The sequence below is a fragment of the Callionymus lyra genome, chromosome 10, assembly GCF_982586985.1.
Source record: "Callionymus lyra chromosome 10, fCalLyr1.hap1.1, whole genome shotgun sequence".
NCBI lineage: Eukaryota > Metazoa > Chordata > Actinopteri > Syngnathiformes > Callionymidae > Callionymus > Callionymus lyra.
Window position 1 is genome coordinate 23,908,570 of NC_141827.1, and position 144,179 is coordinate 24,052,748.

Sequence of the window (144,179 nt, forward strand, 5' to 3'; positions counted from 1 at the left end):
GACAACATTTTAGAACTAGTTTAACAAAAACTAAAAAAGTTTGTGTTTGTTCTCCTTCACCAAATAACTTACTTTTGACTTATAATTATTATTTACATCTATAATCTATGTCCTAAATTTTATCTCAAACACTAGTGGTGTGTATTAGCAAGAATCTGGCGATACGATATGCATCATGATACAGGGGCAACGATACAATATATTGTGATACTGTAGTAAATATTTGTAGTATTGTCGAGTACTTGACTCTGGTGTTGCAGAATTTACAGACCACATGACTCTTGAGGAAGTCGTAACTGCTTTCATTTGTTTTGAAGCCAAAATATGTCCAGACAACTGCTTTAAATGTTGCTGGAGTCGGTGGTATCCCCTCGTCCTCAGCCATCGCCGGGATCTTGCAGGATTTCATTATTCCTTTAGCTAGAGAGGACATATTAAGTAAAGGGAAAAATACAATGAAAAACATCCAAATTTAAACTATTGCCAAATATTAAAATCCCCAAATAGCAATATGTAAAAATGTTTTTGGAAAATTTAAGATTTGTGGTCCTCCATCTCTGGAGTCAGGAAAACTGTATGCATTTTGATAAATATAGTTAAGCAAAACAATGATCTTCATAACAATCTAAATAAGGCAGAAAAACACCTATATAAAAATGGTAAAAAAAAAGAAGCTTGACTCTTAGTTTATCATGAACACTTTGTTAGTGATTCTGAAAAAATAAAGCCTTTTCAACACATTCAAAAGTGTTGTTTTATTTGTCTATTCTTATTTTTGCTAAGAGCGTTCACACCTTGTATCTGGGCTTTGTTACTCAGCATAATGTTTTCTTTTTTTGACAGCTCAGTGAGGAACAACATGTGTATGCAAACATCCGTTGGAGCTCATTACATTGCAACTGTTAGCCACAGTGCAATGTTTTCACTTGTATTAACAAGTGTTGGTCCTAGATTATGTTATCAGACTTTGCTTTATAACCTTTGGTTCTGGTCAAAACATGCATCCAATTAAGCAAAATGTTCTATCTAGGAGTGCCATCTAGTGGCCTTTCAAGATGAAGACACTGTATCATGACAGTGTTTCGTGAGCCATTTCAACTTTCTGCATCTACACTAGTTACCATGGCAACTCGCGTCGACAACAATGGCCCTTTTAGAAAACCCTCAAGTGAAGTTTACCAAAAAATGATCGGGGTGAGTTATGCTTTTGGAAATGGACTGACAAGCAGACCCTGGATTGCTCGGCCATGACACAATGACCTGACCAGTCAAGAAATAGTAAAAAAAACAGTTAATGTTGGACATTTCTCTGCCTTGTTTTAGATTCTAAAATGACATTAAATTACTCCCTATGAGAAATGGTTTCGATTTCTACATTAAACTCAAATCTGGCCTGTAATTAGAATCTGCATGATTAAATGAAATATTATTTGTTTTTCTCATGCTTATATTGACCTATTAAATACTCAATATTTATCTTTACAGCATAATAAACATTGTTCTGGTTTGCGTAAATTGCCAATCAAGGAAGGGACCATGAAATATTAACCAATCAGAAGCAACAAAAGGCGGGTCCATCTGTCATAACAGCAAAACTAGTCTAGGGATTCTTCACTCTTGAAGAAATCTGGAGAGTTCTTGTTAAACTTCACGGCTAAATCCCCAGATGCCATTTAATAGGAGGAAATAAACACGTGGCTTTCAAATTAAAAGCATTGAATCAGTTGCGTCTTCCTTGTAATCCTTTACTATCACGGTCATATAACATACTGTTTTGTTGCTAATCCTTTTTTAATTATTTATTAGTCCATTATTTTTTTCTATATCTATTGATTGTTTAAAAACGAATTTAGATTTTCAGCAAATCATCATTGGATATGGCAGGTAAAAGAATATATTTGAATATCTAACTTTAAATAAATTGATGATTAAAACAGCAGTCAAAGATGACAAGTTTATGAAGCTATAAATCAATATTCATCCACAATCAATGACTGCCATAGATCTAGAGGATGTAGACAAACCTCCCAAAACATATCACAACATTCAATATAGACTTGTTGAGAAATGATTAATTAAATCATATATATTTTTAAACTTCATATATGTGTCAAGATGCTGATGAGATATGAAATAACCAGTTGCCAATTGAAAAAGTTTCTCCATTGGGTTTATATACTTGTAAAACTCATTACAAACTATACTTGTTAAAAACCTCACCAACCATGAACCTCACGGCACGTCACTGATGTACTGTATCGTTGGTTTTGTATCGTAATACCTATCGGATCGCCAGATTGTTGCCAATACACAGTGTTTAAGATAAGCAACAGAGATTATGGACGTCAATGACAAAAGTAAATATATCATTGGTTTGTTTTTTTAGTAAACTTGGCTGAAACAAGCATCTTGAAATGTCAAGAGTCACCTTTGTCACTCTAATAATTAATAAAATAAGAATTATATAAAATAATTTCTGCAGCCCGGTAACAAACAACTTGCATACCACTGATATCATTTATATTTAAAAGAAAACCACAACAAATTTAAATTCCTGATTCAAAAAAAGGTCAGTTTAATGAATGGTATTCCTCTTTAAACCTCAGTTGAGATTTTTTTTTTTTAAGTTTGACAAACAGATGGTGCCAGTTTCCTAACAGGCTGTTGTGCTATCACCGGAGGGAGGAACAATTCTGGGCGGAAAAAAAGGTTTAATTCTGAATAAACCACCAAAAGGTTAGATATTTAGGAGGGAACCAAGAAGAGGAAAAGTATGAGTGTATCAACTTTGAGCTACAGAATTTTAAAAACATTTTTTGTTACCCTCAGCAAGAATGTGGGGATGGTGTGAGCTTTCTGAGGAAAATGTTTTTTGGCAAACATGTCAGCGCTCTTTTTAAATATGCATCAAAGAAATAGGAGAACATTGGGACTAAGGGAAGGCGGAGTCACACAGGCCTATGAGGAGAAGGGTTCATAGCAGTGGACACTTGAGCGACCTCAGCTTATATAACTCGAGATCACAAACATATAACTCCCTCTCAATATGTCGAATTTCAATCAAACCGCTTTGGCAGCAACAAGACTAAAACATCTCCGTGTTGTGAGTGTCGCTGTCCTCGATCGAACCGCCACTTTCATCGCTTGATGATGGATTACTCCCCACAGATGTTGTCTCTTTCACTCGTCTACTGCTTTGTAATTCTTGGACAAGACTTCTGAAAAATCTCCCCCCTAGTTAAAGACAGAACATTTATGGGTTTCTATATTTGAACACTCGCAGGGATAACTAACCAAAGACGGCTAAAGAAAAATCCTCTCCTGCTGCACAACCGTGAATTCATTCCAGAACTTTCAAAAGTGTTTACTCACTTTCAATAATTTCGATACATTCAAATCAAATAGGTTGTTGAAGAAATTTGTTACAACTTTGGTAAGAATGAACCAGTTTCACCCGAGTGCCTGTTGTTTTAACATTGCAGCCAATCAGGTGTTTTCTAATAGTAAAAATAAAATCTAAAGAAAACATGTTTGTGTTGAAATTGCTAAGAAAATGAATGTTATTAAAAATCCAATTTTAACTGTTGGTTTCCTTACTTGATGTGGCACCTTTCTGTAGAAATTGATTAAAATCTTGTGAGATTATTTATACTAGCAATGGGTTGATGATACCTCATGACATGATAATCTATATAATCTTTAGCTCTGATCTACTAATTCAATGAAAAAAGGGAACCAAACCGAGAGTGACATCTAGTGGCCTTTCAAACTGTGTCATGATACAGCACCAGCTGCTTCATGAGGCCTCATCAACCCATCACTATCACGATACAATAGGGTACATTTTGAAATTTCGCTAGATGGTGCTCTCAGTTTATTTAAAGCATGGAAATGATAATCTATGGATGTCAAACCTTGTGAGTATCGTGTTCATTATTTAAAGAAAGGTAATAAATAATAAAATAATACTTATCTCAGTACAAACGCACTCATTAATGGGATTTAAGAGCAAACATTATGAATACATTTAATGTATTAGCATTTATTCATTTGAAAATTTGAGTTTTTTTAAAAAACCTTAGTGAAGGTGCAGACAAGGAGCCAAAAGTTTACACAGTCCCAGTTGTGGGTTGAACAAATGTATTTATTTATTTATTAACAGTGTATAACATTCCTCAAAAAGACAAACAAGAGTCTACGAAGAGTGTGTTATTTGTTTGGCTTTTGTTTCAGGGCCTGTAGTATTTCTCACAAAAAATATTTGCTTCTCCATATTCTATCTCTTCTTGAATCAGTTTTTATGGAGATTCCATTACAGTTGTTGTTAGCTCGCCTGATCTTCACGGGTCCAGGTAGGTTATGTAGTGAATGTATTTAGTACATCACAAATCCATTCCAACCATTCACACTTCAAGCTTTTGTGGGTCACATTGAACTGACCTTGACCTTCCCCTCAGGCTCTTTCTTTAACATCAGTGTCTTGACCTTCAGGACTCATTCATCTAGAAAGACGTGGCTATATATAAGAGAAGTATAGCGTTTGCCCTCTTTTGTTGAAGACCTCGTGCACTGATCTTTCTTTCAAACACTGGACTGTTATTGATGGGCTTTCATTCACACTTGCTATCAAGAGATCCAGATGGCTTCATCCTTCAAGTCCTGCCGGCTCAAGTGGTGAGATGTCTTTGTGACTGTTGTTGGTACAATATGAAAGAGGAACATATTAGGGAGAAAATCCTGTCATCGGACGTGCCAGCACTTCCCTCCACCATCTTTCATCATCAAACCAGATAACATCAAGGTAAGACAGCAATAAAGAAGAACATTGAAGACACAAAAAAATCTGCTTCAGAATATCACAATGACAATATGGTATCGAAATCCAGCGTTAGTAAAACAGGACGGCAGCATCTATCTTGACATCACATGATGGGGTCACACTGTATCTTGAAAGGATACGTTTCCTGGAAGTGTGTGTGTGTGTAACCTGTACGACACAACTGGCTTTAGGAACCAAAGGAACTTCTTGAAAATTAATGGGGGTTCAGAGTCAGTGTGTTTGGTCTTGGACATCTGGGACAGAGAAGGTTTGTATGACCTCCCGTAGATGAAAGGTGGAGTTTGTCTAAGACAGAAGGACGTATGGGTTCCTCTGGACGTGTGAAAGATCAAGAAGAGAACACGGAGCAAATATTTACTGATCATTAGGATTTCTGTAGAAACAAAGAGGGGGAGGTTGGAAGAGACGAGGCTATTATATATTATATATTTTTAAGATATACAGTATATATATATGAGAGAGAGAGAGAGAGAGAGAGAGAAATAAATAAATAAATAAATATATATATATATATACATATATATATATATGTATATATATATCAAAACTCATAAAAAAATGTTAAGGAAGTTTGGAGGTTGTGAAAACGATTCAAATAGTATAGTCGTACAGAGAGACAGAGGGCAGTGAAGAAGAGAGTGCAGGCAGAGTGGATCAGGAGACTGTCAAGGACGACCTTTTACAAAAAGAGTGAAAAGAAATCTCTTTTTACTATAAAATGATAATAATTAAAATAATAAACCATGGAAAATAAGAATATATAAACATAAATATAGTCAACAAGTATTATTATAATTTATATTATTTTATCTTGTTTACAAACATAGTACAAATATATACAGTATACAGTAAAATTAATTAATTTAGTTAATTGTATATGATACAAATACGTTTAAATGTATTATAACTGTCAGTTAATGTTTTTTTTATAAATAATGGCAAAAAACAAACCTTATAAATTATATCATTTGCATTGTTTAATTTTCTCAACAAAAAAGAAAAAAAGAAACACAAATCTAAGGGACATTTTGACATACCTAGTTTGACACATGAGGATATGACTGGCAGGGGCCACGTCTGGTGTAGAGACTCAGGGAGATACTAAAGTTGTCATAGAAGATGATAGCAGTGGTGACTAATGGATGACGGTTCATGTGTTCCAACTAACTTGTGTAGAAACAGTGGACATGAGGGATGAAGAATGGATGGAAGAAGAGAATGGGCTGAGGAAGGATGATGAAAAAGAGTTTAGGTGGAGGAGGATTTAGTCCTGAGGCAACCTTGAAGGGAAATGCAAAAGCATTTCTTATTGGTTCAGGGCAACGTCTTAGTAAAAATGGTGACCTGGGTTCATGTAAGGCCAGTGAGAAACACACTTGGCCTCTGGAATCAAACTCACCAAACTCCTTCCTTGGCAGAAACTTACTGATGAAATTACAGAAAAAAGGCTGTAATCCAGCTACAGCTACCAAAAATAAACAAATGAATACAAAATGTTACCATTTTGACTAAAACCATGAAGGAAATATATTTTATTTTCCAGCTACTCGACCACTTGACAAGAAATAATGAGGTGTATATTTGGGACGTACTGTGAAATATTATGTCGGTTTATATCTTTTCAAAACAGGGTATTCATTTAAAACGACCAGAGTTTTGGACAAAAAAACTGTCCTCAAGTCTGGGATTCTGCATCGCTCGTCTCATTATGAAGAAAATGGTGCCGAGAGGGGAAAAAAAAATGATGAACAATAAGAGCTTTGGAAAGCAGTCTGAGTCGGCGTCACCCAGACATCCGACATGTCCATCATCCTGAATCCATTCTCACCGACGAAAATGTTATTAAAGCCCTTCTTCCTCTTTGGTTAAAATACCCAAACAGAGATGGATATTAGGCTCTCGGCAGACAAACAGTTTGGAGAACAATCGACGAGGCTGATATTGAGAGAGGAAGGATGGCCATCACGTATTGACTTTCATCTTAATGCATCTCACCCCCGTATCCCTCCTTCTCTACTTTTGTTGAACACCTTTGCTTCCATTCCCATCAACCTTCATCAATGTCTATTCTAGCAGGGGGAAAAATTGCATCCATTACCTTTTGTCGCGTCGTGAACAGGAATAGCATTCATTCTGCCCACAAACGTCAGGTAAACCACTGAAAAAGAAAAAAAAGAAAAAAGGGATGGCAGCATCAATCACTGAACATTTGACAACTCTGGTTTTTTCGCAGACACTTAAAAGCTGTGGAAGTGGATGCACATCCCTCAATAAAACAGCCGCGCTGAGCAAACCTCTTAACTGAGATGATGGATTTATTATCCATCTGGTTTTAGGATAACATCGAGCTGCCTGTGGAGATAAGCGTGTCTGAAACCACGATCTAAGCTAATGTTTCCTCCAGTCAGACTGCCGCGCGGTGAACTCACTCGATCATTACATTTGTTACAATTAAAATATGACACTTTTCTTCTCTCAACCACTTCAGTTCATCCCTGTTCACAAGCTCTCAAAAATAATAATAATAATAACAATTCAGTGTTAAGACATTTTTACCGAAGTCATTCAAATTTTGTAACCAAAGTTGAATTAGCTTCAATGTAAAAACGATGCTGTACTATTTTAAGAAAGGTATAAATATCATGATACAGCTCAACATGACAACTTTACTTTACATACCTACATATTCTAGTTACTACAGTATATAGACGCAGTGTCTTTAAGTGACATCACAGACAGCGGATAACTCAAATCTTTGCAGGAGCCAAGGCCTCAATAAGTCTAGTTTACACAAAAGGCAAAATATAATTTATTTGTCATTTTGTGTAATTTGTTAGGGTCTTTTAAGATTTAGCTTACTATCCTAAAACATACAATAAACACAGAAACTGATCAATTTATTACATTTTTAAATTTTCTAGATTACCTTCTTTCCCCCAAATTCCTACTTTGTACCTTTGTAAAATATTGCAAGAATAATAAAAAAATCACTTTTCCTTTAATATGAGGCATGATATTAGTAACAGAAATAATAGAAAGGGTGTGAAATACACACTAAAAAAAGTTGTTCCGGTGTGTAAAAGTAGCAACACCTGGGTCACTAATGGAAAATATAAGTATAATACGATCAGATTGATTAGTTAAGAAAGTTTTCTTCATCGTTTAATCCCTTAAGGGGGTCACGGGGGGGCTGGAGCCTATCCCAGTTTCTTCGTTCATGAGGCGGGGGACACCCTGGACAGGATGCCAGTCTGTCCCAGAGCACACAAAGACACACAATCATTCACACACTCACATCTAAGGACAATTTCCCCAAGTTCTCAATCAACCTCTAATTGTTTTTGGACAGTGGGAGGAAACCGGAGTGCCCAGAGTAAACCCGTAAACAAGTTGGCTTTCTCCAGTCCTGGAGGCGAACCTAGTTAGATAAATCTTCGCAAAATATTTACTGATATTGTTTCCCTTGAAACCAAGTTCAACTTGTTTCACCTTCTGAAAGTAGCAACATGGCGGAACAGCTAAAATGCTAAGCGTTGATTCTGTAAGTGTGACGAATGGTGAGGTCACTCGCAAAGTCTTAAGTAATGAATAGTAATGATCGTGTATTTCCCCTGAAGAGCGTTTTCTTGTTAATTACATTAGGACACAAATGTGCTGTGAAGAAACCTCAGCGGTCTGCGAGTGTCGCATCGTCCACCAATCAATGGCCATTATCGCGCCCCGGTCCGAGGGTCTCCACCCTGTGGGGGATCGACAAAAGGCGACATCGCTGAATAACGACAACCCCGGGGAAACTTCCAAAGTTCAAAAAGTGATGGTTTTCCATAACGACAATGCCGTGTCATTTCATAAACGACACTTTAAAGGAACACAATCGAGCACAATGGCTGCATTGTGGGTGTGAGCTTGACACATGGAGCTATTATAGGAACAAGCGGCACTTCTGCTGCACTCCAAGTTACCTCCGGGACGAATTGTGTCGGTAAAAATGTGGCCCTTTTTTTCCCGTTGTGTAACAAAAACACTTTAGGACACTTGATCCTCAATAGGCCTCTGCGGATGCATCGACTGTCCTCAACAGATGTGAAGGGAAGGACCATAAACTTCTCCCCCTTTTGTCCCCCAGACAGTGAAGGGAGGGCCGGAGCTCACTGTACAAATCACTGTAGCGGAGAAAACAAACTCTGGTGATCTCTGGGATCAGGTTAGATGATCAGGAATGTTTCAAGATGTGTCAGGTATGAAATTACATCAGTGCTGAATTTAAAACTTAATTTTTACGCATCGATTTTTGAAAAATCTTTTAGAATAATTCAAATCCATGTCGTTTTTTAAATCATTTAATTTAAAATCTTTAAATATTTTTATAATTTGGTATTTAGTTTTAACAAAGAGTTTGATATTTCAAAAATAATAAATACATACTAATAAATAATTTCAATAGCACAACATTTTAATTTTTTTTAAATTGATTTTAAAAGATATTGGTTTAATAGTGCAAATAAAATGCATTAATTAGGAAAAGATTTACATTTTTTAATTAATTATTCAAAACAAATTCACTAATGAATTCAATAAAAATAAATCCAACATTTCCCTTTAGAAATAATCAAATTCAATTATTCTAAATTATTCACATCAGGTTTTACCATTTGAAATGTTAAATTAAACCATTAAATAATCTGATGACACTGATATACTTCCATGCCCGGGTCATAATAATCCTGCTATTGGATATGGGAGTAAAAAGACAACTTAATACTCAGATTTCGTCAAAGGAATTAAGGTGAATTAAACAATGTTTTTTTTGTGAATTGTGTGTTGTTTTGAACCTTCGAGGTACTCCAGGAAATACTAACAGGTGACGAAAGTAAACCTATTTAAGATAGCTGTTTCAAGCATTTATTCTCATCATGAAATACAGAAAAAGAAAAGATGGAAGTTTGTTCTTTTCTCTCGTCCGCGAGCTCTGCTGAGGGTGACCTGAATTTGGCGAGTGACGGGGACGCTTTGGCGGCGCACCAGAAAAGTAATAAGGGCAGCAACAGTATTAAACTCGGGCGTGAATAAAACGCTTCCCATATCGGTCAGCTGTAATAAGAAAAGGTAGCAGCCACACTAGCGAGGAACAAAATAAAGATATCAGCACTTGGCAGAGTCGGGTGCACACAGGCCTATTTTTGTAACTTATTTGGTGTGTCTGTGCGTTTGTGTGTCTGTGTGTGTGATCAAAGCTGACCTGTTTCCATGTGTCGCTCTCTATGACTGTGTTTACTCGAGTCTTAGCGGCGGAACATCCTCGATTCCGTTTTCAATGTGTGCGTCATTTTGTTTGTTTCTTTGTCTGTTTTCATGTGTATTTGTGGGTCTTCAGCTCCCGAAACTTCATTTTCAATTGATTCTTTGACTTCTTCTGACACAAGGAATACATTTCATGAGCCATATTTGTTTATGTTTAGTGGATAGCGACATTGTAAGTAAGTAAGTAAGTAAGTAATATTTATTTATATAGCGCTTTTCGAGACCAGGGTCACAAAGCGCTTAAACAATCAAAACAATACTCAAAAAAGTACATACTTTAAAGATCAAGATAATACTGAGAACAACACAGGAGTTCGAGAAATTCAAGGAAAAGCCTGAACAAATAGAAACGTCTTAAGATGTTTCTTAAAGGAGTCAGTAGACTCCATCAAGCGCAAAGAGAGAGGAAGATCGTTCCAAAGCTTAGGAGCAACAGCCTGAAAAGATTTCTCTCCTCTGGTCCTGAGCCGTGTGCGTGGAACCATAAGTAGATTTTGATCCACAGACCTCAGAGCCCGAGCTGGGGTGTAATGCTGGATCAGATCAGTGATGTAAGGAGGAGCCTGACCATGAATAGCTCTGAAAGTAAGAACAAGAATTTTAAAGTTGATCCTGAAAGAAACTGGAAGCCAGTGAAGAGTTTTAAGGACTGGAGAGATGTGAGTTCTTCTACTTGAGCGGGTCAGAATTCTCGCTGCAGAGTTCTGAATCAACTGCAGACGAGACAGTTCCTTCTTGTTAAGACATGAAAACAAACTGTTGCAATAGTCCAGACGAGAAGAAACAGATCATGTTCCGACAACATTTTCCTAAGTTTAGAGATTTTTCTCAGTTGAAGGAAACAGTTTCTGGTCAGTTTTCTGCAATGTCGAACAAGAGACATGTCTTTATCAAATACAACACCCAGGTTTCTCAGGCTCAGTTTGACAGACTGACCTAAGTCACCCAAGTACCGACTCAACCCTGGAATCTTATCATCAGGAGCAATCACCAGTGTTTCAGTGTTGTCCACATTTAGCTGTAGAGTGTTTTCACTCAGCCATTGTTTGATTTCTAGCAAACAATTGACTAAGCTGTTCAGCCTCTGGGGCTCAGTTGGATCAAAAGAGCAGTAGAGCTGGATGTCATCAGCAAAAATGTGATAAGAAACATCTGGAAATCTCTGAATGATTTTACCGAGGGGAATCAAGTACAGCAAAAACAATAAAGGACCCAGAACAGAACCTTGAGGGAATCCACACAACAGATCTGCCGATTCAGACCTCATTTGATTGGCAGATACACTAAAACTGCGCCCAGAAAGGTAAGATGAGAACCATTCTAACACAGACCCAGACAGTCCGACTTCATCCCTCAGTCTTCTCAGCAGGATCTGGTGATCAACTGTGTCAAAGGCTGAGGACAGATCCAAGAGAACCAGAACAGTGAATTTACCAGAGTCAGCCGACATCATGATGTCACTGGACACTTTCAATAAAGCTGTCTCCGTAGAGTAATGTTTACGGAAGCCAGACTGAAACTTCTCATGGATGTCGCTCTGATCCAGGAACAAAGACAGCTGCTCAGACACCACCTTCTCCAAGATCTTGGACAAGAAAGGGAGCTTAGAAATAGGCCTGAAATTACTGAGGTCAGTTGGGTCTAAGCCTGGTTTTTTGAGCATAGGCTCCACAATGGCATGTTTGTGGAATGATGAAGCCAAGGAGAGGCTGAGAGACTGCTTTGAGTCTACGGACTGGAGCGTGTTCTCTCATGGTGATGACATCGACACCTTCAATGACCATTCCACAGATTACATAAAGTTCTGTGAGGGCAACGTCACACCGACCCGCAAGGTGCGGTGCTTTGCCAACACCAAGCCATGGGTGACCCCTCAACTTCAAGTTCTGCTGAACAAGAAGAAGAGGGTGTTTGCTTCAGGGAGCAGAGAGGAGCTTAAGGAGGTCCAGCGTGAACTCAAGAAGGCGATCAGGATGGTCAAGGACGAATACAAGGGGAAACTGGAGGAGCAACTGGCGCAGGGCAACACAAGGGATGTGTGGAAAGGCCTGAAGAACATCTCAGGTCATGGCCAGAGTGGAGCCAGAGCCACAGCAGGGGGAGACCAAAGATGGGCCACTGAACTGAACCAGTATTTCAACCGGTTTGATCAGGGCCCCCCTCCCCCCTCCACCTCTGCCCCTCACTCTTCACAAAGCTGTTTTTCCCCTGCTTCAGCCCCCTCCCCCCAACTGTTCTCACCTCCAAGCCACCTTTCTCCACCCCAACAAGCCCTACTGCCTCAGCTGCCCAACCCCCCACAGCCACCTCTCTTTGTTACATCGGAACAGGTGAGGAGAGAATTAAGGCGACTGAAGATCAGGAAAGCTGCTGGACCAGATGGACTCAGCCCCAGACTGCTCAGGGACTGTGCTGATCAACTTTGTGAGTTGGTCACACACATCTTCAACCTGAGCCTCAAACTGGAGAAGGTCCCGGTCCAGTGGAAGACCTCCTGTGTGGTTCCGGTTCCCAAGGCGGTACACGCGAAGGAGCCGAGCCACTTCAGACCAGTCGCCCTGACCTCCCATCTGATGAAGACCTTGGAGAGGCTGGTACTCCGCGAGCTACGCACGACGGTGAGCTCTGCGTTGGATCCGCTGCAGTTCGCCTACAGGCCAAAGATGGGGGTGGATGACGCCGTCATCTACCTGCAGCACCGGGCACTGTCTCATCTGGAAGCCGCCGGTAGCACTGTGAGAGTCATGTTTTTTGACTTCTCAAGTGCTTTCAACACCATCCAGCCGGCGCTGCTAAGGAAGAAGATGGAGGACGCAGGAGTTGGGACACAGCTGGCAGCATGGACGATGGACTACCTCACCAACAGGCTGCAGTATGTGAGGCTGCAGGACTGCAGGTCTGAGGTGACCATCTGCAGCACCGGGGTGCCTCAAGGGACAGTGCTGTCACCTTTCCTTTTTTCCCTCTACACGGCGGACTTTATCTATGACTCCAGCAGCTGTCACCTCCAGAAGTTTTCTGACGACTCGGCCATTGTGGGCTGCGTGTCTGGGGGGGGCGAGCTGGAGTATAGGTCAGTCATCAAGGACTTTGTTGACTGGTGTGAGAGCAACTACCTTTGCTTAAACACCGGTAAGACAAGGGAGATGGTGATTGACTTCAGGAAAAAGTCCCCACCATATCAACCGGTGAGCATCCAGGGTTCGGACATTGAGCTGGTGGACAGCTTCAAATACCTGGGTGTTCACCTCAACAATAAACTGAACTGGTCCACACACATCAACGCCGTGTACAAGAAGGGCCGAAGTCGCCTCCACCTCCTGGGGAGACTGAGGTCCTTCGGAGTGTGCAGACCACTTTTAAGGACCTTTTATGACTCCGTGGTAGCCTCTGCTATCCACTACGCTGTGGTCTGCTGGGGAGCAGGCAGCACGGACCGGGACAGGAAGAGACTGAACAGGCTGGTCACGAGGGCCGGCTCTGTCCTGGGCCGCTCGCTGGACTCGGTGGAGGAGGTGGGAGAGAGGAGGACACTCTCCAGACTCTCCTCCATCAGGGACAACGCTCTCCACCCACTGCACCTGACCGTGGAGGAGCTGGCCAGCTCCTTCAGTGGCAGGCTCAGGCACCCCCACTGTAGGACGGAGCGTTATAGAAGGTCCTTCATCCCAACTAGTGTCAGGATATTTAACTCTCTACTTTAAATATCCTGATGCTAATCCGTAGCGTGTTTTTCTTCTTGTGTGCTTTTTATTTTATTTTTTTTCCGTTTTTTATTTCTATTTTATTTTATTTTTTATTCTATTTTATTTTGTTAATAGTGTCAATTTCTAATTTTGTAAATAATTTGTATATTTTTAAGATCGTTTTTATTTTATTTTGTATTATCTCTTGTACTATTTCTTTCTCCTTGCACTTTATTTTCTTCCAACTGCGCTGTTGTGAAAGTGTGTTTCCCCTCTGGGGATGAATAAAGCCTTTCTATTCTATTCTATTCTATTCTAAATGTATTGGGAAAAACCCCTGTGGAAAGGGAGAGGTTCACCATATTGGTAACCCAGGGGCCAATTACATCAAATACTTTGATAAAAAGCCTACACGGAAGGACGTCATCTGAGCAAGAGGAGGGTTTCATCTTGTTCACTAGTGCCGAAATATCACCCAAAGATACAGAAGTGAAGAAGGACCAAGAGGGGGAGAGGGGCTCAGAGACAGTAGGGGTTCCAAACAAAGGGGGAGAGATTTTCTCTTTGATCAATTTAATTTTGTCAATGAAAAATCTCAACAATGCATTGCTGTCAGCTTCACAGAAGACAGGCGTGATTTGAGGAGCAGGAGACACGAGAGAATTAATTGTGTCAAACAAAACTTTGGGGTTTTTCCTATTTGCTGCTACCAGTTTTCTGATGTAATCAGATCTAGCAGTTTCTACCATCTCATTGTAAGAAGTCATCAGATCCCTGCGGTGAAGTCTATGCACCTCAAGTTTAGTGGACTTCCAGAGACGCTCAGTCTTTCGACAAAGTCTCTTCAGACTCAGGAGATCTTCATTTGTCCAAGGGCACCGTTTTTTCTGAATTTTCAAGTTCGATTTAACAGGTGCCACTTGATCCAGTATTTCAACACAATGATCAGTGAAACAGTGAATCAAACTGTCCACGTCTGGGCAGTCATCAAAGGAAAGACGGTCAAACATAGCAGAAAAACTGTCTGCAGTATGGGCTGAGATAACACGCATCTGAGACCTAACTTTCAAAGGCTTAGGTTCAGGGATGAAGTCCAGGTTAAACAAGACAAGAGAATGATCACTCAGATGGACATCATGTACAGATACATTAGAAATGTACAGGCCAAGAGTAAAAACTAAGTCTAAAATGTGGCCTTTTTGATGAGTGGGTTCAGAAACATGTTGCTCAAAATTAAAGGCTTCTGTTAAAGTTAAAAGTTCTTTAGCAGAACAAGATGTGACGTCATCAACATGAAGATTAAAGTCTCCAAGAATAAGGACAGATTCCATTTGAATAATGGAAGATAAGAAGTCACTAAAGTCTTTCAAGAACATCGCCGCAGGACCAGGCGGACGGTAGATTGACACACAATAGAAAGCTCTTGTAGAACCAACCAAGATCATCTGAGATTCAAAAGAAGTGAATTCCTGTGTCTGAATCACTTTGCAAGAACAACTCTCCCTAAAAACAGTAGCAAGACCTCCTCCACGACCAGAGAGGCGAGGCTTCCCCAGGACAGCGCTCCCTACTGGACAGAGTTTGTTCAGATGAATAAACTCTTTCTCTCTCTGCCAAGTCTCAGAAGTAAGTAAAATGCTGACACATGCTGAAAGTCAGAATCAATTTATTTTATTTCATGTGAGTGAGTCAGGAGAGTTTTTTTTGTTGTTTTTCTACATTAATTGACCTTTAAGGGCCAAGGGTCAAATCAAAGTTGCTGTTTTTTTGTGGCCTCTCTTTAAAAACCAAACACCTGTATGACGACAACAGACGTATTATTCAACAAGATATTTAACCCAGATATGTTAGTGGTACCACAATAACCATAATTACCACTTCTTTTTTTTCGGGTCATTGGGACACCTTGACCATGAAATAACGCATGGGATAATTGTACTTGTCTGTTGTCGGTGATGAAGGAGTATAATTGATGTATATAGACATCAGAGTTGCTTTTTGTTTTTGTGCGAGCAAGGTACTTACAATCTGAATTGTAACTTTGTACGTGTCAGATGCTGTACCTATAAAAATCATCATATCAATTATAATTATTTATTTAACTTATAATATATGCGATAAGATATATTTATATAGAAAAGGCAAAATAAGTTCAAGACCAAGTTCAAACCACACAAAATTCTACAAGAGAATAAACAACACAATTGTTTTTTGGATTAAAAACATGCTGGAAAAAAATCCAGCCCAGTTTAAACAAATATGTACCTCTTGACAAGTACTGCATATTTATTTTTAAACTTCTCTTGGATACGGATTCAGTTTTTGGCACTCTTGTTTTAAGACATTAACTCGGATCCTTTAGTAGAACAAAAGGCCCAAGAGAGTAGATGTTTCTGCCCGACTGATCCTGCAATAAAGTTTGTTAGAAAGAGTCAAAACATAACATGACTAGCACACACTGAAATTATAAATGGTAAAATAACAAATTCAGGTCCAATTGTATTAAAAAATAAGTCCATCTTTCATACTTCCACATTCACTCAGGCAGCTGTGGTCACATGACTCGAATCAGTGTCCATCAAGCCTGACAACGCGTGGCTTTGTCACGTTTGTTTGTGTAGCAGATCTACTATTAGGAGGACGATCAGAAGTTCTGTCCCACAGAGCCAATTAAAAACTTGACAACGATTCTTCTGCTCATCATCAAAAGTGTGGAGCAGCTTCACACCGAGTGGTTTGATTGTGTTAAAAGACAGATGCCTGTTCTCTTCTGGCAGGAAAACAAGCGCTTTAAGTGTTGCCATGAGACGTTGCGATCTACAACACGAAGACCAGAGACAGCAGACAGATGTCCAGACACGGCTGAGTAGTGACATCCTTCAGTCCAGCCTGATCCGACTGTCTCTCAGCTGCTTGACTAGATGTGTGAGAAACAGGAACAGCTGTTTGCCACTAGTGGGACTCGCTGTATCACACAATAGACGGGAAGTGTGCGAGTGATGCTGACTAATTAAGGACCAGATTCAAGCGTTACAAGCTGCTCTGTGACTGGTCTGCAGACCACATGAACGGAAGGGAATCAAACAATTCAGTCAGTGACAAATGAAACAAAGTCATCAAATTTTACCAAGACAAGTCACTGACAAATTTAATATAAATATGATGCAATGTCCCGGGCCATCTTGTGTTATACTACGGTACAGATTTTGCGTTTGATTTGTTGCATTATTGGCTTTAAACATATAACTAATTGTATTCATACTTTACGGACCAAATTTCTTTTAATCTAAGTTAAGTAAGGGTTGAGATCGGATTTTCATGATTTTCCTTTATAAATCATTGGTTGTTTAGATAAAAAAAATCCAGTTAAATATATCTTATAGGAGACAAACACAGTGATATTTGAGAACTGAAATAAAGTTTATACGATTTACAGAAAGTGTGCAAGAATTATTTAAACAAAATTAGGCACGTGCATAAATTTAGGCACCATTATATCTTATTGATTTTAATAGCTTTAGCACTAATTATTGGAACTCAAAATTGGTTTGTTAACCTCAGTGACCCTTGACCTCCATACACAGGTGAGTCCAATCATGAGAAAGGGTATTTAAGGAGGCCAATTGTAAGTGTTTCTCCTCTTTGCATCTTCTCTGAAGAGTAGCAACACGGGATCCTCAAAACAACTCTCAAATGATCTGAAGACAATGATTGTTCAACATCATGGGTAGGGGAAGGATATAGAAAGCTATCTCAGAGATTTAAGCTCTCAGTTTCAACTGTGAGGAACATTGTGAGGAAATGGAAGACCACAGGCACAGTTCTAGTTAAGGCCTGGAGTGGCAGACCAAGGAAAATCTCGGATAAATAGAGGCGCAGTATGGTGAGAACAGTCACAGTCAACCCATAGACCAGCTCCAAAGACCTGCAACATCAACTTGCTGCAGATGGTGTCACTGTGCATCTTTCAAATATTCAGCGAACTTTACACAAGGAGATGCTTTATGGAACAGTAATGAGGAAAAAGCCTTTTCTCTGCACACGCCACAAACGGGGTCGCTTGAGGGAAATTTATCTTTTGTGATGCCTAAATTTATGCACATGCCTAATTTTGTTTAAATAATTCTTGCACACTTTCTGTAAATCATATAAACTTTATTTTACTTCTCAAATATCACTGTGTTTGCCTCCTATAAGATATATTTAACTGGATTTTTTTTTATCCAAACAAACAATTTTTATAAAGGAAAATCATGAAAATGTACAGGGGTGCCCAAACTTTTTCATACCACTGTATATGCACATATATCAGTGAAGGTCTCAATTAGTGGATGAAACATTTGTAACATCTCAACCTCCTGATGCATGGATGTTTTTTTTAAGCTACAGAATTTCACCTGAAAGCTTGTCAAGCAGAAAATGGATAGAAAAGATGTAATGAAGTCTTACAATGATGTGACTACTTAACATAAATAAAAGTGTATATCTATGCCTCAATAACTTTGTTGTTGAGAATCTTACATTTAAATAGTTGTACATAAAGGCAAGTATGAAATAAAGTTATATATACAGTACTGTGAAAAAGTTTTAGGCAGGTGTGAAAAAATGCTGTAAACTAAGAATGCTTTCAAAAATGAAGTGTTAATAGTTTATTTTCATTAATCAACAAAATGCAGTGAATGAACAGAAGAGAAATGTCAATCAAATCAATATTTAGTGTGACCACCCTTTGCCTTCAAAACAGCATCGATTCTTCTAGGTTCACTTGCACAAAGTTTTTGGGAGGTTGTTCCAAACATCTTGGAGAACTAACCACAGATCCTTGTAGCTGTTTCTCAAATCCTTCCGTCTCTTCATGTAATCCCACACAGACTTTATGATGTCGAGATCAGGGCTCTGTGGGTCCATACCATCACTTCCAGGACTTCTTCTTCTTTAAGCTGAAGATTTTTCTATATGACATTGGCTGTATGTGCTTGGAGTCGTTGCCCTGATGGTACTGCATGATGGATAAGTATCTGCCTGTATTTCTCAGCATTGAAACCATTAATCCTGAACAAATCTTCAACTCCATTTGCAGAAATTTAGCCCCAAACTTGCAAGAACCTCCACCATGTTTCACTGTTGCATGTAGACACTCATTATTGTACTGCTCTCCTGCCCTTCGGCGAACAAACTGCCTTCTGCTTCAGCCAAATAATTCAAATGTTGATTCATCAGTCCAGAGCACCTGCTGCCATTTTTCTGCACCAGTTCCTATGCTTTCATAGTTGAGTCGCTTGGCCTTGTTTCCATGTCGGAGGAATGGCTTTTTGGCTGCAACTCTTCCATGAAAACCACTTCCAGCCAGACTTGGTCCTACCTGGTCCCACTGGTTTCTGCCAGTTCTGAGGTGATCGACGGCTCGAAATCTTCTCATTTCGAAGGGAAATAAGCTCGATGTGTCTTTCATCTGTTGCACTAGTTTCCTTGGCCGACCACTGCGTCGACGATCCTCAACGTTGTTTCTTTGTGCTTCTTCAAAAGAGCTTGAACATCTTGAAACCCCAGTCTGCTTTGAAATCTTCATCTGGGAGAAACCTTGCTGATGCAGTAGAACTACCTTGTGTCTTGTTGCTGTGCTCAGTCATGGTGTGTGACCTGTGACATGAAACTGTCTTCCACAACCTCAGCTTATAGCAGAGTTTGTTCCTCACCCAGTTTTAAGCTCCTACACAGTTGTATCTGTTTCACCTAATGACTGTGTTTCAACCTACTTGTGAAATTGATGATCATTAGCCTCTGTTTGGTATCAATGGTTGATCATACATTTCACTAGAATCCTACAAAACACCTGACTTTGTGTAAATGTACCTTCAAGAATTGATGCTGGTTTGAAGGCAAAGGGTAGTAACAACAAATATTGATTTGATTTAGATTTATCTTTTGTTCGCTCACTTTGCATTTTGTTAATTGATTGAAATACATGTTATTATAATGCTAATTTATAATGTATTTTAAAAAAAACGACACTTTTTTGTTTTGGAACCCTCACAGGAGCACAATAGCACATATAATACAATAGAAAGATCTTTGCCTTTAAATTTTCTGGTTATAAACCTATAGTCAAAGGAATCTCTATACATATTAACAAATGTGTTGTCATATCTTTAAAATGTATATGTACAAGAGTGCGTGCACGTCACTCAGTCTGACGGAGGCAGAGGAAGCTGGCAAGCTTTGAGGTGTTGCTCTTCCTGTGAGATCGTCCTTGCCCGCTTGACAGCCTCGCACATGGCCTGGGCCTCATGCATATGTAGGAGGGGCAGGGAGAAGGAAAAAACAGGAATAACAATGTGTGTGTTTTTTTTTTCACAGTCAACTGCCGTGATTGAAGAGGTTTGTTTACCTTTATGTGTCTCAGCGGTTCAGAGTTTAATGCATTCGTCTCTCCCTCCTCAGTTAATCCCTCACTTTTCCTGCATGACTCCGGGTGTCACCGGGTCAACTCTCTTACCTGATCCGTCCGGCGCCTCGTCCTCATGTCACGCAAGTCTGTCAGTTTGTCGATCTGATGCACAACCGGGACGTCATCCATTCTAATTCCTTGAATCTGCTGCCGCATAAACTCACTTGAAAAACACTGAGAATAAACACACCTCTGCCAAGGAGCGAATTTCTCGTGAAAAAAAACCACACAATATAAATTAAACAAAATCCCTGATTTAAAATCTGTGCAAAAAGTTACCCTGGAAGAACTCAGACTCACACCCTGTGCATGAAAATAAAGTTCAGTTACCACTACACCACTGACCAAATTTGTTGACTCAGTGAATCCATTGAAAGTTGATTTTTACAAAGTTTTTACAATTTTTGCAAGTTCGCATCAGAGTTATGTGCATGATCAGCGGTGCACAGCGGCCATTCAAGTAACAGATCAAACATTAAAGACGTCCAGAGCCCCTGAAAAGATATTTTTTATTAAAACGAAAGAGTGTATTTCCACTGGCCTCGTCACAGCTCTGTCGCTCTCAGAAGCTCTTTTTGTGCAGATATTCTATTTTTGATGGACGACGAACAAGCAACACAGGTTTAAAAATAAATAGAACCAATGATTATTTAAACCCATTAGTAGATGGAAACGATATCTAATTTAGTTTGAATTGATTATTTTCTTTTTTTAATTTAAACAAGAGCAACCAATTTATAGCTACTACTTCTAAGCTAGAATCACAGCGAGTTACACAACCCATCTTTGTGAGTCATCAGGTTCGAACAAACAGAGCTGACCCCCCACTGTTGGGGACTGTGCACATTTTGTGAGTTTGCACTGTTTGTTTTCCATTTGTGCCCAAACTGAACAACTTGTTCTGCGGGTCGGACACCGAGCCTGACCTCATCAGCAGCTGGTGATGAGTGCTGTGTCCACCAGCTCCTTCTCTCAGATAATATTGCTGGTAATGGAGAGGGATAGTGGGGGAAATGGGAAGGGTCAGAGGGCGCTCTTTGTTTCAGCTTCAGTGTCATGAGTAGAGGAAGCGAGATACAGAAGGAGTGTACTATCCTGAGTTTTAGTAACATAATATTGTTCGTTTTATAACTTTATTCTTCTTGGCATATTCTTTCTGTTGGTGCCAATTACAGAAAACAATATGGACTCCAGCTACCAGTACAAGGTGAATATTGATCCATTTTCCACCAACCGCTCCCAACATTGTCGAAAAAAACCCCACAAAATAATAAATGTTTTTGTTTTACCTATGAGCTAAAAAGACTTGTGCTGTGTCTCAAATCGCATACTTCTCTTAGTATACTAGAAGTTAGTATGCATCAGGATAGTGTACATACTAACTAGTATGCAAATTCTCCACGGATAGTATGTCTCAAATCAAACACTGCTGCTACACACTAACTGGAATTGAGGTGACAGCTTCTTCTTCTACTTCTATTTAACGATGTATCAACCAGCTGTTATATAGCTATATAGATAGCTGAACACTATCGCCGACACCTGCTGGCAGCACGTTTTGCAAGTTCGGAAAAAGAAATAAAGAAAAAATATGAGAATCGAAATATTCGCGAGATATTTAAGCTAGTATCAGCAGCAAAGACGTGTCATCCTCCAAATGCTGCTGAAAATTCACCTGTAAGTATATGAATATATATGCATTTATATATGGCGTAACTTCCGTTTAAAACGTCATTGAGATGGCAGCCGTTTATGGGGGTTTTATCCATGCTCAGTTTTGTGGGCGTTTTGGTACGACAATTTAGTGTACATGGCGCACTAAATTTCGCATACTAAGAACTGAGACGCACTTACGCACTAAAAATACTAACTTTGAGTACGCTAGTATGCGATTTGAGACACAGCAATGGAGTGGTATCTGTGAGAAGAAACAAAATCAGACACAGAAAGGCATTAAGACACAAACATGGTTGGTGTTAAAATACAAGAAGAAGAAAGGTTTTCTATTATACATTTGCGGTTGTAGATAGTTGTTGTTGACCGTTTTACAGATCACAAAAATTAAAGTGTTGTTTTTTCGGACCAAAGCATTTAGTTGTTAACTTAAGAAAGCCGAACTTATTTTATGTCATTGATATTAGACATATATCACAGTAGAGACTGGAATTCAGTAGAGTCCGGAACTCTACTAGTAGAGATTGGAATTCTTCCAGTGAAGCGGGATCGGAATATTGGGATTCCAATCTCAACTCTGAGAATTTCAGATTCTACTAGTAGAGATTGGAATTCTACCAGGACAATCTACAATTCTAATAGGAGAAATTAGGATTTTATCAAAATGTTATATATATATATATACTGTATATACTTTTTTAAGCAGTAGCATTGGGGAACGCTCTCACACAACCCACTAAAAATCTAGAAAGGAAGTCGGCACTACCGTGAGAGTGGCCTTGCAATCTCTGATGAGTCAAAATTGTTGTCCGGAACCCGAGAAAAAGACAATGAAGTTTCCTAAAGATGTTAATGAAATAATAATAATCACTTACTAACAGACAGAAGAAAACAAAGAGTGGTAGAGTTGGTATACACTATAAGACGAAGATACCAGAAGGTACGTAGAAGTCCAAGTGCTTGACTGATAGACACGACTGATGCTCTACAGAACATCACGTTGTCTCTCGATCTCAAGGCCCGATAGTGGAATGAGAGTCGCTGCAGACAAAAGGTCAGATCGGAAAATGTTTAATTCTCAATAGAAAGGCAAAGGTCTCGCATCAAGATTCCACTGAAGTCCAAACAATGATCGTAATGAGGCGCGAAGGCATGCTGGAGGGGGAGCGTTGGTTTCAATGCAAGACAAACCAAGAAGATCCGACTCCGAGTGGATAAGAAAACGTGGAAAAAAAAACAACAACCCATGCATATGCAACAGAAAAATGTATTTTATTAACATCTATTTATTCAACCATTGTAGTGCGTGTGATATATTTGGCGAGTGTGTGCATGTGGCGCTGTTACACTGACTCCTCGGTGATGAAGTTAATTAAAGCTAAACAGATTTAAATGTATTCATCCTGTCCTGGACAGTTTGTGGCCATCAACACACAGACTACAGGAGTCTGAAGAAGGACTTTTAAAAGACCTTCACAAAGTTCCCTGGCAAACCTCACGCTGAATCCCTCTATGGAGCCATGTGAACTTTTTTAATCAACTTTATCAGTTTGTAATCCATATGATGAGTGTTTGTCTTCTTATGGAATTCAATTATTTATTTTTCACTCGTTCTTTATTGGTCTGTGTACACTGTGATCATGTGACCATGAGAAATTAACTAGTATTTGGTTCTTTTGTTTTTGTGTGTTATTGCGGTTAAGCGATATTGTTATCTCGGAAAGGTTTATCAAAGACAGTCACTTTTGTTCATTTGGAAGTTTTTTTTAAGGCACAATGTCACAATCATTTGTCCAGAGCCACTTTTGTAGGCAGGTTTAAACAACCTTTTTTTTTCTTTTTTTTTATGTAGTGTCAACCTTTTAAAACTTCTGGTGTACACATTATTGATTTCCGTATACAAATTTTAACCCAAAAATAAAATAAAACTAACACAAAACACCTTTCAATATCAGTTTTCGTTGTATTGTATTTGTTAACCACATCAGCTTTTAAAAAACAAACAAAATGAGTTTAGGTTAGGTTAGGTAGAACTTTATTGATTGAAATTGTTTGGTTTCCTTAGTATTCCTTAGTTTTGTTGAGTGTCCTTTTTTGGTAATGGTGAAATTGCAAATGATTTTCCCTGGAAAATCTATATATTTTCGTTAAACAGCTCAAACATTTTAATTGATTTTCGGTCATCGTTGTACAAAGAAGTAATTTTTTTTTTTTACTTTAAAAAACAGTACAGAGTATTTACATTGCACAGGGAGAAATCAGTATCATCCTCTTAGAGGCAGAAAATAACGACTACTAAACCTCAAAACTTTCTCTTTAAAATTAATTTTATTTTGACAACATTTATTTGTTAATTTTTTGTTCATAGTTTAAAAGAAATATAGCAGATTGTCACTTCTTCATTTTCAGTTCAATAAAGAGCTGAATAAATTCAATGTAAATTGACAATAATTAGAATTAAATAAGCATTTTATTTTATATGTTACTTGGAAAATGTGAATACATCTCTACATGTACATAATTCTCCATCATTACATAGAGATAACCATGTTGAAGAAAAATGCTGCAGAGCTTTGCCGTTAAACTTTGTTGTGCTGTTGTTCTCTAAGAGCTACTATAACAAGTGTCATCGTAAGATACTAACATTTGCTCACAAAGACATGTCAAGAAGGAAGGCTTTGAAATAACTTTCAATATCATGCGCGGGGCATCTCGAAATCTAAATACGGAGTAAAAAAAGCTGAAAAAAAACGAGGCAATGAAGAGCCTCAGTAAGTGCAAAGTAAAGACACTTCATCCACATCCTGAAGGTTAAAGAGCGTCTGCGCCGCCTGCTGCTCAGCTAAGCATCTGTGTTACGACCATCATATATAAGTGGGACAACACGTGAGGTCGAGAAGACGAACTCCACCGACAAAAAAACAAAAATCTCCACGAGCTGTAACATCTGAGGAGAACCGTCTTACTGAACTTGTTACTGCTCAAATACAGCGACGCTGTCACCAGTAATTAACACGCAGTCAGACATAAAGCGAGGGATGGAAATAGATATCAAACACGCCGGATGAACAGCACCGTGGGTCACATCGCTTTTAAACGCCTCCTCAATGAAAGATCCCGTCTTGAAATGTGAAGGGAAAAACAATATTTCAGTTAGCGAAGCGGGATAACGGCGGACCAGTAATGTCCCCAAATATGTGTCTTGCTGGCGTAATTCTCCAGAGTTGAGTGATGAATGTGTGCATCTGGTTGAGTTTGTGTGAGGGATCGCTACTTCACTTCGGTATCACTTGACAACAGACCACATAAAACCGTGCATAAGAGACATTCGCACTGTCTCGATGTTGTACCCCTGGGTTCCTGCTCTAATAGACAATCTTCCTCCAGCCCCAGTGTGCGACCATTTAGCCGTGTGTGTGTGTGTGTCTGTGTGTGTGCAATTTTGAGTGTCTGCTTCTTCCTCATTTAACAGTAATATGCTCCCAGCGATTGCAGACAACCAGCCCAAAGGGTATTGTCTATTACCGGAGTGTGTGTGTCTGTGTGCGTTGCTTCTGTCGACAGGTGATATGGCAGGAACTGTGTTCCATTCATTGAAGCTACAAAGTTATGCGGTTGTTAAGAAGTCCTGCTGCCCCTAATATCACGTTCCTTTCAAACTAACGCTATTATGTCGCCAGTTATTTTTGAACTCTAAAAGACGGAAAAATAGCCAAATGATATGTTTGAATGAATCCATCTTTCATTCTATTTGGCACCAATGTATTTGAGGTCAGATAATGTTCATATTCCCAATGAATAGACCGGAAAACGTACTTTTCCAAGAGTAGAATTTCAAGATATTCACAAGACAAATTAGAGAGACGGTCCCTTCAATGTGTGAATCCAAAACACTAGTGATGGTCTGATGAAGCTTCATGAAGCACTGTCATTAGATGGCGGTCTCTGCACTGTTTTCCTATGTCACCTTCTCATTCAACTATTCTAATGAAACAGCACATCATTTATAAATCGATGGCGCCACCTACTGACCTCTAAACAACATGACACTGCTTCATGAAGCTCAGACCATCACTGCCAAAAAAATATATTTTTCAAAATTTTATTTGAAACGTTAAAACTTTTATCAATTCAGCTCGTTTCTGAAATGCGGGCTATGTTCAATCTTTCTTTTATCACTTCAACTCTTTCTTTTATTCCTCTTTTCTACCCTATTCATTTCAATGGGAAAATCTTCCACTCATGTTTCAACTCCTTCCACTTTGACCTACTACTTATAATTGTACTGCTAATTCCGCTACTACTTCTACTACTACTACTACTTCTACTTTTATTACTAATTCTACTACTACTTTGATTTTTTCTACTATTTCTAATTTTACTACTAATTCCAATTCTTATAATTGAACTACTAATTCCATTACTACTTCCACTACTACTTCTACTACTAATACTACTACTACTTCTACTTGTACTACTTCTCCTTGTACTACTAATTCTTCTACTACTCTGATTTTTCTACTACTTCTAATTTTTACTACTGATTCCAATTCTTCTACTTTTACATTTCTACTACTTTTATTTTTACTACTTATTCCACTTGTTCTACTTTCATTATTAATTCCACTACTACTTCCACAGCACAGCAGGGTCAGTATTTTTTTCTGGAAATGCACTCTTTCTAGTTGGTTCTAAATGTTCTCAGCTTTAAGAACCGACCATAGGCATAGAACAACTGTCAATATTTATTTAACGACGTTATTAAACTGTAAACCTCCAAATTCAAGAACCAGAGCAAGCAGGAAATACTATGACTCTTGCAGCAAAGAAGAGGCAACGAGTGTCAATACACAGACAAAACACAACCTGTTCTACCAGGAGTTGGTAGAACAGGTTGTGTTTGTCTGATAAGTTGAAGCTTCAGCCCGTGACGACGACATCAACTCGTCCACCTCTCTAATGATCAAGTGTTGGTATTTTTAGTCATGAACTCATTTTAATGGGTGAGATAAGTTGAGAGCGGGGGGGTGGAGGGGGAGGATAAATAAATAAATAGGACATGTGCAAAACAGGAGGCGACAGTAGTGATGTGGTAGTTATTGGGAGGCCTCTGGGCGCTCCCACAGATCCAGGCGAGATAGTGACACTTTCATCTCTCACAGCTTGGAAACTAATAGCATATAATCATCTCTTCAGTATTAATTGGCTTCTTCATCTAGATTATTATCCCTCACCAGATCTCTAGGTTTTCTAGATACATAAACCAAGTCAACTATACAGGAGCCATCTATCTATAATCCACATTCATGTTGTAACATCAAGTGTTTGCATAGGAATATGTAGAAATGTACCTGTAACCCAGCAGTAAAACGTCAGGATAACGGGATTGGACATCCAGCTTTAGGTGTATTTTGCCACAATCATCTTCCCTGCTCTTCCAATGCAGCGCCTCCTGGAGGCCAAGAGTCAGTAAAGATGTAGAGATAAGACACTTTGTAAAAGCCAGAGGGTTGTTGAAGAATGTGGAACAAACTTCTTGACTTCATCTGATAGTTTTACAGATCCTCACTAGAGGTGTGTATTTTTTTTTAAGAATCTGGACCTTCAATAAGAGTCACGATACAGGGACAACAATACTATATATTTTGTGTGCTACGGTAGTAACAAGGATATATGTTTATTATTGACCGAGTACTTGACTCTTGTGTTGCTGAATTTACAGACCACATGACACTGCTTTTATTTATTTCTTAAACCAAAATATGTCCAAACATCAGCTTTAAAAACTGCTGGAATCAACTGTATCCTCATTCATCACACAGATCACAGTGGATTTCGTTGTTCTTTTAGCTGCCAAGGACGTTATGACTGCTGCCATCTGGTGGGCAGAATGTTAGTTGCAACAAGAGAATGAACGAACGCTGTGAATATTTGCATGTTAAATGTAAATTTAAAAAATGAATCAAACTATTCTATTTACGCACAATTCGTTGAAAATGTATGTGTATTGAGACTTTGTTGAGGAAAATTACATTCGGAAAATAGTGAATCAAAAATAATTTATATAAAACAGTTATGACAGCAAAATACATTGACCTTTGTAATCCTGAAATATCAAATGAAAAACTAAGTATGATCTATGCAACCATGGCTCTGTGATTCTAGTAAAAATGCAGCAGTTTTATATGAAAAAAACTGCATAAGCATATGACGCATTTTATGTAACTAAATATAAAGGAAAATGTTATAACAACAGCTGCTGAAAAACACACATACTTTCCTGGGGTCTCCAGAGTGTTTTCATGACAGAAAATTCTCAAGATGGTGCAGGTGTTAATGCCACTTATCCATCCATCTTGATATTCTTCATCAAAGAGCAGCCGTTCTAGGAAAGTTCTGTATCCTCAAAAACCTTCACCAGAAATGCTTCCATGTAAAGCATCAGTTGGACCTGAACAGAACACCTCACTGTCCGGAATATTCACTCCTGTTCTCTATCATTTGTCAATAATTTCATCAACTGTGACAAAATGCAAAACTTATGCAAAAACAAAAATCACTCTTTTTGTTATGATTCATTTCTTTCCTGGCGACAAATATATCATTCATCTAAATACTCCCATCAATAAGCAATCTAAAGCGTGGGCCCTTCTTGCACTCACACTTGTTATCTGTCGGCTGAAGCCTGACAAACGTCCGGGGCCACAGCCGGGAGTCAGAGTGAAACATTACATTTTGAGTTGGCAGCAGATTCGTATCGAGCCGTGATTTAACATCCTGGATTTACATTTTTGGGAGCATTTTCTTCCGAGTCGAAATTAACGCTAACAATAGTCAAGAGACTACTTTGTTTTGTTTTGTTGCTCTAACGCAGGGGTAGGCAGTCGTGTTTGCTCAGGGGCCACATTATGTACTGTGAGGGACGTGAGGGCCGACAAGCCAATAGGGAGGAGTGACCAAAGCAAAATAGGATGGAAAAAAGGAAAAGAAAAAATTAAATACACATAAATATGCCAATTAAATATTCATAAACTATGAATAAAAAATAAATAAATATAAAAACCTTTTTTTAAATACTAATATGATTTCAATATTTACTCACAGTATACAGTACAGTAGTGATGCGCTGATGAAGCTTCGTGAAACAGTATCATGTTGTTTAGAGGTCAGTAGGTGGCGCCATTAGTTTAAAAATTATGTGATGTTTCATTAGAACAGTTGTTCGAAACAAAGGAAAATAGTGCAGAGACTGCCATCTAGTGGACTCTGAAAATATTGACACTGCTTCATGAAGCTTCATCAGATCATCACAAGCATACTGTACAAAGGGAAACGTTTGGTTACACTTTCTCATTCAATGTTTTTTTTTGTTTTCATGATTCTTTACATAATAGATTCTCACTAAATACATCCAAACTATGCATTTACACATTATGTGGAATTATGTAGTTCACAAAAAAAGTGTGAAATAACTGAAAAACTGTCTTATATTCTAATTTCTTCAAAGTAGCCATGTTTTTCTCTGATGATGGTTGTGAAACCTTTTACATTCTTTTGATGACCTTCAAAATATAGTCACATGAATTTTTTTTTTTTTCACAGATGTGTCTTTTAAGGTTACTAAGTAGGAGATTTGCTTCATTAACGGGGTTGAGAACATTATTTGTGTTGAGCAGAAAGATATTGTACAACCTTATTATTCATTTCATGGAGAGAAGCAATTAGGTAAGTAAAGAGTAATGAGTGACTATCATTTTTTCAAGAAATGAACATCAGTCAATCCAGAAAATTGAAGAGAACAGGAGGTGTGTCCAAATGTGTGGCCTTTTAATGTATTTATTCCTGAAAAGGATGAATATAAATAAGCAAAAGATCCCAAACAAAGAACTTAAGTAAGTGAATTAAAATGATAAATCCAAATTTTTTTTTATCAGAGTTCCACATAAATATAAAGTCAAAGTTCTGCATGTGGGCTCTGAGCTAATATCTACTCATAATTGTTATGTAGTTTTATGAACACAATTGTGTAACTATTGCAAAGATTTGAAATAAATAGATAAAGTGTAAACAGTCATACCAGCATCCACCGCTAGGGCACATTTTCTCAAACAAAAATACAAATACTAACTACATCAAAATTCAAACCGTGCATGAAAAAGTTTAAGCTCACAAACAAACTGAAACATAATGAAGACCTAATGGCTAAATTTTTTTTTTTAATTACTGGCTCCCCCTATTGTCAGAAGATTGTAATGTTGTTATGTCTTTTTGTTTGAACAAAATGACACAAAAGACTATTGTAGGCTCAGCCACTTGTTTTATCTTCCTAGTTACTTCAAAAAGTCTCTCAGTACTTCATATAATAAGCATTGTTAATGGACGACGTTTTCATCCATTTTGTTATCTCAGGGTCAAGGTGACCCAGAGGCCCCGAAAACCAAAGTGTTTGAGGTATCCCTCGTGTTGCCTCAGGGTCAAGGTCATGGCATATGTATTTATAGAAGCCAGGGAGGTCGTTGACTTCGACCCAGAGACAACATAGGGGATACCATGAACACATTTGTCACCTTGACCTTGAGATTAAACAAGGGTTAAAGTAGTCGTGTAGATACTCACAGACTCAGCCGGACACAATTACATGGTGAAGAGCATCATTAAAATAACAGCAAGAAAGATGTACTAAATGGATTAAAAAAAGAAACCATTACAGAAAATGTTATAGTTTAAAAAAGGATAATGTCAAGATTAATGTAATGTAATAAATGCATTTTCAACAATAGACAAATGTGAAAAGATTAAAAACCATAACTAGACGCCAGTATTTAAATGATGCACTCATTTTTTTTACTATGATCTCCGGACTCTTCGCACATCACATGTAAAAAGTAGTATTAGTGGATCCCTGGAATAAGATTTTTGCACTGATACAAATCCTACCATAACTTCAAGTTCAGGAAAGCCACTTTAGTTTGTAAAAAAAAAACCAAAAACCAACAGATTGATAATGGGATAATTGGTGCACATTAGAGTGGCACGGATCTGACTGGGACCAACATGACCACCAGGACCGACAGCTCATCCTGTCTACACTTGTATGGAGTCACCGTCACATTGGCTCCTGCCAGGTTCAATTATCAAACGTATTGTCAGTGTGCGCACACACAACTGCACAAACATCACAACAGCTACAGTAACACTTCAAATTAATTGCTGACTCTGTCATGTACCCCCCCACCCTCATCATCCCCCCTCATTAAACAGACATGATTTATTGCCAACTCAGCGGCGGAGGGAGTGGAATCTGATCATCTCTTCATTTAAAGACACTGTTTGTTCATGTGTGTGTTTCTCCCTGAGACTGGAGCTGCTTACAAAGAGGTTCTTGGGATGTGATGTATGACCCGTGAGATGAGAAAGAGTGTCAGACATGTGAAACTGAGCAATTATGTCAATTACACAGCCAGATAATTCCTCACTTTATCTCGCAGGGATGCGTTTATTTTACTGATCAGTGTCGCTGTCATCTGCGCGACCTCGGACCGTTCATCACGTCTTTCTCCGGAATGATAAAAAAGTCAGATATATGGGGGCAGATCCACTAATGTCTGTGTACTCGCCCCGAATTATCTTTCATCTATTTCATTTTCTAATGATATTTAAAGACATAAAACCTTCAAAATAAAATTTATTTTGAAAATAAAGTATCACCAACATAACTTTAATCAGCCCTTTCTGTATTACTACATTTAAAACAATAATAAAAACATTAGCATTAGCTTTTTCTTTTTAACTTAAACACTAACCTTTTACCGAGTTAGCATCAGGTGTTTCTGTTGACGTTCTTCGTGCTAGCACAAGGCAATAAATATTGATTTTAAATGCCATTTTAGACCGCAAAATACACCATGATGTCTCAAAATAAACTAAATTCGTGGCACATCATTTTACAGGTTGACTATTTTAACTCACCAGCAGTGGGATGCTACACATAGTGCAGGCTAGGCTGCTACAACATGGCCGCCGAACAACATGTGTGTTTGTTTCAGCCGCTTAATATGTTGCCACGTCATCCCTGTTCAGGTCTAATTGTGTTTAATTGTTTAGTAATTTAATCGAAATTTACCATTTTATTTAAGACTGAAAAACACTTATTTGTGATCGCATGGTCCCCCCGATATTTAACTTTGGTTTTGAGGCATTATTTCCATTTTTAGAGCTTTTCCGTCATTTTTTCCAACTTATCGTAATGAAAATTGGTCAAAGTTTTAGTGTTTTGCAACTAAAACAATCTGGGCAACATTTATTTGTGTTCGCCTGATATTAAACTATGGTTTTAAAATATTATTTCCCGTTGCATATTGGCTTCTTTTTCAACTTTTTGTAATAAAAATACGTCAAAATATCCTATTTTTTATTACTTTAGAATCACATTTTCAACATTTCTTTGTGTCCACATGATCCGCCAAATATTAAATTTCCCATTTTCAGAGACTGGTTCAAAATGAAATAATGTCACAAAACCAAAGTTTAATATCCAGCAGACCATATTAAGGGAAATAAATGTTTAAAATCTTGTTTTCTGAAGTAAAAAAAAAAGGAGAAATTCGGCTCATTTTCCTCTCCGAAAGTTGTAATAATGGCCAATAATCAACGTCTCTGAAAATGAGAAATATTTTCGCAAGGGTTGGTTTTGAGGCATTTTTTCTCATTTTCAATAATGAATGTCAATAATTGGCCATTCTTTCAAGTTTAAACACTGGCATTTCATGGATCACTGAGACCAGTAGAAAAATGTCTATTATTTCAGGGCAATTCATCAACATTAAAACCTGATTTCTCACTAATTCTTAAATAATATAATTATATTGAGCGGAGAAACATTTTAGTAAAATTCAAGAAAGTCACACTCATTCAGGTCTGAAAAGTATTTTATTGCAACACTGTTAAATCTAATTGATAAAAAATATTCCATTGAAACTGTGACATTGAGCCAATGATCATGTACTGAGCTCTTCAAATATGAAACTGATGAAAATAAAACAGATGATTTTTCATTTCATCTGCCGTCGAGATGAATGTCCTTGCTTTGAAAACATCAGCTCAAACAGAACTTGTGCTTCTTCACTGATGCAGTGATCATGATTCAAGCCTTTTCATGCACTCGACCGTCGGAAGAATTACATCAGCATGAACGACAGTGAAATATAGATCCCAAAAAAATTATCAACACAGAATCAATAATGTTAATGTACCATTAGTCCTTATCAAATAATTAAAACTATGTTCTCTTCACAAATACAAAAGAAGGAAAGGAAGTGTGGCACGAGTTTCTGTCTTAGTATTTTGTCATATTTATGTCTGATCAATGTGTAGCTATTATATCTTTTAACAAAGATCCTCCCCAAAAAAAAGATCCAGAAAGTCCAGACCACATGAGGTGAAACCTCCATTATATGTGGCATCATCAAGGAACACCAAGAGGGACAGCAGACACACAGACGCTCAATAAAGATAGAATTCCATGTTAAACATTAGTCCTTTGTTAAGGTGCTCTACAACTATACCCGTGTTTTCCACGTGTCCTCACCTCATCCTGGTACAAATGCACATAAAGAGAAAGTAAAAAAAAAAAAGAAGTTTGCTCTCATAAAAATTTGACACATGTTTTTCTTTGTGGTCATGGCGGCCATGTTGCGGATGTCGTCGTACTAGTGGTCGTTGAAGCCGGGCATGGGGAAAGGTCTGGCGAAGGCTTCCACACGGTGGCGCAGGTCAGCGATACGAGCCACGGTTTCAGGATCTTGGAGCAGGAAGTCCTTGAACTCTTGGAGCTTTCCTGTTGTGAATTGTAAAAGAGGAGGTGAGAGATATATATAGACTTTTTCCTTCTTCACCGTTTTGGTATATTCAATAAAGTGAGTGTGAAATAAATTATTTATTTTTTATTCATGCAAATATTCACATTTGCAGCCACTAGATGGCAGCAGCCATTGCATCCATGGCAGTTAAAGAACGTAAGAAATGATGCGAGATCCCTGCGATGACTGAGGACGAGAGGATACAGCTAGCTCCAGCTGCTTTTAAAGCTGATGTCTGGGGATATTTTAGCTTTCAGTTCTGGTAATTCAACCCTAAAATCGTTACTAAAAAGTATCAAAATGGTACAGAATCGTATCGTGAGACTAGTATAACGCTAATACTTCATACGAACAACACTGAAGAGAATAATAATTCACTCCAGACTCACCAGTTTTCTTCTTCACGTCAAGAGCGATCTTGAAGCCCTCGTCCATGAACTCAACGACCTGGATGAAATCAGCTTCTTTGAACTGCCGGGAGGTCAGTGCAGGAGCACCTTAGACACAGAGACACAGTATTTCAACAGTGAAACTAAACAAATGTATTCTTTAAATGTAAAAAACAACAACCTCAAATTCCCTCCACAAAAGAAAAATACATTTTCTTAAAAATTTGTATCTGTTATTAACCCAAAAAACATCTCTTAATAAATTCCTTAATCCATAACTATTAAATTAAGTTAAATGACGACCACTAGACACTTGAAGTTGCAATACGTCACTTATTTTTTTATTTCTGTAATAATTATTAGTTATTATTATTAGGCTTAGTTTCATTTTGAACAATCATGACTCATGTAGTAGAACTCTATTATTTTGACAATGTCTGCAATACTGCCTGGAAAGTGTGAGCGTCATGTGACACTAAGCAACTTAACAGCAGTGGGTCAGAGACAGATTTACTGAAATACGCATTCAAGATATCAGAGGAAAAAAATATATAGAAAAACGTAAGATAATCTTGTTTTCCGAATTTAAAAAAAAATCAAACATTGCATCCATGCCATTGAAGTTAGACTAGGGGGCGCCAGAAACAATATTTACAATCTTTCTCCTGCTTTAATTAGATGAAGAATTTTAGATGTGGACCAGGAAAAGGAGAAGAGGATGATGAGTATGACTTATACCTCCCCTGAAAAATACACTTGAATATTCAATATCAAAGCAGAATAATATACGTCAACATCAGGCAGGTGGACGTTCAGTGAAGCGTCTCTACTCTGCACCGGGAATTTCTTGAACCCTCAATTGAGAGATCTTACATTTAGGAAAATACCCTCCCAAAAAAATTATCTTGATCTCTTCTTTGACGCTCTCATAACCTTTCTCTGACTCCAGGAAATTTGCCTCACAGGATCTTTATTAATTATTCCAGCAGATATCATCTGCAGCAGCGATAGGAGCCTCTGCTGCACCTCCTTGTGAAAGTGATAATTAAATGAGAAGGTAAGCAGTGTTTTACTCTAAGCGAACTATCAGTAGCTCCCGAGCATCCTGGAAGATAATTAGAAAGCCAAACACGTTTAATTAATCACGATCTACCCGGCACTGGCGGCAGAATCGGTGGTCGACTCATTTGAATGTAAGAGATGAAGCTTCTTTTTAGAATTCCTTTTTTGAATCTCCACCATGTGAGTGTAGTTTACTGTGTTAATGGCAGCTTTAAGAAAATCTAAAACTGACTCTTTTTTTTTACTATCCATTCTCAACACTTGGGTTCAGTTTCGAACAACATGGTTCATGACTTCCATGTAGTCTTCACACCTACAGACTGAATCCTTTTGATCCTGCTATGGATTGTGTCACAAATTCAACGACCAAGTGGCACCAAAACCCCCCCCCACATAGGTGATGGCATCTCTTACCTAGCCGGAGGCCACCTGGAGTGAGGGCGCTCTTGTCCCCGGGGCATGTGTTCTTATTGGCAGTGATTGACACCAGCTCCAGCACCCTCTCGGCCCGAGCGCCATCGATGCCCTTAGGCCGCAGATCCACCAGGCACAAGTGGTTGTCCGTCCCACCTGAAATATTCAGCAGTCTTAAAACTTCTGACCGGCGACAAAAGACTTCAGCAATCATAACATGTTCTTTGCCCCTTATTTGTAATCATAATCTAAACTCAAACTTACCCACAAACAATATAAAGTAAAGCTGGAGGACGTTAGATCATTATTTCTCTTGCATGAAACCAAACGCTGTGGTGAGACTCACTATCACAACAGTTCTTCAATTAGAGCAAAAAAAAAAAAGAGTCTCATGTGCAGTCGGGCACTGACAGGAAAAGCAAACACAGGGGAAGACAAAGCAAGGGCACGGCGTGCCAGTGGTCACGACTGCTGCCACCGCACACACCGTCTGCAATCTTCCGGCAGTCTCTGGAGAGACTCGGTGCTGCTTTTCTGAGCTATGAGGTTCTCAGACGCCGACCAAAGGTTGCTGCTGATAAACATTCGCAGAGCTTGAAAAAAAATAAGATCATGCGGGCAGAGAGCAAGATTGAGACATCTCTTTGGAGAGGTTTTGGGAAAGAAAAAAACAGAAACATTCTTAAACAGGAAGAAACCGTCATTAGTTTTAATAAATTCACATTTTCTGAGAATCATTCAGCCAAACGTTGAAAACCCTCCACTAGACCATACACCTGCTTATACCTATATTATCAGTGTTGGTTGAATAACTTCACTACTGCATTATCTATCACTTATTACCCTCATTTCAAAATAAATACCTTTAAATATAACATAATAATTATGGCTCTTATTGTGACACAGATCATTAATTTTATGAAATATAAAACATGACATCAATGGAGTTACAGCCTATTTGTGTTTCGATTGTTACCTTAATTCTGATTTGAAGAAGAGAAGAGGTGTGAATGTAAATAGGGAGGAGGACAAAGCTAAAAAAAAAAATAATAAAATGATCTTTTTCTCTTCAGAGAAATCCAAACAACATGAAAGTTAGTGCTTCATCAATAATCAAAGATTATTTTTTTTTGCTTCAGAAGAAAATAGAAGAAGTATAGACTAAACAAAGATTAGCTATATGTTGAGTTCTATTGATTCAAAAATGGACATAAAGTGGTTTTACATTTAAATCAGAGTGATTTGGTCTACAGGTAGACTTCAAACCAATATATCAACAGATGTAGCTAAGAAAGTTACTAAAACATATTCACTTCTTCCTCCTCTTCCTGATGCACTTAAAGTGATAGTTCAAACTCATTTTCTAATCGACTAAGAGTTGAAATTATTCAGTTCTTTTTTAGAATTATAGACAAAAACGTATGTTCATTTTAATGAAACAAGTAATGTTCAGTGGTCTTCGTCTTCATCTTCATCCAAAAAAGGCAATGAAAACATCCAAATACTTCCATATTGTTTGTCTTGTATTGGTGTTACATTAAGGAATGACTTGACTGTAGGTTACTTGCCCAACACGGTTTATTATTATATTTTTAAACTACAAAGATGTCCCGACATGAACAGTGAACATTAGGGAACAATTTTACAAGATGTTCGGAGTAGAAAGTCGGACAAACTTTTACACGGAGGACAACAAAAAAGTAATTTAAAGAAAAACGACTAGACTGGCACAACTTCCATGCCGTCTTCTTGGCATCTTGATGGAGCAAACGTACGTGGGGGAATTTTAAAAGTATCATATTGAAACTCACCTGACACAAGCGTGTAGCCTTTGCCGAGCAATGCTGTGGACATGGCCTTGGCATTTTTCAGCACCTGGTCGATGTACTCTTTGAACATGGGGGTGTTTGCCTGTGCACAAAATAGTTTATTAGAACCTGCACTACAATTAAAGATACTATATTTGCTTCATTTAATAGATGTTCCATGCTTTCTAATGATTTAACATCTAGACAATGTGGTCTGAAAATACAAAGGTCAATGTAGGTCGAGTTTATTCTTTTTTCCTTTGACTGATAACATGACTTGAAGTTTACTGCAGTATATTAAGATCCTTTTCTTCTTTGGAACAAGAGAAAAACAAATAAAAGAACATCAATCCCCTTTATCTGATTTAATTTTCTACAAGAGTCCAGGCGAGCATAAAATCCAGACTCTTCACACTTCAGAAGGAGCAGACGCTGTCACTTTGGGCGTCTTATTGAGAAAAAGATCGGAACGATGCAGCTTGAAGTCAGCAGAAAATTGTGCGACATATTACTGCGACTAAAGAAGTTTCGCTGACCTGTCTGAGGGCCACGGCCACACCAGCGATGCCGTGGTTATGAGGTCCACCCTGAAGCGACGGGAAGACGGAGAAGTTGACCTTGTCCTCAAGGTCATACACGATCTCTTTCCCCTTCTTGTCCACGGATCGGACTCCCTTGCGGTAGAAGATGAGACCGGCCCTGAACAAAAGAGTTTCAGAATCTTGGTCACTGCATCAGTGGCAGGTGACAGTGAAACACAAAATGTTTTGATTATGTTTTATTTCCACTTCCGTACATGGTTCCCATCTTTCTCTTCCAAAAATTAATAATATATCTATATAGAAATATAGATATATATTAACAAAAACACATGTACGTATTTGCTTATATGAAATGTGATGTCAATTTTACCAGTTTTTATCCGACAGTCATCTTTGTTTTTTTTTGTTTTTTCCTAGCGTTCAATTATAACAACTACTTTCATTATTTTAATTAACACATGTCAAACTTCTGAGGGTTAAATCATTTGATCAACCCCTGATTAGGCTGAAAACACTAATAAGAGCAAACAAAAAAAGATTGTATTTTGTCTTCATATTTTAGTATGGAACAGTTAATACAGTCCAAAAAGAAATTCTAAAAATCAAAAAATGAAATCAATACAATTGTATGGAGAAAGAGGAAAAACTGTTATCAAGATTTAACTAAGGTCTTCCTCACCTGGCGCCACGGAGGGACTTGTGTGTAGTCGTGGAGACCAAGTCTGCATACTCAAATGGGGAAGGAATGGCTCCGGCTGCCACGAGGCCGCTGATGTGAGCCATGTCTGCCAGCATGTAAGCCTTGATGTCAGTACACAACTGCAGAGAAAAAAAAATTACACATCTAATAAATAACAACTTTTAATTTTTAATCTAATTATAACATTAGTTGGTTAAACTAAAAGTCTGTTTGATTAAAGAGGATTTCTTGTTTGGTGTCATTACCTGGAATACCTTTGAAGAAGTTAAGAGGGACATTTGGTAAAAAAGCAGAGATTAAGATTTTGGTTCTTGATAATGGAGCAAAACACTGAGCAAGTGAGAAATTAAATAATTTAGAAATGAAATTATGTGTTAAGCAATTAATTATTCCTGTAAGATATTGGCGACTGTAATTTCCACTATTTTATATAAACCATCTGCACAAAAGAGTTGAAGTTATAACCAAAAAAAGGTTTACCGCAAAATTAAGCATGAACAAATGCCATTAATACAGTTGTCCTTTGAGGTGCTGTAGATGCACCTCAACGGGTTCTTCTGGGTTTCACAAGAAGAAGAAGAGTGTTTGCATCATCAGTGGTTTGCGTCATGGAAGATCAGGAGGATTTGATTCATCTTGAAACTTAAAAAATCTCAACAAAAGTCTTTAAATAAAACATTATTTTTAAAGGCTGCACACGACTTGTTGATGTAAAGTTCTGCTGGATAAAACCGAGATCACAGTTGACCTTGTTCATCAACAGAAAAGTTGCTCATGCTACTCATTCAGTCAGAACCCACTCTGTTTTTGAATGGTGGTGCATTGTTTGTTATGTTCAATAGTTAAGCAAAATGGTGAACATAATGTGGTGTATTCAAAGATATTTCATAGAGTCGTATTAAAAACCGTGGCTCCGAAAACGACACTTCAAAGTCAACAGCAAAGCAGTTTTGGTACTTGATGACGGAAAATAAAGAAATGTAAAATACAACTCAATGAGGACACTTCATTCGATGTTGCACAGATCCTCTTTGGCTACTATCAAATGGAGAGGATGAAGCAGTGGGGGTTCAACAACATGGATAAAAGGGCCTCATGTGGACTTTGTAAGAGTGCAGTGGAGTGTGTGGTGAAAAGTGGAGTGGAGAATGGAGTGAAATGAAAAGCCAAAAATTCAACTGTGTGCCAACATAAAAAATAAAAATCCATAGAAGATTGAAAGGATTAAAGAGAGGATAATTGTAAACAACTTGGAACAAGTTTAAGACACAAGCTTCCATTTGCCCACTGTAGTAAATAATTCACCGTGGAAAGAGAAAATGTCATGGCCGTTACTTTTCTTATCTTCGCCTGTGAGACACAAGGTGTGTAATATTGATTTTAAAGAAGTAACAAAGCTGATATGAATGGTCGAGTCGGACTGATTAGTAACAGATTATACGGGACATGGATCAAAACACAAAAGTGTAAGGTTTCTGTGGAAGGAGGGTTCTTTACGCACCTTTCTGATGCGGGCGTAGTCAATGAGACGGGCATAGGCGCTCGTGCCAGCGATGATGAGTTTGGGTTTGAACAGCTTGGCTGTCATTTCCATCTGGTCGTAGTCGATCAGACCTGTGGCAGGCTAGGAGAGAGGGAGAGGGAGAGAGAAGGAGAATGAAAGTAAATAAAAAGGAACAGAAGGAGGACTTCTAGCACAATGGTCAAATGAGGAAGACAGTGAAAACCCTTTCCAAAGCAAACCCTAACCATTCTTAAACAGTTTGCATATCACTTCATCTCCCAAAAACTAAATCCCAAAAACCCTATTTCAAGACTTTCATTATATACTATACAGATGATACAAGAAAATCATCTTAGAGACAAGGTAACCAGCTCTAACCCCTTTCGGTTTATTATCAGTTTATTGAACCGTCACTTCTGAAAAACTCAATACGTATCAACACTTCCTCAACAAAGTTCTGAAGCGCAGACGAGCAAATCAGAACCAATCCGGGGGTTTCTTTGTTCCTTCAACTTTGTAATCATCTCGGCCATCGTCGCGAAAAACAAAGTCAGCGATGGGAGGACCTCAGAGGGAAAGTTGTATTTATACAACCTGATAATGTCCCATCTCCAGAGCGCATCTATGGATGCTCCCTCACTCTATCAAGCCGCTCATTGTGAAGACAGAGCCGGTGGTGCTGGCCAGCCTGTCGATTTCCCATTATCTCTCTCGCAGAGGGGTTCTGCAGGCCCATATATCAGCGGGCCGGGACACGCCGACACTCACAGCCATCCATCCATCAGTGCTGGCAACACTGCCACATGACTCCGACCACAGAACTAATATTTGATGCATGCACTGTTATCAGACGTATGGAGCGATGTATACATGCAATTCTGCATGTAATTTAGGTCGATACATTGGAAGATGTGATCCATGACTTTCTCTTTTCAGATTTTACAAACCAGCATTTTTCATATTTTGGATGCAATATAAGATATGACATCAACTTAACTAAAATGATCAAATCTGTTCTAAAACGATTATGTGAATAATTAACAACACCCTTTTCTTTTTGGAACTAAACAGCGCGTACTTCCTCCAAGGAGCTCATTTCATATGACTTAATTAAAACCTTGCAATATCAAATTAATAAAACAACCCCTGTGATTCATTACGCAAACTAATTAGAAGACAGGAAATCAAAAGTGCCACCAGGTAGTTATTCCAATGGTCTTCCAACCATTTATGACTTGTTCCAACTGTAGAAAAAAAGAAGGTTTTGCTAGCATTAAGTAAGATGGACATGTGAGCAGCAGCTGTTATAAGGCACACAAGTAAATAACGAAACTCTTGAAAATGTAATCATCAACATCTCCATTGAAGTAGTCAATTTTCCAGTCATTTGTCAACCGACATTTGTATAAACGTAATGACGACATAACATTCTTCCAAGAAGTAATTGCATTAAATATTTACGATCAAACAGCAAACAACACTACAAACTAGTTCCTCCTGATGGAAAATTCAATTCCCAGCCATATCTCCCTTCAATTTGAATTTATTATTATTTATTATTATTATTATTCCTTGACTCTCATAAACATGCGGTAATGCATTTCGTATTCAGATGGTTGTGATTGTTTATCAGATGCACTGCAACACATTAACAAGTGCTCAGTTAATATCAGCTGCGGGGCTCCACTTACATTCAGCTTGTAGGGCATCGACTCGAAATAGATGGAGGTGGCCGAGATCCTCTTCACGTCGGACATGTAGCCGTGAGTCAAGCTGGGGATACAAACAGATCTCAATTAGCATTAATCTGATTGATGAAGTGTTTTGATTTATGCAACAGAGGCTTTAACGTCCTTGAAATGAGTGAATAATGTGTTTCCCAAAACTTCATAACCAACAATTGCAACAAGCATCAATCAGGCACAGAAGTGGACTCGACTTACTGTCCTCCATCAGGGAGATCCAGGCCCATGATGCGGTCATGTGGGTTGAGCACCGCGGTGTAGACGGCGAAGTTTGCGGGGGAGCCAGAATACGGCTGCACGTTGACGCCCCACTTAGCTGGGTCCAGGTCGAAGGCCTCTAGCGCCCGCTTCTGGCACAGTAGCTCAATTTGGTCGACCACCTCTGCTCCACCATAGTACCTGTGGGTCAGAGCGACAGTGTGGGGGGAGAAAAACATTGAAATTACAAGAATCACAGGCACACTTATTCATGATCATTTTATCCAGTAACTATTACAGGAGGTGATAGATTCCCTATGGCTTTAGCTCTTAATATTTGGCACTCACTTGTTAAACTGTAACAAAAAAAAACATCAGATTTTCTTTTTCCCCAAACGAAAACCTTTGCTGTGCATTTATTGGGTTTTGTTTTGGCAGGAATCTGTTGATACAATACAAGGGTAACAATACGATATATTGCCAAATATTGCGATACCATGGGAAAAACAATATATTGTTCTGACTTTTACAAGAAATGAGCAAATACTTTCTCTAATCAAAAGTGAAAGTGCTTCTCAAAATATTAACAACAGATTTTAATTACAAAAATGCACAATGAAGTGCATTAAAAGTCTCAAACAACCTGGAGCAACATGCAATATCCAGCATCTGTCGGCGTTTAATTTTTTTACTTTAAACTTGGTTTTAAAGCCAAAATGAGTCCAAACATCAGCTTCAAAAGCTGCTGAAGCCTGGTGCATCCTTTCTTTTCCACTCATTGCTGCCATTTCCCGGTTTTGTTGTTAATTTTGCTCAAAGAAAATTATTTTATTTATTTATTAATATTGATACATTATCTAAGTATTTATGTCTATACAACCCAGCAAAAGGGCATTTTGTTTTGTTTTTTACGTACAATATATAGCAGATGACTACTGTTGCAATCGAATGATAAATTGGATTGCTGTTGAACCTAAAATTGTTAATTTTTAAATATTATATCAATGATTTTTCAAAGCATTAGGAAAATGTCTAAATCAAATGTATGTTGTCTTCAGCACAAGCCATTTATCGTGTACATGCTTGCAAAGGTAACCAAAGTGTATCTGACATAATGACACCAGATGATATAAAGAGAGGAAGAAAAGTCATAGTAGGGGATGCGAGTCCAAATATAACACCAATCATTTTCATCATCTCATCTTAGGTAGAATTGTTATCTTTGGACTGCGGGTCATCATGCATGTTTCGGCATGTTACATATATAAAAAAGAGAAAAATGAGAAGGAGTTTGTGAACCAAGTATACTGTACATAGTCAGAAAAATCAAATTAGAAGAAGCTCTAAAAAACAACATTATTTTTAAATTAAATGAATTAAAGTCTTTCCTGCTTTCATCCAACTCATTATGTCTTATCTTGAGAAGGATGAATCTGAGAAAGCATGCTAGGGAGTGTGATTAATTGACATGGTTACTCATTAAACACAACATACAGTACAGAGGCATTCTAGCGACCAGCTCTACCCACCCATGGAGAAACAGTAGTCATCTCCTAATATTGTCACTCAACACAGTTAGTCTGACTTGACATAAGAAAGGGATAATAATAAGCCAATTCTGCGAGAAGAATATGATGGTTAGGTATGCTTTTCACTTTTAGAATTGAAAATTATATTTTATATAACAACAGACCCACGGTGATCAAATGTTTTGCAACATGTTTCTCAAGAAGTATGATGAAAATCTGAAGTCAGCAGTTCTGAAAATGAGGGTTGAGCGAATAAAAAAAAAACTGACCGTCTTCCTGGGTATCCTTCGGAGTATTTGTTGTTCAGACAGGAGCCCAGAGCCTCCAAAGCTGCTCGACTGCAGAAATTCTGTTAAGAGAATAAAACGAACACACACTCGGATCAATGGCATCGGTGGACAGAAGGGACAAGGACGGCAAATTAAAGTCTGTTAAGTGATAGTGAGAAATCCCCCTCAAGCTACAGGCAATCACTACAGTATCGAACGTCTGGACTTCTATGGACTAACATGCTACACTCCACAATGCGCATCATTGGCCTGCTCCAGGATATCAGAAAAAAAGCAATAACCTTTTCTGCACATGGGCCGAAAAACCAGTGAGGCCCTTCTTTAAACCAATTTGTAATGTATTCCACAGAAAAAAATGTATTTGAAGGCAGCATGACGTGAAGCTTTAGAAAAATATATAAATAAATAAGATTGAAAAAAAAAAAAAAATCACATCTGTGTTCTTGTAGCTTCCAGTTTAATGAACCAAAGTCTGTTGTTGGTGTGGCTGACAGAAGGGTTTTAATAAGACACATTTTAAAACACTTGGTACATTCTCCCGGGGCTGTAGTGGGACAACATTAAGTAGATCTTGAAAGCTAAATGTCCACTGTAAGAAAAACTTCTCCACTACCTCATTATTATTTCATTCACAGCTCTATGGATTTTTTTCCTTTTATTTACTGTATTTTAATCGTGGTTTGAGTGCCTTATCAATTGATTCTTTTTTGAATGGCGGAGTTTTTAAGCGAAAATCTCGGTCAAACTTCTGCGAAAACATTCAACAATAATAAATCTTTATTTTTTTTAATTAAATAAAAACACTTAAATTTGATTAATTCAACTCATCATTTTGCCTATTGGACAAAGTTAAGTTATAGGAGGAAAAGAAAATGCACTTTAAGCATTCGTTCATTAGAGAGGTTCAACATTTGTCATTATGAAACAATTATTACAGAATGAACTACATTATTTTAATTGTGTGTACAAATATTTACATATTTAAATTTAAGTTGGAAGCCGTTATGTTAATAAGATTGTTTAAGATTACATTTAAATAACAATAATGGGTTGACAAACTACATTGTATTCGGGGTCAATACTAAATAATAAAGGTTATGAGTTATAATCAAAACCTTTGTCTAATTCTCCAATTATTTAAGTGTAGCTTTTTGCTACGTCTGACTGTCAAATGTTGGGTTTCAGACTGTCAAAGCAAACGCTCTTCTTAGTTTCCACACCAGAGTGTTTCAAGTGTGTGTGTAAAGGAACCGTTCTTGTGTGTCACAGAGTAAGTTTGGGTGGAAGCAGATGAAGATATCAGTCTTATCTCACAGCAGAATGCCCAACCGCTATTGCGAGGGAGCAGATATAGTCCACTGAACAACCACTGCTGAGGAAGCTTGGGGAAAAAAAATACTCTTCCCTCAATTCTGAAGTTTTTTAATTTCACACTGTCCGACCTGCGATAGAAGACACATTAATACGTTTATGTGACATCTGTGGGATTCTGCCTTCCTGCAGCTACAAGTACAGAGCAGCTGATATATCTATCTATCTATCTATATATATATGTATAGATATATAAATAAAATCTGCCACAACAGCCTCTGTAATGCTGAGTTGTAATTTGGTGCCAAAGAGCAGCCCTTGTTGGCTGTTACTAGTCTGAATGTGTCAGAAGTGGCCCAAGTATGGAAAATTGACGGTGGTGGGGGTCACAGTTGAACAAGATTCACTGATGAATTTCGAAAATGGAAGACCAGCCAGAGTGGCCCGAATTATGTTTTTATAGAAGCTGAAAAATAGTGTCTAAAATATCAGTTTCTAAACATAAACATCACCAGAGGTTCTAAAATAACTGGTCATACTCTTCTTATTGGTCCTATTTTCTCAAGATCTCATAATAATCCTTTATTTTATCGCAAATCAAAACCATTTTCTTGTGCATTATTAAAATGTGACGGGCCTTCTTACCTCTGATGCGATGAGCTCCAAGCCACGACACTGCCTGTCCTTCTCCTTCTGCACCAGATCCCACATCTCAGGGTCGTCCTGTGCCAGGCTGTCCTGACCCGTCCATGGTTCTTCCTCACACGTGGAGCTGGCGGCGTGCGACTGCTGCCCTCGGACGCACAGGCGGACCGGCGCCTGCTGGCGCAGTGACTGCCGGGAAAAGGGTCAAAAAGCATGAGGTTAAACTGTTGATAAAACAAATAACCGGATATCAGACGACAACATAATTCTACTACAAATCCGATTCCTTAAAGAAACAAGATATTTGAAGCCATCCGAGTTCCTCCGTCTCGCCCCAGTTTGGCATAATTAGTTGGCTTGTTTGCATGATATCAATAATCAGCCTGGTTGTTCAATTATGCTTGCATCAGCACTTTGACAAACGGAGGCTCCGAGTTGAACAGCCGCTGTGAGCAGAAGCAGGCGAAGAGACACATTCAGCACTTCCTTCTTATCTAATCTGCGCCGGGGTTGGAGAGTTACTTACTCTGCTCCAACGGACCCTGCGATTGAGCAGAGTCCGTACTGATGTTTCTTTTGCCAAAATCTACTTGAGAAAACTGCAGCTGGGTAATTTAGGGTCTTAGAGTTTTTAAGTTAAAACAGGTGGGATAATAAGGCATATGTTTGTTTTAATGGTTTTTGCATTGTCTTTTTTTTTTAATAGAGGACAATAACCCAGAATATCACACACATATGTGAACGGTGAAGAGCATTAACAAATCCTCATCAAAGAAAAAAAGAGAGTTAAACACCAGGTTCCAAAAGATGTTGTTGGGTTGGTTTCATTGAGAGACAAGTTTCTTCCTCTGATCACTCACTGAACAATTTAATAGTGAGTACAAGTTGAGATCAATCCCACCAGAGTGGGCTGGTAGTTATCATCTGCACAGGTGTGCTGGGGTGTGAGGGACAGCCTCCGTTTAATAGCATCATTAAAAAGCAATTTTCATTAATGTTTAGAATGGCTGCGGATGCCAATGTGACTGAAAGGGATATTAGGCATAACCAAACATACTGTTCATATTTGATTGCTTGTCTCTGGTAGATAAGAAGTTAGAAGAATGAAAATAAAAGAGAAATAGACAGTCTTCAAACGTCTATCAATTCAATACATTTCTCTCTGTTTACAAATAAAATGCACCTGGTATTACAGACCGAAGACCTTTCAGTTTTCACAAAAGTTTCCCGTTTTCCCAATAACACCGTCCACCAGTTAAGTCATAAAGAACAATGTTTAATTGTTTGCAGTGCTTCTAATACACAGATACTATGTTTGTATAATGTACGCTGTATATGGATATGAATGACAAATTCTTCCTTTACGTTTGGCATTTTTCAATTCGATTTTTCTTCATCCCCAGGATAAGCTGGAAATTCTGTGTCACAATTTTGAATGAAGAGGGAGGAACCATCCAAAAATGTAGATTTAAATCATGTCTTTGTAAATTACCTACAGCTGCATGTGATTAAACATGTCAGTTGTCCACGTCACCATTGGAAATATGGGTGGTAACTAATGTCAACCTTCAGTAGAGCATGGCATTGGTATGATGAAATTAGTGTTGGTGGAGCTGAGCGATAAATAAGACGTTGGAACACGTGAAGAGTTTATATCTCCACCATGGATTCTCATTCCTTCTTCTTTCTCTGAGTCTATACTGGTATAGTTGCGAAAATAATATTCTAAAGTTTATGTGCATCATCCTTCTTGCATTCACCTTCATTCCTGCACTCTTTTTCCCACCCTCCGTCTGTTCCCGTTATTCCTCCCTCTGCTGCTGAGCCTTCCTGCCTCATTTCCCTGCTCTCATCATTACTGGAGATTAATTAATAAACACAAGGTAAACTGCTCCAAAAAAAGTGAGTGCAAAGAAAGAAGCGCCAAATATGTCACTCTTGGACTATTTTTAGACGACCAATTAGAGTTCTGTTTGAAGGTGAACTATGTGACAGCAGCTCCCTGGGAGTCGGTGGATCGGCCACTTCTGCCCGGGCGTTGATTTCACGGGTACTGACAGCATCGCATCTGAATGCATGCCTACGCTACGGTACACGCTTCACTTCCTGTGCGTAAGAGACAACGGTCAATAGGTCGATGAGAAAAAAAAAATGCAACTCTATTATTTCAATCCATTTCCTGTGTCAGCTATCAAGAGAAGTCCATTTTCCAGATGACTGCTGTCCATCAGCGGGGAAGAAAACAACAATCAGCCTGATAAAGCCAGGAAAATTGCAGACAAAAAAATTACATGGGAAAGAACAGAACCGGTGTCAACAGATCAGCATCTGCCCGTCTCTCACAGAAGAACAGACTGTGTTTCAGCAGGGATGCTGCTAGATGATGAATTCTTGAAGGAGTGAAGTAAAGGGACACTCAAGAGTGAGTGGAACTTATCTGGGTCAGGGGGTTACCATCGCAAAAGTTAAAAAAAAAACATATTTACTGTCAGTGAAGTACAAACACGCTCAGTGAGAGTACTTGTATACAGCTTCTAGCCTGATTGTTTTGTATTCATGAAATATGCATTATTACAGAGGATTGGACATTTTTTAGTTCTTATTTTTGTTCTTAATATTATATTATTCTCTTGAAAGAAATTAATGAATAAAATAGAAGTGAAAGTAAATAAAATTTCTCATTGAAAAATCGACAGGAAATAAAACAGAAATGCAAACATAAAAATTTAATTTTTACTGAAATGCTTTGAAAAAGAAGAAAGTGTGAGAGCAATAGTTGTGTAATGATTGTATCAAAGTGCAACATTACTTGAATCGAGAAAGAGTAATAGTCAAAGTATGAAGGAGTTGTGACTTCTTTCAACCGAACAGCCAAGATTGTTTTGGCTTAAATTAAACTACAATTTAGGTAAATTTAAAGAACAAAAATGGGAAACAATGATGGACTTATTAAGATGCCGTTTTGTTTGTTTTTTAAGTGCTAATGCATCATGGTTAATTTATATGGTTGCAAAAGTGGCAGTTTCATTGCTGGCTCCTGAAGTCAGATGTAAGAGAAGAGCAAATACATCCTGGTTATTTCCAAAGTACTGAACAAACAATTATTAGATTAGATATTATTAGATTAATCCCTCTGGACTTCTCTTTCAGGAAATTAGGTGCGGGTGGAAAAGCTCAAGTGATTTGAATTGAGACCAAAATTACCTTAAACAAAATCTTGTGATCTCCTTAGTGACCTACTCAATATATTTGGTTCGGTAGTATAACTAGTAAACACGTCATTGATTAACAGATTTAAAGTGACACACTTTTAGAAACACATTTCAGTTTTAAGTTTTTATTGACACAAGCTTAAAAAGTTAATAATATTTTTTTAAATAATAATAAAATGAAACTTCCTTGAACCAGATCTGAGAAAGATCTACACTTGTTATGCAATCGTTATACACATTTGTTAATGTTTTCTTTGGGGTCTTTCCAGTACATCTTTGTGAACTTTGAACCCTATTATTGTCACAAACGGCAAATTGCGAGATTACATATCTTTGCCATTTTACTCCAGACTTGATCTTTGCTCCAGGCCTAATTTTGCATGCTGATAATAACAGTTAATATTTATCCATCTACAGTATGTAATAATTCATCCAACTCAAATAAAAATAATACTTTGATGAAGTGACTACATGTGTTAAAATAAAAAAACACAGACATGTTTGATGCTCATCACCCCTTGAACTTTTCCACATTTTGTCACATTACATGCCCCAAAAATAAATATATCTTATTAGAATTTAATGTGAAAGACCAACACAAAGTGTCACAGAATTGTGAAGTACAAAGAAAATACACAATTTGGGTATGTCTCTACAAGCTTTGCACATCTAGAGACTGAGATTTTTTCCCATTCTTCTTGCAAAACAGCTCAAGCTCAGTCAGATTAGATGGAGAGCGTTTGTAAACGGCGGTTTTCAGCTCTTGCCACAGATTCGCGCTGGGATTTAGGTCCTGACTTTGACTGGGCCGTTCTAACACATGAATATGTTTTGTTTAAAACCCATTCCATTGTAGCCCTGGCTTTTTGTTTAGGATCGTTGTCCCGCTAGAAGGTGAACCTCCGCCCCAGCCTCAAGTCTTTTGCAGACTTCAACCCTCAAGTCTTTTGCAGACTTCAACAGGTTTTCTTTTAAGATTTCCCTGTAAGTGAGATTATATAGTGGAAAAGTTCAAGGGGTATGATTACTTTTTCCAGCCACTGTAAGCGAGAGCTTCTTCAATAAAAAAAAGTTTAGCACAATATCATAAAAATGTAACAGCCATTTCCTTTAAATGTAATTTTTTAACAGTTAACTTTTTTTTTTTTAACGTTGCAGAATATACACTTACTTTGTTTGTGACTTATTATCAATGTTATTTCAACTTTTATTTGAAATATTTATAAAGGAATGAACATTACAAAAACATGTTACATACTAACCAAACTTTGTAGTACTTTTGTAATTTCAGAGCAAAGTTCAAAGTTAATGTGTATTACCTAATATGACATTTATTTAACCGTTTCATGCGAAAAGTTTGTGGTTATGACATGTGTTGCTGTGATATTCTTAACCGGTTATAACTTTTTCAGAACTCGTGTCTTTTACATCTAGCCTTGAAACGAAAAACGTTCGTTATTTTGATTTATTTAAAAAATAATCTGTTAAACGTTTAGTAAATGAGTTGAAATCTTTATTTGAAATCATTAAACCAGACAGAATGGTGACTATGAGTGAAGGACAGTCAACGTGGTGCTGCTGTTTAAAGCACATGATGAAACTGAGCGGTCGCTGTTGCATCATCGCTGCAGCACAGAGCAGATCAAGTCTCGAACCAAAGACCTCAATGTGATAAACAAAAACCCCAAACCGTGTTTTAAACTGCGATTTATCAAAAAATACATCGTTTAATTGATCCAAAAAAGACCAGTTGTGAAATTGTTGTGCAATAATAATAAAACACCACTAAGTAGCATTAAGCTAGCAAGCAGTTTATTCACGATAACTCAGAATCACGTCAACCTACATTAATAAAACAAACGTCGTAGAGATTATTTTGTGTATGACTTACCCTGGTCACTTGTCGAAAGGCGAAGGTTAACATGTTTTCCAGTCTTCAGGGGAAGAGGAAGCAGCTTCAAGCTCTGCTCGCACACTCAGAAAGAGCGACTGTAGTTGCTGGCAACGGCTGGTGACGCGCCCCCTGCCGCGCTGCTTCATGGGTAATGTATTTCTTTCAAGACTCAATAGTACACAATTTTGTTTCGTTGCTACTTTTTTCTACAATATTTCAATACATTCATTTTAATACATTTAATTTCAGTATTTTCAACCCATAAAGTTAGCTATATGTTAACTTTTAGACCCCAGCTGGAATTACTTTTTTTTTAAACTTTTTAAAACAAGTTTTTATCATTTAGCTATACATTACATATAAAGGTTTTAAGTTATGTTGTACTATTGAAGCTACTGTAATTAGAGTTGTTGTTTACTTTAAGAAACATCTTAAGACGTTTTTATTTGTGCAGGCTTTTCCTTGATTTTCTGGAACTCCTGTTGTGTTATCAGTTTTATCTTTCCCTTTAAAGTATATACTTTATTGAGTATTGTTTTGATTGTTTAACCGCTTTGTGACCCTGGTCTGGAAAAGCGCTATACAAATAAAAATTACTTACTTACTTACTTATACTTCAGCTTTTACAGGTCCTGCTTTTTACAGATGAGGAGGATGTGACATGATTGTAGGTCACTGGAGAATCAATATTTGAAGGAATTGTTTAAAAAACAAAAACAAGCTCAAGATGCCCATAGAATTTCCAAGATCCCAATTGAATTGAAAGTGTGTGAGATAAGAAACCCGGTGCCAGTAGTTGGATTTTTGTCTTCTGGACGTTTTAGTTGTAGATATACAGGGTTTAATATAAGTGTCCACTATCTTCCCGTTCTAGAATGAAATGATGTGGAATTAATTATTTACGTTTTACATTTTAAAGATTAAAGTATATTATTTTATTGTCCTGCTGAGCTCAAAGATTTAAATGTAGTATTATTTATATACATTTATTTTTATTTATTTAATTTTTCATTTTATGTCAAATACAAGTTGGGAAAAATGTCATTGTTTAAATAGTGTAAAAAATGTTTTTATTTTATTTTAGGCAATTGTTTGTTCTCTAAATTGTTTCTGTAAAGACTGAGTTTTTCTTTGTCGATTACAAGGATACAATGTTATGCAGAAGTGTAACAATTTCATAGACCAAACAATACAATTTAAAAAGAAAGGAGGAATTAAGAAGCACTAACCACCAGGTATGACGTGTGTAAAAGTCTGTCACCTGCTGTATGATACTTTGAAGGGCTTTTGAATTGATAGTAGCTTCCTCTAGAGCACTAAATAATATTAATTATAATATTCTCCTATATTTTTATTTTTTTCAAATCGTTGGTTTGAGGCTTTATTTCTAAAGAGATGTCTTCTTCCATTTCCCAAGGAATATCAAAAGAGTACTCCATAAACACTGAGTTGATTTAGGACAATTCAACACAAAATCTATGGAAATGGGTGACAACTTAATACTACACAAAAGAGTAATGGTGTGTTATCTTGAATCCTGTTGAAGAAGAAGGCCTTACTCTGTAAACCACTGACATACGACAAGTGCCACTTTTGGAGTGAAGGCCTGAGGTTACAGAGGCAGGGCTAGGACATCTTCATTTTGAAAAAGTTGCAGTTTGGTCGTACAGATTACAGACTTGATCCATCACATCTCTTCTCCCTGTGACTGGCTTTCAAAGAAGCCTATTTTACAAAAGAAAAGGTGTGATGGTTGTATAATATGCACCTTTTAAGCTAAAAACGTGTTTAAAATTCTACTTGTTTCAACCAGTTGTGCTGGTCATATCTTAGCATCTGTAGAGTTCTAAAAATGCTAGTCACTATTTAAGGTTAATTTGAGCCTCTGAACTGATAAGCATTCCTTAACATGACAAACAAAACAAATTCCTTTTACATTTTTGACCAGAAGATAATTTCAGCCTTAAAATCGAAAAAGTAGTGACATGTTTCAAAAGTAAATATTGATTAGTTTCTTTGTTGAGTCCATTCATTTAAGGTTCAGGATTTGATTTGATTTTGAAAATATTTATACCGTAATGAATCATACCACGAACGTTCCCCTTTTTTTAAACTGTAAAGCTAAATGTACGATTCACACTTTTCCAATTATCTTGTGGTGCAACAGATAATCCCTTCTTTTTTGTGTAATTGCCAATGTCTTTAAAAAAAAGAGGGAGAAGAACTTCAGGGTTCAACTTAACATATTTTAGAAAATTGAAATGACATATCTTCACACGGAGGTTTCGGCACGACTTTCTAATCAGAATGAAAAAGCAAAAATGTTGGTTTCATATAATAGTTTCCTCCTCAGAGAAAGATAACATGAACGTAATAACGTGAAGCTTGTCGTCTGTAATTGTGCTTCCGGCTCGGCGCGAGCACATCCATCAAGAAGAAGACACACCATTTAAAAGATTTTAATGTGCTTTTTTTTTCATACAATATATTGTATCCAGCATAGCATTTCTCATACATATAACTCTCTTTATATTCAGGGATTGAAATGGAGAGCCGAGAGGATGATTAACAGTCAGTCTACCAGAACATTACAGCTGCCACACAGTCATGGCAGCGCACAACCACTCGCTGGAAACTTGGAGGGCAAAACTGATTTTGGCTGTTTTCAACTGAGGGCTCCAACTGCAAAAAAGTAATAACACTGGAAAACAAATATCCCAAAACAATATGTGTGTCTAGGAAATTACTACATTATTTACAGAAAATGTCAAATAAAGCAGGAAGTTGAGGAGGGGGGGGGGAGAAAACCAGAGTGTTTATTTAAATCTGCAACATCCCAAGGATCGGAAAAAACTGATTATACTTGATTTAAATCCACATGTCACAGCAGTTTTGAGGCGAAAGCTGTCCACTGCCTTTTTTTTTCTTCTTCTTATCATTGTCTCATCGCATTCACTCATCCCAAGTACGGGTGCTCACTCTGGAAGTTGTAGTCCGGGCACACTTTCTGCACCAGCTTATAGTCGATGCTGAAGAAGGAGATGAAGATGCAGATGACCTTGAAGGGTTTGGCGCAGAGCCAGGCGGCGTGGGACTGGGTGTGCTCCGTGAAGCAGGTCTGAGACGGGTCGTACAGGCAGGGCTTGGGCTTCTTGGATCTGTTGGTTTTCTCGTACTCCACTCGGCAGTTAAAGGTCTTGACTTCTTTGGGGTCGAAGGTGGATTGCTGCGTCTCCTGGATCTGGACCTCCTGCTGGGTGTGGGGGGGGAACTGCTGCTGCTGGAGGACCTCGAACTCCACCACCTTGGTCGGCGGCACGATGCTCACAGACACGTTGCCCAGGCTGGACGAGTTGTGGCGGAAGTACACCGTGAACGTCCCGTTGATGTGATCCACGATCTTCCCCGTCACCAGTAAGCTGAACTTCATGGTCTTGACGTTGAAGTAGAAATCTCCCCAGCCGAAGATCTTCTTGGTCTTCATGGCCGTCTTTAGTGAGGGTTTGCGTTTGGAGCGATAGCCTGTTTGGTCCAGGAGCAAAGACTGGTTGCGGGCCGTGTCGTAGGGGTTATAGAAACTGTACGTGGGCGGTTTTGATTTTAATGGAGTCTGGTCGATGGAAGATGGGAACATTCGGGTTTGGTATGGAGGCTTGCCCACCCCTGTCGTTCCTCCGACGCCATAGGGAATAGTCTTTGACATTGACCCTGCCTTGCCCGGGTCAGAGAAATCCACTCGCTTCTCTAAACCTTGGACCTGAAAGAAAGAAGAAAATGATATAAATACAGAGATATTTGATTAACACATTGTTATGTTCCAAAGTCTTGAATGATCCTGATTATAGTTTTTTTTGGTCAAAAAGTCAGAAAACAGTTACGTGCTAACTACTCTGTTATTATAGTACAATAGGGTTTTCTTCGTCTCATTCTCAGGAAGGCTTGAGCTATATTAGAGCATTCTTTACCTAAAATATTAAGCAAGTGACAGACTTTTTTTTAAAGGCACAAGTCGTCCAAGGTTTTCGCTCTTCTTTTGGCCTTAGCTGCTTCTGCGTCATTTTTCCACATCAAAAAAGGTCAAGATCAAGAACATTTTTTATTTAAAGTGCAACTAATGTATAGAATTAGGTGTGTCTTAAATGAAATCTTGTTTACCATAACCACACCCACTCTGCTGTGATTGGTCAACCATGGATGTTTGTCATTGTGTGTCATTATTCTCAGAAGTCTCCATTACAAAGGGACTCGTTGTACAAACAAAGCGGGGCGTGATTACAGCTGGCTGGAGGAGGAGTGAAGCCATTATTATGCCATAATGGACTCCACTCTTGAAACCTCTTGTTCGCTGAGATTTCAGACCAGGTTGTAGTAGGTTCAAAACATGGTAATGTTGAGAGACTTACTGCATCTTGGAGAGAAATACTTCAACATTTGAAACATGTGAATGAGTCAGAAAGTTGGAGTTTGACATTAGTTGCCTTTTAAAATATTTTACGAAGTTTTGTATTATTATAAAATCCCTCAGCAATGCCTGGTACTTTAGCTAGTAGTATTATAAATGTATTTATTTCTTAAGTTTTACTAACTTTTAGTTGACAAATATGGCAGGATTAAAGCGGCTATAAGGTTTTACAAAAGCGACTGACTCTGGGCCTTTCTAACAATCCCGCAATCCTTTGAAAAATGTGTAGCGAATCCAGTCCCATTACAACAACTCTGAATAAGAATTGGTGATGTTAACTTCAGGAGTGATTAGAGTAGCTTTGAACGGAACTTTTAATAGGAAACTGAAGAATTTATCTACGCTTCACCCTTGAAATAATGCTTGAATTAAAAATCTACTTAAACACAGTTGAACCTCCAACAAGCTGTAAAGCAAAAAATCAAAAATAAGGATGTCCTTATATATCTTACAACGAAGCTTCACATCAAATGTACTCAAGTTGTAATCCAGGGCGAGTCAAAACAGTTTTAGGTTCAGCTGAGTGTCCTTACTAAATCTGCATGATGACTAAACAACTTGCTATTCAACCATCCATTTATTCAACATGATTCTTGCTTTTCAAATAGCTTTCAGATACCTCCAAGGACACTCTGGAATATCACAGTTTTATGCATTTAGAAGAAAAAAAGCCTCATACTATTTCCTCTTTTATAGGTATTTCAGCTGATATCACCTCAGAGATCCCTCTATAACCAGCCTTAAGAGACATCCCCATATTCTCTTCTAAATCTGACGATGAAAAGTGCGACCAGAGGCCACATGCAGCCTTTGGCTTCATTAGAAGTTCTTTAATAGTAATATTGTGTAATTACTGTAAACAGGAAAACTAAAGAAAATCCCTTTAAACTGAATTTAAATAAAACAACCTTCTTCACATCATCTCTGTAAAATATTAAAGTTGACTTAATAAAATGCATATATGATTAAATAATGAATAACAATTTGACTTTTGATTTTTCAACTTTTGCGGCATAATTACTTTTTTTTTTAATTGACTTACAACATTCCAACAAAATATATATTTTTAATTTTTGCTAAGCATATTTTGTCTTTTTTTAATTTTAAATTCACTTCCTTCCTTTGGATTGATGATCCCTCACAAGAGCCTAAGTATATCAGGAGATCATATTTTATTTGCAAAATTATCAAATGTTTTTAAATTTACTTTTTTAGATTGTTGCTTTATATTGATGCTTAAAATAGTGATGCATGAAAGAAAGGAGGTTTAAATGATTCCAAACTGTGTCTTCTACACTGAATATCTGGCTCCAGCACTGAGATCTTTTCACCATTTCACTTTCACAAGCCAAGTTGTCAGATGTGGTTCCGCTTCATCTCCTGAATAATAATAATTGAGAAAAAAACGAACCCTAAACCATCTATTTTTGTGAACACTCATAATTTTGTTGTCAAAGTAACTCCTGAGAGCAAAACCAAGCACACACGTGGATGCCTTTGGTTTTTTTTTTTATTTCCGACAGTTCTTCTTTCATCCACAGCCTCTTTGCTCATTCACCTGCTTTATCAACAAGACATCTTTCATCACTTCCTATCAGGTCTCATCAATCACATCGCTGTCATGATCTCATTTGAACACATGTATGTAAAGACACACACAGAAGAACACACCAGGCTTGAATCCGGGAGCTGTCATGAAGTGACAATGAGAAGTATTACAACTATTTGCAGGGTTAGAAGATCGGTCCCCTGAGGGTGTGTTTGGACGAAAATATTCTGCAGGTAGATAAACAAACAAAAAAACGCAGGTTTGAAAACAAGATCTGATCTTTGAGTTTGTTCATGCGAGGACGATTTCTCTCCTCTTCACTCGGCAGCGCGGGGGAAGTGACAGGATTGTGTCAGGACCCTCTGCATCCGTCATCAATTACCAGACCGAATCACAAGTCTATTTTACAAGGCGTAGCAGTGAAGTGCCACTAATGTCTTTTCTCGTTCAATGATTGAATCTGTTGGAGCTGGCGTTTCATTAAAAACACCCGCCGATGTCAATCCTGGGCATCGACTCGAAGCGCAATAAATGAAAACGTATCGATCACTGATCAATATAACTTCTAAATAATCATGTTTTAAATATCCAGTGGCAGTAACTGGAGTAGATCGGGCTCTGTGTTTGTTCTGATGACATTTAGGAATTTATAGAGCTTTTATAAAAGTGTCTCTCATCATAATGAGTACTGTTGGTTGTTAAGTGACAGTTTTGATAAACAAATGTAATAATCATTTACCGTAATGATGTTTAATTTTGATGAACTCATCTAGTTGATGTCAACTGTAATTGGACAGAAAGTGTGTTTCTTACCAAGAAGATACAACCAGAAACATAAACACCAAGAACCTATAGCTGGTTTCGTAAACAAATGTACACGCTGTATCTGGGAATTCCGAGACTTTCTTTTTTTTTTAGCAGTTACAGTTTTCTGACACTGGTGGGTGTCAGAAACAATCTTTTCAAACATACGTATTGTTGATTTAAAATGTTTTCCATGTGAGTAAAAGGTGCGTAAAAGATTTCAGTATCACTATTAATTAAAAAATTGTTGAAGTGTGAAGTTTATGTATTACATTAAGTCCAAAAAGTGAATAAGCTATTAGCATGTAGCCTAAACCGAAAGACTAATGTGTCAAAAGGTTTATTAAATTAAGCAATATATTTTTATATTACAAACTGTAATCTTAGAAATAACAAAATCAGTTTGATATATTTTTTAAAAGACTTGTGACTTTTTATGGTAAAATAACTGAACTTGATCTTATTCAGTATAATCTATACAATGCTAACTCTGGCATAAATCCATCTTCCGAGAAGCTACTGAGTAAAACTCAACATTCTCCTTGGTCATGCTTCTCTCTAAAAAGCATGCAAAAATGATGAAACAAATAATTTCAAAAATCTTTATAAGTTGTAGTTGTCAGGTAGTTTATATTTGGAGATAGATCACCCATTTAGCTTAATTCATTATTTCATTTTCTTTACCGCCTAATGCCTAATGGGAGTTGTCGAGGGCCTATACCAGTTTCATCGGGCATGAGGCGGGGGACACCCTGGACAGGACACCAGTCTGTCACAGGGCGCACAACGACAGACAATCATTCACACACATACTCATACTGACGGACAATTTCCCCAAGTTCCTAATCAATATCTGTAAGCGATATGTATGTAATATATATGATGGCGCTAACCACTGCCCCAGCGTGCACCCATCAACTTCTTCTGTATATTTTAGAGGAGATTTTCTTCTGAAGATTTATTTTCTGTATTGGAAATTGAAAATACTAAAGCATCTAAATGTTTATTACATTCAGTTACATCTACAACCATTTTAAATTAAACCATTACAAACAGTAATCTTGGAAATACCTATATATTCTTTACGAAAAGACGTCTACCTATGACATTCTATCACATAAAACCCAAAATAGTGATCCTACTCATTGTAATCTCTCAACGCTAACTATAGCTAAAATGCTTTTTTTCAGATTTTTGTCCATTTGCTCAAAGCAACATAGCAAAAATGTTTCTCTTGGTCATACTTCTTCCAAAAAAGCATGCAAAAATGACCAAATAAATCATTCTAAATAGCTTTATAAATTGAGGTGGTGAGTAGAATGAAGGTAGTTTGTAGGTTAACATGGTCTAAATATGAGAAAAATCATCATGCTAACTTCCTCTGTATATTTTATGGGAGCTTTCCTCTGTGGATTTGCGGTAATCCCTCAATTATGGGGACACTTCCCAGAGGGAAATCCATCAGTTAAAAGCAGTGGTTTACTTTTTAATATATCTAAGGCCATTTAAAAACCCTCCCCATGCTTTGAAATAAAAAGGTGGTAGGAAAGAAAACATACCCATCCATTTGAAAAAATTACATTTTGTTTTTTGTTTAAATAATATATAGGAGTTTATTTAGTGTTGAGATAATATTCTCTTTGTCTCTCACTGCCTGTCAACCATCTCTGATAGGTGGGACGACCACCATCCAAATATTTTCTAGCTTAAACAAGTACATTGCACAATAGGGACTTCCTGTGAATGTGCAGTCAGCAGTGCTCTCCGCCAGCTCCATGTGTTGCCATCTGTCAGATAGACACTGTGCCGATGCCGTCCTCATCATTTCTCTGTCTCAGAGCTGGAACCAGCACCATCATCATAATAGGGAACGTCTTTAACGGCAACATCACACTGCCAACCACGACCCGACGCGCGAGCTCGACTTTCGTCTGGTGTTCGAGGTCACCATCTGTCTTTCAGAAAAGAGAAACTAAGCAACAAATACACTCACCAAACATTGATCAAGAAGCTTCTACTCCTTCGTTTGTCTTTTTCTCCCGCGTTACTCTAACTAAATGCCAGAGAAACCGATAAATGGATGGACTTTCTATTAGCATGAATATGAAATATCTCGGACAAGACAGCTAATCCATTGAAAGAGTAAAGATTTCCTGGAAGAAAAATCTTTTTTCTTAGTTTGACACTTAATCTATACATTATCAGACTTTTTGAAAAACAGAAGCCTCTCCCTATAAGGTCATGTCAGGTTATTTCAACCACAGCAAGAGGCTTTTTCATACACTAATGTAAATTGAAAGTGTGATGTCCATGGAAAAGAGGTACTTTACGTATTATTTTCTTTTTGACTGGCAATAATTCTCAACTGTTAATACAAGTGAGGATGGAGAAATGTTTGAGCTAACAAACAGTAATTTAAGCAAATTAATGATTGTGTTATCTAAGGGTCAAGGTGACCCGAATTACTTTGCCAATGAGATAAAGCACTTTAGGACTTACATTTTTTCTTCCCCATATTGTCTCCTTGCCAATATAAGAGCCTGTATTGTGTGTAGATAAATTAAGTAATGTATTTTTTAATGAAAAGCTTTTATCCTAATATTTATCATTTATAAAAACTAATCATTTTGTCATAAAGTGTATTTCGTCAAAGACATAGTTTTTCAGATTTTTCTCAGTAGATTTTGTATCTGGAAAAATGAATACAAAATACAGTAAATAATATGCATAATCAAATAACATCTTGTATTTATGAGAAAGTAAACTTGTTGCTTTCTTGATTTCAATCTGGTTTCTTATCACTTTTCAAGTCATATTTTGACATTGTGATGTATGTTTAATCATATAAATCTTTAAATTGTCATATTGTGATATCTGAGGTGCAAACTGAATTTCATATTACTTATATATTGAAGTAAATAAAAGACATATATTCATGGCGAATAACAAGGGGAGTATTTTGTATTAGTCAGACAGGCAGTACTTAATGGGAAACCTCTATTATACTCATAAAGAAATTCACAGTCCGTCTTGTTTTTCAGACGCTGTAATACCTATAGGACATGAGAGCTGTATACAGGCCCATCTGAAGTGGACTATAAGTACCCGGTGCTCTACACATGTTACAGCATTAGTGCTTCCTCCATTAAGGAATGGTTTGACGCTGTGGAAAATTGCAGCGGAAGATGGACTACATACTCAGTTGGACTTATACATATGTATGATTCTGGCAACTCAATAACAGAACAATCATAGAAAGAACAATCAAATTACAGCGCTTGCAAGATAGAGGTAGATAGTGAGGAAAATGCTATTAGTGGAGAAGTGAGATGAGGAAAGGAGGGAGTAAGAAGATCCTGTACATTTTCTTGGAATGGGGAGCATTAATCTTCTCTAACTTCATTTGGAGTTAAAAAAAGAAAAAACATCTTTGCAAGAGGAGCGTGTGAAGTACATCCAAGAATGAAAAGCGAGGGTCGCTTTCATGACGAAATCATACACGGAGAGATGAAGTGACAGAAGATGCAGAAGTAGACGAGACAAAAGGAGAGTTTACGAAAAAGTCAGATGAGCTGTAAAATCGACTGGTGGAAGCTGATACTTCACTCGGCATCACAATTAAGATTTCTTTTCATCGTTAAAGACGCCGCCGATCAATGGCAGCACATTTCTCGGACGTTTATCTGATCCTCTGCAGCCCAGTATCCAGAAGAACCCCCGTCTTCACCCACCACCCCACCGTTCCCGCCCCCCACTGCCTTCCCCAAGGACTGATGGGAAGACGAGAGACGCTCTCCCCCTGGCCCGTTCCTGTGTTTAATTGGAGTTTTATTGGTGACAATCAATTCATTTCTATCTGCGCTACAGGCTGCATTGATCTGCTGTCGCTGAGTGGAGTTGAATGTTCACTTCCACTCCCACCGCGGCACCAACCTCACACTCCCCAGTCAGATCTCCATTTCTACTCATATTTATGAAAGCCAGAGAAGTTAATTTGGGAAGTTTACACTTCTGTGGAAAGACAAATGACTGCGTGTACAAATATAATTAGTTAAGTAAATGACTGATGATAATGACGCTCATTTGTCATGTTTTCACTTATTGTATTTTTTAAGTTGTTGCTTGGATTAAACTGTTTTCAAAATATTTTCTTGATTCATGGCACAGTTGGTTACGCCCTATTTATGAGGATCTACATTTATCCCTTTTTTTCTTTCAAAAGTATTATGCTTAACCCTCGTGTTATCTCAGGGTCAAGTTGACCTGAAGGCCCGGAGGCAATACAAAGGATACCACAAACACATTTGTTTTTGTTCGTTTTCTCAGCACATTAAGGGAAAATGCATTTGTTTACTCTTACATTTACAGAAAAAGTTTGTTGTTTTAGAGTTTGTTTGCAAACTCATTTTGTTTTTGTCTTGCAGCCCATATTTTTTTTCCCGGTTCTTAGTACAATTGTTGATGACATAGTTATGGAAAGGCTGCTTGAAGCTTGAAGCTTGAAGCTTTACCATTAGGTACCATTTCGGTCCACCCTACTATTTCGTTTGTGGCCCTTCTTGATGTCATCACAGGCTGCAAATGGAATTATGCAAATGCAAAGCTTTTTAAAAGCTTTTTTGCGATAAAACTTTCACTAAAACATAAAAACACTAAAACGATTTATATTAACAAAAAGACCATCTTTGTCAATGAGATCATTTTCCAAGCATCCGTCCGTTCAGTCACTTCCTGGTCTGACTACGCATGTCACTTTCACTCCAATGGACTGTGTCCAGGCTAACGGCTAATGTAACGACACAGCTGATTGGCTGAAACAATATTTCACATTGTGACTGTACAATACAATATATTACCAAATAAATAGATGAAAAAATATACAAAGGCAACATTTCAAAAAATGTGACTTGCTTAATTATATATCTAACAGAGTATGTTTGAGTAAATGTGTCCAATCTTAAATTGAAGTTTCATTGACACATAAAAGAGCTTTTAAAAAGTAGTTCCCATTTACTCCCAGAGCGAAATGGTAGTTACTACGGACTGGTTTCAGGTTAATAGATTATTAAAAAATATACTCAGCAGTCCTGTGGTTTATGACTTTAGATTAAGATAAAGAGACTTTGTCAATGCAAAGGTCACGATAAAATTGAAATTGGGAAAGATCTCCTTGCAGCAGCTTAAATATCCTGCTCGTAATTATAATACCATTATAATAAAACATAAATTAATATAAATAGTGAAAACACTCATAAAAACTAGGTGCTGTTAAAATACAAGCTGTATATCTTTATTTGAGGTTCTAATGTAGCGCTTGAATGTTTCAAGCTAACAGCTAAGGTCAAATCCAAAGTAGCTAATAAGAGGTCTAGTTAAAAAGATATGAAATACATATTTATTAATCTTAATCCCTTATGGGCGTTGCTGGGGGCCGGAGCCTATCCCAGTTTTTAATAGGGTGAGATTCAGAGGACACCCTGGACAGGACACTAGTCTGTCGCACGGCAAATATTGATCTTGAATGTATTAAAAAATATAAAAATATAAAAAAACTATGGTATAACAGTGATTTATATTCAGTAACTAAAAGATCCAACACAAAAAACAGAAGCTGAGTTCACAGTCGGACAGCAAGATGATGGAGTTCTATTGGATTTTAGGAGCAAAAGTGAAAACTAAAATGATTAACAGTTTGTTTGAATCAGCAAAAGTCTGAAGTGAGGCTCCAGATGTCAGTCTTGGCAACACTCGACACACAAAGTTACTTGTGCTACGACAAGAAAAGAGATTAACTTTGGATCACATCCCAAACGGCTTACACAAGTAGGAGCAGAATAAACGACATAATCCGGGGAAAACTAACGAGACGTTTTTAATTCAATTGGCAAAGATTAGAAAAGGCTGTAGCTTTACCATGAAACTGTTTCTGTGACACTATTTACTGCTTCCCTTTTTCTGTGGAGATGAGCTAATAAAAAAATCGGAACAGTTAAAGAAAAGTCCTGACTCGTCATTTTCGAAATCTGTCATGAGCATGTGGTCTGAGGTTGTTCAAATAAGGTTGATTGACATGGCAGAAGTGCAGTCGATGTGTTCGCTGATATGTGTGACTTCAGCTTCAGCTTATCTATTCCTCACTGGTCTGATTGTTTGTGTCCACCTCTTCACCTTCATCTGCTGTGTTCAGTCTGTGAATCTCAGCCCAGAGCCGTGAAGATCACATCACTCTGGCTTCACTTTGTCTTTCAAGATGGTAACTTTGTTAATAGATTCTATCTGCTGTTGTGTACGAAGATCCAATTTGTGTTTGGGTTATCTTGGTTCTTATAAAGGCTGGGTTTCCCCGATAGCTTAAGAAACTCTTAAAGATGTTTGGCATTAGCACATTTTTCCTTCCTTCATTTTATGTGCCTGTATTTCTTCATCTACAATTTGATTTAAACTGAAAATAAAAAGTTGATTTAAGTGTGTTTTAAATAGATCTTGGGCCTCTATTGTATCATCAGTATGTGTCTGTTTGTACAAAACTCTCTTTTCATTGAAATATTTACATTTGAAAATGTACTTAAGCCCCGCCCACTGAAAACACTTTGTTTTTCTGGGGATAAAATCTTGTTTACCATAACTACGCCCATTCTACTATGATTGGTCAAGCATCAAGGTTTACCACATATCGTCATCAATCCGGGAAGTCTCCACCTCAATGGGACTCCTTGTATAAACTGAGTGGAAATTACAGCTGGCTGGAGGAGTGAAGCCAATATTACATTGTAATTTTCTCCGCTCTCGTAACCTCTCGTTTGCTAAGATTTCAAATGGGGAAAAACTGCACTATTTTCCTTTATTTTGAACAACTGTTCTTATGAAACAGCACATCATTTTTAAAGAGATAGCGCCACCTACTGGCCCCTAAACAACATGCCACAGCTTCATGAATCTTCATCTGGCCTTAACTTGAAAATGTTTTTAAAAAACATACATCTCTCATTGTACCAGTCTTTACTTAATATTTAATTACTTTTACTGAGTTTACTGCCTTTAAAATAAAATATTTATATTTCAAAATCAGAAAAAATGACGTTTAATGACATAAATCAAAAAATAAAGCCAGAAGCAAAGAAGATAAAGCTGAGAGAGAGAGTATCGGCAGCAGAGGCGATTTCGCAGTCCACTGGTGTCTCTGAATTATCATGAAAATGAAAGCTACTGACTCAGGGAGTATCAGGGAGCAAGGAAATGGAGCTGAAGCAGATAACACAGTAAGGGGGAAGAAAACGAATAAGAGAACGGCTCCAGAGAAAGCAGTGAGGTCTGTAAGACAATATGAAGGGAGAGAGTGCGCAGACAGAAAGAAAAAGGTAAAAAGACAATATATATACAACACACAGCCAGATTATGAGCGCAATAAGAGAAAAATGAGAATCACTTCACCCTGTAGAGGGTAATCAGGGCTTTCTTTGAGAAGTAATATCTGTAATATTGTTTCTACATGACTAGCTCAGCTCTGAAATCATTTTGATTTTAAGAAGGATGGACTTGCTTTTCTCCGTGTTGGAAGTAAAAAGAAGAAGTTTGAGTCGCTGATAAGTTTTCAGATCCACGGAAGGAGCGAGGCAGCGCTCTGAGAAGAGGATTTATGAGCATTCACCGCACGGACTTAAGTGATGATATTGCTCAATATCGGAGAAGTCACAAGACGGAACGGAAAGAGCCGATGTAGAAATGAAACTTCTTTTTCGGTAGATTCACTATATGACATGAGAAAAAAAATGATGCATTAAAACATAACAATCAACATACATCCATCAACACCCATCTTCACATTCCTGCTTTTTATCCACCCCTCCTTCTTCTAACCTGGATAATGATTGTTGTGGTTGAATCTTTTTTTGGCCTATTCTAGTCCTGTGTCTGACCTCAGCCAAGATATTCTGGTCTAGTTCTGGTTCTAGTGGATCTTTTTAACCCTTGTATAGCCTGCATATTTTTTTTCTGGAAGCGACAGGTTTTTTACTTTAGTAAATGTTTTAGATCATTCATCTCTGCATCTACTGATTGATCTGTGAAATATATTTTAAGAATTCACATTTATCCAATGTATGTGTGTCCTATTGGCAATGATACCATCAGAAATATGTTGTTTTTGCAGATAATAAGACGCATTTTATTCTAAGAGTCTTGTGGTGCGGCATGGTAGCCAACCCAAAGTCATACTAAAACATACAGATTTGTGATTTGAAATAAATTAGCACTGTTAATCTCTGAGAAGTGTGCCTTCTAAGTAAAAAATAAAGTCATTTAAATGCTAAAAATGTATAAAATATATCGATAAAGTAAATGTAATGCAAATTCATAGTACAAAAATGTATGCTTAGTGGACATCTGTGCTCCCGGAGTGGTTTTCTCATTTTTTATTTAACCGTTATTAACTCTATTAAATCTATTCAAATACCGGCCTTTTCGTCATTGGTTGGTCATTGGTAGTGACGTGTTGATGTGGCTTCAAGAAGCAGTGTCATGATGTTTAGAGGTCAGTAGGTGGTGCCATAAGTTTAAAAAATGATTTGATTTCTCATTAGAACAGTTGTTCAAAACAAAGGAAAATAGTGCAGAGACCGCCATCTAGTGGAGTCTGAAGATAATGACACTGCTTCATGAAGCTTCTTCAGACCATCACTAGTTATTGGGGTGCTCGGGTCCTTTCCCAGCTCGCCCTAAGCAAGAGGCAGAGTACAACCTGAGCTGGTCGTCAGTGCACTTAGCGAAAAACAACCATTAACAACAATGTTTGTACTCAATAAACCTCGTACGTTTTTGTACTGTGAAAGTTTTTGGACTCGAAAAAAACTAACCAGGAACCTCCTTGCAGCTCGATCGTGTGTAGAAGTTGGTAAGGTTGTTGTCGACCGAATGTTTGTGTCATGAAGAGAGTGTAAACAATTCAAACCCGTACAATACTATATACAGTACATAACTCTAAGCCAAATTGAAGTGTAAAAATAAAGAATCAGATGTAGATTACTGAGCTTTGTGAGTTTAACAAGACTATATCTGATTACACAAGAACACGCTGCTGTGAACGTATTTGTTCTGTATTTCAATAATCAAAACATATCCGTCTGCTGTGAACTCCCTCAGCACTCCTGACAGTCCAGGGAATCATAGACCAGCGTTAAATGGAACAAAGGGAGAATCACAGGCAGCGATGAAGTGTATTGTTGTAACAAGATTCTCGGGGAACACTGGGACGAGAATAAAGCAGCGGGGAATTATGGATGTTTATGTTAACTGGCGGCTCAGCAGCTTGTCAGATACAATTATGCAGGTTTATCAGCCATGATATCTGTGCGTTATCTGTCAAGTCTGTACTCATCCAAAGGGTTTGAATCTGCTTCAAGAAATATCTACTAAATAGGAAAATTTGAAGTGATTACATTCAACTTTTTTTTCCTGCCATGGTGATTTAATCCATGTCTAAATCAACACAGATCTTGGGGTTTATAATGCTAACATATTTTTTATTAAGAAAACATTGTTTGATTATGAATGTTTGAAACAGTTTTAGAGCCAGTTAAGTGAGCCATTTTGTTTCTGTTTTATTCATTGTACTTTGAATTTATTATTAGTACAAATAGGCGTTAATAAATATGTAAATTATATATTTTGCTTAAAGCTAGTTAGTTAGAAATTTAAAAAATCACACATTTTTTCTGCTCTATAGAAAATATCCGAATTAAAAAAAAATATGAATAAAATACAATGGGTCTCATAAATGTAATTATTGTACTTTTTCAACGTCAATACAATAAATGGATATGTTTGTAAAAAATAAGATGAAAACTGTGAATACAAAAGAAAAGACGAGACAAGAACAAAAACCCCACAAACAACGTAATCAATTATAAAATAAGGTCAGCCAAATAAAAAGGAAATATATAGGAACAATAATATGAAGGACATAAATATTATCTAAGTACAATTTTAATTATTTTAATAAATATGCTTCATTGAAACAGACGAGATTTAGGTCTTTATATAGAGCTACGGTAGTTGAAATGGATTCAAAATGACTTCTGTAGTGATTACACACAAGAAAAAATATTTTCGAACAATAAATGAAAAACAATTAAATGAGAAAACTCTTTACAGCATAACTATTATAACAAAACTATGGACTATTTCCCGAGGATTAGTTTGACTAGTTTGCTCTCTTCATGGTGCTTTAAGGTATTCATCATTTAACAGGAACATTTATGAATTTCACACATCACAGGAAACACTGCTAAAAAAAGAGATGTCAGTTATAAAGACCATTCAGTTTTAGCTCCCATTTAAACTGGGCTACAGGTGGATTTGGGAGAAAGACAATAAAAACTTTTCTATTTAATCTTCAGCTCTTCCTCTCAAGCGCCGACTCGGTGGTCATCGATCAATGTTGTCCCGCCCTCGGTCTTCCTTATCCCACTGATTACATCAGATCAGCATGCTGGAGTGTCCCCGCCTCGTTGGGCGGGCGGACATGACGCTGACACCCCCCCCAAACCCCCCCGAGACCAGATCCATCACAAGAGAAATGCTTCTGGGACGCACAGTCGTGGAAAAGTTTTGTGTTGTCCGTGTGCGCTCCTGGTTTTGCATGCAGGGATGGCGAGCGATACATCAAACGATGACACTTCTCCCATTCTTCCTTAACTAAGAGCAGCGAGAGACACTTTCTGGCTGGCGCTTAACTTGAATCATTTATCTAAATAAGTCACAGAAGTCGGCGGGCTCCGGGGGGCCGCGGCGTCCACGAGGCGTTTGGTAAATATGGGAGCTGACACCGAGCGCTTCTATCTCTCATTTGTAAAACCTGTAAACAAACATTTGAGTGAGATTGCAAAAAAGCTCGACGGTGCTTGCACTCGGTCGTAGATTTATGTATCAAAAGAGTTTTTGGAATTCATGGAGGTTTGACTGATGAGGAAGGTTGGAGGTTTTTCTGGCAGCCTGAATGACGTGTCGAGCGGCTAAGTGACAGTGATTGATGCTCTTTGTTTCTGCAAACAGTGGAGTAGAAAGAAAAAAAAAGAAGAAGAAGAAAACACATTCCAAAACTAACACTGGGGGATCTGGTGCGAGGAATAAAAGAGCGAGTGATTTTCATAATGAAAAGACAAGATGAAGAAAGAGGGAGGCGAGAGATACCCAGCGGGTGAAAGCGAGCCTGCGAGACGTTGTTTGGGAAGGAATACAGGGACACATGGGCCTGTGACGACTGCGACGAGTCATCCAGGCGGCAAAACACAGCCAAGCTTTCTCAGATTTGTTTCCAGCGCTTATCAGCGGGAGAGCTGGATGACGGATGGACTGGCACTGAGCGTAACACGGCCATGTTAATGTTAGTCATTGTAATGAAGACCTCTGTGCTCTCTCCAGCAACCCCATGTCCAACTGGGCTTCAGTCAAATCTGAAATTAAATGTTAAGATTTAAAAGAAAAAATGTAAAACCTCAAGTGACAAATTAAGTGATTAAATCCATTTTTTTAAGTGTTTATAAATAAAATACCTTAAAAAAGCAATGTTTGGATTGTCAGACATTTTCACTATTGTGAAATGTGCTCCTTGGCAGAGGCCTGCAACATTTCACTGCTTTTCTCTTAAAGGGCAACTTATGTGTTGATTTAAGAGACTCTTAAATATATATTGGACCTCTATTGTAGTATTAGTATTAGTGTGAATATAGACAGGTTAGGGTTGAGAATACCAATAGGATAGACCCATAAAGTAATTGAAAAAAAAGTTGCAGTTGCAAATTGCTTGAATCTACTGTATAGAAATTACTCTTAACAACAGTTAAGGACATTACAAATGTAGAATACATTTTTAAAAAAAATTGAAAAACTATAGCAAATATGTCTTAAGTAATCAAAAATACTGTAATTGAAATAACATTGAAAGCTCGCCTGCTATCACAAGAAATAAAACAGGTATTAATACATTTATTCTCCCTCTTCCATTTCTTTTCTTTTTAGTTTTCCACTATTTTACTTCCTAATAATAATTGATATTGATTTTCCAGCTACGTACAAACATAATTTAGTATTATATTAGATATTGCAGTATAGCAACGGAGTTCTCACACTATTCCTAGTGGAAGCGTAAACATGGATAAAGATGAAAAGTATTGTAATGTCCGCACCCCCTGCTGTGTTGGGGTCTCTCTGAGCTGGTTAGTGAAAGTGCGACTGTGGGTTAAGAAAGCTGGAGGTGAGCCGGCAGCTTTAATACCGGCCAGGGGCGAAGCTGATTCTATACCCGAGTGATTGTTGAGTTAATTGGGGAGAAAACAGTGGGAGGTGGCAATAAATTAAACGGCGGCGAGAGGTTGGCAGCACACACACATCTCAAGGTTACACACCTGCGTGCGAGAGTGAAGAAGCGTCACCTATATCTGGTATATAATGATGCTCACAGCTACATGTGATAACGTGGAAGTTTTTCCTCCTCGTTGCCTTTCCGGTGCCTTTGCGGGCGTATAAATCACCTGACTTCAAGGGCACCGCGACGGGACCCCTGACTGGGATCTCTCACATCCACCATCTGGAGCCGGAGAAGCAGAGTGCTGACCAGCCGCCCTGCTCTCATTCTGTTCTCCGAGACGAGCTGCCAGATGAGTTCGGTCGGAGACGTGGCTTAATGACTCTCTCTGTGCTGATGAAGACGACCGGATGTGGAGGAGAGACGAGCGCCCCGACTTTACCTCTCACGCTTACACCAGTCAAACCTCTGTTTTATTAGATTTCTTGTTGTGTGAGATCATTTACAAACACACAACTGAGTTCCATTTATGATACAACCATACATGTATTTTCCACTGAAATACACCTGTGAAACATATCAAATATTATCGTATCTTAAAGAACAAGCAAGTATGATCACTGTTACTTTGAAATATTCTTAAATAAAATATTGCAAAACACAGAAAAAATACATTTAATTCCAATCAGTAAGTAAGAAAGTAAGTAATAGTTATTTGTAAAGCGCGTTTCTAGACCGGGGTCACAAAGATCTTGAACAAACAAAAAGCAATACACAGTTCAAAATACAGATACAGATTTCAAAAAGTCTAAAAGGTCAAGATAAAATAGAAATAAACACAGGAGTCCCAGAAGGTTAGGAAAAAGCCAGATAAATAAAAATGTCTTAAGATGTTTCTTGAAGGAGCCAGTAGATCCATCAAACACAGAGAGAGAGGAAGATCGTTCCAAAGATTTCTCTCCTCTAGTCCTGAACCGTGTGCGAGAAACCATCAGTAGATTCTGATCCACAGACCTCAGAGCCCGAGCTGGGGTGTAAGGCTGGATCAGATCACTGATGGAAGGTCTGACCATGAATAGTTCTGAAAGTAAGAACCAGAATTTTAAAATTGATCCTTAAAGAAACTGGCAGCCAGTGAAGGGATTTAAGGATCGAAGAAATGTGAGTTCTTCTACTAGAGCAGGTCAGAAGAGTTTTGTATTAACTACAGGCAAGACCGATCCTTCTTGTTTAAACATGAAAACGAACGCAGTCCAAATCAGGGGTTACTAAAGCAATTTGATCAACCTTCCTAGTCACATCTTCCCTTTTTCTGTCTTCCTTCCATCTTGTCTTCAAATATGAATCGTCTCTTCAACACTCGTGTCTCGAAATGATACATTCCTTTCTCAATGATCAATGATCTTCTCCAGCTTCTCTACCCCTGCTGCACTCACTTCTTCACCTTCCTTGATCTCTGTCCTGACACCTGATACTCTTTTTTTTAGTGCCTACTCCCTTCATCTTTTGCTCGTCCATACTTTCCTCCCTCTTCTCCGGCGCAAACCTCTCTGGGTACAGATCACTATATCATTCACAAACATCATGGACCATGGAGATATTCTTTAGTTTGTGTTTTTTTTACGTTTGTTATTCATTCTTATTTCTATTTATTCTTAACGTTTTTAAGAGTCTTGATAAAGATTCAAGTAAAAGATACTTGACATGAATAAATGAATAAATTCTCGATCAAAATAAAGTCACATTTAATTTGTGTTATGTGCGTAAACCTTGTAATTTGTGGATTTAAATTAAACCATTAATTAATCCAACTGAGATTAAAAAATAAAAGATGATTCAGGCAAATCATTATCTAAAAAACGAACTTGCAGCTCTGGAGGAAAAGCAGGATCTTCCTCCGTTGATGCTGCAGGTGTCGATTTCACAAGAACAGAGCGACTGACTAATAGTGCAGCAGAGCTCAGTTGAATTACCGTTAAGAGGCAGCGCTCCTCTGTCCCTCGGCTGGTTGCTTAACCACAACACTTCTAGACAACTAACACACACCAGAACGAACACACACGGACTAAATGTGATGTCACAAAATGGCAGATATATTTCTCTCTGTTGTTCATGTCCAGCAGAAGCTCAGTTGAAGATTGGATATTGGAAGGATGAAAGTTTTAAAGTCCTCCGGGACACAGAATCTCGCTGAAGCGTCCAGGTCTTTTAAAATCAGGCGACAGTTGATGAACTCCTTCAACACTTAGTCCACAATAAGAAGGAAAAAAAGGTTTTCTTAATTTGTTTTGCTGCTTCTAAACTTTCTAACCGTTGGATGGAAATCAAACTTTCCGAAGAATCTACTGCGACAGATGTGAAAGAGAGAGCTTGAGAAAGGCTGAGTTAAGGAGGCGCTAAGAGCTTTCCTGTGCTTAGCAACTAAAGTTTGTTTTTAAATGGGGATGTTTTTTACCATATATATAATTGTTGGACTAATAAAGAAACTTATAAATGACAATGTGCAAATACAAACAATACAGACAATGACAGGGAAAAGCAAAATAAACAATAAAAAAAGTACAATCAAGTTTGTACCTTTTTAAGATGAATTACATTTTCAATATCTGCAAGTTCATCAACATTTATGTTTTTTCTGTTTATTGACATTAATGTTTTTACAAAACAAAACTTTTATTATAACACGTTTTGACCACGACCACGACCAAGACCAAGACCAAGACCAAGACCAAGACCAAGACCAAGACCAAGACCAAGACCAAGACCACGACCATGACCACGACCATGGCAATGACCACAACTATTACCACGACCAAGACCAAGACCAAGACCATGACTTCAAACATGACCACGACCATGACTACGACCGTGACCACGGCCACGACTACGACCAGGACCAGGACCAGGACCAGGACCAGGACCAGGACCAGGACCATGACCAGGACCAGGACCAGGACCAGGACCAGGACCAGGACCAGGACCAGGACCAGGACCAGGACCAGGACCAGGACCAGGACCAGGACCAGGACCAGGACCAGGGCCATGACTACTACTAATAATAATCAAACTTTCTGGAAACAATCTTCATTTTGATCAAGCCTCCAAACTCTGTAGTTTCAGCCAAATCATGACAAATGGAAATTCCTTGACTCCCCGTGTGCGCTGACAAAACACACACAGACGCCCGCGTTGCTAACTCAAACACAAGACAAGTCTAAAGATCTGGCGTGCTTCCAGAGCAGATGGGAGGGTTGCGTCTGGGAACGGGGGTGAGCCTGGTGGGTGGGGGGGTACAGGAGAGCGTCAATCTGTCATTCCTAACAAGCCAGGAGACTCGGGAGTCAGGGCAGGTCACAGACATAAGACACAAACACACACACACACACACATGAGTTTGACCACATGCATCACATTCCAAATGTGTCATTCCCTCTAATTAGAACACAAATTAATGATCCAAGGAGGAGAGACAGACTGCCTCTCCCTCCCACCAGTCAACATTTAGACTTCCACTGAGATGCGGCTTCCTGCGCTCAGGCATCTCCTCTCATCCGCTTTCAGCGTTTATTCCCATCATCCTCTCATGACGATATTCCAACTCAATATTGTTTTGGTTAAATCAAAACTTGGCGGAGCAACGTTCTGACTGCAATGTTCCGTCCAGACCATTTTTATTTACAGACAACAGAGGAGGAATTCTGGGGCAAAGTGAGGGAAAACAACAAGCAACAATCTGGCATGTGTTCGAGGGCACCTTGCCCACAATGCATCGCTGACCTTGAGCGAGAAGCGTTAAGGTCAGGAAGCCTCATTAGTTTTCCTTCTCCACTGCACAGCCGGGAATAGGAAAGTGAGAACTTGTCATCTTACTATGACTCTTTTAACTTTAATCTCATAAAGATATAATAATAATAATCAAAATGAATCTAGGTCTAAAACAAGACTCCAGGTAACATCCTGTCAAGCAACAAGTGGAATAACATTTATACGGATCCACAAACCATCTTCTTGTCATTGTTTACAGACATCAAGTTTCTGTTTAAGTTTTTATAAATGAATGAAATTTAATCCTGAGAGTAGATTTTACTAGTGGGGTTAAAAATGTAACATTAAGAAGATTAAAATGTCTATTATTGTCTTTTAATGTTTAATATGTTTATTTGTATCACAATTTCAATGATCCATGTGAAGAATAATAGAAAAAACTTTATTTAAATGCATATAATATTGGATCTTTAAACAGACCAGTATGAATGAATCGTTTATTTCGGGCATGACAGTCGTGATTTCATCATAGTTCACATATTACATACATGTCCCGGAAGGGAAAACAGCGGGAGAAGCTTGAAGCTTATCTATTCCCGCCCCCATTAAAAGTGTAATGATTGATTTGATCGACTTGGTTAAAAATATTTAACGTATATTGAAGCAAAAAATAAGCATTAATAAGTGTGTACTAAATGTCTTAGAAACCCTTTCTGCAGACCAGTATATATTTAGGCCAGATCCTGGGTTTATTATGTGGTCTGAACTTAAATATGCTATATTGAGAGACTCTGGTGACACCCAGATCAATTCAGAGGACTGCATTCATTCCCCATCAAATAAAAAGATTGAATAAAAATGTAATAGTAAATTATAGTGAAATTGAGACGTGATGTTTATTTGAGAAACATTTCAACAAGTTAGCACTACAGCTAATGATTTTTATAAAAGGAAACAATTGCTTTAAATGTATGCTTAAGGATTTATACTAGGTTTTGAGGAAGATTTTTTATCAAGTTAATACTAAAGCTAATGTGATTTTTTTGGGAAAAGGATCTATTTCTGCTGAAGTTTGTATGGCTTTGTTTTTACCAACTTTGGTAAAAGCGTTTTTTTTTTTCTGCTCAAGTTTGAATGGCTTTTTCTTTTTTTTAACAACTTTGGTAAAAGTATTTCTTTTAACATATGCTAAAGGATTTATACTTAGATCCTGAAGAACCATTTCAACAAGTTAGCGCTGAAGCGAATGTGACCTTTTTAAGAACTAAAGGAAACTGCAAGTTTTCTATCTCTGCTGTAGTTTTTTATGGCTTTTTTTTAACCAACTAAAAGTATTAAAGTATTTAAATATATGCTAAAGGAGTCATGCTAATGTTATCGTAAAACTTTATCTTCGTAAAGAAGTGCTATGATTAGTGATTAGCTTGAATTATCTTAACTTTTATGCTACATTTTTGAATAACCATTTGTTAAAAGCTGCAAAACATTACTTGGCAAATAAATATCCAAAGGTTTGGATAAATCTTTTTTAATGTGTATTCAAGCTCAGTCACTGCTATTAGTTTGTACAGGTGATGGCAACTTGTTGTTCTGTCAATTTAAAAACAAATCATTTTAAATTTTCTTTTATACATTTGGCTGCATGGAGATGTGTTTCCAAATAATTGTTATACAAGAATTTTCCAAGTTAAAATGAGCGTGATTTTAAAATAAAACTTTTTTTTTACTGAAACTAAATCATACTATATGACAATACAAATACTAAACCACATTAAGAATATATTTAAAAAATACAAAATAAAATGGTCTTTCCTCAATTTCTCAAACTGATTAGTTTAGTTTAGTTTATCTATTTAAAAGGACAATGTGCAGTTACATTAAAAAAGATGGCTGCACCAGATTTACTACAAAAACACAGTATAAGTGCATTCTGTTCGTTCACAGCAAAATTTGAGGTGCAGAAGTAGATAAAGTGATGAATGATTTATACCCAGGCTGTTGCCCTGCACAACACTACAACAATTCACACAAAAACCTGTACAGCAGAGTTCCTGTACGAACACAAACACACATATAAAACATTTTTAAATGATGTGCCTGCAACAAGCCTCCATCTCTATCTCCTCAGTCGGGTCTCGGGCTCACAATCAATACCTATTACAGCTAAGCCAATCTGCAATAACAAAGGCATTACAGACAGGGAAAAATAACACCAAATCTTATTAAATATGGGAGCTGGTCTCTTTCCTCTTTGGCTGAAACTTGTGTTGATGCCGGGGTGAGCAGGAAATGGCTCTGGTGAACAGTCCTCATGTGAAGTGATCAACAGGATCAGGTGTGCTCCTCGCTTCAGAAATATCCTTTTATACACAGCTTTTTTATTCACTCTGGGAACTGGAAAATGCTCATTTATTTCCCAATATTTTTCTCCCTGCTCACCACTGACGTTATTGTTCTTTACTCGGCAGATGGAATCCATAACAACGTTGCTCACTGAAGCTCGCGGTAAAACTGTTATTGAAAGGATTGAGGGATTTAAATTCAACAGGGTTTGATGTTCTATATTACATTAAATACAGATAAAAAAGCACGACTCTTAGATAGATTTAAAAAGAAACAATCATCATAATCGAGGATTTATTCTGCACATTTTTTTCTATCTATTAAGAGTTCTATGTGATGGTCATTAGAGTCAACTTTAATTTGTATTATAAGGAAAAGTGCATGGAAAAGAGCTTTTTTATGTTTGTTTAAGGAAATGCAATGAAGATTACCAGCAGGTTAAAGGTCAACTACTATGTTGATTTAAGTGTGTCTTAAAAATATCTTGGATTCCTATTGTACTCATCAGTATGTCTGTTTATACAAAACTCTCTTTTTATTGGAATATTAGAAAATGTGACAGAAGTTTTTCTGGCGATGAAATCTTGTTTATCATAACCACAACCACTCTGCTGTGATTGGTTTAAGCATCAAGGTTTTCTCACCGTGCATCATCAATCCCGAAAGGTCCAAGGGGCCCGTTGTATAAACAAAGCAGGGCGCGATCAGCGGTTCAGACGAGGAGAACTTTATAAAGTAATAAGTAATAATTCAAAACGTGGTGATGATGAGGAACTAACTGAATCTTGGAGTGGAAGACTTAGACACTTGAGTCAGGAGAGTTTTAATTATTTTATTACATTAGTCATTAGGGTTGGTATTATTATTATTATTATTATTTATTTTGGAATATTCTGTTCATTTTAACATTTATAGACTAAAATGTATGTTAAGTTTAATGTATGGCTGGATTCAGTCTTAGTCATTTTTGCCTATAACTCCAAAAATGGAACATATTACTTTTGGCTAAACTATCACTTTAACATAATACAACTTTTTTAATGTGAAAAAAACCCCATTATTAAAGTTTTTTTTGTTATTCTTTTCTTTTCTTTCATGACAAATCAGAATTACTAAATTAACAGATACATAGATAGACATGAATAAGAAAAGTGGTTGAATCCCTTTCATAATTTTATATTCGTTATATCAGTTGTTGTTTTTTCAAATAGGTTCATTAGTTGGTTGAAGTTCAAAGTGGTGCTGAAGGAAGAGTGTGTTGAGCTCCTTCGTTGCTTGAAGGATGATACAAAAAGAAAAATAGTGATTTTCAACTTGGATCAACTATTTCAGCACCACTGCTCTATTTCTCTGATTAATCTGCCATCAGCCTAAAGATGGTTAAAAAATATCAACACCATTCTGCAAGTGAAAGAAGCCAGTGTGCCCTAGAAAGAAGATAAATCTTCGCTGGTGTTGGTCTCCAGGGTTCGATTGACCCACTAGTGCAACAATGTAAACAGCCTTACGAGCCAAATGTCAATACAGCCAGCAGCCCTGCTATTATTTCCATTTCTTTCTCATTCCAAAATGGCTTTTTACTTTCCTACATTGAGGCGGAGATTGAAAAGCAGCTGGTGAGATCTAAAATTAATATCCTACGTGTTTTTTTCATTTCATAAGAAACATGTAAATTGTCCTAAAATGAGCCCAACATCAGAATGTTGAGGTTATCTCAAGCTTCCTTTGTCGCTTCAATCCTGTAAAACATGCTGGTAAATCAACATAAAGGATTAACGTAATCTAAGAAAAAATGAAGAGCAAAGGTGGTTGATGTCTCACTTAAGAGGAGGAATGAAACCAGAGGGTAATCTTTGCTACATCAGATGTCGGAAATGAAACATGGGCTGGTGGAACATTTAACATCAGTGTTGAAAATCCATCTTAATGGAAAGAAAATAACAAGTGAAATATTCAATGTGAGTGGATTCACTTGTAGGATTACATTGAATGACATTTTAGAACAACATGAAGATGCGACTAAAAAGCTGCTGGAGTTGTTAGATCTATTTGTGTCAAGAATCAACTAGATGCTAGACAAATATATATATATATATATATGTACTCTATATATAAATATATATTTTGAATGTCTTTAATTCAATATAAAAAATACATGTTTGTTTATTCACTTTCATAGACAGAAATTAAATTTAGATTCAGAAAGAAACTAAAAAAAATTAGTATTAAAATTGCATTACTTTTCATTCCCGTTGTTTATTGTTCATGTCCAACAGCCTGATCACCGGGTGAGCCCAGGGTTCCAAGATCTGGCATAAAGTTTCTGGATATTGATCAAATATGTTCTATACCAGTACTGATACTTAAACTTTGATACTAGTCACTAAATGATACTTTTGCGATAGCAATTTTATGATATCAATTCTAACAAAAAGAAAATTACACATAGTACAAATTTGGAGCATTTTTTAAGTTAGGTTAAATTCCACTACAATCTTTTTCTTAAAGAAAGAAATACATAAAAAAAATGTTTTTCCTAACAAATGATAAACAAAGTGATGTTCACGGCCTTTGTCACTTCAATGAATCAGATTGTCTTCAAAAAAATCCACATATTAGCAAGTTTTGTATCCAAACTTGGCCCCCAAAGACGAAGCATGTTTCACACTCAATCGCATTTTGGATGATGCCAAAAAAAAACTGAAGTTCGATATAAATTGAAAGTTTCCTCAATATTCAAACTTCATTCCTTTTCTACTCACTCCGGGTACATATCGCGAGTGCTTTCAGTGTAGACAGTAGACTGTGTGCGCTCTACAAGCACTCGCGATATTTACCCAGAGTACTTCCTGATTACTTCCTGGGTTTTTAACGCTTGTTATTCTTTATACGTCCGCCACAAACAAGCATATACTACAGACTTGTTTGTTTTTTTCTCAAACGATTCTTCTTGTCGAGGCTTCAATACAAGATGGAAATTACAGACGAGCAGTTTGGAGGTATTTGGATGTTTTTAAGCGTCTTTGTTTTGAGGAAGTTCGTCCACTTGGCCTCAGTCTCTTCATTAAAATGAACATTTTTGCCTTTAACTCTAAAAAGGAACGGATTACTCTCAAAATAATCCCAACCCTTAGTGGACATGAGGGTGAGAAGAAAACTTTGTGAGCGTATTCCAAATATTTACTTTTCTTCTGGCTCCATATGGCTTCCATCTCTGGAGTATAATAGAGAAACACTATATTTCATGAAAAAAAAATGGAACCACTACACACTTGCTGCTCACCTATGAAAGACACTGACTAGTCTTGCAAGATGGTCAGAGCAGGTGTCACAGCATGACATCATTATCCATCTGATCCAACATCCCAAGTAGTACTCTGATAAGATTGGCAACGGACTCTGGCTCATGTTGTATTCATTCTCCAGCGGTTTTAACAGCGGCCAGCGTGCACGGGCCAAAGGTTAAAGTTGGTGGAGGGCCAGCTCAGAGGGCACTCTGGTTTCCTCTCACAGTCCAAAAACACAGAGAGGTAAATTGGAGAATAGATATAGCATCTGTACAAGCACTGCCATGTACCTCAACAAGCACGAAGGATCTCATTCAAACGTATATGAATTAAATTCACACCTTTAAACGCGACAAACCAAGCTTTAAAAAAAAAAAGGAAACTGGATTTAATAATTCAGAGGACACGATCATAATATTAATGCTTAAGAAAAAACCCATCATCAAAACAAGGTTTGTCCAAATACATGTCGACGTCCAGACAGGGCGAGGTAGGAAAACACGGGAATATGAATTAGTAAATGGATATAAGAGCTCGAGGGGCTCGAGGGCCGCTGACCTCGTGGATTAAATATTGGAAGGAAATTACAAAATACATTTATCAGCCACATTCATTTGTAAATCTCATTTTAATCCTCCGTTGATGTTGCAATCTCCGAATATTACACGTTTGCCAGGCCTGATGAGATTGTGGTGAGATGTGATCAACCTTGAGTCGCCGCGTAATAAAAAGCCCCGGATATCCTGGACGTGATTTTTCACATGACGCTAAGGTTAAGTTTTGAAGTTAATCAAAAGAAGATGATGCCATAAATTTGACCCGCGTGTCACTCAAGAACGCTGAGTGCTGATTCAAGGTCTACCCGGGAGTTGACGCCGTGGCTCAGGCACTCGTTTTTTTTTTTTTCTCCACCGCCGGATCCTTTCGGCAGGTTTATTTTACAAGGCAACACGGTCGTCAATCTTTCTTTAAAATCTTTTTAATCTTTCTCTTTCTGTCCTTGTGTGTGCTTGTGTTTGATTTATGGGGCTCGGCAGGTCATCCGAACACAACTCCTCTCCACTCTGACGCAGGAGCCTAACAACCGTCATTTCCTCAGAGAAACATCGGGACGTAAGAAAGAAATTCAAATACGAAATAAAATAAAACATTTTGTATATTTATTTTTCTTAAACTGCTTTCATTTGACAAAGAAATGTTACACAGAACTCACACATTTATTACTCGATATAATGTTGCAATTTTATGGATTGTAAGTTCATTGTTCACCAATTCCTTTTTAATCTCTTATTCAAATTTCGGCTTTTCACGATGTACTGTCTATTCTGAGATTGTTGAGAAGCCTGTCAAAACATCACTGAAGAAATAAAGCAGAAATGTTTCGTGACTAAAGATTATAAAAATATCTATCTATCTTGATTACAAAAATACATATAATTATTTGATTATATACAGTACAAGCTGAAATACCCAGTGTTGTCCATGTATAATTATGAAAATAATCTTTATTTAATATGTATTACATTTGGTATTCATCACACAGAAATTGAACCTATTTGAATTTTCAAGAGGGTCGCTGTGCTCTCCTAAAATGAACAAACGGAGCTTTAATTCTGGATTCCTGCCTCACTCAGGTTTATGGTTTTAATTTCATCATAATTGGGTGTATTAGAATTTTAATGGCGATCTTCTAAACCATCATAATAGTTTCTGCAGTTTAACCAAGAGCTCTTTTGTGATTTTCTAGCCCGTTCACATTTTTTTTTCAACAGTTTCTTTTTGTATTAATTCATCACAGGTCTGGACATGGTCAGCAGACTTCAATTTCAATGAATGGAAAAACTAAAGTTGAAGGTTATGGTTTTAGCTTCTCTCTGAAAGTCAAGAAGGAAGAGTCCGATCAGCACTCTCTGGTCCTGGAGGGGATTCATCTCCCCAACATGTTTACTCTGCATCAAAAGGACAATCTCTGCAGAATCCGGTCCAGAATCTCACTGGTGCAACATATGTGTCGGCGCCTCCATCTGTCTCTCTGTTTGCGACTCCCTACAACTCAATCTCCCTCTCGCCGCTCATGTCACCGGCACCGGTGGCCGAGGTGTGGTCGGAGAGTTTGTCGAGAGGAGGGTGACATCTGCTGAGCAAACTGGAAGGAAGGCTCGGGGAAGTGACTTCAGGTGATGACAGATTTCCGAGTGAATTAGAGCTAGACAAAGCAATTTTGGGTGTTGGTGTGAGATCATGACTCAGCGAACTCTGAGAGGAGACAGATTGTGAGAGTCGGAGAAAGGAAGTGTTTGTTAAGAGCTGGAAGACTTTGCAACTTTTTTTTTTAAACTGCACCAGACAAAGTATAACGATTTAAATGAAGCCAAAGTCTTCTAACTTTTATCCATTCATTCACGCAGACACATATTCATCCATCCACACACACATCCATCATTCACCTACATATTCATCTATTAATCCATCTATCCACAAACACATCCATCCATCTATTCATACATACACCCACACATCTATCCATTCACCCAAACTAAATATTCTTCAATAGAAAAATTAATCCATCCATCCAAACAAATATCCATCCATGGAAACATTCATTCATCCATCCAAGCAAATATTCTTCCATGGAAAAAATAATCTATCCATCCAAACAAATATTCTTCCATGGAAAAAATTATCTATCCATCCAAACAAATATTCTTCCATGGAAACATTCATCCATCCATCCAAACAAATATCCATCCATGGAAACATTCATTCATCCATCCAAGCAAATATTCTTCCATGGAAAAAATAATCTATCCATCCAAACAAATATTCTTCCATGGAAACATTCATCCATCCATCCATGCAAATATTCATCCATGGAAACATTCATCCATCCATCCAAGAAAATATCCATCCATGGAAACATTCATCCATCCATCCAAGCAAATATTCTTCCATGGAAACATTCATCCATCCATCCATGCAAATATCCATCCATGGAAACATTCATCCATCCATCCAAGCAAATATCGATCCATGGAAACATTCATCCATCCATCCAAGCAAATATCCATCCATGGAAAAATTCATCCATCCATCCATGCAAATATTCATCCATGCAAATATCCATCCATGGAAACATTCATCCATCCATCCATGCAAATATCGATCCATGGAAACATTCATCCATCCATCCAAGCAAATATCCATACATGGAAAAATTCATCCATCCATCCATGCAAATATTCATCCATGCAAATATCCATCCATGGAAACATTCATCCATCCATCCATGCAAATATCGATCCATGGAAACATTCATCCATCCATCCAAGCAAATATCCATCCATGGAAAAATTCATCCATCCATCCATGCAAATATTCATCCATGCAAATATCCATCCATGGAAATATTCATCCATCCATCCAAGTAAATATTCTTCCATGGAAAAATTCATCCATCCACACATACACCCAAATTACAATTATCCACACAACCATCCACCTACACATCCATCCAACCACTCACTGACGCATTCATTCATTAATCCATCTATGCACCCATCCACTTACATATCTATAGCAGAAATAAGAAAATATATGTGATACTTGGTCTGTCTACCATGTGTAGTTATTTTCTTTTCCAAAGCAAGTCAAAATGTATGAAAAGTTAAAATGCACATCCAGCCCCCTCTGACAAGTCTGGACAGTTTCTCTCTGCATGGAATTATTGCACTTGTGGATGTAGGAGGTCTCGGAATGGAAATTATTTCCTGATGCTGCTCACTGCCCACACAGTCCAGTTTTTTCTGCACTGGTTTCTCATCGCTGACCCAGACTGGCTACCCAGAAACATACTTGGAGCAACTTAAAGAAGAGAGCTCTGACCTCTTGCCAGCACTCATGTCAACTCCATCCCCTTCCATTAATCTAAGATAAAGCAAAGACTGGCGAGTTTTCCAACATTAGTGTTGGTAAAGTGGGTAGCGATGTTAGTCCGTGTAAGAAAGTGTCACAGTCAAGTTGAATAATTGATATAAAAACTTGATTTATATTGGTAAATAGAGTCAAATTGGTCACTCATACGCTGAAACGCCTCTACACAACTTCATTAAGCCTCAACGCAATTGCAAAAGTCAAAACGGGAACTAACTGGTTACCAGGTCAGGGTACTCGTATAACTCTGACTGAAACCAAAGGCAGTGGTACTGTACACACAAATATTTCCACATGGAATCAAAACAAACAAGGACAAGGACATCAATATAACTGTTTTCACCGAAGGGTTATCCTCTGTTTGCTTTTGGACTGCAGGAGGAAACTAGAATTTCCAGAGGAAGCTTGAGCAAGAAAACTTTTTTTCTTTCACAGCTGGACTCATTTTCAAGCTGACGTTCCACACACCATGTACTGATCGAAAACTAGTGTACAAAATGGCTTTTGTGTTTCATGATGTTTCTGAAACATTATGTTTAAATGTTGTAAAAATAGATAGTATATGGTGGAGTTTAGCTGACTGTAATGACTTCACACAAAGGGTTCTGATATCTGTTTAATTTAATCACAATTATAACATTTTCACAGATACAAATGATGTGAAGAGATTGTGTGATTTGTTAATATAGCTTAAACCCTCTTAAAAGAGGAAGCGAAATCAGGAGGCGGACTGTAGTGAACATAAAGTTCTGTCCAGGACCGTGGAGACCTTTAATCTCTAGCAGAAACAGAGGAACTTGTTATTTATTCTTTCCCTGGATAACATGAGGATATGAACATTGGATGATACCTCGAAGATGCTTGTGACGCTTGAAAGATTTTGAGGATCTCTCTCCCTTCAGGGATATACTGAATGTCTGCTGTATAATGGTCACGATATTAGAAGTGCAAGACGATATAAATCCAAAGTTTAATTTAATTTATGTTCATATCTCTTATATCATATCCTTGTTGGTGCCACGGGTCTGTTACTTCTGCTATGATCTAAACAATAATATTTGATGGTTATTTAAGTGGAGTTGTTTATTTTTGTTTAGTTGCTGTTAAATTCTTGATGTGCTAATTACACGACAAATGGCAGCTGTATGTCAATTAACTCTGATGAGATGAATATCTGACTCCGAGTTTTTGTGACTTCATTTTTGTTATTAGCATACATTTAAATAATAGTCCTGTACCTGTTAATAAGATAACTGGAGTATGTGTGAGCCGTAGAAATCACAAATGTGTCGCCATCACCTGTGATGTGTGTATTAAGTATTGCATAACAATCATTTATGATGATTAGACAACTAGTTTTGAAGATCGTACAAATGCTGCTTCAGAGTCAGTCAGATTCTCAACTATATAGTTATATAGAGAGAGAGTTAATTTCAGTTCAGTTGTAAATCTCTCGATTATCAACACGTTTGTTTCATCATCCTTAACTCATACAAAGTAAGAAATCCTCTGATTCTTGCTTATTTTTATTAATTTGAACTTATTTTTTACTATGGATGACAATGAGATGGTGCTGTCAACTATACCTGCCCATTTTACTGTCAGACCATAGGGGTGGGGGCGCTGAAAAATACATCTTTTAAAATTGTATGAAGTTTGACTATTACCATGCCCCACTGAAAACCACCCAAAATGATATTAATTTTTTTTTTGGAACCCATTAATAATTAAATAAAAAAACACTGCCCCTTAGGAGTGCATACCAGTGCTGTGCCTAATAAAGGTGTCAGACACTTCAATCCTCAGGTGTTATTTTGGAAGAACATTCTCAAAACAAGTTCTTGACCACGATTGTTGTAAAATAAAACACCATCGAAATGAGATTCCTTTCTATTTGCTTCAACAGCTGTTGTTCTGACTATAATCTCTGAGGTCGGCCAGTTTTCCTCAAGTCTTCTAAATTCAAGGCGTGTCTGAATTAATGCCGTACAAGTGATGCTTAAGATATTAAAAAAAATGATTAAAAAACACACCACCCATCTGCAGCGGGGTCTAACAGCGAGCTGACCCTGGGCATTTGCTGCTCGATGAGTTATGATATTTGGTGTCTCGGAGTCTACCCTTTAATATTTCATTACATGCACAAAATCCTCTTTTATATTTATCTTCTCCAGTGTTCTTTTATTAATCATCTGGTCTGCCCATGAGCCAATACAAATACTGTGTGTACCGGTAATACAAACGAGCATTGAGACAAGTAGAGCGTTGTGAAGGGAATTTACTGCAAGTTTATTGAAAGTTAAAAATACAGAATGATTCGCATCAATCCAATGATTTTTTTTTTAAATTTGATCTGTAGGTTTAATATTGGATTGAAGTCGAAACAATGTGACACAGAATGAAAAACATTTGAAAGGAATCAAGGTTGTAGAGTCAAGATGTAATTTTTCCAACCTTAATAAAAAATAATCTTCAGGTGATTTTGCTGGTTAAATCTTTGTAGTCTTTTTTAAATGGTTAAACGGTTAAATTGATAATTTACCTTTGTACTTTATGCAAAAAAACAAGTGTCAAACGCCATCACAGATCAAACAAAAACTACAGTTCTGGTCGATAAGAAAACCTTCAAATTAAAAATGTTACAATTTAATAATGAAATAATGAAATTGAACTTTAAATGAGCAGGAAAAAATTGTACATAGTCATAGCTATGTTTATCTGGTAAGAGACTATAATTTAGGAAATGTTTATTTTAAGAAATTAATAAATAAAATAAAAGTTCGAGACAACATAATAAAGAACTATTTTTTTTTTTTACAAAATGAATGTGTACTAAAACATTTTCAAGGAATATAATGATTAATAGAATGAATAATAAAACAATAGATCCTTAAAAGAAAACAGGTTTGAACAGTTGAACAACACAAGTAAACTTGACACTGAACATCACAGTGGTTGGAAAAAAGCATCAAAGTCTAATTTTCAAAAACATTTTTTACAATAAATATCAAACGGATTGAAAACCTATAGCAGATGAAAAGAGAAATAGAGTCCGACTCCTCAGAGCTAATATCTAGAAGAACCTATATGTGTTTCTTACCTGCATGTCGGGTGTGAGTTGACACTTGTAGAGAACTCGTCATCATCACTGAGAACATGTTTGTCCCTCACGCTGCAAGAATACACGCTGCTGAATCAAATAGCAAAAGTACGAGGCGCAGCATGGGATTTCTCTCGGGGGGGCGCGACTCGGCAGCATGTTGACCACGGGCAGCGGCGTCATGCCATATCTGCCGGCCCCCGCCGGGACCCCAGTCGCTCATCATGCATGTATGAAACAAACACGGTGGCCCCTCATCAGGAGCCAAGCATCCCCTCTGATGTGATCCATTTCCAAAATAGAACTCTTTCTCACAGCCAGAAAAAGAGAGAGGGGAGAAATAAACACGGCTCGCGACGATGATCGGGGACGTCGTAAAAGTGGAACAGCGGCGGTAACAAACTAAAGTAGGGCTGACCACTTCACGCCCGTCAAGTGCAGCGTCGTTCATTAAGTCACGTATGAGAGAGTTCAACAACAAAACACTTCAAGAGACTCGGAATAATTGTCCAATTTATAAGACCAACAGTTACTCTCCACAAACAAACCCGAAGAGATTATTTTTTGGACTAGACAAAGTCCTTCTGGTTGAGAAATGACTTCAGTTCTTTCAAGCTTACAGCTATGATAATTAGGCCTTCATCGTTTTTCTTGCTGCCACAGGAAGTTGTTCAAAGACGCTCAGCCAGAACAATGACAGCCGTACAACGACGTAACACCTCGTCCAAACTTGAAGGGCGGTCTTACATGCACCAGGAAGTAACACATCTTCTTGTTTTATGGCGGTTAACAAACAACATACAAATGCGTTACTCCCGAATATATTGCAGTACTAAATTGTAACATTTCCTACTGGAGATTTTAATCGATATAGCTTTTAAGTCCATTTTATCTTCAACCTAGTTAAAATAATACATGTTTTTGTCTTTTTTCCGTATATTGAGCCGTCATTTATTACGTGTTCTATTGGTGATTCTCAATTTTCACAAGAAGAACAAAGAGGGGAAGTAAACACAGACAACACTAACTAACAAGTCTTTCAAAATAAAAAATGGGACAACAAAAAACTTTTTTTTAAAGGCGACAAAATTGAGTGGAAAATTAAGTTGAAAATGTTCTTGTCTTTGTTCATGTTCTTGCCACAGTAAAAAAGATTATAGTGAGGATGGATTATTGGATGAAATCTATTTGATATTGTCATGTGATCGGCACAAAAAAATAAAAGAAAGTGTTGTGTGATGCGTTGGGCTCGACAGTTCATGAAATTACCGTCTACAAACAGTTTGTGGTTCCATGAAATCTGCGCTACTGATAAGGTGAAAAATAGTTATTTAGAATTTGAGGTTTTTATAAGGTTTTTTCAAATTTGAAACTAAAGTGTAAAAATACATTCTAGCTACAAATTGCCTTTGGGAAGCCAGCCATCTCAGCGAATGAGAGGTTACGAGAGCAGAGTCCATTATGTCCATTATGTGATAATGGTCTTCACTCCTCCTCCAGTCAGCTATATTCACGCCCCCTTTGTTTACACAATACATACAACAAGTCCCTTGGAGGTGGAGACTTTCTGGATTGTTGGCGCGCGGTGACAAAACTTAAATGACCAATCACAGCAAAGTGGGTGTGGTTACGGTAAACAAGAGTACAATAAAGGTCCAACATCTATTTAAGACACACTTACCAAACATTAGTTGCCCTTTAACAGAAAAAAGTAATATACATTATTTTCTAGTCAAAGATTATTATGAATCTGAGAATACACATATTAAAGACGACAAGAAAGTTGGGTAAAGCAGTGGGTTTTTACAATTAAGCAAAAAAATATATCTATATATAATATGTTGCATATTTTAGGATTGAATATTTTCTTTGTAAATCAAACTAGCCTAATGGAAATGAAACCACATCTCTGTTCTCCTCGCGACTTTAAACTGGCTGATATCATTCTCTATTAAATTTTAACCTCCGGCCATTATCACCTTCTCGAGGCGTTCATCTCCTGGAAACTGTGAAGAAAAAAGTTAAATTACATGTATAAAACGGGTCCGTGGTAAGCCATTTCATTAATTCAATAATTGGCTGCCGGCGGTGTGGATAACAAACCCCTGCTATAAAAGAATTGAAACTGCTACAATTATTGTTAAAATGAAATCTGGAAGCTTTAATTCAGCAGCAGAAAATAAAACCACCGAAGGTTAATGAAGGCTGTCAATCGCCACCATCGTGATGAAGCTCAGATGTGTCGGCTGACGGGGAATCGTACCGAGTGCCGTCACACGCCCGAGTGTAATGTCCCTCAATCGGCCTGTTCAGAGAGGCTATTTTTCCTCCTCTGACATCAGGCTATAACATCACGCCGCTCATTGCTGTGCAGCAAATAAGCTCTTTGTCTCCGGTGGTCGTAAAAACGTAGGATAATCAGATACAGTGTGTCCTGTATTTCTTCAACTGCACTTCCACATTTGCATTTATGTGTGCGCTCCAGGAAAAGTCATTTGGTAATGTCGCCATTATATTTAGACACGTCGTTGCCTCATATCTTTACAGCAAACAGATTACCAGTAATACTTTCAAATTGATTCCGTTACAGGCGTAACCATTTCCATGGATATTCTACGCCTTTTTTTTTTTTTTTTGCACCTCAAATCCTTTCAGGGAGCAATTTTGCTCAGTCGCCCTGTAGGACCTGGTGAGTCACACACAGAGCTGCTGTATTAACGGCAGCATATCCATCCAGAGACGCATTAGAATGCAGAGCGAGTGTGTGTTCTGCGGTCGGGCAGAGCTCTGTGCAAGACAGATCAGGTGTGGTTATCTTGACCTGGACCCGGTGTGCCCTCGTCGTGCCTCCTCTGGGGTGATGGGAGAACATGCACAGGATCATAGAGAGATAAGATCAATGCCGAGACTGAAATGATTTCATATACATAGACAGTCTGGACACAGAAATCGTTCTAATCTGCTGACAGAGTTCAAACCTGCCTCAGATACTTCTCACCGAGGGATCTGTGACATTACTAAGCCAGACTAAAGACACGTTTTTGCACCCGGGTTGGTATTTTGAAGTGCAAAGGTAAGCTTTATTTGACAATTAACATTTTTTTATTTGTAGAATCAATTGAAATTTGTCATCAACAGATTTTTTAAATAATTTTGTGCCCTGTTTAACAAAGTCTGGACGACCACTTGTAGCATTGACAATTGATGAACTAGACAAGCCTGAGAATGACATTGATTCATGTCTGCAATATCTGTCGTGGGCGCGTACTTTGCTTATTACGGTAATGTTGTCACCAGCAGTATTTTTGAGCATGACACCAAAATAAAGGTCCTTTGAAATTAAATAAGAAGAATTATTGACTACTTTTCGTTAAGAAACCAAGACGTTGCAATTTATTAAGGTTAGGTTAGGTAGAACTTTATTGATCCCTCAGGAGGCCTCCTTCGGGAAATTGTTTTTTTCCAATTAGACACAGCAATACAGTAATTATTCATAAAAATAAAAATAAGAACAAGAACAAAGAGAAATAAAGAGAAAGAACAAGATGATACAATCTAAGTCTAAAGATAAAGAACATAGTGATACTTTTACTCCACTCCTGCCCCCAAACTCAGAATTAAACAGTCTAATAGCCAGAGGAATGAATGAGTCCTTCTGAGTCTATTAGTGTTGCATCATGGGAGGAGCATTCGTGCTCCATCTGCTTCTCTGCTCACTGATGACAGTGTTCAGAGGATGACTGTCATCATCCATGATGGACAGTAGTTTGTCCAGTGATCTCCTCTCAGGAGAAAAATAAACTGACAGGATTAGTCTAAGAAGTTTTACGAAATTCTATCACATACTTCTCAATAAAAGCCCTTTTAAAATGCTCCTATGAATATGAATTTGTGTTGCTTGTATTGAAAATAAACTCAGTTTGGCTTGTCTGTAACTGATGTAGACTGAAGTAGACTATACCTGAAGAATAGACTCTAAACGTAAATGAAATTCAGGCGCCTGGGGCTAATTTATTACCTCAGCCAAGGAGGTTATGTGATCCTCAGCCTTTTTATAACTGTTTGCAAATTAACTTGAAAGCTCTGAACGTATCAAAACATATTTATCAAGAAATTATTATAATTGGGACAAAAAAAATAATATTAAACATTGAAAGAAAGAAAGAGCAAGTAGTGAACTTATAGTTAGTTTGAAGGTTATAAAAAAACGTTTTAGTCAGTACAGATCAGGAAATGAGGACCTTTTCAGAGGTTTTCAATGCTACTGTTTGTCCGACGCTATGACACATTTAGTTGTGATTGAATAATTAATGAATACGATTACACCACTTACCTTTGCCCACGTGTTTGTAAAGTTATAATTTGCAAAATATAAAAAATGATCTATATTTTAGTTTACAAAAAAGACAAAATCATCGCCAGATAATTCTCATGGACTTTTGTCCCGGATGTCTGAGTGTTGTCTGTATGTTGTTGCCAAACAGGTCTGGAGTCTGTGAGACATTTACTGCACAGCAAGAAAACATTTTTATTTCATGCACTGCTGTATTGGTGATTAATGCCTGAAAGGGGTGTGAATGAAGATCAAATTTTTCTCCGAAGTAAGACTAGTGCAGCAACACTTCTCTAAATCTTGACATGTCAAGAAATTTGTTTCAGTCAAGTTTACTCCAAAATGAATCTTGTAAACTAAACTAACACAATCTCAGATCATCTTGTTGCAGAGAAACCTTCCACATACTTCAGTTTAATGTATATATAAGGCACTTAATATTGTTTTTTCTTTCCGTTTTTTATCTAAAGTTCAGTCGTGAAAAAAACAGTCATTTAACTGGTTTGTGGTTCATAAAAAGTTGGGCATCCCTGGTCTATATTGAACGTCAAGGACTTCCTGTATTACTTCCTCAAATATGTAAGCGACTTTGAGTGCTTGACATGTGAGTGAATCAAGTGTGTAAGATTGATGAGAATGTAAATAAGTATAATTTCAACTGTGTAAACAGACTAATCTTAATCAATGTGAGAAATTACACAGCTGATAAGACCCCAATGAAATGTTTGGTACCTGCTTCATCTCCTCAACTGTTGCCAAACAAAACTCAATTCTGTTTACACGCGACTCACAGTGAAACACCAGAGAGGTGGGAGTATTTAAATCAGCCAGCTTCTCCCATTTCAATGTTTATTTATTTTTTATTTTTTTGGGAAAAAACCTCTTCCAATTCCGATCATTATTTGCAGTTATGTGAAATCCCACCATCTGGAATTCACATCCCACTCGATCCGAACCAAAAACAAGACTGTTCTGACAGCTGGAGGCGCGTCTGTGAAAATGAAACACAAAAATTAACTTTACTTTTATTAATTTTTTTTAACTAAATCCTCTCTGCTTGTGTTGTGGATGTGGCCTGACAGCAAAACATGTTCCTTGAAAATCTTCTCGGAACATCGTCTTTCTCATCCAGTTAATGAGCAGCTTTCGCTTGATCGATGGTCAACGGTTTCATTTTCTTCTGTTTGAAGAAGCTTCAGCAGATGCAGCGGCAATTATATTCATCCCAGTACTTTTGTCTGATCTAATAAGAGGTTTATTGGCAATTATGGAGGGAATTAATCATTAAAAAAATATATTTATTCATGCAGAATCACATTAATTCGTATTGCAAACATCCATCTGATTTTTACTGTTTTATTATACACTTTCAAGACAACATTATTCATTGAAATTTTTATCCAAATTGGAGTGTTTTTTTTGCAACAATATCTGGTGATTATTTGCATCATGATGTTCGGCCCTTGTTAGCAAAGTTAGCACCTCAGTCAACCTTCACGCCGGCGGCCCTGAACCTTGTGTGATGTATGGAGTTAGTTGCTAATGTGCATCTGTTGCTAATTATACCTGATAGCGTTTTTTGTCGGGGGGGGTTTCGGCAAAAATTGTTTTGACAGAGCTGTGGTGTGTCTGGAAGAACTTTACTCAGATGAGCATTGGAAGAAAACAAAGATTAAAAGGGGAATATTATGTTTTTGAGAAATCTTTGTAGGTGTGAATGTGTTGTCCACAAATAAATGAATTAGATCCATTATATTCTCTTCAGTAATAGAGAAATACTAAACCTTAAAATATATATTTTCAGCCTACAAAGGAAAAGAAAACATTTTTATTCTGAATATTACAAAAGCTGTGTCAAAATAGTACTAAGGGACTCTTGCAAACATAGACAAGTTAATGTTAGAGATTATTTTGCATTCACTTCTCTGCAAGAAATACACAATCCTTCTATTCTAGCACTTGTCTGATAGGGTTGTGGGGGCAGAAGCTTCACACATTTTATACTCACCCTCATGTCGAATAAAGGTTGGAATTAATCTGTTCCTTTATAGAATTTAGAATTATAGGCAAAAACGCAAATTTATTTAAACGTAGCGACTGAAGTTCCGTGGTCTTCGCCTTCGTCCAAAACGACGCCCTTAATACCGCGCTGGTGTGGAAAAGAGACTACGATCTTTGGAAGGGCTCACATTATTTACCAGAAGTACTACCAGTCTGTATAGCATGTTAATCCTTAAACTTCTGCTACTGACAAGCTTAAAATATTGAGTTTACCGGAACAATTCCTCATGTCCAGGCTTTAATAGAACATGAACGTTACAGACGAGCACCACCACCTTCTATTAGGATGTGGCCGCAATGCCAGGTGTCCAGGAGGCATCCCTAGAAAGATCTGGGACATGACCACCTCAACTAGACCTGGATGACTAAGCGACTCTAATTAACTACTTTGTTTCTGTTAAGTAAAAAAGTGAGATAGAGTGAGTCTCTGGCGCTTCAAGACGCACAACAACGCAGCGCTTTGCTAGAAATGTGCTGGTCTTCCAATTTTCTTGCTGACTGCATTTAGACAGTGTCTAACCAGAGCAGGTCATTTTGGGCAGAGGGTTTGATGAATGGGTTCGGGTGGAAGTTTCAGTAAAACATTGTATTCTAAGCTTTAATAAACAATACATCATATCCAGCGACCTGATCTCCAGAATTAAAGACTTCTGTTGATTCATGACTTCTTGGACGAGATTACTGTTAAAAACAAGGAAAAGTGAGCGAGACAACTTCGCAAGACGTGGGACAGTAAATGGTCACACATACTGTAACTGGAGAGTCATGTTAGTATTCTTATAAGATCTAGTGAGAACGAGATTCACAGGAGAATTTCTAAATCTGAAGCCCTATTCACACGGGATTAGTATTACCTGGGGACCTCTTGTAATTTGTAATAATTGCGGAGAATGTCTGTTTTAATCCTGTGTGATTTGTAATGTAATAACTCGGCCGCAAATTACCTTCCGTGTAATTCACCAAACACAGACGTCGGGTGATGATACCCGATGTAATTCTGAATGCGGCATATATGCCACTGTAGCCGACTTCTAGGCACTCGCCATTGCTTTAATATTTACTTCCGCTGTTTTATTTTGAAGAGGTTTAAAAGGTATAAAAGTATATCGAGTTCTTTGTTGTTGGGGTGTGTGTTCCACATGACGAAAGTAAAGAAGACGTGCACGCTGCACAGATACAAACCAAGTTTCAGCCTCGTTGTTTCCCACACGGATACACCCTGGTTACACTACTGTAACAGACTGTGTCTGTTCTGTAAGAATAATGTAGGGGCAAATTTTTGTGCAGGACCTTCCAAACCTTATGCATGTCTGCAATGTGACATTTTTAGAAGCCTTGTCAGATAGTTTTGCACTTGCACTGTCGATTTGTCAAAGAAAGGGAGGGAAAGCATAATCCAGGACCTTTAATTAAATCTCTCTCTCCTTGGGGTTAACTCTGAGCCTGAGGTGTAACCATTTACTGCAAGAATCATTTAAAACGTAATGGCTCGTCAAAACTGGGTCATGGAAGCCGTTAAAAAAAAAAAAAAGAATTAAGAAAAATTGGATCGTAATTTCACCTTAAGCAAACATTTCAATTAGAATTTAGTTGTTTTGATCGGCGGAACAATTCCAGCAGCGAGAGATAAGAGTAATGTGATTGCTTCTGTCATCACAAATCCACAGATTACATATCAAATGAGAGTATATCATTTGTACAGATTACAGATGGATGTGGAATCTGGGCCATTAGATGGTTAGATGATCCACCCGTGGACGGACGGATGGAGAGAAAGAATGACAAGCGGGAGGAGAAGGAACAACTACCTGGTTTAAATCTAGAATCTAGAATCTGATCCCACTCTTCCGATGTTTGGATTCCTCCCCACGATAACACACTCCGGGACAGAGTCTCATGGAAAAGAGAAACGTAAAGCCATGCGGCAGCAGAGGAGGCGAGACTTACTACAATAAAATTAAAGTGACTCAGTTGTTGTGATATCCCCCGGGCGTACAGCTAGTTGTTTTACGGGCGGAGATAAGAGGATTTTGTCAGGTTGAGATGCCGGCTAATGCTATTGTTCCGACTGCGACGCACAAAACAGCAAAGGAGCTTTTCACACATATTTCCTGCTTTTGTAGTGCCGCGACTGAAGATTTCATTTCAAAGTACGCGGTGAGGAAAATCTGAATATTCAACATCCTGTGGAAGAAATAAATGCTAATTTTATCCAAATGTTAAGAAAACTGAGCCTCCCACGTGGTGAGACAGTATCAAATAAACTGATATGAGGAAGTTAAAAGGCTTCATGTCTCCTGGAAGAACTCATACTTACATGTGTTGTAACTTGAGTTGGTTTAGGTTGGAATTATCAAAACGATTCAAAGGATCGTAGCCAAGGTTCTCATCCGCACTTGACATACAAAATATCTGTTAAAAATGTATTTAAAAGTAAGAAAAAGTTACATGTGTTATATAAAACTATCTAATCTTAACCATACCATACAAACCATGCCACGTCACATGTTTGGCTATTACAAAGACACTGTTTCTTTAATCACAGACCAAAGAAGCCAACACTCAAATCCTAGAAGGAGCCAAGTTCTCAAGCATTCCAGCTCCCGTAGAGTTTTATAGTTATACGTTAAGCTAGACCTTACCACACCGTAACCACATGGATGAAGAAATAGATTATTTTCAACTAAATGTTCAGAGAGTGGACAGTTTACTTGCTAGCTTAACTAGTTAACAACAGAGCTCATGTGATTCTTAACTGTGTGAAATAAATAGAAAAATCAATAGTATAGTGTAATTAAAGAAAGAAAGGGACAATGTATGCATGGTTACAACTAAACAAACAAAACTTAATTGACATTTACATTTAAACCTAATATAATTTACAATTCAATTCATTTTTTCCTGTTTTAATTTCTGTCAAGTAAATTTAAAAATGCGGTATTATGGTGTAAAAGAAAGAAAGAAAGATTGTAAACAGGCCTACAAATACACAAAAAAATAAAAATAATTATTTGACACTTAATTATTATTTAAATGAAGAATAATATATAGTAAAATACACTTCATTCATTTGATGTTTAATGATTTAATTTTAAATAGAAATGTCTTAGGTTTCACACATCAAAAGGTCCTTAATAGTAAACAGTATATATTTATTTATTTATTTCTACTTTCATCTGCTTATATATGAACATTGCCAAAAAAAGATACAAATAAAGATTGACTCCCAAATTTTCCGGTGAATTCATGGACAAATCCTTTTCCCACTGCAATTTTGGAATACCGGGTTTCTTAAAAGGTGAGAAATTGATGTAAGTAACAGAAAAGGTTTTTTCTTATCTTGTTCTCGGATAAAGAAATTAACTTCAAACGAACATCCATCACATCCATGTTAGCCATCGTCAGGCGTGACAGATCGTTCCAGCCGTCTAAGGCAAGGACGGAGAGAAGTCATGACTTAGTGACTGCATGACGTGCTCGGTGAGGGAGCAGCGAGCTGATTGGCCGACGCATGCTTCAAGTTAAGTCATGTGGTTTGCTCTCTAAACGTATATGAATCGTGTCGTGCTTTGGATCTAAAGCCGAAAAGCAAAAATAACAAAAAAATTAAAAGAAAGAAATAAGCATCACATTAAAGTTGATCTTTATTCCTTCAGCCAAAGCTGACTCAGCGTTTTCAGGACATGAAAATCTAAAAAATTAAAGATAAAAATATTAGGCAAAAAAAGTCAACTATATCCTGCAACATAATGTCCAAACTTTTTGTTCATCAAAACTGAATAAGATCCTTCAAAAGATTAAATCCATGACACATTTAGAGCTCCGGAGTCAGCGAGAGCCAGAGTTCCAAATACACTGAATATTTGGGAGGAGACTTGTAGTCCTGATGGATTGAAAGCAACAGAAATGATTTGCATTCAATCTAGACAAACATCCATGTGTTTTATTACCTGCCACAAACAACCTCGCCCCAATCGGCCTGCAGCAAGAAAGCTTTAAAACCACTAAAATACACGCTGTCGCCTATTTTTACCGTTTGTGTGTGTGGATAAATAAAGTCTGGTGTCTGTGCACTCCCGGATAAATCGGTTGGAGTCTCACCAACCCACATTCATTTGTCATGTTCAAAATTTGAGTATTTCTTATGAATTGTCTCCCTGTTTTTCTTGCTGTTTTTCAAACCAAATTTATTTCAGAATCAACCACATGGACCTGGTCAGAACTCCAATGTATTATTACCTCTGCCACTTCAATGGATCTATCAGGAAATGTGGATTTTGGGACAAAAAGCACAGAAAATAACATTATGCTTTTCTTCTTCATAACCATCTATAACCAGAAATTAAGACAATAACAAATTACTTATTCTAGGAGCAAAAATCTATTGCTACCTGCCGTGTTATTGAGTTCACTGCAGTATTTATAAAGGCGAAAAAGGTAAAGGAATTTGTACAGAAAATAAAAGTACAGCACTACAAAAAAGAGAAACTTGGCAGAGGTATGTGCTCTCTGAGTGCTTTTCTAGTTCTGTACTGTGACTACATTTTTTTAATTCTAATAAAATTAAATAAAATGAAGGTAATTGTTAAATTATATTGATTTAGTCTATTAAAAATCTTTTTTTTTTAAACTGCCATGAAACTATTTTTTTCTCTAATCATCTTGACGTCTACCAGCGAGTTGCAAGAGTCATTTGTAGGAGTCGTGAGTGTGGCCTTTTGTATGGATCGTTTCTACATCTACCTCACACATGTCAAGATTTTGCGATTTAGATTTTAAAAAATTATAGCTTTGTTTTCTATATGATATTTTCCATATTTTCCTATTTATATCTAGTTTTTATCCCATAAAAATAACTTTAATTTTAGTTTCCAGTTATTGTTTTTCAAGACTCTTCAAGAGACATTCACGATTTTTAAGAAGACAAAACTATTATCATCGTTTTTCTTTTGTTTTACATTTTATCCTCACACAAAAACAGTATTTTTAAAATATATTTATCAAGTTTAACATGATTACATATTAACACCAGTCATACATGAATTTATCAGGACTCTAGCTCGCTGAGGTTCCCCAGCTGGGGACACCCTGGAAAGGTCGACAGTGAACAACAGGTATAATTAAAAATAAAAACGTGAGCCCTTTGATCTGAACATTTTGCGACACGGGTCGGTCGCTCGGGACGGACACTCGGAAAAATAACCCGCACTAATGAAAACATCATATTCGTCACACGAGTTGTTCTCTCGTCCCCGTGACCTCATTATCCTGCTCTTCATTTCCAAGGGTTGACTTGTTTTAGGGGCTCCCTAATAGAAAAGCAAGACGGAGGGAGGAGGAGCAGGAAGGTGTCAGAGGTGGCGAGGAGGTATCCGTGATGTTTTAATTCTCTTTCATATCTCGCCGAGGCCAAAGGCAGCCACTCCAGAGTGCAGCTGCTGCGAGTCTGCTGGGAAACAAAACCCACTCTTCTTTTCGGTGGGATTGTATTCTATTAGCTGTGGATTTAATGTGTTCATTCCCTCCCTCGACTTTTTCTATAAACCCACCAGGGAGAAAACACAGTAAATGGACTAACAGGCGAGGATGAGTGTGAGCTCTCACACCACCACCACCACCACCACCACCACCATCATCACCATCATCATCATCAGCAGCAGCAGCAGCAGCAAAACTTAAACACCATTGCGATAGTGAGATAATAAAAGAAGCCGAGGGCGTGTTTAACTTCTGAAGAGAAATTAGAGGAAGTTGCTGCCAGCGCAAATAGATAATAGATAAGAAGGACTGCTTAAGTCAGAGCGGAGGAAGCTGCGTGTTAAATGTGCGTACTAGTATTTCATCTCAGGGAGTATTTATAAGAGGTTGCCTGTGACACCACTGGAGCTTCATCAGGGTTCATGTCACAGTGGAACCAGCTCATGATGGAGAAATAAAACTAAATGAACAGGTTAAAAATCCATTTTTTTTGTTGGATATATATATATATTTAAATATACACACTGAGCAAATATGTATTCTTCAAGCCTGTAGTTGAACTTTTAATACTGTTCATAAAAAATTACTCTTAAAGCATTTGTAGTAGAACGATGTAAAAGTATCAAAACATTTCAACACAAATTAATATTATTCGTAGGTAAACTAATCTGTACTTGGTTTTATTCATGTCTTTTTGAAATGATTATTCCAAATCTGGCAGAAAACACAGACTCTTTTTCTTTCTCAGTTGCGCATTTGATATCAGGTTAATAGTGAATTTATTTACATATTTTTAAGCATACAAATCATTATACAGTTTTTCACATCTTTATCCATATAAAATATGACCCTTGTGTGAACGATTTTACTATTTATCTGAATCTTGGGTTTACATTCATGACAAAACAAAATAGGATTATGATTAAAAACATATGAAAACCCTGATATATAAAGTATGATTTGTCATCACTAAGGTTCTGTGATATCCTAAATAGCTTCATTTAACACACATTTCAGTAAAAGTTAAGATAGTTTTACATCACGCTTTAATAGTTGGAGGTTCGTCTTTAAGGGGCTCATGTTGCTTCTATTAAACATTATAATAATGGATTCACTTTGAATAAACGTTTACAGGACTTTAATTTTTTGCCATTGAAGTCACTTTAAAAGCTGCAATATCTGATTGATGATTTAACGCTTCTTAAAAAAAAAAAACACTTTTCTTTTTTATAAACATGTATTTGTTTTCTTTTATATATCGTGTAATATATAGGCTAACATCTGACACGTCTTTTTAAGGTTTTTTCAAAGTGTGTTTTAAAATAACTATATTCAAAGTCATAGCTTTTTAAAAAAAAAACAATTTAAATGGTATGCATTTTGTTTAATTGGTCAACATATTCATTTAAATAAAAAACAGAATGAAAGTTGTAACAGTTCAGTGGGTATAGAATTCCTTCACTCTTGAAGGAGGATAAACGTGGACTCACCGTGCGCAGGATCCACTGGCACAGAACAACTAGGGTCCAAACGAGAAGCTGCATGTCTGATCGTTGACCAGCCGCTACAAACTAAGCTGGTCCTTGGTGTGACATAAAAAAAAAAAAGAGAGACGCCCTTGAGAGCAAACAAACAATCCCAACTGGCGAGCGACCACCACCAACGACAAAGAGTTCTGGACGGAAAAAGTTTGCGCGTTAGTTTCTCCGCTGCGCGTCACGTGGCTCGTCCATGCTGGAGCTCCGCGGTGAGTTCGGTGGTCGGTGCTGGAGGTGGAAGCAAAGATCTAAAGTGGAGATCGCTGTGTGTTTTGTGTTGCTCGATTTTACAGTGATATCCCTCTTCCTCCTCCTCCTCCTCCTCCTCCTCCTCCTCCTCTCTCTCTCTCTCCCGCGCGTCATGACGCGCACCAGCTCTGGCTGGATGGACCACAAGTGCACGTCCTTGTGTTGGATCCGGTTTACGCGTTTATTTTCATACTATTAAAAGTTTATGGAGAGTTTATTCAATCACAATTAAATACTAGAAAAAAAAATCCAACCATTGATTAAAGTTAAAAAGGTTTCTTGAAACTCTTTACTTTTACAATTAACACTTTATATATGAATCAAATATGTACGTTTTTTATCCCTTGTGTTATCTCAGGGTCAAGGTGAAACGACCTCTAGGGTCAGGCCTTGGGGGTCGCCTTGACCCTGAGATAACACAAGGGATAAAAAGCAAGAATTTGGATTCACGGTGTGGTCATAAAACATTTATTTTAAAATATTATTGTTTTCTTGTAAGGCGAATTTCCTAAATATAATATTAAAAATTGTGGATATTAAAATTGTCTAGCATTAAAGAGAGGTTGTGATTACTCCTGTTGTGTTATCAGTTTTATCCTGACCTTTAAAGTATATATTTTATTGAGTATTGTTTTGATTGTTTAAGCCCTTTGTTACCCTGGTATGGAAAAGCGCTATACAAATAAAAATTACTTACTTACTTAATAAAGCAATATTATCTGATTTTTCTTTTGAGTATTTTGTGTGTTTTATTTCATTATTTTATTCTGTACTGACAACACCAAAGAAATCCCTTTTACACTGGCAATAAATAAATAGGATATTTCAATACCTTTTTTCGACAATTCGATTATTTTTAAGGCTAGGTGTGTTTGCGCTCTAGTAGAGCAAGAGTCTGCAGTTCTGACTTCAACGCCAGACCATGGTTGGTGTCACTTTTATTGGATCCAGTACGGGTTGTTCCTTTGTAAGACGGACTGAAGACATTTGTGGCTTCAATTTAGAAATTATTAAGAGAGAACTTGTGATATGAAGCTAGCTTGTGAAAGAGAAGGAGTGAATAAAGAAAACAAGGCTAGACCACAAGTGAAAAAATGATCCATGAAAACGTTAGAAGCTTTGAAAATTCCCGAAAATTGAATTCTCATTTGTTTCACACAGCAATTACATATACTGGCATCACTAGGAGGCAGACAAACACACTTTGAAAAGTTAAATTAATTTTTTGGTGTATTCATACTTTAATAAAAGCTATTTTTAATAGATTCCAATACATTTTAAATATACATTTCCGTAAAACTAGATTATTTAAATTCAAATATCATGACACCTGATTTGTCCACATACACTAGGCCTCACACAGAGCAAAAAAACAAAAACAAGACCCCATTGAAGCAATTGATAAGTGGTGTGTCAGCACTTTAGTGTGTGTGTGTAATGCTTTTAAAGACTTGTCAATCCATAAATGGCTTCTTTGAATGAAACGTTGCTTTTGATACATGTGTCTGCCCTGACACTGTTTGCTCCCTGTATTTTAGTGAAGAGGAAAAAAAATCTTCTCACTGTGAGTCAAAGGAAAGATGTCACGTTCTCACTCATGGTCTACAGAGCCATGGAAAAAAACGAAAGCTTTCGTCTTTCTGAGGTCAGTTTGTGTCGTGAAGCATTTTATTCTTCTCTTCCTGACGTCCTGATTTCAATTATCTTTATCTATTATTGATTCCATGAACTGATTTGTATTGTTTTTTGTATTTTAATAGGATGACAAAGTAACAACAAACTGAATGTACAGTGAACTTTCAGGTACATCTAAAAGATTTGCACCAAGAGTACATGGTCACATCCATGAGGATCAGCCAATATAAAACCTTCAAATCTTCAGTGAATAATAATGGATACTTTTATCATCATTTTCTTAATATCTACATCTAGAAATACCACAACAAATATTCTGGTAAAAATAAAACAAATAACAAAAATATCTCATTTGGGTTTTGCATGTTTAATAAAAGTCAACTCAGGAAAACATCTTAAAAAGTATTTAAAAAGGGTCAACTTTTACTGAATACAAGGCATTTGTGCTTGAATAGACCCAAACATTTCCCTCCAAAATTGATGATGACATTTACAGATGCAACAAATGCAGGAAATGTGTGAAACTAAACTGGTCCAAGTGCCATCTTATTGCTATTATTTAAAAATAAACGATATCAGCCATTTTGGTTCAGATCGGACCCAAAAAATGGATCAATAATGTTATATTAGACCAAAACTTGTAATAAGTGGAGTCAAATTATAACATTTATTGAAATTAATAAATTACACTCATATCCTTGAAGGTTATTATGTAAAGAAAACGTTAACAACAAAATAAATTTAGCTTATTTGTAATTTTATTAATATCTGCTAATATCTATTAAAACATCGCCTAAACTAGTATTTTAATAATATTTAAAAATGTTTTAGATATCCTGGTGCGTACTGTACTACTCAGCACTATTGAGCCTCCTGAGCATATCAGCCTCTTCAAGTGCTCACATAGACGTAGCTTATTGTTTTTACGATTTAAAGTAGCTTTTTTTGAAGCAAACCATAAAGAAAACCAGTCAAAAGATTAGACTTATTAGTTCAAAGCCTCAATAAATGGGCAGCGATCTGCTCTGCGATGTTATCTAAGAGGCAGTGTGAACCAGGCCAACACCACAAGCTGGCCGCACTATAAAACCCAAGAAAAAATAAACACACAATTTTGAAATATTAATGTAGCATGGATATATTGGGGCAGCGAGGCCCCTCATCTCTCCCCGATGGCGCGTCCCAGCTGCTGCCTGCCTGAGTGAGCCACCTTTGAAAAACAACCGATTTCCACATCCTCAGTGTTTGTTCTCTCGGTGTGTGTTGTTGTTGTTGTAGTCTGGTGTGTGATCACTCATACACAGTGATGGAGCGACTGTCGCACTTCTTATCTCTAATGTCCGTCTTGACTTTCCGTGTCTTGCGTGATGGACTGTGTCCCTTTTGGAACTCTGTCAGTCTCAGTGAGTGATGGGAGACCATTTTTTGAAACTCAGCACATTTATTTACTCTCCTGCCAACACTTTCTTCTTCCTGTGAACATGTTCAACTGAGGGTCTTCCACAGACAAGGCCGGCTCTCGTCTTCTCTCTCTCTCCCTGCTGACCTCCGGCATCTCCTCATACTCAGTCTGGCGGTGACGAGTGCAAACTCCGGGACACGCCGGCCAAAGAGCACATCATGTTGATGGACTCTGAGCGAGGAGGTGGGGCGGGCGCTAAGACAGCTCATCACAGATGGAGAGGAGTTACTGTGAGGCTGCTTTTTGGTTGTGGGTCTCCTTTGATATTGGTCTGACACTTGTTCTCTCTCACAGTGACACAGCAGCGCCCCCCTGTGAGACGGGCGGTCACTGCACACTGTATGTCGTCCTATTCTCTGAGGAGTCATTACGTTATATTTCACCTGCTCCTCCTTTAATGTGATCATCAAATTTATACTGGAGCATTGATGCGTGGATTCATGAATTAAATAATGAATCAAGTGTTCTTTATTGGTTGATGCAGGGAAGCTTGATTTCTCCACCACAGCATCTGATTAATCTTAAAGTGATAGTTCACCTAAAATTTAATTTTACTCATTTTTTAGTCACCGTCTTCTCGACTAAGCGTTGGGATAATTTTCTTTTTTAGAATGATAGACAAAAATGTATGTTCAACTTACTGTGGCACCTGGAGCTCAGTTGTCTTCGACAAACTTTAAAAACATCCAAATACCTTGTCTGCAACAATAATAATCTTTCTGAAAAAAACAACAACTAAATAAGTCTATATTTTAAGCTTGTTTTTTAGCGAAAGATACGCACTGATACATTTCTTTCAATGAGGATAAACCTGGGAGCGTCTTCTATAAACAAGCTTAAAATATAGACTTATTTAAGCTATTTCTGAACAATTTGCCATGTATCAGGGATGTGCGGTCAGGGGAGGCAGTGCCTCACCTCTCAAAGCGCAATCTATCGCAAACTGCGTTGATACATGCAATTGCCATATCTCTGAATGTCTCCAATATAATGCTCACAGATACGTTTATTTGTCTTGATTTTCCAAAGTTCAGCTGATGTCTTTAACCATTAATGTTTGTAAGGAACTTATTTAGTTTCGCTGATCGGAAATACAAGCGCAGTGAAAAGGCAAAGCTTGAGGCACACACACGAATGAACCTCCACAAACTACGTCGCATCCTCCATAAAGGAAATAAGGTGGACTTTTACAACAAAGTAAGGTTTGTGTGGCGAAGCACAGGTGCATGGACTTTATCTACAGATTAAATTAACACCAGAAACGTTTTTACTCTCAATCGTATAAAATAGATATAAAACTAAGAAAAATACAATATAATATTTAAAAACTAAATTTTGTCCTTAAATAAAATATTATTTGTTTTTCTCACGCCTTTACGATTTCACGCTTTAAACTCTAATAGACTCAGGGACTCATTCATTCCTGGTGCTATGAAGCTGTTTAATTCTGAGTTTTAGATTGTGTCATCTTGCACTTTCTTTTCATTGCACTTTGTTCTTGTTCTTGTTTAATGATTCTATCGTTTTTGTTGCTGTGTGCTGGAAAAACAATTACTTGAAGGAAACCTCCAGAGGTAATCCATCCATCCATCCATCTACTGTATCTATCTATTATATTGACCCATTTAACACTCAATATTTATCTTTTCATGATAAAAAAAAATGTAGTCGTTTTGCGTAAATCTAAACAATCACAGAAGGCCCCGTGACATCAGAAGCAATCAGAAGCAACAAAAGGTGGGTCTTTCGTGTGATCAAGTCATTGTAACTTAAACACATTGGTGTTGTCTTGATCTTTGAAGTATGTACTGTTTTGAGTATTGTTTTGATTGTTAAAGCGCTTTGTGACCCTGGTCTCGAAAAGCGCTATATAAATAAATATTACTTACTTACTTACTTACATTTTAATACAAATACAGCGATGACATCATATCGCTGTCAAACCAACTGTAGCTCGGGATTCTTCACGCTTGAGACAAATTTAAATCTGGAGAGTTCTGGCTAAACTTTACGGTAACTTCTCCTCAGTAGGAAGAAATAAACGTTCGGCTTTCAAATCAAGAGCATTGAATCAGCTGCCTCTTCCTTGTAATCCTTTAATATCATGGTCAAACTATATACTGTTTAAATCCATGTTTGCAAATCCTTTTATTAAAATTATTTATCAGTTCATTCATTCTTTCTGTACATCTTCACTATCACAGTAGCAGATTTTATGGTTAGACCATTTTTTTACATCTCACATATTTCTGCAGCAGAGTCTTATAGCATGTATTCATGACACTGTTTTGACAGCAACGGTGGTTTAAAGGGTATCTGTGACTGTGAAAATTCCTGCCAAGTCACTGGAAAGTCATTTTGGGAAGTCAATGTGGATTTTTTGTTTTTACGTTTAAAATATTTACAGTTTACCACAGTGTTACCTCAAGCAAAAATGTTTACACAACAGACACAATTTATGTTCATGAATGACTGAATCTGTTTCCAAAAACAATGTACTTAAATAATCAAGCTGGGGTAAGATATGGCTTTCTGTTAGAATTACAGTTCTAGAAATCTACATTCATGGTTTTATTTTCTTATTCATTAATTAATTGTAAAATGTTTGTCATGATACATTCATTTTGGGCGGCACATTCCATTTGGACGAGGATGTTTTATGCGGGATATTAATCTTTTTTTTGTTCTCAACAGGAGTAAGTAAGTACGTAAGTAAATTATATTTGTATTTTAATTTTTGTTTAAAAACGATTATCTTTGTTTAATTAATTTATTATACGACATGGATTTATCTTAGGGTGGGGATACAGTTTTTACTAGTGGTGTCAACATCTAAAACTGTAAAAATTTACTTGAAATTGTAAGCGTTTAGAAAAAAAAATTGTATTAGGTCTTTTCCTTTGTCACCAATATACTGTAAACATGTCTGCAAGTGACGCGTAGCTGCTGTTGAACAATGAGCTCTTATGAACAATTGTTCAATGATATGACAAGTCCGACAAATTCATTCATACTGCAAGGGTTAATTGTACCCATACAGGGAGTAAAATGTTTGAAATCACACAATGTATTTCACTGTGTTAGGCGTTTACTATGGAACCCCACGGACTAATACTATGTAGCCTCGTGGAGTATTAATACAGTCATTTTGGAGTAATATAACGGTGACTCTCATAATGATAGTACGGTGACTTGCGGATTGATACAATGGTGACTCAGGGTGTAATTCTATACTGATTCTCTGAGTAGTACTACAGTAACTCACAGAGATATACTATGTTGACATGGTCAGTAATACTACAGTAACTCCCGGAAAAAAATATGGTGCCTCTGGAATAATACTAAGGTAACTTGGGAGTAATACATTGGTGACTTTTGTAGTAAAACTACTGTGACTCTTGGAGGAATACTACAGTGACTTTTGTAATAATACTACGGTGACTCTTTGAGTAATACTACAGTGACTTTTGGAGTTATACTACGGTGACTATCGGAGTAATACTAAAGTAACTTTTGGAGTAAAACTACAGTGTCACTAGATAAACTAAGGGGACTCGCAGAGTAATACTACGGGGATTCTTGGAGTGATACTACAGTGACTTTTGTAGTAATACTAGAGTGACTTATGGAGTAATACTACAGTGACTTTTAGAGTAATTCTATGGTGACTTGGGAGTAATACATCAGTAACTAGTGGAGTAATACTACGGTGCCTATCGGAGTAATACTTAGGTGACTTGTGGAGTAAAAATACAGTGACTCAGAATGACTACATTAGGATCATAAGGTGCACTGGCATTTTTTTTTTTAGCAAATTAAAGGATTTTAAGTTTGACGTGGTCCAAAAATAAAGTAATGTGATTAATCTCTATGTTGGTTGTATACAAGTACCCATTTGAAGTGGGTCTAAAAAAGAATATATTTTTCCCTGATAACTACTGGAAGGGATTTTACGTAATGAGATTGTATTTGTATGAGAAGATGTTTGAATGGAGACAGAGACATCTAGTGGTTTTATAGCGCAACTGTTACATGTCGGTTAAAACACAACTACACATGTAGAAAAAAATGGTAAACGTTGACACCTCTACTTGTTGCCAAATAGACGATTGTAACCACACTCTATATGTCCATATTTGAACAACTGTCACTCAAACGCAGCAGGTATCAACAAACACAATCACTGCTCTTTCCCGTCGCGGCCGCTTTGTTCAATCTGCTGCCTGTGACCCAGCCAGCTCCGTCCTCCTGCTTCCTAAATTTTCCTCTCCCACCGTTGGAGAGGACTTGCCAGTGTGAGTGCAATTTCTGATCCACATTGGAAGTGGCAGTCGAATTTGGACCAGCTGCTCCCCTTCTCTGTTCCACTTAGCGGCCACGCTCCGAGTCACTCGGTCGCTACATGGTGGTAGTAAATGAACAAACAGGGGGCGAATGCATCTACTTCCACAAACATCATCCCAGCATCAGTATTCCTCGTGTTCTCCTCCTCCAATTTGAAAATCTCAAAAGAAAGCCCAGTTGTTTAGAAATTACCCAACTTTTGTGATGTCATAGTGAAGAAAAGCTGGACGGATCGACTTTAGGACCATCAGTGATGCCATCAGTTGTGCAGTATTTTGATTTAATTTTAACATAATCTATCAATTTACTGGAAGATAGAGGATTCTTCTTGTAACTTTGGCTGGTGACCAAAAACACTTAATCATGGGTATGAGCATCTGAAATGGGTTTTCTCCTCAGGGTGGCTGGACTTCCACTGAGACAGTGGGTGAGGAGCTCAGTCATTTGGGAGAAAAAACACTATAACCGTTGGACTCGGGCATCATTTTAGAATCCTCTATGCATCCCTGGTGAGGAACTCTGGGCATGTCTGACTGGGAAAAAATAATCTGAGAGAAAGAAATATTGTCGAATGCGAGGGGGCCTTTGCTGGTGGCGATTGCGGTTGCGATGCTGTCTAAGCACCTAGTCTTGGCGCCAGCGATAGCGCTCATCTCCGAAGGCCTTCAGACGGCTGCTGAGTAGGTGTTCCAGGGAGCCCCGTCCTGAGCAGCGGGGACAGGATGGTGTCTCCGTTTTACCCAAGACGTGGAGGTTTGCAAGGCTTGGAAGGACATTATAAACAGCCTGGACTAAAAACCTGATGCGATGGAAGTCTGCTTTCAGATGTTGGACCAGGTGATTTTTCATTGCAGAACGTTCTCCCATTAAGACCATCCTGCTGCTCTTACCCCCTCCACGCCTGCCCCCACTTCCTCCTGGATCAGATGTTGGTTCTCCTTGCCGAGGACATTGTCAACTCTGGTTGAGGGAAGGTAGCCAATACCTGCACACCCTTCCGCTATGGTCCCCTCCAATGCCTTCTCCCTCAGCCGAGACTCAGCCACTTCTAGGGCTTTGGCTGCACTCTACTTCCGGCCTGTTCGCACCTGTATATCAGCTGATGCCACCTTAGGGTCTCTGGAATCTCTGTACTGCAATGTTTCCCGTTTTCTGGACACCATGAACTCTTCAGTGAGGCCGCTGATTGGGAGCTGCAGGATGTTGCTGGTGCCATACAGGGCAGAGCTGCTTAGGCTGTGTGGTAGACCAAGCCATCTGCGCAGGAAGCTGATCCTTCTCTCCATGCCCTCGACTGTTGTTATTGGTACTGCGTACACTAGCAGTGGCCACAGGATCCGGGGCAGGATGGAGTGCTGGTAAACCCCTTTGAAGACCAGTTTTGTCAACCCGGCTAAGACAGTCCTCAGGTATGTCACTAATGGTCACCGCCGGAAATTTCCACCTCCACCTCCAAGGGACTCGTTGTATAAACAAAGCGGGAGAGATTGTTGCTGGCTGGCAGAGGAGTGAAGCCATTATTACATCATAATGTAATCTGCTCTCGTAACCTCTCGTTAGCCCAGATTCCAGACGGGGGAGAACTTTATAAAGTAAGAAGTTCAAAACATGGTCATGATGAGAGACTTACTGCATCTTGGAGAAGAAGAATTCAATGTTTGAAACATGTGAGTGAGTCAGCAGAGTTGGGTTTTACCATTCATTGCCCTTTAACTTGTTTTCAGTCTCATTAAAACATGTACTTAGTTCTGTTATTGCTGTGATTTGCTTGAGTCTATAAATCTTTATAACGACCTTTTCGATGTATATCGTTCATTAAGTTAATTGATTAAGATTGCAGTTTATATCGTTTAACCACTTGAGGTTGACAGTTAATATTACAATTGAAACACAGTGGCTTGCCCTTATTTTTATTATTTTCTTCTTTATTTTATATTAATTTTATATCAGTTTCCCAGACCTTTTGGGAAAACCTTGCTTTGTTTTCTATTTTCCATGCGGCAAAAAAATGCGGCATTGACCAGTCACTACCACGTTAATGTAGAGATTTTTCAACGATACAATACTTGACTTCTGTTTTTCCCCCATCTTTGAGATCCACTGGGTGGTCAGAATCTCTACTCAGATGTTCAATAAACTTAGCAGAGGGATCTTAAAGCAGAAAGTTGAGCAACTCCCTGATGTACGACCAGTGTTATTTCAGTGACGTAAGCCTCTCTGCACTGATTATTTAGCGAAAATGTTCCCGTTTTCTTATCTTCCCCTGAACAAGACAATTCCTGTGTTAGTGTTGGAGTCCCTTTTCCCACACACACGTGCACACACACAAGTTAACGGAAAAACCAAGGTGCCAATCCTGGCGAGCGTAACGTTGAGGTGAAAGAACACAATGATAAAAGGTCACCAGGCAGTAATGGAGCCTTTTGTGAGCAGAAATTGTCATTTCCATGTGAAGTCCGCTACTGATATGAAACCCAGACATTTTGTTTTGCTATCAGTCGGTTGTGAAAAGGAGGCTGAAGGAGGCGTATGAGGAGACCGTCCCTTACTGGTGTTCCAGGCACGCCATTGTCACGGTAATGTTTTGTCGGAGGAATGTGAGCGAAGAATGAGAGATGAGGAAGAATAGGGAAGAATGAAACTACGGTGAGTGTTTGGATAGCAACAAAGTATCCAAGGTTTGGCAGGAAATACTGAATCACGTAGATAAAGTAAACATTTAAAAATGTTGATACGATATATTTGTGTAGGAAAGTATCAGCCTTAAACACATAGCATATTTACTTTTCTATCTTAAAGCGCCAATGCATAAGTTATGTTATTTCTTTTCTGGCTCCCCCGCATGTTAGAACAGTGCAACTGCAATGTTGTCACAGCTTTGATCTCAGTACCACAGCTGAAAAAGGTCAGATTGTTGTTGGAAACTATGAATACGTATATGAAAGTAGAAGAAATAATCTTTAAATATAATATTTAAAGATAAGACAATGAAAAAATGTTATATATTGCTGCTTTAATGGCTAGTAGCTAGAAAACTATTGTACAACAAATTGCCCCATTACCTTTCCTGATGAATTGACTATAGCTAAGTTCAGATAAATGATACCTTTTACACTTGACCTTCATACCCAGGAATAAGCTAACCTAGTAAAGCACTCTTAGAAAGAAGACCTCTGCCAAACAGCGCATTTGAAACCTCACTTTGACATTTTTATTACTTTTGATGTATCTATGTAATTCCATAGTAGCATGGATGAATTCTATTCCACAACACAAACATACTAGGTTCAAGGATGAGCTTAAGCTCAGGTTGTAGCTTTCTCACCAGCAGGGACGACATATTCTTCGAAATATTTGTGTATCCAAGTGGTAATGTGGAATAAAATCAAGGTTTAGATTAAACTGACTTTATTAATCCCGCTGGAGATCTCTGAGAAATTTCCAGTACACAGCAGATGAAAGTCTCATAAAAACAAAAACAAAGTGCAAGTGATGACAAAGTGCAAATATAAAGAACATACATCAAAGATTAACATAGAGCAAAATAATCCTTTCACTCCACTGCTGCCCCCAAACTTCATTATTATTCTTTTTTTTTTTTGCTAACTTATAAGTAAGTAATTACTATAACATTATTTTTTTTAAATTGAAACTAATTTTTTTATTTTGTTCGTTGTTGCTTTTGTGAACCTGGGATTTTCCCTTGAGGGAAATGAAATCTTATCTTATCAGACAGAGACAAACGCAAGTGACCAAAGAGCCTCCTTGGCAGAGGTAATCAATTAATCACTTAAGTCTAGGACAAGGTAAATCCTACTAATTTACTTCCACTCAATGTTGTACAATATAGGTGAAGGACACCCTGGACTGATCGCCAATCCATTACGTATAAATAAACTCTCACAAACACCTACTTGTTTCAGGCTGAAGCACAAAAATTGGATCCTTAACTTCAATAAAATTACTGAAGATCTTTACACAAAAGTCATTTGTAGCAATCTAGCAATGTAGCAATATATGTGAAAATATAGCGATAATGAGTCATGAAAAAGGTGGTGCAGCGTCAGACATCTCCAGCCTTGCAGAAGTGATAATGTGACAACTTGAAATCCAAAAATAAAACATATGGACTTTAAAATCTTAATTTACAGTAGCCTAAAACAAACAGGAGAATGCTGAGGTGGTTTTATAAGATGATGACTTTAGGGACACCTTTAAACACATTAAATCAAGAAGAGAAAAACATGTTTTAATACTCAAATGCTCAGGTTGCCAAGCAACACCTTAGCTTAATAATTGTGACTGCTTTTTTACAATCAAATATGTTAAGTACATATTATCCACTTTTGTCTCCTGATGACCACATTTTCATGGTGTTCTAAATTACCATCTGGATCCAACAAATGTTTAAATATTTGTCACTCTGTGTGGTGCAATTCTTTCTTTAAGTAGTGTTCCCTTTGAGTTTACTTTTATCAAATGATGAGTAAGCAACCAATTATACATGTGAAATAAAAGTAAAATACATTTAATAAAGTAAAAGATGGGAGGAAATCTGTTTCTTTGCAGAGTTCTTCTTTAGTGCTTATCTTTTGTCAACCGTTTAACTGTTATTAAGACTTGTACATGTCTAACTAGGACTCTGAATGCTCTTGACATAAAGTAAAGTAAATAATGTGTTGAATAAACTTTATTTATCAAGACATGATTAAACAATCTTTTAAAAAGAAAAGCAATAAAAGATTTTTTGTTTTTTAACTTCATATCAGCTCTGGTTATCCTGTACAATATACATTACACTCACATATGATAAACCATTAATAACCTTTTGATTAATATTCTGCTACAATAAACGCTTCTTAAATGTTGAACCAGGTAGATGAAGGATACATTTAAAAGGATATATTTTTGAGGAAAGTAACAGCCTTAAACATATAGCATTATTTATTTGCTTACAAATTAATTACAAATTTACTTTTTCCATCTTAAAGCACCAATAAAAAAGTTCCCTAAAATTGTTTCTGTCTCCCCCGTATGTCAGAACAGTGTAACTGCAATGTTGTAACATCTTTAATCTTCGTACTACAGCTGAAAAAATGTCCATGTGTAGTTGGAAATAATACAGCAAATAAGCTGTTAATACATTTTGAAGAAAAGTAAAAATATTATTCCTTAAAAAGAACTGCAAGATTCATCCAGAAACCAGTACAGTATACAGTGTATTAATTTAACTTCTTGTTGGCTCTGTTCCTCTTGTACAAAAAATAAATATATTCACAGATGATAATGTGAATACATTTCATTCATATCTGAGCACAAACTCTAATAAAAGCATTTTAAAGTCACAAATATTTTCTACATAATAAAAAATAAAAATGAATAATTCGACAGCCACGAAGCAGAGTTCCCGTCAGCCCTCTTTAGCTTCCCATCTGTCTCCCTGGGTTTGGTGCTTAAACACACACACTACCACACACACACATCTGTTCCCACCTCCTCCTCCACCTCCACCTTATTAAGATTCATATCCTAGAAAGGTGACTTCTTAGTTGGGCACGGTGACAAGCGCCCTCCGCTCACCAGTCTGCCCCACAAGCTGCCGGGAGGTAAAGGCGAGCTGACAGGTAGCGCCTGGCTCCCCGGGGAGCTGGGCAAGAATGCTGATGTGTGGCCACTGTGTGTGTGTCAACTTCAGGTAGGTACGGGTGATGAGGAGCCGGATTATCAAGTCAAAGATGCCCCCTGTAGATAAAAAGTCTCCGGGGAAGAGTGGCTGTCTCGCAGCACCGGGGACTCTCTCTCCCCTCATCCTCTCCCCGACTGTTTCTTTTCTCTGCCGGCTTATCTACCGCTCCAACGTCTTGCTGTTCTATTTATCCTCTGACACAGTTCCCCCTTTTCCTGCACTCCAAACTCAGAGCACTCCTTGTGCACAACAACAAAAGAATCCAGCCACTTGACTTCTGATCCTCCACGCCGGTGAATCACACCATCAGCGCCCCACAGGACACGGCTCTTTCTCCGGCTTTGTGTTCCGGTTGTTGTACCACTTTTGTTTGGGGGTCACGGGTTCGTCGCACAGTGCACTCGAGGCAACAGTTTCGCAGCAATAATAAGACGATTCAATCCCTCACTTTGTGGACCATCGGTCGTCTGGTGGAGACAACAGCGACTCCTGAATCTTTTGTTTTAATCAAAACAAATCCATCGTATGAATTGGTGATCTTTTCCTCCGTCTTTAAGTCTTGCGTCATCACTGGTCTTACCATGATCGCTCACTTCCTCTTCCTTTGAATGTGAAGGTTAATCGGACTATATAACATTACATTTTTATCTGCTAGAAAAACCTGTAGTGATGGGCAGTGTTGGGCAAATTTGACTTTGTATGTAAAAACAGTTCATAGTTCTATATTTAACATTGTTTTTATTTCATCTATATGTTGCTACAAGCAAGTCTCAAAATGATTGCCACAACCCATATATAACCACAGAAATTAATAATTTAATCTATTTTAACATTAAAAAATTGTGCCCAATTTGATATGAGAATGATAACACATGTATTGTCAGTGTTGTAAAAACAACACAATAGTTGTATGTGTTGTTGTGGAATAAAGTGTAGAGCAGAATGAAGGAAATAAAAATACATTAAATTAGATGTGACATAAGAAACTGTCAAGCAAATTTAAATTTTAACCAGGTTTGAGGCAGAATTCCTTTCTATTTACTCGATTTCTCCATCCTCAATGACCTTGAGATGAAACTTGTTTTAATGATTATAGAAAGAATGATTGTTTCTTTGTTTCCTTTGTCTCTCAGCTACATGACGCTGTTGCCTCATCTTTGCTGCTCTTTTCTTTTGATGACATAAGTGGTTTTGCGTCACTGGTGGGTGTTTTTCCTGCTTTACACAAAGACCTGTTTACAGTTTGCTTGTAATGTTCTTTAGAAATCTAGAAACCTGTTAAACGAAGATGAGAGCATGAGGTTCACGGACTCCAGAATGGAAGATGGCAGAGCGATCAATATTCAACATTTTATTATATGCATGTTTAAATAAAAGATATTGAGACCTGCAGAAGTGAAAGAAGGGAAACATTTTCTGTCATTTAGGTGTGAGAACGTGTCCTCCCTACTTTTGCGAGAACTCCATGAAAAGAAAGTTCCTTTTGCTGAACCGGACTCAACGAACTAAGTCACACAAATGAAGAGTCTCGCACATCACTACAGAAGAACATCACTTGTCTGCTTAAGCTTAAGTGTAGTGAGCTGTCATGTTGGAATGACGAGAGATGTCACAAGAATAAAAAACAAAACTCACCTCACCTCCAGGGGTCAGTAAATATTTGTCATCTTCCAGAAAGAAAATAAAGAAATGATGATATAAATAAAAGGAAAATTAGACTTTTAATGTTTCATTCTATCGAACTGCTTCATTACGCAAATGATTTATCACAGTTGTTTTCTTTTTAAAACTGCTGCAAAAAAAGTCAAAAGTTCGGATTTTAAACTGTGACAGGATCGTCAAATCATCTTAAAAAGCCACGAGGCACAATCTCTTGGGAAATAAGTTCAAGCAAAAGACCATGAAATTTAGTCTGGCTGAATGTCCAGTCTCAGTGAGATCCTCAGGAAAAAGAATGAAGACAAAGGCGAAACTCTGAGGAAAGAAAACAATCCAGAAATCAAACATTTTCTCCTCATTTTCAAAGTCTTTAAAGGTTGTTTGTGTTTTTGTTCATGGTCGTATAATGTGAGTGGCTGTAAGAATTGTCAGTGATCAGCTCAACAAGTTGCAGTGAGTTTGTGAGTGCAGGACGAAGCAACATTCGACGAAGAAGGAACCTGCAGATTCCGACTGAGGTTCTAGCTGGTGGCACCCATCAGGTGGACGTGTTTAATGTCTTGGTCTGTGTAGACAGGCAAGACTAATACCCTCACACCAGGATGATTAGTGTGAAGCTCCCCGAGGCGGCTGGCTTCAGGCAGGTACGGCTGCCAACCTGGCCCCTATAATTACTTTTCTGGCAAAAGGAGGAGAGAGATTAGCTTATACGTTGTACTTTTTTCAGTCTGAAACTACACGCTTAACTCATGTACCATGATACTGTTGGTGTCGGACATGTTTCAGATGATGAACGGGCACGATGAACACAATGTCCTACATGTGGTTGTGATAGGATGGACAAAGACCATCTTAAAATCGATCCACACACATAGTCATGGTAATATGGGAATGCCAGGCACTTAAGAGACAAACCCATTATTTGTTGGATCGTGGACAGTAGTGATTAGCAAAAAGTAGCATAGCCAGCACTTTAAAAAAGCATATATGCATTCATTTTATGTTAATGAAAATCCATTTTACCATTTAACCCGCCCAGAGGATCAATCCAATACTATTTTCATTCTTTAAACTTCAATTAATGTGTTGATTTAAGTGTCTCTTAAATAGATCTTGTACCTCTATTGTACTCACCAGTATGTGTCTGTTTGTACAAACCTCTCTTTTCATTTAAATATGTATTTACCTAATATTTATTTTAAAAAAGGGGTTTAAGCCCAACCCACTGAAATCACTTTGTTTTTCTAGGGATAAAATATAGTTTACCTTAACCACACCCACTCTACTGTGATTGGTCAATCATTGGGGCTTGTCACTTCACGTCATCAATCACTGGAAGTCTCCCCCGCCAAGGGACTCATTGTATAAACAAAGCAGGTTGTGATCACAGCTGGCTGGAGGAGGATTGAAGCCATTATTACATCCTAATGGATTCCGCTCCATAACCTTTTGTTCGCTGAGATTTCAGACGGGGCAGAACTTTATAAAGTAATAACTTCAAAACTTGGTCATGATGAGAGACTTACTGCATCTTGCAGAGGAAGACACGTTAGTTGGCCTTTAAGGTGGAGCCCAACTTGGAAACCCCGGTCGCAGGGCAAAATACATTTTGTTTGTCTCTCTAAGGACAGCATTTCACCTCTGGATGGAACTTTCTAGGCACCCTGATTGGCGCCCATTCCACTTTATAGAGTTTATTTAAAAATCACCTAAGACAAGCAATTTTCAAGACATTAACCTAATGTACAAAGTGACTGTCTATGACTATTTTCTAGTATTTCTAGTATTTTTCAATTTCTATATCTACCTCATTGTTATGAAGATTACAATATGTTCATTCATTCATTCATTTTCTACCGCTTTACACCTTGTGGGGGTCGTGAGGACACTGCAGCCTATCCCAGTTTCATTGGGCGAGAGGCAGGGGACACCCTGGACAGGACGGCAGTCTGTTGCAGGGCACACAAAGACAGACAACCAGTCACACACACACTCATACCTACGGCCAATTTCCCCAAGTTCTCAATTAACCTCTGTATGTTTTTGGACTGTGGGAGGAAACCGGAGTACCCAGAGTAAATCCACGCAACACGGGAGAACATGTGTTACAGTAAATGATTGATGGCATAACAACTAAAAGACTAGCGAGTGTAAATCTTAGTGTAGCTGTAGTGAGTCATTATTTGCTTATCAACTCCACTATATATATTTTTGTTACAAATGTTGGACCTTAGACCATCATGTCGAGCACATATCTGAAACCAAACCAGTTATCATGAAGGTTGAGTCTTTTGAAACAGTCAGCAAAAAGTAGTTCTATATTTTTACAGTTCTTCACACCTAAAGATCACAAGACGGTGCAGCATAAGCAGTGTTAATGGGTTGTGAGAATAAATAAAGTATAATTGGAGTGAATGCATTTGCACTTCTGTCTCCCCCACTGAGGTAGAACAATTCAAACACTTATGTGATTTATAGCACCTTGCATTATGTATATGTAACCCGAGGTGTTCTTTATTCATATTAGGTTTTTGGCTGCACACAAGACGTCATGATGATTTTCTTTTTCAAATGAATAAAACATAGAAAAACAGGTTGACATCTATGAAGGGTTTAATCCGTTCAGGTGATGGATTTCCCTTTCATGGAGATTTTGCCTAAGACTTTCTCAGCTCTATGCGATTTTAAGTCAAGCGACGCCAGTGGACTAAAGAGGTAGTGATTAGCCCGACGGAAGAACACATTTCCCATGAGCACTTGCTAAACGATGATCATGTCCCGGTTTGCAGCAGTTGGACGAATGACGAATCTTGAAATGTAATCTATTTAGAATACACCTTGAATAATGTAAATACAAAATATACATCCATTTTTCAGCTTAGTTTAGTTTTTTTTGTAGGTATTTTAGATATGATTTGGTTTATTTTTATTAACGTGTTCAATCATTGCTTGTGTTTATATCTTTGCTTGGTTTGAGCTGTAAATGGAATGTAGGGGGATGTCCCCAGAAGACACATGCAGTAGCAGGTTTTGTCAGATAAGCGTTCAGGAAGAACTCTCACCATTCTGTCCTTAACATAAGACTAATGCCACAGTCTGTGTTTTTCCGATTGTTAACTTTGTTTTTTGTCTCAAGTAATAAATAACTTAAGATGGGACATAAAAAAAAAAAAAAATTCTTCAAAGAGAAATTGGGCAGCTTTAAGCATGTACGTTCTGTATTTGCTCTCTCCTTGTACAAGTAAGTTATTGTGACTTTAAACTATATCTGATATCTCTTCTTTGAGTTTCAGCTGATCTTTTTGAGTCAGATCTCAAACCTGACTCAAAAAATATTTTTTGTATGAGTTGTCCCATTTAAAATGTGAGACTTTTGTAATATGTTTTATTGATTATGTTGATTTTCTTGCAGTGGTTAAGGCTTACGTGGCATGGACTGACCATTTGCAGCTATAGCCCAGATATAGGGATGTTGAGTGTTAGAAAAGTACTTGGTGGCCAAATGCCTTTGTTAGAGATCTGCACACTTGAGTGAACTATTAACCAAAAAAAAGGAGAAAAAATATGCTATATGCAAAAATACCCTCTTATAGTTCAGAAGGACAGCGATACACAGAGACAAGCATACCAACGTCACTCATTGGTGCGTGCGGTTTCCATCAACGATGGTATGTATCAATATAGATTCATTTACAGTGTTGTGTACTTGACATCTTATTATCATCCTAAAAACAATAACGAAAGCCAAAGTCCTACGGGCTGATTGCACAGAGGCACAGCGGCAAGTTAGCATGTACCAACAGTCGCGTAATGAGCTCCTCTGTGTCTTCCAGTCAGCTCATGATGGGATCGCCGCTCTGGGATCTTGTTAAGAGTCATTCCTGTTAGCAGCAATCATCCACCAGCAACCTCCCCTCGTAGGTTTTTTTGTGTATTTATTTTAATTGTTCTACCTCCTTTGCCACTTAAGGTCCATGTCACACGCTGCCTCTGCGATATACTGCCGTGCCCTATTATTCCGGCGGCGTGTCCAGCGCTCACATTCCCCCTGCAGCAGAGTTAGATGAGGGTTGTGGTGACTTCCCTGCAGCACATCCACAGTTTGACATCTTTAAGAGGAATTAGAATGACGGAGAGACGGAGCAGGGCGGACAGGAGGCTGAAAGATGCTGCAAGATGTGTGAATAGTTTGTACACTGCAGTAAAAGTTGGTGATGGATTTGTGTGACTTGGTGAATAAACATTCTGAAAGTAGGACAATAGAAGTAGCCCTGCAGTAACTTCAAGCGAAAAAAAAGTAAAGTTTGAATGTAAGTCCCCTGATTAACAATTTAAAAGTGCAGGTATGCTTGTGATTTTAAATACTTAATTAAAATTCTATTTACTTGACTCTTTTTTTCCATCTAACCAATATAACTTTCATGTATTTTTTTGCGCAGATCCACTCATTATGGCATATGGGCCTTAATTTTCCCACATGTGAGCTAGAGCTCAGTATTATCTTCTATTAGAAAAGCTAAGTTGTTTTTGTGGTTTTCTGAATTACCATCTAGTTCGATGAATTGGTTGAAGATTTGTTACTCTCTGTGGTGTGTGAAGAAAGTTACTGCGACCCGCAGTACCATTGATGCTACCAATTATGTTCAACTTAAGAAGGCTACAAGCCAAAACCATAGTACAGACAGATACTGTTAGAGACTTGTTGACTGTGCTCTAAATGCCAGCTCAGAACCAAACATGCAATGCAGTACAGACAAGTTCTCAAATGGATGTAACAACTTTGGCTTGACAATAAACACAAAAGACAACAGAAGTCCTCTATCTACCAGCGCCAGGAGAATCCTACATGGAGCCCACCATCACAGTCAACAAAAACAAACTCAACGTGGTTAGCAGACTCACCTACCTTAGGAGCACCCTTACCCAGAGTGCCAACATTGATGATGAAGTCAACACCAGGATTGCAAAAGCAAGTGCTACATTTTGAGGACTTCATACCAGTGTCTGGAACAGAAGTGGGATCTGGCTGGAGACAAAACTAAAGGTGTACAAAGCTGTTGTACTTCCATGAGACTCAATCACTTCCACACAACTCGTCTTAGAAAGCTCCTCAACATCAAATGGTAAGACAAATTACCAGACACAGCTGACTCGCGCATGTATGCCGACTATCCACACCATCCTAGTGCAGTCCCAGCTTAGATGGTCAGGACATGTAGGTGTATGCTAGACCATCGCCTGCCCAAGAGACTGTTCTATGGTGAACTTGAAGAAGGAGCACTCCTGTGTGGTGGCCAGAAAAAGTGCTACAAAGACTCTCTAAAGGCAACTTTGAAGGCCTTCAACATCAAAACTGACATCTGGGAAGAAGTTGCAACCGATCAACGACTGTGGCGACACACAGAGCACGACCCTGATCCAATGTGAACACTGTGTGATGGAGGTTCAAGGCCCAGATTGGACTCTGCAGCCACTTGAGCACACATGCAACCCGACCAAATAATGGATGACATATGGCGGTCCTCGTCACATTGACAGACAAACTACACCAATTGTGTTTCAAATACTTAAAAATGTTTGAAAATATATTGAGGAAAATGAATATAGGACATAACGATATACTTGAATGAGGTGTTCGTTTTCTTGTTAAACAGTTATTTCACACATTTTCTACTAACCCTCATGAAAAACTAAGGGTTGGGATTATTTTAAGTAGTGTTCCCTTTTTAGAACTATATACAAAAATGTATTTTCATTTTTACGTAGCAACTGTAGCTAAGTTGTCTTCACTTCCAAAAATACATACTTAAAAACAACCAAATACCTCCATACTGCTCGTCTGTAACGTCCCTCTTGTATTTAAGCCTCGACATGAGGAATTGTACCGAATAAACTTTGTTGTTGGTACCAGAAGCTCCAGTCTCTAAGCTGCTGCTACAAGTTTATCCTAATTTAAACACATTGCAAGTGTCAGGTTGCAAGATTTAGGTTGATGGCCTTGCAGCTTCTGCTGAAAACATGTTTTTATTCCTAATTCCAAATTTTGAGGCTTCAATGCAAGAGGGACATTACAGACAAGCAGTATGGGGGCATTTGGATGTTTTAGAACGTGTTTTTTTGGACATAATGAAGATGAGCTCCAGTCGCTACATTAAAATGAACATACTTTGTTTGCCTATAACTAACACAATAATATAAAACAATACTCTCCTGACTTACTTACATGTTTCAAGTGTATAAGTCTTCCTCTCCAAGTCTTCCTCTCCAAGATGCAGTCCCCTCATCATGACCATGTTTTGAACTTGGTCATGATGCCTGCAATCTCAGCGAACGAGAGGTTACAAGAGCGAAGCCTATTATTATGTAATGATGGCTTCCCTCCTCCAGCCAGCTGTAATCACACCCTGCTTTGCTAATACAACGAGTTGGGATTGATGAGGCACAGAGACAAACCTCCATGCATGACCAATCACAGCTGAGTGGGCGTGGTTATGGTAAAAAAAAGATTTCAATGGGCGGAGCTTAACCACATTTCATCATACAATTTCAATGAGAGTTTTGTACTAACAGACACATAATGAGTACAATAGAGGTCCAACATCCATTTAAGACACACTTAAAAAACATATTTGCCTTTTAAGGTGAACGTCCCTTTACATTGTCTTTTAGGATACTGTGGGAAATCTGTGTTGAGATTTTTCTCAGTTGAAGGAAACAGTTTCTGGTCAGTTTTCTGCAGTGTCGAACAAGAGACATGTCTTTATCAAATACAACACCCAGGTTTCTCAGGCTCAGTTTGACAGACTGACCTAAGTCACCCAAGTACTGACTCAGTACTCAGTTTTGTCCACATTTAGCGCTATATAAATAAATATTACTTACTTACTTACTTATATTGTTGTTACGCAACAAAGACCACCTGGTCGTCCTCAAGTTAGCTCCAGTCACCTGAACTTGCCTTGTCCATTCTCTTTCTTATTCCTTATCTTCGGGAAATTAGAAGCATTCCTTCAGGCGTGGATACGTTACGACAGACCGAGGCATACTATCATAGAACAAAACACGTACCTCAGAAGTTTAAATATTTTACAAAATTGTTTGGTTAAAAGTTTTATTTAAAATACCTGCCCTTTACGCAGGACTTTTACAGACCATAGTTAAAGGTAGGTAAAAAAAACGTCCTTTCATTTCTTTCTTCACCGTCTTTTGTATCATCTCACCTCCAAACCTCTCTGCAGGTTTTCAATCGGTGTGTGTTGACAGACAACCCGTGTCAGTTCCCCCGCCCAGGGTCAGCATTGTGCCGTTCACCCGCCACACAGGCCCGCTATTCTCTGCAGCTCCACAAAGCGGCGGAGTAATGAGTCCCCCGGCGCTCGGACGGAATAGGCTCTGAATAGGTAATGATGGTGTGAAGGTGTCGGAGACTTCGCCGGCGTCTGAGATTTATTGAACCTCTCTGCGACTCCATGTAACAATCATGCTTAATGGCTCTCAACCGAGCCCCCTCCCACTATATGCATGTTTACACGCCTCCTAATAGAACCGGAGCTGATGTTTATATTCTGCGAGGACAGGTCGGACCGTGGAACCTTGACGCTCCTCATGTTCCATTTAAATGAATTTTGCTAACGTGCTCGTCCTCTCGGCGCCGCTCCCTTTGTTGTATTTGTTAGTGTGTGAGCTACAATTCTGTTCCTGTACCTTTCGCCGTCTCTTTCTCTGGTATTTATCTATTTATGCCGGGAGAGAGGCTGCCAGGTAGAGCCCCCGGCATAATTAAAGCCCGGGAGTGGAAGGCTGGGGGAAAGTTCAGAGAGGTGAGTAAGGAGTAGCAGCGACTGACAGTGATGGACAAGAGTGGACAGTCGTCTCTGTACCTTTCATCAGCGGCGGGGGCTGGACCTGGGTTACAATGTTGCTTATTTATATCGGACACATACATGAGAGACAGTACAACTCATCCCGCGTTATGTGTCTATAAAATGTGACAAAATGTATTCAAAAGGCTTAGAATTTCTTAGGGGGTCCAATGATGACATGCAAATAATTAATAACAGTCTTAATTTGTATTTCTTTTTTTTTTAGATGCATTCCTTGATTTTCTGGAACTCCTGTTGTGAGATCAGTTTTATCTTGCCCTTTAAAGTATATTCTTTATTAAGTATTGTTTTGATTGTTTAAGCGCTTTGTGACCCTGGTCTGGAAAAGCGCTATACAAATAAAAATTACTTAATTAAACCAATTTATAATCTCTAAATGTACTGTTACCAAGCTTTTTGTCTTGCTGTTCTAGTGATTAAGTTGAATTGTCGTGTGTGAAAACACAAATAACTAAACATTGATCGATCTGGTGAATGATATAATATATGTTTTTGATGTTTTAACTTATATCACTTTATATAGACCTGATTTTTATTTCCCAATGATGTAGATGAAAGAACCCATTCTTGTGTGTTTTTAAAGGCACCTACAAATATATATACCTGGAAGCAAACCTTCTTGCTAAGAGGTGATTTCACTAACCATCCTCTGAGCCACTTGGACTGCAACAATGATTCTCGGCTTGTGTGTTCATAATTGCAGTTTCATGAGAAAATAGTTTTTTTTGAGCTTGTCCAAACAATCGTTTGTCCAGCAAGGAAAAGCAGCAGAGCTTCACGAATAAACAAAATAATGCTAAAAGTATCAATCTTGCGATTCAATCGGCTGCCGAATGATCGCGGAGGGCTCTCTTCCCTTTTCTTTCCCATCTGTTAGAGTGTGTCAGCGCCGCGCCAACGACACACTTTTGCAGTGGAAAGGTTGGTTTGGGTTGGAAGGGGCCAGCTGGTTTGGGGTTGAAAGTGGTACCATCAGCAGAGAAGCGGGACCCATCTTGTCACTTCATGCTATTGATCAAGCAGGAAGTGGGTTCCCTACCGGATAAGTTCACTGCCTAAGGTCGTCGGCTGAGGAGAGACCACAATCTATCCAGCCTGCTCATGCGCTGGTGAACATACACTGATGCTCTTTATTCACTGCTCCCTCATCTCGTGAACACACACACACACACACCCCCCCCCCCCACACACACACACACACACACACACACACACACACAGTCTGAACTGGAGAATCTGGACATTTTTCACTGTCAGGCAGCTGCCTGAGTAAAAACACTGGCGCTACAGTCTGCTGATTTCAGCAGAATGGGGATTTAAACATCATACCTGCACGGTATTGTTAGTGTGAGCACTTCTCTTGATAAAGTCATCCATAAAAATCTAATTATTCTTTCACTGGGATGTGACAGCTGATCGCAGGCTCTTGTGTTGGAAATATCACGAGGGCAGCCGAGTGTAACGTGCGCTTGAATTTACAGGGAATCTTCATCGGATGAACAGAATAAAAAGGCGGATGCTGACCTGCGATATCGATGTGAAACCACAACAATTATAAGTGTATTTATGTAAGACTATGTTCATGCATGATATTGAGAAAGAGTAAAAGCAGCCGACGTCACTGCATTTCATTCCTTAACGTGATCGTTCACCCAAAATTTAAACTCCACTCATTTTCTTCTCACCCTCATGTGGAATAAAGGTTGGGATTATTTTCAGAGTAATCAGGGGTTGTTTTTTTTTAAGTTATAGACAAAAATGCATGTTCATTTTAATGTAGCGACTGGAGCTCAGGTTCACCTTTCTCCAAAAAGACACTTAAAAACATCCGAACACCTTCATACTGTTCGTCCGTAAATTCCATCTTGTATCGAAGCCTCGAAAAAAAAAAGGTTCTGAAAAAAGTGGTGAGTTTAAGATTGTTTTTAGCAGAAGATGAAAGGCTAACATGCTATATAAACTGCAGGTAAAATAGTTTTTTGTTCTCTTTTTTGCAAATTGCTGTACATGATATCGTCTGCTGTGTACTGGAGATTATAATTTCCCAAAGAAATCTCCAGAGTGATAAAATAATAAAATAAATTCTATTATTATCTAATCTAATCTAAATATTGCAAGCGTTTCCGGTCTACTCTCTACACACCGTACCTTGGGTACTCCCTGTTTGTCAAGAATGTTATTGTTTAAACTTCTGCTACAAACAAGATTAAAATATAGACTTGTTTTTCAGGTACTATACTTCTTCTCAAGGCCTCAACATAGAGGGATGATACAGACGAGCAGTATGGAGGTTTTTGGAGGTTTTAAAGTTGCTATTTTGAAGATGAAGACAACTGAGCTCATTAAAATGGACTAACTTTTTTACATATAACTCTAAAAAGGAATAGATTACTCTGAAAACCATCGCAAACATTAGTCTATCAATCACTTTCATAAGTTGATGATATCACATTCTTTAAGAAAACGTTCCAGTCGTTTCCAAATCTTCTGCCCAGATATTTGAGATGTCTAAGACGCATGTGAGTTACAAGCCTTTCTTAATATTTCACGAGGACTGTTTGAGTTGTGGTAACGACCATGTCTTAACCTTTATCTGGTGATGCATGAGCTCAGGTGTGGCTGCAGGGTTGACCATCACTTCTGTCCGCAGGGGGTCCAGAGAAGTCCAGGAGGAGGTAAAAGAGCAGGACAGGACTGTTGTTAATTTTAGTTGGATCCATTTATTCTACACTTCGGGATTGTCTTCAATGACCTCTGTTGGTCCGGAGTAGCTAAGATGTCTATTTCACAGATGACATGTTAAATGATGGACATGTATAATAATCGAACAAGCCTCAAAACTGAATTTAAAGACACTTTTCAATTCTCCCCCTAGTGTTTGTTTAGTGTAACTGCAATGTCAAATACTTTCTTGGTTTCCAGATTTTGGTGTGTCCGTTTGTTCAAAAAAAAAGAAAAAAGACCCTTGATGCATACTACTACATGGATCATGAATGTTCAGTATTAAACATTCCAGAATATATATATATATATCAGTGGTGGACTGTCAGGGCCAGCAAGGCATTCTCTGCTGGCCTAAACACTATCAGACAGAATCACTGACTTATGTTTTAATATATTTTTCCATGAATATTATTATATATAATATTATATAATTATATAATATTATTAGTATTAAATTATTTCCAATAGTCTTTCTCTTCATTTCATAGTTTTACTCTTGGTTGCGCTGCTTCCACTAGCGTATGTTTATTTTAGAGCTTTTATCCAATCATATTTCAGCCATCATTTGTTGCCAGGGTCAAAAATCTGCCTCGGCGCCTTCAGAATCGACAGTGCTGGCGTCTGTAGTTTAAAGTGAGTGGCAATGACGCTGTTGCTTTAACCAATCAGAGTTCTAGTTGGCAACACCTAGGCCTGCTAGCTGGCGTCCTGTGACGTCGGCATTTTCACGTCCTTTGATTGGATGTTCAGAGAAATACTAGTCAGAGCCAGCAAAGCATCTATAGCTAGCGGCGCGAACTCAAATGTTTTGCTAGATAGCTTAGATGGTAGAGTGGTTGCCTGCAGTCCAAAAGGTTGCAGGTTCAATCCCAGCTCCAGACACCTGAGCAAGACACTTTACCCTGATTGCTCCTGATGGCAGACTTGGCGCGTGTGTGCAGCCTACTCCCATCAGTATGTGTGAATGGCTGTCAAAGCGCTTTGTGACCCTGGTCTAGAAAGGCGCTATATAAATAGACATTATTATTATTATACTGCATTTCTGTGTAATATTGATGGTTTCTATAGCCGTGGAGTCATAATCATGGCATTAAGAGGTGGATTAGTTCATGTTGGACACCAGTGAAGGCCTAGGTGTGAGAGAGAGAGAGAGAAATTCACTTTATTTTTTTTTATTTTGCTTTAATGATATGCAAATCATTAAAAAATTTAAATCACATTTCGCCTTTTAACACAAAAAAACGTGTACAACCTATAATAAAGTATCTATATTCTTTTACATCTTCCGAAACTTTTTGTTCTGTATTTGAAGGAAATAGAAAGGCTGCGACCAAATTTGCCATTTCTCATTCTACAAACATGCGAAACCTTTCCAAAAAACTGTTGGTATTCGAGAAAATATCAAGAACTTGAAAAAATATATATATACTTCTGAGACTCAAGGGACCCATAGCTTCTAAAACCAACCCCAGTAACTTGAGCAGAGATATGGGGGACACCCTGGAAAGGTTCCTTCTCTTGAACACTCACACATTTACGGATGATTTGAGGTCCCCGATGTAGGTTTCTTTGACAGCTACCATAATCTGATGGTAAGTCAGTGAGTTAAGTCAACGTGAAGGACAAAAGTGAGCAAAGAAACGAGCTCCAGACCTGAATGTATGAATGTGTCCTAACATCGTTGGGTTCATTTAAACATGCAGAACTGGAGGAATGCTACATCCCAACATTCATTATCTGTACTCACCACATTCTTGACTTTCACGCCGCTCTATTCAGCGTCATGAAGATATATTTGTGGATACATTCCTAAAATATCTCCTTCTTTTTTTCTTTTTTTTTTTAAAGCCCTGGCCAGTCGGGAAGGTACACGGCAGCCGCTATAATAGAGGCTTATCATTTGGAGGCAATTTCACACCATCCCGCCTCTAATTGAACAGTTTGTTTGTTACTCTTCTATTTTCCCCTCCATGCCCTCGCGGCGCGCCTGCGGGACAGGCCTGAGAAATGACACCCGGTGCGTCTCATTGAGCATCCTCCAGCTCAAACAAAGCTCACACTCCGACGCCTCCACTCATCGCTTCTGCTTTGTCGGAAGGAACGAAAAGTTGCAGAGATTAGCTGCGGGAGAATGTCTTCATATTAGCCGCGGAGGACGTTCGTCGCAAATGAATCCTCTTTTGTCGGCCCGGCACACGTGTCGCGCCTGTTAACCGACTCGCCTTTGAAAGGTCGGCGACTTGTATCTAACGGTACTTTTTCAAAAAGGAAAAGTGAACGATATCGCCAGTCCCGCTAAGGAAAATTAATAAAGTGCTAATTGGAAGTTGTTGGAATGTTCATCAGCTCCAGAGGAAGGAGGCAGCAAGTCACAAAACGGACTAATTGGGCTACTGATAGCAATGCTAATTGAAGGCAAAGAGAAGGGAGGAAAAAAAAAACAGAGCGTACATGGGGGAATGCGAGGAGGGTTCAGAACATTTCGACACTTCTGTATCATGTGAGATGTTGTTCCAATTAAAGTCACTGAGGATCCGTCTCTCCATGTGTCTCTCGCTCTCCCCCACGCTTGTTAATTACGGCTAGGAGTCTTGAACAATCTGCGCTCGCAAACAAACTGCTCGCTACTTTTTTTAATGCACAGCTGCTCGTGGCAGTTTGGCGAGAGAAAAGTGGAAGACGAATTATCCTACCTTATCTTATCGTTAAAAAAACCTATCAAAGATGTCTTGAAAGCAACTTTTATTAAAAAAATAATCAATATTTTTCGGGACAAGTTGAGCTAAAAATGTTAGAAGGATCGACTTTTGCAATGCAACTTGAATATTTCTAAACAATGTGGTTATAAAACTTTCTTAAATGAGGTAAAAAAAAAAATCCTTTTTTTCCCTCTACACGGCGGACTTTACCTATGACTCCAGCAGCTGTCACCTCCAGAAGTTTTCTGACGACTCGGCCATTGTGGGCTGCGTGTCTGGGGGGGGCGAGCTGGAGTACAGGTCAGTCATCAAGGACTTTGTTGACTGGTGTGAGAGCAACTACCTTTGCTTAAACACCGGTAAGACAAGGGAGATGGTGATTGACTTCAGGAAAAAGTCCCCACCACATCAACCGGTGAGCATCCAGGGCTCGGACATTGAGCTGGTGGACAGCTTCAAATACCTGGGTGTTCACCTCAACAATAAACTGAACTGGTCCACACACATCAACGCCGTGTACAAGAAGGGCCGAAGTCGCCTCCACCTCCTGGGGAGACTGAGGTCCTTCGGAGTGTGCAGACCACTTTTAAGGACCTTTTATGACTCCGTGGTAGCCTCTGCTATCCACTATGCTGTGGTCTGCTGGGGAGCAGGCAGCACGGACCGGGACAGGAAGAGACTGAACAGGCTGGTCACGAGGGCCGGCTCTGTCCTGGGCCGCTCGCTGGACTCGGTGGAGGAGGTGGGAGAGAGGAGGACACTCTCCAGACTATCCTCCATCAGGGACAACGCTCTCCACCCACTGCACCTGACCGTGGAGGAGCTGGCCAGCTCCTTCAGTGGCAGGCTCAGGCACCCCCAGTGTAGGACGGAGCGTTATAGAAGGTCCTTCATCCCAACTGGTGTCAGGATATTTAACTCTCTACTTTAAATATCCTGATGCTAATCCGTAGTGTGTTTTTCTTCTCGTGTGTTTTTTATTTTTATTTTTTTTTCCCGTTTTTATTTCTATTTTATTTTATTTTATTCTATTTTATTTTGTTAATAGTGTTAAATTTCTCATTTTTGTAAATAATTGTATATTCTTAAGATCGTTTTTTATTTTATTTTGTATTATCTCTTTTATTATTTCTTTTTCCTTGCACTTTATTTTATTTTTAAACTGCGCTGTTGTGAAAGTGTGTTTCCCCTCTGGGGATGAATAAAGCTTTTCTATTCCATTCTATTCTAAAAAATAGCAGGTGCTTTTGAAAAAAATACTTTGTATATGTTGAAGAAAAAATCTAAATCTGTGACATTTGTGTTGTTATCAATAACCTGAAAAGACACAAAAAGATCGAAATTGTACATTTTGTATTCTCCGTCGTGATTCATAAATATAAATATTTACGTCAGACTCTATGTAGTTCATTTTTATAACATTGTACCGTTACTTAATATTGAATGTAATAGTTTTTGTGTTTTACTGTGTTTTGCTGCCCATCCTGGTCGTTGTTTAAAGGATTTTAATCTCAATGAGACTAACCTGGATATAAAAAGGATAATAAAAAAAAACAAAGATATTATTTGACCTTTTGTTTTAAAATCCTGACCTTCTTCACATGTTGCATTAAACATATGTAGATCAGCAAACACACTTAAAAATAACCAACACAAAGGGCGAAAGAATTCACAAAAACGTTGAATATGTTTGAATATTTTATCTTTTTAACACAGTATGACGTTTAAGGCTAAAAAAATATTCTTTCTTGTTGAATTTTGCCAAAGCTCACTCGCTCAAAGGCACTATTGTGCATAAAACCTTAAACAACCCAGAGTTGTTTTTTGCACACCTATATAAATATATTGTATTCTTTTTCTATTTGTAGCCGCAGATTTTTCCATCCGCTCTCCGACACAACGATGACGTGCACATATTGAAAGAGTTCCTCTTCATTTCTCTTCGTCTCCACCATTAAGAGTGACGGTGTGACTAATGCAGCGTCCACAGACAAAAAGGCTCAAAAGGAAGTTGTACATGGACTTCCAGTAGCGAGTAGTCGAGAGAGTCAAGAGTGTCGAACCTGTGATTTATCACGTTGCTTCCATTAAGGCAGCAAACAAAAGGTCAGCGAACCTTGAGGTGAGCTTTGGCAAATGAAGAAAAATGCAAATGTTCAGAAGGATTCTTGTTCACAATTGACTTTCCTTGTCTTTTTCAAGGAACATCGTCATTTGATCTCTTTTTTTCGTTTTAATCTTGATTTAATTTCTGTCAACTCAGAACAACCCCTTTGCTTGAATTGTTCCAACCCATAGTGTTACATATGACATTTTTATTTCAAGTTTATTATTCCTGCTCTGATTTGTTTGTATTGGTCAATTTTAAATAATATTTATAGGTGATGGTTGATAAGACCTCATGATGCAGCTCTATCATCATACTAGTGATGGTCTGATGAAGCTTCATGAAGCAGTGTCATTATTCCTCTAAATGGCGGTCTGTGCCCTATTTTTCTTTGATTTGAACAACTGTTCTAATGAAACATCACATCATTTTTAAACTGATGGCGCCACCTACTGACCTCTAAACAACATGACACTGTTTCATGAAGCTTCAACAGCGCGTCACTATGTGATACAGTTTGAAAGACCACTAGGTGTCACTCTCAGCTTTAAATCGATGCCAGGTTTCATTGAAACATTGAATTAGTAGATCAGAGCCAAAGATTATAAAGCAAGTTAGCTTTTTAAAATGAAAACACTGTATCGTGATTCCTCGTCAGCTGTTTTCATGAAGCTTCATCTATCAATCAATATTAAATATCATTGATATCATATTAATATTGACCACAACTTACAAAGTGTACGATGACATAATTCAAAGAGATTTTTACTTACATTTAAAGATAAACTTAATTGTGATCACCATTCATCCTCAACAAAATAAAATTAAAAATACATTAACTTAATTTGCTCCTTAAAAAAGAATACATTTGTATTTTATTTCAATTAATTTTAACTGGTTTATTATTATCTTATTATTATTTTGGTTGGATCAAAAGCACTGGACTGTTTACTTTAGATTAATATTATTTAATGTCCATTTATCTACATTGTAAAAAAGGTTTTAAAACCTCAACAAGCAGCGACGGACACAGATTCCGCAGGAGTCCAGGCAGGTTGTCGGGTAATAGATGCTCATAAGTGTCCTGCTGCGAGGCTCGTCTCTGAGAGCAGATGCAGAGGAAACCACTAACTGGACGCTTAGGTGAACATTTGTGCAGGACGGCCTCTGAAGTACTGCCCTGGCATCACAACACCACCTGTTCACAGCAGAGTTAGTGCTGCCGTACTTCCTCTGGCTGCCATCGAGCAATACCCTCTTATTATTGGACAGCAGCTCAGTCAGAAGACGAATGGAAATATCTGCAAATAAAAAATGAGACTCTTGTTATCGCTTAAACTGAAGTGGAGATTGACCTGATTATTTGCTCTGGATGAACACAACCGTCAATTATTTGCAGATTAAGTCACATTAGAAGTGGAAATGAGCTGCTTGGCAGAGGTCCCTTTGTTGGTTTAAATTTTACTTAATGAAAGTTTTGTTTGATCAATTGTTTCTCGTTTTCTTAGCACGAACTTTGAAAAATTATGTTTGTACTGAATCTTTTATGACCTTTAACTCAATGGATCATCCAAAATGTTTATATTTTAAACAATTTACAAGCAGTTAGCGCCATTAGTCCGATTCAAAAAAGCTTACTAGACCATCAAGTGTCATTTATGTATTTATTTCAAATATTAGGGTTTAATATGAGCCACATATTAACTCTCTTTAGTACTTTTACATTGATTTTGTGGGTAGTTTCATTTTAGCTAAAGACACTTTTAAAGAAAGAAGGGTAGAATAACTTTTCAACCATCATTATTATTGTTATTATTTCTCTGCCTTGTTAATGATGTTGTGGTTGTTTCCAACTAAACTAACTTGACACATTCGAGAAGAAAAACCACACTACATCGTTTACACTTCCCACTAACAAACATACTTCCTGCCTCACCTTTTGAAGCTCTCCTCGTTGTACTTGGTACTGTGTTAAACGTGTGTGTGTGTGAGACACAAGTGTTAATGAAGTCGCACAATTCAGCAGAAATGACTCAACGTTCTCACCAATAAACAAAGGTGTTTTAATTGTGACGGGGGAAAATTACTCAATTAAAACTCAATAAAAGATGAGAAATCGAACTTGTTAGCAACCTGTATATCGTTAGTTTCAACACAAATCCATTACTCTGAGTCTTCCACAGTAGTTCTCAGTCAGGGAGAAGAAAAAAAAAGTCCAAATTCCCAAAGTAGGGAAGTATCTCAGGGTTTGGCAGCTGAGCTTCGGAATAGCGAGAAGCAAAACGCGATCCCAGAAAGAAGCGCTTAATTCACTGTTGACTGCAGAGAGGGAGGACTCACCTGTAGACAGACATGAAGCTCAAACGCTTTCAGAAATTCAGAAAATAAAACCTAAGGGTGCCTCCTTAATGAGGAGGTCGGATGGATGGAAAGAAAACCCTGAAAAATACTTTTCGAGACTTTTTTTTTGTGTGTGTTTTTGTGTGTCTGTAGGTGTGTGTGTGTGTGCGTGCAGGCGTGCGTGTGTATGTGCTGTTTTGTAGTCTTTTTAATGCTAAACTGTTTCTTTTTTTTAATCACGAAAGTAAAAAAATTGAATTAAAAAAAAAGTTTTAAACGCAATACTTCACAGTTTCACTGTCAAAGTATGGAGCTAGAGTATTGCCAGATTTAATTGGAAATTAAAAGAATAAAAGATTGTCAGGAAAAAAATACAATTATATGCATTATATGATGAATAGATCTTTCTCGCTCTGTATACATTACATTTTTTTTTAAATAGTGGATGTAAAAATATATAATGTTTTAGCTTCATAAAACGTCTAAAAAAGAAAAAATATATATAAAAAAAACAACTTTAAGGAACATCAAGCAATTACATAATCCAAGCTAAAGGTGTGTCTTCGTTTTCTTTACATTTAGAAGAAACGTGTGTCATGTGCAAGTATCTTGTTGCTGTCTCTCTACTCCGCTAAGGTCAGTCTTGTTGAAAGAGCATGGATGCGAACTTGTTATCGAAGACATGAGACTTACTGTCACAAATGATCCGTGATAAAACACACGCCCATCTCTCCTGCAAGAACTCCCACAATGCACTGCGACTCAATATTCAGAGGGTCCCTATCAAAACATATTTTTCGATCAGGGTCAGTTTTAGAAAATGTTCGATTCCTCTGACCTATATCCAAATCCTCGTTCTCACTCGCCTCACAAGAAGTACGATAGCTGCGACTTTATCTGCGTTTGCTTGAGTCAGTAGCGGCAGAGAGTCGGCGCCGGGTCGGCAGATGGGATCCATTTCTGTGAATGCACGAGTGGCTCTGTATGTTTGTGTGCGAGCGGCTGCTGCGAGGAGAGGGGTGACCTTTCAGGTGTCGTGGAGGTGGCATCTCGGTGACAGTGTGACAGAGCGAGCCTCAGCCTTTTCGTAATGGATGGGCAAGCTCAAGGTGAACACCTCTCCTTCCTCACCTCCTTCTCCCCCTCCTTTCATCCCACGTGTCCTCTTCTCCACAGAGACCAGGTCCTGGTGTGGAACCGTCTCTACTGGTGGGATTTGACCCGGTGAGTATGAGTGATTGTTGCTGCCGCGTGGAAGTCGGTTTCTCTGCTGTGCATAAAATAAAAGTCTATTGTTCAGTTGTGTGGCGACAAATGAGACAAACACACTTTAATTATTCTCTTTGGCTGGACCTGTCAGGACGTCCAGGCCTTGTAGTAGTTTCTAATCATTTTCTTTTGTAACCCAGCTGTCTCTTTATGTATCTGTATCTGAGAATATCCATACAGTACATACTGCGACTCACAATACTGTAGCGATATTCAACAGCACTGTAAAAATATTTTAATTTCTATTTAGAACCATATTTATTTTCTATTAAAGTTATTTTTTTGGTTTACAGTTCAATAAGGGTTTGTTTTGAATAAAATAATTAGATTTTTTATTTAAAATTAACATGAAAATATCATTTTTTTCATTTTTATGTTGCACATAAATTTCCTGCCGCTAGATGGCAGCAGTCATTATGTTCTTCGCAGCTAAAGGAACAATAAAAACCTGGGAGATCCCAGTGATGACTGAGGATGAGAGGATACACTCAAGTCCAGCCACTTTTGATGATGTTTGGACATATTTTGGTTTCAAAACAAATGAAAGCAGTTACAACTTTGTCAATAGTCAAGTGGTCTGTAAATTCAACACCAGAGTCAAGTACTCGACAATACTACAAATATATTCTTGTGACTACAGTAGCACAATATATCGTGTTGTTGACCCTGTATTGTGATACGTATTTTATCATCAGAAGGATCTGGTTTGGTAGAATGACTCTGAAAACTCAATTTTTTAACGATTATTTATCCAATTTAATTATTTCCATCGTCAGTATTGACTCCCTCATGTTCCTCAATAAGACTCCCGTGTAATAAAAACAAACCTTAGCGACACGATTCGTCCGAAGGAACAAAGGAGACGCAGCAGCTTCATTATCAGTTACACTTAACTACCTGAGCTGTTATATCTTATTGAACCGATCCTGTCAATAGGATTTCTGCGCTGTCAGCAATTTGGCTGACACTGCCCTTTTCAAAGAGAGGATATATGATAATGATGTAGAGGAGGTGAACACTAATCCCTGCGAGAGCAGAGGCGGGGGGTGGCGGCGGGTGTACAATCTGTTCGTGTTATTGATCTGAGGGGACGCGCATGGTGGGTCACTGCTACATGGTCGCGTGATATTGATATGTGGGTCAGCAGCCGGCCACCCACCGCCGCTGAAAACTAGTGAGGACGATAAGATGTGACGGTGGAAATGACGACCAACATTTGATGGGCTTAATAAAAGAGAGTTGACATTTAAAAGTCAGATGAAAATTATCCTGCACTTTTCACACTTTAATAAATAAATAAATATTACTTTTCTTATTTGTGCGAGTGGTTATTTCCATTTCTAAGATTAAAAATAAAAAAAATGAACCAAGGAGAAAATGAAATGTCATTAAATAGCCAGAAAAAAAAAGATTTGCATTACCATCTGGTAACCTGCTGCAACATGCGATATGTCTTTGGTATATGAATAGATACTGATGCAGACAGTATGGTTGGCATGTCACTGCTGCCAAGTCAAGACCTGTACCCCCAAAAACATAAGAAAAGACAAGTTTTTAGCTTTGAAGTCAATATAAAAGAGTGGAACATCCATTTTATAGCTTGAAATTCACCATCTTTGAGGCTCCATAGTATTGTCTAATTATGGAGCCTCGCTGAAATATATGAAGGAATACGTATTAGGTACTGTGATTATAATTAATATTATGGTGTGGTGTATATCATGGACCCCAAAATGATGCCTGTTTGGGGACGGGTTTTCAAAGAGGATTTCAACTCAATGCCATCAGTTACACAGTCGAACAAAATGTGCTTTATAATCCGTCGCTGCTTATAGTTTGGTTAAATGACTGAAGGATGAATCGCTGGCAAATAACTTTTATTTTTACTTTGGTCCAGAATATGCTTCTTATCGATTCATCGCCATTGTTTTAGGTTTGCTGGATAGTTAACAGAACCGTCCAGGGTTGGGACAACATTAGCAAACAAAGTGAAAGAAAGTGTTTTTACTCTATTGTTTGGAGAATTCAAAGTTGCACACCATTGATGCTGTTTGCAGGGGCTGGCATAGGGTTGCCAACCGTCCCTTGAAAATCAGAATCGTCCCGTATTTAGAAATAAAAGTATGCGTACCGTGTTTAGTTTAAAAGGGACGCACTTTGTCCCATATTACCGTGAGAGTCAAATAGTGTGTTAAATGTCAATGGAATTAATGAACAACAGTGCTCTTTATGTGAAAATTTACGGTAATGTTCCTTGGACCTCTCCTGCTCTGTGATCAATGAGCTGACGGCACTATCCGCTCATCTCATTGGTCGAGGTACTGTTTCTTGCCAAAGTCGATAAGGGAAGACCACGAAGCAGCGACAGGACGACAGAGACAAGCAGCAATTTATATTGTTTTAAGTTAAGCACGAGAGGTTTCTGTTTGAGGGTTATTTATTATGATAAGTTAATTTTGTTATTTTGTATTAAAGTACATTTCTGGGATAATAACTTGTTTTTCATGAGTTTATATCATTCAAAAATATTTATCTATTACAACTTAGGTTTAAATAGTTTAAAAAAAAATTCACCCACAGAAAAAGAGCTAAAAAAAATCACGACCGGCCGTCAGGTCCTGCTGATGATGATGATGTGCTTAGTAAGGCATAGTTTTCTAGAGAATATGTTGCAAATGGGGCTCCAGAGCTGTAACATATGAGCACACACCCATTCAGAAAGTGATGCTAAATTGCCAACAGCAGTAATATGTGTTGTATTTAAATGACTGGAGCTATCAATACAAAACTTTATTAAATCTGACTCATGTACCTCTCTGGCGAAGGAGTCAGTCCAAGATAAAGATTTACACACCAGTAGGTAGGTGGTCATAATGTAACGGCTGACGGCTGTACCTCTCCATGAGTGATTGAATATTCAGCAGTTGTTAATCGGCCCATATGTTACCATAAACTAGTGTAAAGAGATTAACATTTACTCCGATATGAGGTATTTGTTAGGAGCGTGTGCGTGGAGGTAATTGTCAGATCATTAAAAGTTAATGACCAGATTAGAGCGACGACGTCGGCGCTTCAGTGCAGCACGAGACGTTGCCCTGAACCAGGGAAACAGCCGAGCGATTCAAAGAAGATTGCATTTGTGACAAACACCATTCCTCGCTCATCCATCATGCTTGCCAAACTCAGACATTCATTATAAAGTTTGCCGATGGATGCAGCCGGTTCTGCTCGGCCATTCATTTTTTAAGAGTCCCTCTCTCTCTCTTTTCTCTCCCTCATCCTTTTCTTTCCATTTCCATCGCTTTACCTTTCACTCGCTCGGTGTTTGCACAGCACAATGTGAATTAGTTCCTCTTGTTCCTCGCGTGGATGAAAAGATGCTGAGCAGCATTAATTAAATACCACAATTTGCTTTCCTCTCCTTTGTGTTGTTGTGCGACAGCACTGTCGAGATTGATGAGCCGGCGTCTGATACACAACAAGAACACTACATCTACGTCCCAGACTGATTGTGACGGAACAACCATTAAACATTCCGTGTGTATTAAGACGTCAAGTTTTTTTGTATTATAAACAGTGTTGATGCAATTATCCATTTTTCAACAAATTCATTTTTCAAAATGACATTAATCACGAGCTAACGCTGCTGAGAGAGAAGTGCTGCTACAAATGTCTCGCCCGCGACACCAGACGGAAACAAATGTGCGACAATAGCCTTATATATCATCACAGTTAACACATTTGTGTTTATTCTGAACACAAAAATGTTTTGCAGTCTTGCTAATAAACAATATTAAGAGATGTCAATGCTTTTTTTCAGAAAATTAAGTGAGAAATTACTGAAATTGCAAACTTGACTAGAACTCAAACTACCAGCTAATTTTAACTATTATTTTACTTACTACATTTTATTGCCCATATTTATTTTTTCTTTATAATTTTAAACTTTAAATTCAAAGCAATGAGAAGAGGTAGACAGCATGGTGCCAGTAGCGTTCTTAAAATAAAGTAAAAAAAACTATTCACAGAAAGTTATGAAACTTTCATTGCCTTAGTCAATCCAGATGCAACTTTACATACAGTATTCGCGAGTATTTTTCCAATTCTAGTATTTCCTGAAAATGTCATCGGAATCCATGCATCCATTTTATATTTTGAGATTTTATTTTTTCACTGAAGCTTATTTTTCTTGTCTTATGATAGCGTAATTCTATCCCAGTATCATAGGGCGAGAGGCAGGGGACACCCTGGACAGGACTTCAGTCTGTCACAGGGCTTATTATATGGAGATATCACCAATTATATTTAAGGTCAAAAATATATCTCTTAAGTTTAAATAAATGGATGATAACCAGAAAAAAGAATTGTTTTATTTAATTTACCAGAGGTACTCAATGGATTTAGTTCAATATTCAGTGAAGGGTTCCGCAAACTTTGATTTTTTTTATACAGTTGTGCAAACATGAATAAATGAAATCAATAAAAATGCAATTTAACTATTTAAATAGTGCAGAAAGTAGGTTAAATTAAAATGACAGTTCATGCTCATTTATTTTTTATTTATCCTTGTTTTAACTAAAACATTTTGCAGAAATTGTATGGTAATAGATTTTTAAATTAAAATAGGTTTCAATACATTGTTGGCATTTACAAATGCATTTGTAAACAAATCAAAGTAGTTTGAATAGATATAAACCTTCATTGGTGTGTCTAAAATAAGTATGATTCACAAACACTTTATACATGTAAATGTTTCTTAAAATGACAATTGTTAATTAACTAATGGAAAGAAATGTGCAAATTATATAAATATTCTTCAAAAAAGAGAAGTGCTATGACTAGTGAATGAGAAGAAACAGTTTCTGTATTTTCAAGCTTGTTCTTTAGCGAAACTAAAATAATGCGAACAGTAACACACTTCGGTAAAATACTTGCGTTGACTGATTTGGTCATATTCTGTTTTATAAAATCGTATTTTTTGCAAACTCACCTGAACACAGCACTAAGATGTTGACTTTAAAAAAAAAAAAGAAAAGAAGAGGAGATGAAAAGAAAAGGATTGCACTGGCGAGCGCCTCCAGGTTCGTCTCATCGTCCTACGATCCTGTGTGGGTTTTACATTAGCGGGTTGTAATGATGCTTTAATGAAGGTTTTCATCAGCCAAATCCACATCAATTATAGGAAAATGTTGAATATTTCTGAGCATGTTGGAGTCCTGTGGGCACCTGAGCCACTTCCCAAGTCAGGATATTGTCGGTTTATGTCTCATGTGCTCCTAATCACGTCCCCAGGGAAGTTCCACAGTGATAAAAGTACTGCTAAAGAGTTTGATAGCCTTTAACGCCTGAGCCACACACTTGGATTTGATGAAGGTGTATTATTTCCCTTTGAATTTAAGTTATGCCCTCCTTTCATCTACCCATCCATTTTCTACCTGGGCAGCAGTGCAAAGTGGCCAAGGTTTTCTCCTGCTCTTCCATGGCCCCTGTCTATGTCCCGGGACCTCCTCCCATTTGGATATTGTAGGACTACCATTACCTGAGGGACGTCTGAGGTCAACCTCCCAGATGACTTATCTAATGCAATTTTCTGACTCCGACATTTATATCATTATCCCAAATGAAAGTGTGGAAGAAACACCATCTATTTCTTGTCCAAAAATAAGGCTTTTGGAGATTCCAAGCATTCTGGGGACGTTGGGGTGAAAGGCAGCGATAACCCTGGACAATTACAGAGCCCTTTTAAAGAAAATTAAAAATGTAGTTGAATTTCGTGTCATGTTTGCTGGAGAGTTGATGAATGGGTTCTGTTGACATTTCTTCTGGAATCTTGAGGCCCTCATGTACCAAGAGGTCATAAGCACAAAAAACATGCGGACATTTATTTATATATTAACATTGATCGTTGATCAAAGGAAAAGTGTTTGTATTTGTACGCACATGCAGATGAATATGTCTTTATATCTTTGTACATGCACCATTTTCTGGATTTGAACACAATCATTTTTCAAAATGTATTAAAAGGAACTGAGTTAGTCGAAGTTTGGTGATGTTTCAATGTCATGATATAAATACAAATTCTACCCAATGAAAATTCCTTCGTCATTTTTCCACCAAGGACAGTTACAGAAAAGTACTCTATTTTCTTAAAGCTGCTGCTACAAAAATCTTAAAATACAGACTCGTTTAAGTCTTTCCTGAAACAATTTCTAATGTTGAGGCTTCAACACAAGATTTACATAACAGGTGCTACATTAAAATGAACATACATTGTTGCCTACAACTCTAAAAAGGGACAGATTACTCTAAAAATAATCCCAACCCTCAGTCGACATGAGGGTGAGTTGACATTTTGCGACAAATACATTTATCTAAAACTATACTCGCCATCTTAGCCCGTGGATAATAGTGCCAGCTGCAGCCATTATGGTAAAATATATCGGTTCGTAACATACTCTAGATCCTCTCTTTCAATTGAAATATGTACACTTAAAAAATGTGCTTTAGAGAGAGAGAAAATATGTAGCTTTTCTGGAAATCTTGTTTACCATAATCACACCCACTCAGCTGTGATTGGTCAAGCATCCAGGTTTGTCACTGTGTGTCATCAATCCTAGAAGTCTCCACCTCCAAGGGACTCGTTGTATAAACAAAGCAGGGTGTAGGGTCTCGTAACATCTCGTCCGCCGAGATTTCAGATGATATTATAAAGTAAGAAGTTCAAAACATGGTCATGAGGAGAGACTTTGAAAGGAAGACTTCAACATTTGAAACATGTGAGTCGGGAGAGTTGGGTTTTCACATTAGTTGACGTGTAAGAATTATAAAGCATAGAGTGACATCTAGTGGCCTATCATGAATTGCATGATACCTCATCAGCTGTTTCATGAAGCCACATCAATTATTTCAGAATCAATATATGTACAATAATGAGATACACTTTCATTCTGTCGTTTCTGTTTTCCGTTCCTTTCTCCCCCGGCTGCCTCTCCTGAACCCCGACTCTCCTCTGGACGCCTCCTTCCTACTAATTGATAGGAGCAGGCTTAGTTAAGGTGTCGCCAGAACACATCCCAACCCGCCGGCGCCGGCGACAGCCCACCATCGACATCTCACCACATGCCACGTAACGACGTACTGATGCCTAAATTGGTGTTGTAGGAGGGTCGCCAGGGGCCTGCAGCCCTCAGGGAACATTTGACCCTTCCTGTCACACACTCCAACTCACACACACACACACACACACACACTCCAGCCCGTGAAACAGAAGCCATGTACTCCCACAGCAGCTCAATTATCACATACAGCCACAAGTGCAGCTGTACTGGATTCAAGTATGCACATAATTACACTCGCGTCTCTCGGTGGCTCGTAATTGCTTCTTGGTTTCGCACCCGGACGTCGTGATAAATGGGTGCGACCAGGTGTTCGGACGAGACGGGCACCTTCAGGTATCGATCGGAAGGCGTCCGATCTATCGGATATAGATTCATGAACCGTGCCATGGTGAGTTCTTGTCTAAAGGTTACAAAAGGGTAACGAATCTCTTCCAAGACAATTTTCATCTCCAACGGGTTAGAAGTGACCTTTTGGGAAAACTGTTGGAAAAAGTTGAGCGATGGAGTGATTGGGGAGGATTCTTGGGGTGACAAAAGACGTTGAATAAAAAATATGTTTGGATCTAATAAAGCAGGGTTTAGGTTTGAACACCTTCCACACAGCTGCTCTGGAATCAACTCAAATGACTTCAGAATAATCAGGAAAACCCATCCAGGCTGAAACACCTAAAGTCAACGTAGTCTTTAAAGGTCGAGCTTTTCAAGTTTCACTCAGAACTATGTGGGATGTAGCAGAGACTTGAGAACTTGGCTCCAGTTCTGTCCTTGCTTGAGAAGACTGCTCAGCTGACTCCTTGTCATCCTTGCAGATTTCCAAAAGGTTTAACTCAGAGTAGAAACAAATTTTGATCAGGACATCTCTGGTCCTGCTGCCTCTCCTTCTGTCTCTAATCCTTCTCCTAGCTGGTCACAGAAGGAGGCCGTTCACACTGACTCTGGTTATGCTCCAGGTTTCTGCCTGTTACCAGCCGTGTATTTCTCACCACTGTTACTAATTGTGATTTGCTGGAAACCTTTTTTCTTTTATATTGTATTTTGTTATTTAATCTGAAAATATAACTCTGTTATGGTTTGACACTTGAAATTAAATTTGATGTATTGCACATGTGATGTTGTTATGTGCTTAAAATGAACAGACAAGACGGAGTGAAACAAGAATCTAAAGGCCTTTGTGCTGTATTTCTGTATATTCATTATTAATTATTATTACTCTTTGCAATGTATAAAAGACGTCTAGGCTTAAAATCATCAAAAACGTTTCAATATCCTGATAAAACTACAGAAAAACATCTAAAATTAGGCCAAATCTTACAACCATATTATGGAACTTCTTTTTTTTTATTAAGCTTTCAACTTGGTAAAAAGTGGACACTGACCACACATCCTTTCTGGCACAGTAAGATATTCAATCCATTGAAAAACCAATACAGTACATGACAATCGAGCCGTTTTTGCTGCATGACGCTGATCAATACGCAACAACACAATTGAAATGTCTTGTGTGTGGAGATGATACTGAGGGATTGATGGTCATTATACACACACACACACACACACACACACACACACACACACATACACACACACACACACTGGTGCTGGATACAAAATATGTTATGTTTTGGGGTTTTTTCAAACATTAAAAAACAAAATGTGCTACTTTATAGTTCAGGAATACAACAGCTTTATTAAAAATGAAAAGTAATTTAACAAGAATAATGATATTAATGTGTAGCTCAAAGCAAGCGATCACTTCATTAACCGGTCAGGTGAAGCAGAAAAATAACAGAAAATAAAGCAAGAAAAACTTCTCTCTTTAACTTGGAGTCTTGTACAAAGATTGAGAACGGGTTCAACATAAGCATGAGATAATATGGTATTAACCAAGTGAATCATTGCATCTCCAAATCAATAACTTATAAAATAACTGCTGCTGTTCTGACACTTTATATTCATTTTGACACTTAAAGAGGAAGACGATGTGTCGAGCATCAAGCACGTGATGAAGCATCACCTCAGAAGTGTTTAGGGATCACATCCCTATAATTATTGTCTTCTTTATCTTTATCTTTAAGGAAGGTTTTACCATAAAAATAACCTCCATGCCGGTCCTCACCTGCTGATCCTCCACAGTGCATCCCTGCAAACTGCCTGTCAGGCAAATGGATTGTACTTAATTTCCAATAAGGTGCTCGGGAGCGATTCCTTATCATGTCTTTAATTACAATCCCTTGGTCATTAGAGGAGATAATTCGGTGAAAAATACCTTTGGCTCTCAGTGGGAGCAGGCGGAGGAGGAGCAGCAATTCTGCCCGGCGGAAAATATTGGAAAAAGGATCAAAGCGGGGGAAAGAAAAAAACCTTTGTTTAACCTTTCCAAATATTCCTAGTTTCAAGTATTGGTTATGAGCCAAAGTAACAGTGTTTTTTTTATGCTTAATTAATTAAATTGGTGTTTGACTACGGATGTTTCCCCAAACGTGTGAGCACAAACAGAAACGTTGTTGGAGAGATCTAAGATCTGTTGAACAGTCTTGGAACAGGAAATAAGGCTCTTAACAGAAGTAAATGGAGGCTAATTGTACTACACTTTTTTACCTTCAATTTAGCATAAAATGTATTTTTGAATTCACATTATTCACAGTCATCACCCTCGTTTGTTAGAAAATTTCAACAAGCACTGTGTGTAGGTAGTTTGGTTGGCTTAAACTTCAAATCACTTTGAAGGCCCAGGAAACAACTTTGAAACATTTGGTGGAAAAGCAGCAAAAACAAAATCACTTTCTGGTGCCGGGAATGAATTTTAATTTCACATTGACAAATCTTATTTGCAATTGCCTGAAGCTCGATGAAGACCATTAATTTTGGGTTAAACCTCAGAAATAAAAAGAAAAAAAAGATAAAGGAATTCTGAAACAACAACAGCATTTATAAATCTTGAAAATATAAATAAATATAGCACAAAAGCATAATGAAAATAACTCTAGTGTGTATTACGATCAC

The 144,179-nt window shown here is 37.9% G+C and overlaps 2 protein-coding genes across 2 annotated transcripts; both read right to left on the bottom strand.

Moving 5' to 3' along the window:
- Positions 1-32,859: 32,859 nt before the first annotated feature.
- Positions 32,860-51,157, bottom strand: shmt2 (serine hydroxymethyltransferase 2 (mitochondrial)). Its single transcript, XM_087800676.1, has 12 exons — positions 51,048-51,157; positions 45,945-46,133; positions 43,968-44,047; positions 42,170-42,370; positions 41,918-41,999; positions 40,224-40,346; positions 38,702-38,841; positions 38,017-38,179; positions 37,484-37,583; positions 35,673-35,828; positions 34,197-34,304; positions 32,860-33,785 (listed from the first exon to the last, which is right to left on the bottom strand). The coding sequence occupies exons 1-12, from the start codon at positions 51,078-51,080 to the stop codon at positions 33,658-33,660; spliced, it is 1,503 nt and encodes a 500-aa protein (XP_087656802.1). The 5' UTR covers positions 51,081-51,157; the 3' UTR covers positions 32,860-33,657.
- A 2,336-nt stretch (positions 51,158-53,493) lies between these two features.
- On the bottom strand, positions 53,494-100,250 carry nxph4 (neurexophilin 4). Its single transcript, XM_087801867.1, has 2 exons — positions 99,954-100,250; positions 53,494-54,807 (listed from the first exon to the last, which is right to left on the bottom strand). Exons 1-2 carry the CDS (start codon positions 100,005-100,007, stop codon positions 54,007-54,009), a joined length of 855 nt encoding a protein of 284 aa, XP_087657993.1. The 5' UTR covers positions 100,008-100,250; the 3' UTR covers positions 53,494-54,006.
- Between the last annotated feature and the right edge of the window lie 43,929 nt (positions 100,251-144,179).

Coding starts and splice junctions, on each gene's coding strand:
- shmt2 (XM_087800676.1), bottom strand. CDS start 51,080: ATGTTAACCTTCGCCTTTCGACAAGTGACCAGG. Junction 42,371..43,967: donor GAAGGATACCCAGGAAGACG/GTCAGTTTTTTT, acceptor TCTGACCCACAG/GTACTATGGTGGAGCAGAGG. Junction 34,305..35,672: donor TCCAGGTGGCCTCCGGCTAG/GTAAGAGATGCC, acceptor TCTGTGTCTAAG/GTGCTCCTGCACTGACCTCC.
- nxph4 (XM_087801867.1), bottom strand. CDS start 100,007: ATGCAGCTTCTCGTTTGGACCCTAGTTGTTCTGTGCCAGTGGATCCTG. Junction 54,808..99,953: donor GCCAGTGGATCCTGCGCACG/GTGAGTCCACGT, acceptor TCTTTCTTTCAG/GTCCAAGGTTTAGAGAAGCG.